The 104520-nt window shown below is 40.5% G+C and overlaps 1 protein-coding gene across 2 annotated transcripts; it reads right to left on the reverse strand.

Annotated features, from left to right (window-relative positions):
• Window positions 1-630: 630 nt before the first annotated feature.
• Window positions 631-87318, reverse strand: tmem259 (transmembrane protein 259). 2 transcript variants are annotated; one of them, XM_059991528.1, is made up of 11 exons: window positions 86916-87317; window positions 39019-39270; window positions 27829-28006; window positions 25323-25433; window positions 22172-22294; window positions 20556-20656; window positions 17753-17810; window positions 16271-16354; window positions 5488-5620; window positions 3801-3900; window positions 631-2079 (listed from the first exon to the last, which is right to left on the reverse strand). In XM_059991528.1, exons 1-11 carry the CDS (start codon window positions 87093-87095, stop codon window positions 1345-1347), a joined length of 2055 nt encoding a protein of 684 aa, XP_059847511.1. In that variant the 5' UTR covers window positions 87096-87317; the 3' UTR covers window positions 631-1344. The 2 variants fall into 2 exon arrangements, with proteins under 2 accessions (XP_059847511.1, XP_059847512.1); XM_059991529.1 differs by lacking the exon at window positions 17753-17810 and having other exon boundaries at window positions 16271-16340; window positions 86916-87318.
• Between the last annotated feature and the right edge of the window lie 17202 nt (window positions 87319-104520).

The following is a 104520-nucleotide window of genomic DNA, read 5'->3' on the forward strand; positions in this document are numbered from 1 at the left end:
GTTGCATAGCATCAGGTCAAATGTGTGCAAGAAAATATCCACCTGATTTTCATAAATTATGTTCACTTTATGTTGAATACTTTAATAAGTACTGAAAGTAGCAAGGGCACAGAATGTACTCTGGGTGAGTGGCTTTACCGACGTTGCCAGGAAGGTCCGAGAGCATCATAAATGACTGAAAACCACGAGACGCATATATCTGCCAAAATAAGTCTGCAATATGCAGCAAGTGAATCAAAATGAGGGTTAAACCTACTTGATCTTGTCCTCAATAACTTATCTTTAGTTTATATTTATCTACTGAAGTATTAGTAGAAGAGACCACTATACATACCTTGTGCTGACTTCACATAGAGGATATCTTCATTGAGTTCATCTGCTAAAAGAATACAAAGCTCAGCTCCTTAATAAACAAGTATCTTGAGTCAAAAGACACTTGCAAAAATTAAGTTTTAGTTCAATGCAGCTGCATTGATCCTTTGAGCTTAGCTTATTATTAATTCCATCCAGAGCTTGATCCGCAGTAGCTTGAAGACGGTGTTGGTTGTATCTCAATGGTTCAAAAAAAATAATGAAGAACATTTTTCATTTAGTAAATGTGTTGCATGCATTTTAAAAATAATTCCCAAGTGTATTCAGATCTCATTTATTTTAATATATACAAAGACTGAAACTCTTACATTACACTTAAATACAATATAGTAACAGAAAAATCTATCAGAATCAGTTCCAATTTAGTTAGGTTCAAAGTTTATTAGAAACTACTGGAATTTCTATATTAGTATCTTTCAAATTTCTTCTGTATGTAGGCACCAGTTCAAGAACCAAGACTTGAAAGTCTTTCAGGAAATAAGACCTTGCAGAATTGAATCAATACACATCAAATTATTGCACTGTGGAAGCAACTTACATATATGCTGTGAGTTCAAAGGAACAAGCATCTTCTATCGCCATTCCCACACTTGCCTTTTTTTTTGGGTACCCAGCTGTGAGTTCTTTCTTTTTGGAGGTCTTTCTCAGTCTTTATAGACTGATAGCAGTTCATTGCACTATGTAATAGTTAAGCACACAGCTGTGCTGAAGATTGGGGACAGGGTGACTTATTGGAGGAGTTATCATTCCAACTTAGCTCAGACCACTAATGCTCACTGAACAGGTTGCTGCTCCTTGCCCTCCATTTGTTTTGGAAACCAATTGAAAGCCGAGGGATATTTTGCTTTTACAACTGAAAACGCTTGATGTAACAGTATATCCCTCACACTTATTGATACATTTTTTGTGAACATTTTAAAAGGGCTTTCTGATAATAAACTGCCAGACTGAACAGCAAAAAATGTTGGAGGTTCATGAAATGCTGTGATCATTTCTCGCTGTGTCTGAACTATTTGAATATTGTTCACGGTCCATTTCTGATTGGTCAAAACTAACATCACTAGCACGCAGAGATGAATGCACATAGATCTTATTGTCTTGTGTGGGACACAAGTCCTGCTGGTCAGTTTTAATGAGAACTCCCTCTTGGTTCTCAGTTGCACAATAATTATTTGTGCTGAGGTCCGCTACTGTTTGAAGATCATCACTGTGTGAAGGCACAGCTTTATTTTCTTCAGAACTTAAACTAGGTTGAGCATGTTCAATGGTACTAGAAGCATTTGGGACATTTGAACCATCACTGCTTAATGTTTCATTCATATTGTTGGAGCTCTGGGCAGAAGTATTCCTTTCTGGAGCTGCAATGCCTTCTGATATGATAGCTGCTGTTTCTGCCACCCAATTCAGATCACTACTTAATGGGGTCACCTCAAGGCTTGCATTCTGCATACGAACAGGCTGAATGCTATCTGCTAGGCTGGGTGCATCGTTTAACTGGGCTGGACCAGGAGTAGATTCAAGAAGATTGCCTGGATCCGTGGGGTTCTGTTGAACACTTTCTGTTGCTGTGTTGTTGTTAAGGTTATCCTGGAGAGTTGTCTGGTTGGCTTGGCCAGCCTGTTGGTTCTGTAGTAACATTTCTTGAATGCGAATTTGTTGAAGGATGGCAGGCAACTCATAGTGATGGAAAAAGTATATCATTGAATGCTGGAAAAGAAAATAGCATCTAATTAAAGACTTGCAACAATGGAAAAGGCAAGTAACAGTTTGTTCAAGCCATCTCCTTGTGCAGAACATAATCACAAAACAATAAAAAAATGCAAAAAAAGTATATAAATTTTGTAATTTGATCCATGGTTGACAGCAAGCCTTGCTTGGCTTCAAGGGAAGAATTATATCCTGCTAGCAAGTATCAACTGCTCTATGTGTGGCTTTTTAAATGAAGAGTTGTCACAGCATCATAGTAGTGTAGTGGTTATCGTTCCGGAGTTCAGAGATCAATTCTGCTGCTGTCTGTAAGGATTTGTATGTTCTCCCAGTGAGTTTCCTGTAGGTGCTCCCAGTTTCCTCCCACAGTCCAAAGATACACTGGTTAGGAGGTTAAGTGGTCAATGTAAATTGTCCTGTAATTAGGCTAGTGTTAAATAGGTGCGTTGCTGGGCAGTACGGTTCGTTGGGCCAGAAGGGTCTGTTCTGTGCTGTATCTCTAAATAAATAAACAAACAAACAGGACTGAGTGTACCAGTTGGTCTATTTCTCTCCTTTAATAGGTTATTCAGCACTATTAAAAACTTCATACTGAAACAATTCAGCTGTCACTTCTATTTTAAAACACTTCCTACACATTTTCTGCATTTTGTATTTTATTTTAAATATTTGTCTTTTTTAAAAATTAAAATGTGAAGAAAGCTTCATCAGAGAAATAAACATCTTAAAAACTGCCAGAGCTTAACCCAGTGCAAAAGAATACACAAAATTGACAATCACCTAATTTGAACACCCCAGATTTCCAATGTCCAACAACAAAATAATCTCTTCAGCTTTTGGTTCTATAACCAAGGTGCATCAACAAGTATGAAATAGACATTAAATAAGCAGAGGTATTAAAATCTGTACCCACAAAAATGACATCAACGGAATTGTTTTTAAAAATTAATCTAATGAAAATTCCTGGAAACCTCCAGTTCAAAAACATAATGGAATTGTCCTGTACAGAAGGCAATATCTAGTCTAAACTGACAAATCAGCAGCATGTACACAACATACCATCATCCTCCATTGTCTCTCCACTTCCACTGAACTGTGCAGATCTCACACACCTGATTCTATTATAGTCAGAGAATTACCAGCCATGGCTTTTCTTCCTTCATTTGCAACATTAGCTTCGGTTAACTCCAAAGTTATATCCTTGGACACAAGATTCAGTTCATCAGCTCCCAACAGAACAATCCCATCAGTCCTATTCCCGCTCCTTATTTCCCTAACACAGTATTTCCTTAGATATTTCTTTTAAACCAACTTCTTTGACCAACTCTTCTGTAATCTGCTCTGCATTGCCTTATGTGACTTAACATTAAATTTTACATTATGCTGAAGATTTGAGTTTCATCAGAAAATATTATATCAATGATATTATATAAATAAAGGCAGTTCAATAGAAAATGAATCAAGTTGCCAAAAGATGGAGCAAGTGTAGGAAATGATTTAATGATTTGACATTAAATAGTAGGGCTGAGCGCAGTTCAAAAGTGATCACTTTTCAGTAGGTTAGCTGATTCAGCAGCATTGCTTTCCCACATTTACAAGGTCCAGGTTCACCATTGAAGAATGATATATATATATAACATTGAATTGTATCCAAACAAGAGTCAAAATATTTAGAAAGCTAGGAGCAGGGGAATTTGGAAAAATAAAATATTTGCTTATACCTGTATAAACAGCCAAGATGTTACCAAAGCCAAACTGCTGTATTGGCCATTGAAACGATAATGATATGCATAAAAGGCAAAGTGGTACAGGTAAAAGAATCTGCAAAAAACACAAACATTCATTTTTAAATGATTGAAAGGAATACATTAAATATAATTACTACAATATAAAATGAGGCCATTTGAACCATTAAGTACATAGGATCTCAGCTGAACAATTCCATCAGTCTAAACTCACACCCCACACACTGTGTTCTACATCCATGTAACATTGCAATTTATTCTTTGTCACATATCAAAACATCGACTGTTTATTAATTTCAATAGATGCTGTCTGGCCTGCTGAGTTCCTCCAGGATTTGTGGGTGTTGCTTTGGATTTCCAGCATCTGCAGAATGTTTAGTGTTTATAATTTCCTCTTTTTGATCCTCTGCAAATTATCTATACTATGGGTAACTTACTGAAGCTAATTAATTGACCAGCTTGTCTTAGTGATATGGGAGTAAACTGACTCCTCTGGAAATCCACACATTCAGGAATGTGAGTAGGCCTCCGTTAGTCTCAAAAGACCATGGACTTGCGCTTTGGAAAAATTCCAGGGTGCAAGCCTGGGCAAGGTTTTTTTTTGTGGAAGACCAGCAGCTGTTCATGCTGCAAGTCTCCCCTCTCCACGCCATCAATGTTGTATAAGGGAAGGGCATTAGATTCAGGAATAAACATGCACACAGACAGCACCCAGATCAGGAAAGATCCGAGTTTTTGGAGCAGTGTGTTAGCAGCTCTACTTGCTGAGTCACATCCAACCTTCCTTTGGGGCAAAGATTGGGATAAAACTTGAAAAGACATAAGAAATACCAATGAATTTAATTAAATAAAAATATATGGAAACCTAGTTTACAGGTTCTGAAATATTGCTTTGTGCAGCAATCTGACAAATCATATCAAAAACTAACAGATTTATTATCTAAGGCCCCAGCATGTAGACATCACTTTTACTGTATCAGGGTTGCCTGCCAATTTGCTCTCTTCAGCTTGGCTATGGATGAAGAAGTTAACCAATGTTCTTGATTTCATCACTGTCAGAAACATGTCCCAGCACTTGCATTTGGGGCGAAGTATGACTTATTGTCTATCACAATCAAAGTAATCATGTTTCTATGAAGGAATACATATATAGAAATACATGACTTGAGTATTATTTGATTTTGAATGCCCAAGATCTCTTTAAAGAACTGCCATTTCTCTAGCCCAAGTCTTCAATTGTTTTAATGCAGCTTTTCTGGAACACAAGAATACTAGTTTTTCTTTGAACATCTGGGCTAGGTATATAGGGATACAGTGCGGAATAGGCCCTTCCAGCCTTCTGAGGTGTGTCGCCCAGCAACCTCCTATTTCATTCTAGCCTACTAACCAGTACGCCTTTGGACTGTGGGAGTAAACTGAAGCAACTGGAGAAAACCCAAGCATACCACAGGAAAGAAACACAAACTCCTTATGGAGGCCACCAGAAATGAGCTCTGAACTCCAATGCCCTAAGTTGTAGTAGTTGCACTAGCCACTATGTTATTGTGGCAAAATTAACAACAAATGGGATACACAAAAATACAATCAAAATTTTCCTTATAACATGACGAATCAGTACTCATCATTATTGTTGCATTTCTAAATTTATAAACAACACACGCACCTGAGCCAATGCCGTTTGCCGGTATTAGTGTGACAGCAAATTGCATCATACTGGTCTGCCAGCCAGACAATTAAAATAATATAAAATGCTGTGGTTGTGTCATTGAAGAATTCTGACATGATGGCTTCCATCCCTGGAGGAAAAGAAAACAATCAAACATTTATAAGGATTTCATAAAAATAAAAACAAGAAATAAACCCGTATAAAACTCCACAATTATAAATTGTTTCAAGCAAAATTAGATAGATTAGGTGATATAAAAGTACCTCCCCATAATTGCATTTCCTAATTCAGAATCAGGCCATATACATGAGTCCAGTGGCCACTTTATTAGGTACATCTGCTTGTTAATGCAAATATCTGATCAGCCACTCAATGCATAAAAGCATACAGACATGATTAAGAGGTTCAGTTGTTGTTCACACCATACATCAGAATAGGGAAGAATGGAATGATTGTTGGTGCCAGATGAGGTGGTTTGAGTATCTCAGAAACTGCTGAGCTCCTGGGATCTTCATACACAACAGTCTCTAGAGTTCACAGAGAAAGGTACAGGAAACAAAAAACATCCAGTGAGAGACAGTTCTGTAGGTGGAAACACCTTGTTAATGACAGAGGTCAGAGGAGAATGGCCAGATTGATTCAAGCTGACAGGAAGGCAACAGTAACAGTGGTCAGTGGTGTGAATTAGAGCATCTTTGAACACACAACAGGTCGAACCTTGAAGTAGATGGGCTACAGCAGCAGAAGACCATGAACATACAGGTAGTAGTCACTTAATTAGGTACACTCTTTAAGAAAGGAGGAAGTGGTTGGTAAAGTGTTGGGAGTCTATTACTAAGGATGAGATTTTGGGGTACTTGGGGGCACATGATAAAATAGGCCAAAGTCAGCATGGTTTCTTTCAGGTGAAATCTTGCCGTACAAATCTGTTGACATTATTTGAGGAATTCACAAGAAGGATAGGCAAAGGAGAGTCAGTGGACTTTGCTTACTTCAGAAGGCCCTTGTAAAGGTGCTACACAAAAGGGTACTTAACAAGATAAGCACCCATGTGATGTGACTGAACACATTGATGAAGGAAGAGCAGTAGATGTAGTGTAGTGTATATGGATTTCAGCAAGGCATTCGATAAGGTACCCCATGCAAGGCATTGAGAAAGTAAGGAGGCATGGGATCCAAGGGGACATTGCTTTGTGGATCCAGAACTGGCTTGCCCACAGAAGGCAAACAGTGGTTGTAAACGGGTCATATTTTGCATGGAGGTCAGTCACCATTGGAGTGCCTCAGGGATCTGTTCTGGGACCCTTACTCTTCATGATTTTTATAAATGACCTGGATAAGGAAGTGGAGGGATGAGTTAGTAAGTTTGCTGATGACACAAAGGTTGGAGGTGTTGTGGATAGTGTGGAGGGCTGTCAGAAGTTAAAGCAGGACATTGATAGGATGCAAAACTGGGCTGAGAAGTGGCAGATGGAGTTCAACCCAGAGAAGTGTGAAGTGGTTCATTTTGGTAGGTCAAATATGATGGCAGAATATAGTATTAATGGTAAGGCTCTTGGCAGCGTGAAGGATCAGAGCGATCTTGGGGTCCGAGTCCATACGATGCTCAAAGTAGCTGCGCAGGTCGACTCTGTGGTTAAGAAGACGTATGGTGTATTGGCCTTCATCAATAGTGGAACTGAATTTAGGAGCCGAGGGGTAATGTTGCAGCTATATAGGACCCCGGTCAGACTCCACTTGAAATACTGTGCTCAGTTCTTGTCGCCACCCTACAGGAAGGATGTGGAAGCCATAGAAAGAGTGTAGAAGAGATTTACAAGGATGTTGCCTGGATTGGGGAGCATGCCTTATGAGAATAGGTTGAGTGAACTTGGCCTTTTCTCCTTGGAGCAAAAAAGAATGAGACGTGACCTGATAGAGATGTACAAAATGATGAGAGGCATTGATCCTGTGGATAGTCAGAGGCTTTTTCCCAGGGCTGAAATGATTGCCACAAGAGGACTCAGGTTTAAGGTGCTGGGGAGTAAGTACAGAGGAGATGTCAGGGGTAAGTTTTTTCACTCAGAGTGATGAATGCGTGGAATGGGCTGCCAGCAATGGTGGTGGAGGCGGATACGATAGGGTCTTTTAAGAGGCTTTTGGATAGGTACATGGACCTTAGTAAAATAGAGGGCTATAGGTAAGCCTAGTAATTTCTAAAGTAGGGACATGTTCGACAACTTTGTGGGCCGAAGGGCCTGTATCATGCTGTAGGTTTTCTATATTTTCATATTATAGGAAAGACTAGCTGACTGGCAGGAGGCAAAGAGTGGGAATAAAGGAGGCCTTTTTTGGTTGGCTGCCAGTGGCTAGTTTCACAAGGGTCGATGTTAGGACCGCTTCTTTTCACGTTATATGCCAATGATTTGGATGATGGAATTGATGGCTTTGTCCAAGTTTGTAGGTAAACTAGCAGATAGGTGGAGAGACTGCTAGTGTTGAGGAAATAAAGAGTCTGCAGAATCACTGAGACAGACTAGGAAAATGGAATATAGTGTAGGGAAGTGTATGGTCATGCACTTTGATAGGAGGAACAAAGGTGTAGACCATTTTCTAAGTGGGGAGGACATTAAAAATAAAATCAGAGGTCCAAAGACACTTGGGAGTGTAGTATTCCCTAAAGGTCAACTTGCAGGTTGAGCCTGTGATAAGGAAGGCAAATGAGTTAGCACTCATTTCAAAAGTATTAGAGTACAAAAGCAAGAATGTAATGCTGAGACTTTATAAGGCATTGGAGCATTGTGAGCAGTTTTGGGCCCCTTATCTAAGAAAAGACGTGCTGGCATTGAAGAGAGTCCAGTGATGGTTCATGAGAATGATTCTGGGAAAGGGTTAATATATGAAGAGTGGCTGATGGCTCTGGGCTTGTACTCACTAAAACCTATCAAATCTTGAAAAGTGAAGATAGAGTGGACATGGAAAGGTTGCCTCTTATAGTTGGGGTGTCTAGGAACAAATGGCAAGGCTCAGAATAGAGGATGTCCATTTAGAACAGAGATGAAGAGGAATTTCTTTAGCCAGAGGATGATGAATCTGTGGAATTCATTGCCACAGATGGCTGTGGAGGCCAAGTCATTGGATATATTTAAAGCAGAGATTCTTGATTAGTCTGGACACCAAAGGTTATGAGAAGGCATGAGGATAGGATTGAGAAGGATAATAAATCAGCCATAATGGAATGGCAGAACAGACTTGATGTGCTGAATGACCTAATTCTGTTTCTATGTCTTATATTCTTATAGGAGGTACCTAATAAAATGGCTATTGAGTATTTTTTTTTCCCACTGGAGTTTTTGAATTTTCAGACACTTGCCAAGACACCAGATGTCTTGTTTTACCTTTTGGTACCTGACGTCATTTCATTGAAAGTTAATGGTCAATAGGAAACCTACAATAAAGAAAAAAATTACTACATACTTTATTTGAGAAGGAAGAATATTGCCCTAAAGCAAAGTCACGTAATGAGAGAGTGAAGAGAATAGAAAATGCAATGAAGAAAAACAGGCCTGCTTGGAGTCCATGTGATCCAAGCAAATGGTAAGCAAGAAACATCTTCCTGTAAATCTTCAAGAAATCTTCTTTCCATTGTTATTAAAGGCATGTAGAAATCATGTAGAAGGATTGTGTTTCCCAAAGTCTTTTAGAAAGAGTTCTAAAGACTCAAGACACACAGGAAAAAAAGAACCTTTCCTTCTTAAATGAGGAACTCCAGTATTTTTTAACACTGAATCTGATTGCTAGATAGTCCCTCCCCAGAAGAGGAAGCACTCTCTCGATTTTGTATGTTTCAACAAGTTCCCTCTCACTTTTCTGTGTAATTTATTTTTTTATTGAAGCAGATACAAGCCTAAATGCCTGAACTTTCCTCATAAATCAACACAAAATTGCCTGGTAAACCTTATATGAATTGCTTCAAACAATAAAAATCTAAATAAGGAGACCAACACTGTATGTAGCATTCAAAGTGTGGTCTCATAAATGTTCTACAGAATGGAAGCACAAACTCCCTACCTTGTCTTCAACTCTCTTTACAATAAGTTCAAAGTAAATTTATTATCAAAGTTTCTATACCATATACAAGCTTGAGATTCATTTTCTTGCAGGTACCCAGAGAAAAGTAAAGAAATACAATAGAATCCATGAAAATCCATACACGACCAAGTCAAAAGTCCCTGACAGGAAGTCTATATATAAGCTGTGGAATCAGTTCAGCACTAAGGTGAATGAAGCCATCCACACCAGTCTAGGAGCACGATGATTATACAGCAACAAATGTTCTTAAATCTGGCGGTGCGGGACCCAAGACCTTTGCACCTTCTGCCTGATGGTAGATGTGAGTACAGATTGAGTATTGACAGTGTCTGATAGTATCAGCCTCCGTGATTGATCAAAGCAATCTTGGTTGGCGCAGAATAGTGGTGAACACCTGCTTGTTTTCTGCTTTTGCACCTGAAAACTTTAACCTGAGCTAAAGTCCACTCCAGTGCTCTCACTTTCAGGCACCTTCACCCACTTTGAGGTGCATTACCTCCTGTAAAGTACTTACTAGGAGAACCAGATCCCCCAGCATCTCTGAGATCCATAACATTTCATCATTTCAAAATTATACTTTTTTTAATAAATACTTTCTGCCAAAATGGAATAGTAGCTAAGGTTTTAAAAACTGGACACATTCTACACTGGACATCTAGTAATTTAGAAACAATTAAACAACTTGAAGGGCTATGTGGCCAGTTAACAATTATAAAACTCTACAAGAGTTATCAGGGATAAAGCCACATGCTCACACACGTATCTTTTTGATACATGTCATATGTTAAATATAACAGTGGACAGTACAGTAGTATAGTGGTTAGTGCAATGCTTTCCAGTCCAGACAATCTGTGTTCAATTCCTACCATGACCTGTAAGGAGTGGGAATGTTCTCCCAGTGATCCCATGGGATTCTTCTAGGTGCTCTGACTTCTTCCCACAGTCCAAAGACTTACCTGTTGGTAGGTAAATTTGGGTTTTGTGTTTTGGGTATTTGATCTTCAACAATATTCTGTGCGGGAATTTTAACTGGAGGTGGCAGTGTTTTTTTTTACGAGGTTGAGTTGTGAGCTCGACATCAACGTGACACAGATGGAGTGCGTGCTCGGGAGCAGTCTGTAACTGGATCGAACTCGGGAACCTCCGCTCTCGAGCCTGGTGCTGATCTCACTGTGCCACCAGCCTACTGTTCATTGTAAATTGTCCTGTGATTAGGCTTGGATTAAATCAGGGGATGCTGGGCCACACAATTTGAAGGGTTGGAAGGGCTTATTCCGTGTTGTATCCCAATAAATAAATAAATTTATTAGGTACACTGAAAATGCCTTGCTATTGAGAGAGGTCAGATGAGAATTGTGAGACTGGTTCAAGCTGACAGGAAGGCAACAGTGGTGTGTAGAAGAGTACTTTTGAACGTACAACATGCTGTACCTTGAAGTAGATGCGCTGCAACACCAGGAGACCACACTGGGTTCCACTACTGTACCTAATAAAGCGGCCACTGAGTGCATATACCAGCTACGTATTTGACATGTCAGTTATAGTATCCTAAATATCTAACATTATTTAAAAGCAAGGTCTTCTTTCTCGATTCTAAAAATTCAGTAAAAACGATAGCCTTGCAAATTACATTATATATTTTGAGATGTGTAAGTTTGATGAGTGACAAAAAAAAAGTGTTTATTTATAAAATACCTCTATGGATAAAATGCCTCCAAAAATCCACCTTTGTTGAGAGCCCCCTGCACCTTAGAAGGGAAGTATTTGAAACTGGTAAGAGGTGGTACTCAACTTTTCCAAAATGAACATTATTAGCAAAGTCACCATTATTTATCCTTAACTGCCTCTGGGAAGGTGAATGAGACAATTCCTTGAGTTCTTTCTGACTGGCATTGGACAAGCAGTTCTGGAATTTAACCCAGTGACGATGAAAGAACAATGATTACTTTCTATTTATGAAGGTATGCTATCTGGAGAGGAAGCTGTAGAGGGTATTTTCATGTGCTTGCTGCTCTTTATCTTTCTTGGTGCTGAACGTTGTGGATTTGAGAGTCACTGTCAGAATGGCCTAAGTAACAGATGTACTATTTGTGATGGCAATAGTGAGAGTGGCCATTTAGGATTATAAATGAATTGCTGATCCAGTAGGCTACGCTGTCTTGGATATAGCCCTCATGAAGTCTACTAGAGCTACATTTGATCAGGTAAACAGTGAGTATTCCATTATATCCCCAACTTGCACCTTATATATCTGAACTATTAGAAACTGTGGTGTAGCTGTTATAAAGTCCCAATTTCTGACCTGTTCTTGTAAGCATATTACTTGCAACAGTTTCAGTTGAGCTCAGATGATAGCATCATACACAAAAGTAGGTAGTTACCTTCTTGCTGTTGCAGTTCACTAACTTGTACTTGTGTACCACAAGGAGTTGCAAATGGAATGAAACATCAGCAAACATCTTCACTTCCTACTGCGAGGAGGCTGTTATTGATGAAGCAGCTAAATATATTGAGACATTGACACCACCTTAAGAAACTCTTGCAATGGTTTCTGAGGGGACCTCTAACAACCATAATCATCTTCCATATTATGTGGCAAGATTCCAGCCACTGTAGTGTTTTCTCCTTGATGCCCACTAACATCAGTCTACCAGCATTCTTTATTGCTAGTCAGTCAAATACTACCTACATTTTTGCGACAAGGACTAACCTTCTGGTCTAACCCAAGGTTAAAATGAAGTTTGTAGCTCAGGAAAATGCAAAATCCAAACAGAACATTTGCATTTCCTAATGATGCATCAGAATCAGAATCAGACTTTAATTGCCAAGTACCTGTGCGCATACAAGGAATTTACTTCCGGCAGATGTTGTCTCTCTGCTCATAACAATAATAATGATAAATATAAGTGAAAATATAGATTATACATACAAGTAGTGCAATCCAAGTAATAGTTAGTCGACAGTTAACCGGCAGTTAACTGTTCAGCAAAGTGACTGCAGTAGGGAAAAAACTTCTCCAGTGCCTATTAGTCTTAGTCTGGAGGGATCTGAAGCGCCTACCAGACGGAAGCAGTTCAAACAGTCCGTGCGCAGGATGGAAGGAATCCTTTATGAGGCCATTCATGAATCCAGCATGGATTTTCTGAAGGGTATGACCTATTTGACAAACTTACTGTGTATTTTTGAGGATATAATGAGCGCAGTGGATAGAGGAGAACAGGTGGATATTGTGCACCTGGATTGCAGCATGCTGTTGTGCAGAGGACTTTGGAGTGCTTGTGCATGAATCACAAAAAAGCCTGCAGATACAACAGGTTATAAAAAAAGGCAAATGGAATGTCGGCCTTCATTGCTAGAGGGATTGAATTTAAGAGTAGGGAGGTTATGTTCCAACTGTACAGGGTACTGGTGAGGCTGCTACTGGAGTACTGCAAGCAGTTCTCATCTCCTCCTTCAGGAAAAATATACTGGCTTTGGAGGTGGAGCAGAGGAGATTTATCAGGTTGAATCCGGAGAGGGGTTAGCCTATGAGGAGAGATGGATGGAGTTGCCAAGGCCTATACTCGCAGGAATTTAGAAGAATCAGAGGGGATCTTAAAGAAACATATTAAATTGTGATCCAAACACAAACAAGAGAAAATCTGCAGATGCTGGAAATTCAAGCAACACACACAAAATGCCGGAGGAAATCAGCAAGTCAGGCAGAATCTATGGAAAAGAGTGCAGTTGACATTTCAGGTCCTGCTGAAGGATCTCGGCCCGAAATATCGACTGTATTCTTTTCCATAGATGCTGCCAGACCTGCTGAGTTCCTCCAGCATTTTGTGTATATTAAACTGTGAAATGGATAGATCTGACAGAGGCATATCTGGTGAGACTGGAACTAAGGGGCATAGCCTCAAGATTCTGAGGAACAGATTTAGGACAGAGATGAAGAAAAACTGATTTTCCCCAGTGTGAGATAAATTTGTGCAATTCTCTGCACAGAAAAGTAGTAGAGGTCACTTCATTAAATATATTTAAGATACAGTTAGGTAGATTTTTGCATAGCAGGAGAATTAAGGATTTTGTGGAAAAGGACGCTAGGTGGAACCCAGTCCACGGCCTAATCAGCCATGATCTTATTAAATGGCAGAGCAGACTCCTAATCTAGGTGCCTAATCCTGACACTCTTTCTTATGTTCTTATTCAGCTCATTAACTATGCTGGTTTAGAGCATAATTTCCCACTAATTTACCCTGTGTCTTTTTCTTCCTGTATTGTTATCAAGTCTTCCAAAATTTGACCATTTACCTACCTACTGGAAGCAATTTTTACAATGGCCTATTAAACTATCAATTTGTACAACTTTAGAATACGGGAGATGACCATAGCCTCTAGGAGAAATATGCCCGAATTAGGGAACTTTGACTTACAAATTCCACACTGCCAGATTTGGAGATCAGGATTGAAATGCGATCATTGGAGTTGTAAAACTAAATGATGATGCTGTCAACTACAATTTCCATTACTTTGCTTTGCATTACTCAATCAAAGTATATTGACTGGGCAGTAATTAGTTTCATTGAAATTTCTTGATTTTTTTTTTTATGGACAGGGTGTAGCCCAGACTATTTTCCACATCTCTGGTTTCTATCAGTGTTTTAACTACTGAAACAGCTTGGCTAGGAGTGCAGCTAATTTTGGAGTGCACTTAAGCTGTTGTTTATTCCCATAGCCTTTGCTCTACCCAGTGCATCCTGCTGTTTCATGATATAATTTGGGACAAATCAAAGAGGATAAAGACTGATTACTGTGATGGTAAAGATTTCAGGAGCAAGATAAGCAATCCACCACACGCTTTAGGTGTGCCTGGCATCAATTCTGACATGTCATACTACACTTATGGAACAAAAATTCCTGGTTTAAGTGACACATTTGTTGAGTCAGGAGGTTACAGACTGTGGTAGACTACCGTTCTGATGTTGATGGCAAACAATAGCTCACAAATGCAGGCTTTTGAGATACTGGATCACTGTTGTGCTTATCCCATTTAGTATGGCAATGCCACACAATTACATAGGAGGGGTTTTTCCTGGGTCTTTGTACAAGGTCTACACAATGCTCATGCCTACCGATATTGCCATGAAGAGGTGAATCTGCAACAGGTAAGTTGTTGAGGGCAAAGTTAAGCAGGTTTGACTCTTGTCTTTGTTCTTTCACTTCCTGTCAGATTCAGCTTAGAAATATTGTCTTTCAGGATTCAACTAATTCAGTCAGCAGTGATGTTGCAACAACTCTTAGTGATGAATATCTGGTAATCTTCACTGTACCTTTGCTACTTATTTTAGCTGTTGGAATATTGATTCATTTGCTAAATATCAATTGGTAATGAACAGGAAGAGTCTTACTTGTCCGTGTTGATCTGAAACCGCAAGAACTCACGGGGCTTTGAGTCAATGTCGCAGACTTTCAGGGCCACTCTTTCCCACTTGCATGCCATTATTCTACTACTTCTGGTGGGTCTGCCCAGCTAGTGGGTTAGGATATAAAATGCAACTATCTTCCGTAATAACAAAATTGTAATATGGGCTGCAAAATCTGTGGAAGTCTCAATCACTGAAGTTTAAATGTTTCCTCTGAATAAGATGGAGTCAACTGAAATGTAAACCACATGGCAGCATAACAAGATGCTACAGTGACTCATCCACTTGAAATAGAATTAGTCAGCCACAAACCCTGATAATAAAGGAATTACCTTGCTTACTTCTGAAGGAATCATCAAATAAAAGGTGTCAACACCCAATTATATAATAACTTCAATAATACTTAATACACATAGCATACTAAACAAATCCAAAAATACACGAAGAATGTACAGTAAACACAGAACTGGTGGACAATCCTATTTAGAGTTATATATCACACTAAACTGAACAGAAACAATTATTGCTCAGTACTTCCTCTTTATTATCCATATTAATGCTACGTATGTCTTTGAATATAGACATCCTATCAAGAAAACTTATATGAGATTCAAGTTAATGAAAATTGACACTTCTTACATAATGATTCACAATTTCTAATACAATGCATTTCTGGTAACTTTAATGACACAAGTAGAATACAGAGCAGGCTGGCATCCAAATCAGAGCACTACTTTTCCTGCTGGGGACATTACAGCAACATGGTGTCAACCTCACTTTCTGATTCTGATTCTCTGTGTCATGACCAGGTTACCAACCAAACTATTAACCAACCTTCCTCTTTTCAATAGCTGCTATGTATTTTCAGCATATTCTATATTAATTTTGTTACATTTGATACTTCAAATGTACCAGATAACAGTTTCTGGGAATTCTGAAGGATAAGGTGAGCTGTACACAGTCATTCTGTACCACAGCACCTTTCTAAAGATCATTTAATGAACCGTTCTATCCTCAGCAAGTTTTAAGTAAACTCATACCAGCACCAATCAGGTATATTCCATCAAAAATAAATGATAAATAGCTAATATTAAAAAGTGAGACAGCAAGTGTTTTTATCTTGTGGGGTCATAAGGAGTACCCTTCTCAAACATTTTAGCCAATCTTTTGTTCTGGAAAGGAAAATGAATGAAAACTTGCACTTGAGCACCTGCTACCAAACATGCTGGTTTCTACATTTATATCAGATTCTGAAAAGACAGCAATATCAACTAAAAACACAACTAATGACAAAACATTCTTACCAACTAATGCGAGTATCACTGTAAGTAAGGGAGCTGCAGGAAATGCAATGGTCATGTTCATCTCCAGCATCTGCAATAAATCAACTGTAAGAAAAATTACATTAATTGAAAATATGCCAGGAACATCTTTCAGGTTTTAAATTAACCTTCACTGCTCCCTTTAGATAAATGGGATAAATTTTTCCTAATTTATAATGTACATCACTCATTACCTTTGGAACTAGATTACATATTGTGGTAAATACAATTTTGAGGTGCATTTTAAGATTCTGCCTATATTCATTATGTTTTCTTTGCAACTTTAATTATACTTCACAAAATACTCAGTACTTTGTTGTATAAACACAAGGCTGCCTTCGGACTCTAACTGTTAGGTAAAGGATTTATCATATACACCCATGAAAAACATGAAATAAATTTAGAAATAACGTGAACTGGCATATAAAAATGCACATTTATGAACAGAGATAATACCAAATTCCCCAGATATAAAGCATTAGTAGAAATGTGTCCAGTCACATCTGGTACATATTACTGCCTTAGCAAAAATGAAAATAATTCAATATTTGGACTTCATCTCATTTCTGGGAACCCTACTTGATTGATAAATTAAAGAATAACAACAATTATTTTTGATACAAGATTTTAGAGCCAAAATTGTCAGTTTCACTGTTCAACTGGTCCTCTTTCGTACAACTTATTTTGTAACTTGTAGTCATTTTATATAACAAATTTCATGGTTACAGTATAATAAACCTGACTGGTTCAACTGTACAATAGCACACAATAATGATTATTGTATTACAAAAGATAGAATTAAAACCAAAAGAACTGTGCGGGTTGCTACTGCACATCCTATCAGTCTGTGGAGAGAGATAATGGACATGCAGTGAATATGCAACTCAAAACATACCCACAAAATTTAGAATCAACAAACAGAACCAAATTTTCTATAAATATTCTACAGGAAGGGACGAGAGGAGGAAGAACAACAACATTCTTTAGAGAAGAATGTAAACAAAAATATTGTGAAAATGAACTTGGAATACATCTTTGATTTCAATTCAAGGAAAACACATATTCAAACTTTTCCTGAAATGCCTGAAATTGCACTGAAGTTGAAGCAGCTTATAGCATTCCTGACATTACTTCTCCCATTATTTACATGGGAATATACTTTACATTGGTCACTATCTGCTGATGGTGCAGTGAAAACTGTCATTAGGCAATAAATATTTTAGCATTATTTAATATTTTACCTTGAATCTAATGTAGATGATGCAGAAGGTTAAATGAAGGATTATTTTCTAACTAAAGACATTGGAGCAGAATTAGGCCACTCGGCCCATCGAGTCTGCTCCGCCAAGATGTCATAAACACTAGATCAAGAAGTGTGCAAATTAAAATACACGAGGAAATTGGCATTTCCTGTTTAGTTTATGCAAAGTTAACTTTAACAAAGAAGCCTTAAAAAAGACTTACCAATAAAGACAAAGATCTGATGATGAGAATAACGTAACAGCATAGAAACTGACAATGTCTGAAGAAAAAGAAAGAAAAAGTCAAGCCAGCTCCATAAAGTGGAGATTAATTGAAAATTTCAATTTTTTATTATTTCTATATCCCTCTTTCAGATCTGTGGCACCCTGAAATGTTACAATGAAGCTCAAAGCAAACTAAAGAAAGAAGCCTCATATTTCAACTAGTCAGGCTACAGCCCACAGAATCAAATTTGAGATAACTTGCTCCTTCTTACTGTTTGTACAGTAACTGGCCATATTTGTCTATAACCATCATTCCTTTTATTTCTTTTCTATGGACTGGCCTGCTGGATATGCCCCAATAGATCCGACCATACAATAGCAAAGTATTACACAGACAAAGAAGCTTAATTTACTACCCATTCCTGCCACATAATTTCACCCTATTGGACAAGATACCTTTTGTTCCATTCATTGCCCTGCTCCATATTCACCGCTACACTGACTAACTCATTTCTATCTTAGTTCTAGTGAAGGGACTCAGAAACCTAACGAAAATTAAGCTTCTTTTCTCAGATACTGCCTGACCTAGTAAGTTTTTCCAGCATGTGCAATTTTTTTTAAAACTTAATTGAACTTCTCCTCGTACTAGTCTTGGAATTCCAGAAATCATTCTGGTAAACTATAATTGCAATTTGTTCTATAGCCAAATCTGCACATGATAATCTGGTGTGGTAATCATATAATCATGATAATCATCCTTGCTTCTGTACTCAAAACTTCTTACAGTAGTCAGCATAATATTTGCCTTCTTAAATATTTGCTGAAGCAGCATGTAGGCTTTCAGTAACACATGTACAAGGAACAATGGATCTTTTGCAACTCAATATTACTTTGTATCTCACCAGTTAAATAACGTGCTGCCATTCCATTTTCACTACCAAATTGGATTAATGACTTATTTATCCACATTATACTGTATCTACATTTACTTAATTTACATTTACTTAATTTAAATAGCCCTGAAGCCTCTTTATATTCTCTTCATAATTCACAATTCCACCAGTTTTATGTTGTCAGGAAACTCATGGAATTTGTGGGACAAGATAAGTAATAACACCATTTTTTCCCAATTTGTGTTTCTTGATGGATCCTCAGATGATGTGGTTGTGTTTAACAAAATTTGCGATACGAACTATTTTCTAGGAATATAACTCCCGTCCTCTGTAACACAGGAGTCACTTTATAGTTGTTTCCTGTCACACTGGGGAAAAAAATTATTTCTAATCAGTTTCCTGTCTATCAAATTTAAATCCATGCAGTGTATTATTCCACAGTTTTATTGATTTAGCTCTGTGCCCTACCTGAAACGTTTTCTGACAACCTATATACATCATATCTACAAATCCCCTCTCATCTATTCTACCAACTATATCTTCGAAATTCTCCTGTAGGTGTGTCAAACATGACTTTATTTTCACAAATACTTTTCATAATGTAAATAGCCTTTCTATGGAGTAGAGAGTGAGTCTTTTTCTCTCCAGGGAAAAATGTCAAATATTAGAAAGCATAAAAAGTATAACCTTAAGAAAGGTTGGTTTAAAGGAGATGTGCAAGGCAAGTATATTTTACAAAGAGAGTAGTAAGTGCCTGGAGTACTGGAGCACAGTGTCAAAGGGGTTGTAGGAAGCAAATACAACAGGACATTAAGAGGCATTTAGACAGGCACATGAACTTGCAGGGAACAGAGAGAATGGATCATGCTAACATCCGGTAAGACGGCAGCACGCTCGATTACAGCGGCTGCTACTACGTCAACAAAAGGTGCTACTGTCTTTTTATTTTCATACACATAACTCTAATAAACACAAGATCCTGCCATATATTAAGAACTTAAAGTACTGCAGGACTGAAATGGGTGGCCACTGGGTAATCCTGTTTTTTGTAGCAGACTGAGGTGCCTGGCGAAGAGATCTCCCAATCTACATTGGGTCTTACCAATATACATTGATATTTGTGTGTGTTGCTTTGAATTTCCAGTATTTGCAGATTTTCTCATGTTTGTGATTGTTGCCTTCCTGTTAGCTTGAACCAATCTGGCCATTTTCCTTTGACCTCTCTCATCAACAAAGCATTTTTATCCACAGAACTGCTGTTCACACTTCCGTTTCTCACACCACTCTCTGTAAACTGAGACTTATGTGTGAAAATCCGGAGATCAGCAGTTTCTGAGATACTCAAACCACCCTGCCTGGCACCAACATTATAACTTGGACCACATGTCGTCTCCATTTTGATGTTTGGCCTGAACCTCTTGACCTCGTATGCATGCTTGTATGTACTGAGCTGCTGCCACATGATTGACAGATTCGATATTTGCATTAACGAGCAAGCATAAAGGTGTAATAAAATGGCCACTGATTGTATATAAGTAGGTGTTCCATCATTAATCAATCAACAGATCTTATTCTCTAATACCTTGTCTCAGCCAAACAGATAAAAATACAATATCTTGAAGATGCAACGACACTTCATATAAAATTTCCAAGCCATTATCCATTTTGTCCCCTCCTATGACAGAGGCAACAAGTATTTCATATAATGGAGAGACTTGTCATGATTTAGTTCCTTTTTTTGAGGAAGACAAATAGGATGCCATTCATTATTACTGTATATTTTTCTGCATTAATTGTGTTAGAACATGATCTACATCTAGCAGCTAAAGCAAGTCTTCATAATTTTGTTTGTCCATTGTGTCTTGCTGATATGATAGTGTAACGATTAATATTTATTAACATACTTACAAATATGACCATGATGACAAAAGCTGCAAGGTAGGAGGTTCTGGCCATCCACATGCTGACAAAACGGTAGTGTTCTCCTGATACAACATTGCGCAAAAACCCTAGTTTAAAAAAAACATTTGAGACATTTAAGAGAAAACTGTCAAAATTAAGCAAATTCTTAACATTTTAATTCTGACCATTTTAAAACTTCTGAAATAGATCAGTTACAATCATCTACGTCTGATTACTCATTTGGAAGAGGGCACACAAAAGAAGTCAAGCTGACATTTGATCTTTGTATAACATGGAAAACTCAGCAAAATATTCTGTGAGTTCTCAAATTCCTGAAAAACTTTTAAGAGTCAACCTTACACCATTATGCTTTTGCAACTATTGCAAATAACGAGTCAATTATCAAAATTATGCTCTAATGATCACAGCACAAATAAAAATAAAAAGGACTGCGAATGATGGAAATAAGGGATTAAAGCAGAAAATGGTAGAAACCCTCAGCAGGACAGATAGCAAGGAAAATGAGACAGTTATTAACTTTTCAGATCAATAGCCCTTTATCAGAACTGGAAAGAGTAAATTAGCTTTAAGTTGCAGAAAAGGTGCTTTGCAAAGTGGTTAGTAAATCCGTTTGCTTTCTACAGTGCAGAAGATACCACATCATGAGCACAGAAAATAATATACTAGATTGGAAGAAGTGCGAGTAAATTGCTACTTCATCTGGAAGGACTATCTTTTGTCTGAGTAATGGGAAGGGAACAGGTAAAAGGTCAGATACTGCACGTCCTCTAGTTGCATGGAAAGTGATAGGTGAAGATGGAAGAGTTGTCAGTGGAATTGTGATGGGAATGACTATTCCTAAAGATTTACAATTCCCATTTGCTTTAATCAACAAAATATCTATTAAAGCTTGGATTACCTTTCAAAGGCTAATTGCTATCTATTCTCTTGATTTTTTGTATGTTTATCTCATGTAATAATTGAGCAATAAGATGTTAAGAAATATATACAGTTCAACTCTGATCATCCACTATCTAATTTATCAGAAATCCCAACAGTTTGGAATCCTGCTTCTCATACTTTGCTCAACTCCACAGGGCCTAGTGTTCTTGTGCTTGCTTTAAGTTTACCAAAGTCACTGTAAAATTAGTTATAATACTATGTAACATTTTAAAGGAAATAAATAAAAACAATTTTGTGTATTAATTGGAATAATGCAGTCCAGAAATAGCAGTCTAGTACCAAAGTCTGGAGCATGATAATTAAAGGAATTTTACTATAGCTACATCTGGGATAGCATAATGATTGACTGCTTAATTTTTAAGAGATGATTATTGGATTACTACATGCTCAATAGTCTATTCCTGATCATATATTGGTGAAGGTCAAAATTTTCATCTGCATATCAATTATCTACATCTGCCTGATTTCTGTGATATGGGTAACTATGACCCCACGAAAGGGAATAAAACAGCAGGGCTGAAACTGCCTTTTGCAAAACACTTCTCCCTATAGATGCTGCCTGGTCTGCTGTGTTCCACCAGCATTTTGTGTGTTGTTGTTTGAATTTCCAGCATCTGCAGATTTCCTCATGTTTGCTCATCAATATTCAAGTTACTTACCTTTATTTTCTTCATTTTCAGCCAATGCTTTCACACTGGACATCAGTATGTCATCATAACCCAAAAATTCATCCAAAAGAAACCGACTAAAACCATCACCGAAACAGAGATCTTTTGTTGGATCTGTAAACGAAACAGAATAATGTTAAGTTCTTGTACTACATACGATGTGCTAACCGGACATGTGTTTTTAGAACAGCAGAGAAGAGATTTCCAACTTTTACAAAATAAATCCTAGATTATTAACTAAGAATTATTATTGATAAATGGTATGTTCACCCAGAGCACCATTTCAAGCGTCGTAGCAAAAGTGAATGATAACATTGAAGATGGAGGTAGCTGGTTTATTAAAAGAAGCAACGTGTAGAGAGGATAGAGGGGAAAGGTTGTTGATAGGGCAAAATTGCGGTCAACAGGATGAGTTGCAACGTGATAGGTGAACAAAATTTTAAAAAGTGAATACCACATGCAGGTAGATTGGGAAAATTAGGTTTGTGCTGGATTCCGTGGTGGGGGGGGGGGGGGGGGGGGAGGCTGATTTCTAGAATGCCTACGAGATGGTGTTTTAGTGTAGCTCGTGGTTGAGCCTACTATGGGATCAGCTATTCTGGATTGGGAGTTGTGCAACAGACCAGAATTGATTGGAGAGCTTAAAGTAAAGGGACTCTTAGGGGCAAGTGATCATAACATTATTGAATTCACCCTGAAATCTGAGAAGCTGAGTCAAATGTATTACAGTGGAGTAAAGGGAATTACAGGAGGATGAGAGAGGAGTTGGTCAGATTTGACTGGAAAAGAACACTGGCAATGATGGCGGAGCAGCAATGGCTGGGATTTCTGGAAACAATTTGTAAGGCACAGGATACATACATCCCAAAGAGGAAGTAGTATTCAAAAGGCTAGATGACACAAGTGTGACTAACAAGAGAAGTCAAAGCCAACATAAAAACCAAAGAGAGGGCATAAATTAGAGCAAAAATTAGTGGGAAGTTAGGGGATTGGGAAGCTTTTTAAAAACCAACAGAAAGCAACTAAAAAAGTCATTAAAAAACCAAAGATGGAATATGAAAGTAAGCTAGCCAATAGCATTAAAGAGGATACCAAAAGTTTCTTCAAATACATAAAGCGCGAATGAGAGGCGAGAGTGGATATAGGACCACTGGAAAACTATGCTGGAGAGGTAGTAATAGGGGACGGTGAAATGGCAGATGAACTGAATAAGTACTTTGCATCAGTCTTCAGTGTGGAAGATACTAGCAGAATGGTGGAAGTTCCAGGTGACAGGATCATGAAGTGTGTTGTTACCATTTAAGAGAAGGTTCTTGGGAAACTGAAAGGTCTGAAGGTAGTTAAGTCAGCTGAACAGGATGGTGTACACCCTAGGGTTCGAAAAGAGGTGGCTGAAGTGATCTTGAAGGCACTAGTAATGAACTTACAACAATCACTAGACTCTGGAATGATTCTGGAAGATAGGGGAATTGCAAATGTCACTTCACTCTTCAAGAATGGAGGGAGGCAGAAAAATGGAAACTATAGGCCAATTAGTCTGACCTCAGTGATTGGGAAGATAATTAAGCCGATTATTAAGCATGAGATCTCAGGGCACCTGGAGGTATGTGATAAAATAGGCTGTGGTCAGCATGGTTTCCTCAAGGGAAAATCTTGCCTAACAAATTTGTTGGAATTCTTTGAAGAAATAACAAGCAGGATAGACAAAGGAGAATCGGTTGATGTACTGTTTGTGCTTGGATTTTCAGAAGGTCTTTGACAAGGTGCCACAAATGAGGCTGCTTAACAAGCTACGAGCCCATGGTATTACAGGAAAGATTCTATCATGGATAAAGCAGTGGCTGACTGGCAGGAGGCAAAGAGTGGGAATAAAGGGAGCCTTTTTGAGTTGGCTGCCAGTGACTAGCAATGTTCCATAGGGGCCTATGTTGGGACCAATCCTTTTTACATTATATGTCAATGCTTTAGATTATGAAATCGATGACTTTGTTGCAAGTTTGCAGACAATATGAAGACAGGTGGAGAGGTAGGTAATCTGAGGAAGCAGAGAGGCTACAGAAGGACTTAGAATCAGAGAATGGGCAAAGAAGTAGCAGATAGAATACAGTGTCAGGGAGGATATGGTCATGCACTTAGGTAGAAGAAATGAAAGGCTAGACTATTTTCTAAATGGAGAGAAAGTACAAAAAACTGAGGACAAAGGATCTTGGGAGTTGTTGTGCAAGATTCCCTAAAGGTTAAGTTGCAAGTTGAATCTGTGGTGAGGAAGGCAAATGCAATGTTAGCATTCACTTCAAGTGGACTAGAATATAAAAGGATGTAAAGCTGAGATTTTATAAAGCACTGGTGAGCCTCACTTAGAATGTTAAGAGCAACTTTGGGCCCCTTATCTGAGAAAGGATGCATTGAAACTGGAGAGGGTTCAAAGTTGGATCATGAAAATGATTTCAGGATTAAATGGCTTGCCATATGAACTGCATTTGATGCCTCTGGGCCTGTATTCACTGGAATTCAGAAGAATGAGAGGTGACCTCATTGAAACTTATCGAATGGAAAAGCAATGTCTTGTGGTTCCAAATTAGTTTTGTACTTTTAGATGTAGTTCTTAATTCTGCAAATGCCCATCCAAAAAGGACACTAAGCACACCCCCACCCACTCTTTGGAGACATCAATTTCAAAAATTAAATGCAATGGTTAAAAACCCAGGGACAGGAAGAAAACATTTCCATCCCAAAACAGAAATGCGTAAGGCCACACACCCATGTTTTTGAAAGTGCCAAAACTAATAGCCAGCACATAGAGCATTTCTGAAATACAGTAGCTATGAAATATACAACTGAACATGAGGAAAAGTCACTGAAAACATTTAAGGTCTTTTTAAAAAGAAAAATATGTTCCTCAGTTGTTTCTAACAGACCTCTCCTCTCTTTTATAGCTTGAATTTCTCGCTTCTTTTACATAACAGAATTTGTTCTATGATACCAATTACTGTTTCCAGAAATGTGGATGTCCACAACCATTATGATCAAAACATACTGCAGCTTTGGGAACAGAATTGGAAACATTCTGCACAGCCATCATCATAACCTATGGAAGAGTCATTTCACACATCTTTTTAGGAGATAGGTTGGCACCTCTTACCTAATGTAACTACCATAACTGGGATGTTTAGGCGCTGCCTGGTGCTCTGAGATAGACGGAGGAATCCATATTCCAATGAGTATTCAACTATGTACTCCTCTTGTGGCCAAACTGTAATATTGAAAAACATTGAACATCAAGCATTTCTCTGAAATGACAAAACATATAATTTATCAAGACTTTTTAAACAGAGAGTTAAGAACACAAAAAATCACAACTGGAAATTGCAGAGTCACTATTTCAAAATAGTTAAAATAGTATAATTTCATAATACAGTTTTTAAAAATTGCTTAAAAGATGAAATAGGTCTTTTCCTTTAAATGTAATCTCCATTTTTTTTTGGTTTCACTTATCCTCAAAATCTTCCTCTCATGCTTGTTCACTTTACTCCATTAACCTTTCATTCTTTTAATCCTCAACAACTTACCTAGTTTCCCTTTCAAATATATTTGTGCTATTTAGTACACTCTATTTGGGAACACATACATGTATTCCAATATAAATAATTAGAATATCTGTAGAATGATTCAAGTCTTTGATAAAATAAAGTGTAGTAAGCTATTTTGATGGACAGAAAGAAACAAGAGGCCAAATTTAAGGCAAGTGGAGAAACAACTGAAATGTGGAGACACTTTTGTGCAAAAAGTAATGATGTGGTGTCCATTACCTGGGAAGTGTAATGGAGGTTATTCAGTAGGAAACCAGACATATACTTGGAGGGGGATTTTTCTAAAAGTATGAGGAAAGAATGGCAGTGTAAGCTAATTAGATGGTTCTTTCCATTACTTATTTTGTGTAAAGCAAAATTATTAGGTATAGCAAATACAACCAAACTGTTAAAACTTAAAGAAGGTACCTTTGCTTTTTCCTTAATCAACTGTCTAATGTTTTCAGTATTAGATTATGCAGAACAGATTTAATTTCATTGATATTATTAATTAGAAAAGCATTCATTACTTCTGGCATTACGTTACACATTGTTCACATTTTAATGGAGATTTTGTGTGTTCAACATTCTCAAACTGCAGGGCTTTTCACTACAAGATACTGTGTTGAATCCCAAGCCAAGTTTATCATAAACTATTATTAATAAATATTTTCCTCTGTCAGTCTCAACCATCCTAAAATCTGTCCCTACAACTTGTACCAGATGAATGGCATTGTCACATATTAAAGCAACATAATAAACATATTCTGCTCCCCTCAGTATCACTAGTGCTGATGCCACTACAGATTTGCATATTAGAAATAGAGAAACCAGGCAAAGCCCACTTAAAGTAAATATACCTTAAAAATTCAGACTCTTTTTATCACAACCTGTATTTAGAATAAAAGAAAACTCAGAACTTTTACTAAATTATTCACTCATAAAAGTGGATCATTTCTTCTTTATTATGCCATTGAGAAAGTATTCCATATTTTCACAGTAAATAACAAGATGTTTATGAGTACAAAATGCAATTACTCATGGAATTTCATCAACTGCTTGAGAAATAACTCCTGCTAATGAGCTTGCTTGTCATGAATTTGGTTAGTATCCTTTCAAATGATAACTTTAATGGTTAATGGGTAGAGGCATTTTAATTTCTTTACTGAGTTATTTGCTTAAAGCTCTAGTGCTATTATGCACATTAAAAATGATCATGACCAGAAATGAACTTTCACTCAGTTCCCAACAAATATTCCAACTGATATTGTAGCTTAGATGCTATTTTTTTCATCAATTATTTTTTCACAAATCTGTTCAGAGCCTATTTTCTGACGGATTATACTGTGGGGGGGGGGGGAGAAGGGAAACAAACTCATTTTCAGAACAGAGGCTTTGAAAGTCTGAAAATTATTTTTTTTTGTCTGTGTTTTTTTTTCTGGATCTGGGCTTCACTGGTAAGCCTGCATCCATTTTTCATCCCTAATTATTCCCAAGGTAGTACGATACCTTGAATTGCATGAGCAGATGTGCTACGCATTCTGGGTAAAGATCGTTCTCAATACTATTAGGAAAGGAATTCCAGCATTTAGACTTACTGGCGAAGAAAAGGAGGCAACACATTTTCAGGGTGGGTTGCGAATTGGAGGTGATTTTGCAGTTGATGATTTCCTAATGCATCTTTTACCCTTGTCCTTCTTGGTAGTAGAGGTCATGTTTTTGGGAAACGAGTAACTACAGTGTAATTTGTATATCGTACCCACTGTAACCAATTATGCTGGTTTCACATTGACAAGCAAGTAATGAACTCTGAGCTAGCATTTTTTTTTAAAAGCAACAACATTTTCCATAGCACTTTTTAAATAGTTTGTTCACATACCAATGTGAGGCAGTTTTCTTCTTAGCTCAAAGAACAATACATTATCAGGGATTACAATACCAAAGTGAAAGCTTTGCTAACAATAAGATCTATCTCTGATCTCATGCAGTGGGGGCTCTGCAAGAGAAAATTTCAAATAAACCTGAAAGCAGGTTGGAAAGGGAATAAAACAGCTATGCTCTGAATCACTAAAATTTTACCTGCTCTTGTCAGCATCTCAAACTCAGAGACTGTTTCCTGGAGAGGCTGCATGCCTTTACTAGGTGCCTCTGTGAATGAAAGCCCCTGGCTATCATTTTGTACCACCTGTGTCACGACGTCGGCTTTATTTCCAAGTGAAGGCTTTAAGAACACTTTAGGCTCTATGTCCAGCTCAAACTGCGAAAAGGAGAAGGCAAAAGAAAGTCACCATAAATTTGCTACAAAAAATAATAGAGACGTGCATAAATTGCATTGCAGGTTAGTAGCACCTGAAAAAGAAAACTCGGTTAAGAATTTGGAGGGATAAGGGAAGAGTTGGAAATCATCAATTCTGACCCACAAGAAAACTACTTTGGGGAATAGATTATCGTTATTTATTGATGACACAGTTTTCAGGTGTCAGCACCATTCTAGTTTGCAAAACACTGAATGGAATTGCATTTATTATGGTTATGTGAGTATATTTGAGATTGTGCAAGTATGTTTTTAATTTAGTCCTCCTATACTACAGCTAGAATTTATCCAATTACGTACATCCATCCCCAAACCTCAGCCACAATAAGCCAAACAATCCACAGAAGCCCTTTTCCTGAAGCTCTGCAGTCTTAGGGAAGAGTAAATTGAGCCAGAGTTGGACTCGGGGGAGGGAGGGAGAGGGAGGGAGGGAGGGGGAGGGGGAGGGGGAGAGGGAGAGGGAGAGAGAGAGAGACTGCGTGAAAGATTGTTAGATCAGTGGCTCCCCTCCGACATTGCAGAGATCAGCTTGTTTAGTGGATGTTAAGTATTATTTTGATTTCTATATTGCTACTAGTGTAGACATTTGCTTTTCTAAATGTATTGCATTTGTGCTAGTTCTAATAATAGTTCTAATAAATGTGGTTTATCACATATGAAGTGTCTCTTTTGCATGCAGATGTATATGCAAATACCCAGAGCTTATAAGAACATACAAAAAATTAAAGTAATTTTCCTTATAGGCCATTAACCAGACCTCCCACCTCTCTCAGAAGTTCCAGGAGTCTCCTGCATATTGATAGTGGCTCCCTGATGCCCGCAAATTATATACAATATCCCGGAAATCGATTTTTGAGAGGGAGAGGAGGAGGAGGAGGAGTAGGTGGAGGAGGGGGAGGGGAGTGGGAGGGGGAGGATCCTGATTGGTCTCTCTTCATGCTAAGTAGACCTATCAGTTTTCTCTGTGGGCGGGCTTAACAGTCAACCTCTCTCTCTTGTCCATCAGTTCAGCTTAGTGTCCTGCTGTGCCATGGCAGAGTGTTCCAAAAAAAAGAAAATATAAAACATACTTCACCCCAGACTACACTAAAGTGTACTCTTGCCTAATAGGGGTCAAAAATAATGACAGTGTTGCTTGCTACACTGTTTGCAACAGTGACTTTCTATTGCCCATGGATATGTTGAGGTGAGTTTAACAGGTGTCATTCGTTCATTAGCATAACTAACATTATTTAAACTAGCTGGCTAGCTGCTGAGGAGCTACTCTACTGACATTCTACGTGATGAGGCCAAACTCCCTATAGACTTTTTTGAAGTTGTAATAGAATAAAAATCAACTCCAAGATAATGTAAGGACATATTTTAATGTCACATTTTCTGCATATACCCAACTTGGTTTACAGATTAGACAAAATCACTAAACAAAGTATTACATACACCCTTGGAGGTTGACCGAGGGGGGGATATGGGGCTGGGGGGGGGGGGGGGGGCGGGCGCAGGTGCTACCTCCCTGAAATGAGTTTTTGCAGGGTGGGATGTCTGATTAACTAACTTTGCATCCATGCTCCTGCATGTGTTCCTCCTCATATGTAATGATTTTTTTATTCTAAGTTTTTTAGAGACTCAGAATGAAAAGTTCAAAGATGCTATATTACTTCTACATTCTCATTATGCTAATTTAATTATAACAAAAACTTAAACATTCTGCCAAATACTGCCAGGCCTCTTACTTTTTTTGAGTATTTTAATAACCCAAACTTAAACGCCTGATTAAATTTGCTAAAAATATAATAATTTCCCTATGATTAACCATACATAGTGAATTATAGACTTTAGGGAAGGAGATGGGCAGGGTCAAATGGAATTTAAACCCAAGGTAATAAACTTTGGAGTCGTAAAAAAGAGTACTGTGGCGCCCCATTTCCTAGCGTATCCGAACTGACTCACAATTAGATAGCCTACGGGGGTTTGCGAGCACAGAGCTTTGGAGCCTCTGCGCCATGGGGGGCCGGTTGACAGAGGCTTAAAAGTGAGGCTGAAGTTTTCGAATAAAGTTTTTTCCTTCGACTGCAGTTACCGACTCCGTGTCATAATTTTAGCGCTGCGTGTAGCACACCGCTACAATTGGTGACCCCGACGGTCCAAATGATTTTTGGACCAGAAATGACCGACACCGCCTCTGTTCATGCACTTTCGTTGAAACTGCCGGGTTTCTGGACACAGCGCCCGAACCTATGGTTCCAGCAAGCCGAAGCCCAATTCCACGTTCGCCAGATCACCTCAGAAGACACCCGCTACTACTACGTGGTGAGCTCCCTCGACCAGGACACAGCGGCCCAGGTCGCGGAGTTCGTACAGTCGCCCCCGGCAGACGGCAAGTACACGGAATTCAAAGCCCTGCTCCTCAGGACTTTCGGACTCTCACGGCGCGAGCGGGCTGCCCGTTTACTGCACCTGGATGGCTTGGGCGACAGACCTCCATCGGCTTTAATGAATGAGATGTTGTCTCTCACCGACGAACACACACCCTGCCTCATGTTTGAGCAGGCATTCCTGGAGCAGCTGCCCGAGGACATCTGCCTGCTGCTGTCCGACGCGGATTTCAGTGACCCCCGGAAGGTGGCAGCCCGGGCGGACTTGCTGTGGAACGCCAAAAAGGTGAGCGGGGCGTCCATCGCACGGATCTCCCAGCCCCGCTCCCGGCAGCAAACCAGTCCAGGCCCGGCCGCAGAGCCCGCCAACCCCCGGCCCAATGAACACTGGTGCTTCTACCACCAGCGGTGGGGTGCAGAAGCCCGCCGTTGTCGCCCGCCCTGCGAGTTCCCGGGAAACGCCAGGGCCAGCCGCCGCTGATGGCTACGGCGGCTGGCCATCGGGATAGCCTCCTGTATGTGTGGGATAGAAGGTCGGGACACCAGTTTTTGGTCGATACTGGGGCTGAGATCAGCGTTTTACCTCCGACGAGTTACGACACCCGCAGCAGGGCACCGGGTCCCCCCCTGAGGGCCGTGAATGGCAGCACTGTAAGGACCTATGGCACCCGCCAGGTGCAGCTACTGTTCGGCTCCAGCCAGTTCACGTGGGACTTCACACTGGCTGCCGTAGCCCAACCGCTTCTGGGTGTGGATTTTTTGCGGGCTCACAGCCTGCTGGTCGACCTGCCCAGGAAGAGACTGGTACACGCCGAGACCTTTCAGACATTCTCCCTGGTTGCAGCCCAGTTGCCAGCCCCTCACCTCGGCTCCATCACGCTGTCCGACAACGACTTCACCAGGATCCTGGCGGAGTTCCCATCGGTTCTGGCACCGCAGTTCACAGCAGCCATGCCCAGGCACGGCGTACAGCACCACATCCCGACCCAGGGACCACCCCTCCATGCCCGTGCTCGGCGGCTTCCCCCGGACAAGCTCCGACTGGCGAAGGAGGAGTTCCAGAGGATGGAGGAATTGGGGATCATCCGGCGGTCCGACAGCCCATGGGCTTCCCCCCTGCACATGGTGCCCAAAGCGACGGGGGGCTGGAGACCGTGCGGCGACTACCGCAGGCTGAACGAGGCTACCACACCGGACCGCTACCCTGTGCCGCACATTCAGGACTTTGCGGCAAACCTGCACGGCGCACGGATCTTCTCCAAGGTAGATCTCGTCCGGGGATACCATCAAATCCCGATGCATCCTGACAACGTCCCCAAAACGGCTCTCATCACCCCATTCGGCCTTTTCGAGTTCCTCCGCATGCCGTTCGGCCTGAAGAATGCCGCACAGACGTTCCAGCGGTTAATGGACGCGGTGGGACGGGACCTGGACTTCGCGTTCATCTATTTGGATGACATCCTCATAGCCAGCGGCAGTCGTCAGGAGCATCTATCCCACCTCCGTCAACTCTGCGCCCGACTGAGTGAGTACGGTCTTACAATCAACCCTGCCAAATGCCAGTTCGGACTCGATACCATTGACTTCCTGGGCCACAGAATTACTAAAGACGGGGCAACCCCTCTGCCCGCTAAGGTAGATGCGGTCCGCCACTTCCCCCGACCCACCACGATCAAAGGCCTTCAGGAATTCGTAGGGATGGTCAATTTCTACCGCCGCTTCCTCCCTTCAGCTACCCGGATCATGCGCCCCCTGTTCGCCCTGATGTCGGGTCCGAGCAAGGACATTACCTGGGACGAGGAGTCCGCCGCCGCTTTCGTTCAAACGAAGGAAGCTTTGGCGGACGCCGCAATGCTAGTACATCCCAGAATGGACACCCCTACCGCCCTCACAGTGGATGCATCCAACACGGCAGTCGGTGGGGTGCTGGAGCAACTCATCGCAGGTCGCTGGCAACCCCTGGCGTTTTTCAGCAAACACCTGCGACCACCCGAGCTTAAGTACAGTGCTTTCGACCGGGAACTGTTGGCGCTCTACCTGGCAATCCGGCATTTCAGGTACTTCCTAGAAGGTCGGCCCTTCACCGCGTTCACGGACCACAAACCGCTTACCTTTGCGTTTACGAAAGCATCCGACCCCTGGTCATCCTGCCAGCAACGCCACCTGTCCTACATCTCTGAATACACGACGGATGTCCGGCACGTCTCGGGTAAGGACAATGTCGTGGCGGATGCGCTCTCTCGCCCTACCGTTCATGCCCTTTCCCAAGGGGTAGACTTTGAGGCGCTGGCAGAGGCGCAGCAGGCGGATGAGGAGATTCCGAGTTACAGGACCGCAGTCTCCGGTCTGCAGCTCCAGGACCTCCCCGTGGGCCCGGGTGAGAGGACCCTACTCTGTGACGTCGCCACCGGCCAGCCCCGTCCGGTCGTCCCGACAGCATGGCGGCGCCGCGTTTTCGACTCCATTCATAACTTGGCGCATCCCTCCATCCGGACAACTGTCCGGATGGTTTCCAGCAGGTTCGTTTGGCATGGACTCTGCAAACAGGTCAGTGAATGGGCCAGAACGTGCATGCACTGCCAGACGGCCAAGGTGCAGCGGCACACCAAAGCCCCACCGCAGCAGTTCCATCCCACCCACCGGCATTTCGACCACATTCATGTGGATATCGTGGGCCCCCTGCCAGTGTCGCGCGGAGCGCGTTACCTCCTGACTATCGTGGACCGGTTCACAAGATGGCCAGAGGCGGTCCCGCTCACTGACACCACCTCCGAATCTTGCGCCCGAGCCCTGATCGCCACCTGGATATCTCGCTTTGGTGTACCAGCCCACATTACCTCCGACAGAGGCGCCCAGTTCACCTCCAGCCTGTGGTCAGCTATGGCCAGCCTTTTGGGGACTCAGCTGCACCACACAACTGCCTACCACCCACAGTCGAACGGGCTAGTGGAGCGTTTCCACCGTCACCTGAAGTCGGCCCTCATGGCCCGCCTGCGAGGAGCCAACTGGGCGGACGAGCTTCCCTGGGTCCTACTCGGCATACGCACAGCGCCCAAGGACGACCTGCACGCCTCGTTGGCCGAGTTGGTATTCGGCGCGCCCCTGGTCGTCCCCGGGGAGTTCCTACCAGCCCCAAGGGGGCAAGAGGAAGAACCCGCAGCAGTCCTGGGCAGACTTCGCGAGCTCGGTAACCTGGCCCCCATACCCACTTCACAGCATGGGCGGCACCAGACCTGCGTACCCAAAGACCTACAGAACTGTAAGTTTGTGTTTGTACGAAGGGGCGGGCATCAGCCACCGCTGCAGCGGCCATACGAGGGGCCGTTTATGGTGCTCCGGAACAACGGGTCCACGTTCGTGCTGGACGTTGGGGGGAAGGAGGAGGTTTTCACGGTGGACCGCCTCAAGCCGGCCCATGTGGACCTGGCGCAACCGGCCAAGTTTCCGGCGCCTCGGCGCAGAGGCCGACCTCCCAAGCAGGTTCTGGCCCAGACTGTGGACATTGGGGGGTGTATCGCCGGTTCTGGGGGGGGGGTTATGTGGCGCCCCATTTCCTAGCGTATCCGAACCGACTCACAATTAGATAGCCTACGGGGGTTTGCGAGCACAGAGCTTTGGAGCCTCTGCGCCATGGGGGGCCGGTTGACAGAGGCTTAAAAGTGAGGCTGAAGTTTTCGAATAAAGTTTTTTCCTTCGACTGCAGTTACCGACTCCGTGTCGTAATTTTAGCGCTGCGTGTAGCACACCGCTACAGTACTGTATTAATTAAGAGCAATGGTATCACAATTAGTACCTGTTGAGTTACTTAATTGGAACCAGTATAGAATAATGGGCTGAATGGCTTCCTCTAGCACTATAACAATTGTATGATCCTACTAAATAAAAACATGCAAAATAAAGAGAATCTACATTCAGATTGTGCAGAAGTATATCCAATTACATAGCACTTCTATTTGAAGTATGTCTTGCCTGTTACTTGTGTTTAGTCCATTCATGAAAGTTGTTCACCTTGTCTTTGTCCTTTCTTAAAATCCTTGAGGCACATTTTAGTATTGAGACCTAAATTGTTTAAATTTAAAGCAAAGTACATTCCTCCATGTACTTGATCACTATTAAAAAAAATGTGGGGAAGTTAGTATTTCTAAAACATTTAAGATTTTAAACAGAAGCTTGCACAATGGAAATATGGAGGCTGTTTACTGAGTACTTGCTTCGGACCTTTACAGGTTTGGCCCACTGAGGTACAGAAAAGATGGTAGGGTGGAACCATGGTTGATATGAGATGTGGAACATCTAGTCAAGAGGAAGAAAGAAGCTTACTTAAAGTTAGGAAGCAGACAGGGCTCTAGGATTACAAGGTGGCCAGAAACAAACTTAAGAATGTACACTGCAGAGCTAGGAGGAATGAGAAGGCTTTGTGAGTACAATTAAGGAAAACCTTAAGGCAATCTATACATATGTGAAGACCAGGAGGTTGACCAGTGTGAGGATAGGGCCAATTAGGAGAGAAAAGGTAACATCTGCCCAGAGTGCAAGGAGGTAGAGGTCTTTAATGAATACTTTACTTCGGTCTTCACCTGATGTTTCTGAGGACTGTGTAAAACAATCTGGTATGCTAGAACATGTCAAAGAAGATGTGCTAGAACTTTTGAAAAACATTAGGATAGGCAAATCCTTGGGGCCAGATGGGATAGATCCCAGGGTACTACAAGAAGTGAGGGTAGAGATTGCTGCACATTTGGCAGTGATCTTTGCATCTTTACTGGCCACAGAAATAGTATCAAATAGTATCACAGAAGGTAGCAAATGTTATTTCCTTTTTCAACGAAGTGAGCACAGATAACCCTGGGAATTATAGGCCAGTGAGTCTTACTTCAGTGCTAGGCAAATTATTGGAGAAGTTTCTTAGAAACAGGATTCACGAACATTTGGAGAAGCATGATCTGATGAATGAGTTTGACTAAATTCTTTGAGGATGTGACAAAACACATTGATAAAGGTAGAGCACTGGTTGTGATGCTTACAGTATGGACTTTATGAAGGTGTTTGATAAGATTCCTCATGGAAGGCTCTTTCAGAGAGTCAGGAGGTATGGGATCCAGGAAAATTTGATTGTATGGTTTCATAATTAGCCCCATAGAAGGCAGGTGGTGGTTGTAGATGGAGTGTATTCTGCCTGTAGTTCCGTGACCAGTGATGTTCCACAAGGATTTATTCTGGGGAACCTGCTCTTAGTGATTTTTATAAATGATTTGAATGAAGAATTGGATGGGTGGGTTAGTAAGTTTGCAGATGACACAAAGGTTGGTGGTTTTGTGGATAGTGCTGAAAGTTGTCTATGGTTACAAGGGGACATTGATAGGATGCAGAGTTGGGCTAATAAGTGGCAGATGGAGTTCAATCTGGAAACGTGTGAACAGATTCACTTTAAGAAGTAAAATTGGAAAGGCAGAATACAGGGTAATGGCAGTGTGGAGAAAGAGGGATCTTGGGGTCCACATTCATAGATCCCTCAAAGTTGCCACATAACTTGATAGGGTTGTAAGAAAGACGTATAGTGTGCTGGCTTTCATTAGTCAAGGGATTGAGTTCAAAAGCCATGAAGTAGTGTTGCAGCTCAATAAAACCCTGGTAACACCACTTAGAATGTTGTGTTTGTGTTCAATTCAGGTCACCTTATTTTAGAAAGATGTGGAAGCTTTAGAGAGCATGTCTTATGGAGATGGGTTGAGTGAGATAGGTTTTTCTCTTTAGAGCATAGGAGGATTACAGGTGACCCAAAAGAGGTGTACAAGATGATGATAGACATTTTCCGAAGCCAGAAATGGCTAAAACAAGTGGGCATAATTTTAAGGTCATTTGAAGAAGAGTAGAGGGGAGTACCAGAGGCAAGTTCCTTTTTAAAAAAAAGAGTAGTGGGTACATGCTGCCAGGGTTGGTGGTAGAGGCAAATACATAATGGACATTTAAGAGACTCTTACATAGGCACATGGACGATAGAAAACTGGCTTGCTTTGTGGAAGGGAAGGGTTAGATTGATGATAAAAGTCAGCTTAAAGTTCAGCACAACGCCATGGGCCAAAGTTCAGTGATGTTCTATCCTCTAAGCTTGCATATCAGTCTTGGCAGCAAAATTTGAATTAAAGATTAGAGTTTTAACTTTTTAACCAATCAGGGACTGATGTTTTAACTGAAGCAAAAAATTCACTTTGCATTTGATAAGACTGCAAACAAAACAGATTCTTCTTGGCATAGACACCATCTTAGGTCACATGTCATCTTGCTCGGGTATCTCAATTCAGTACACTAAATAGAAAAAGATTTTCTATACACAAATTCAAGCCCTTTATCAAGCTGAAGCTACACCAATGTCTGGTTTTGGTTCCTGTCCCAGGACCAATGTTATCCTTTGAAAAGAGCTTCATTTCTTCAGTCCTGGGCCAAAGTGGCATAAAACCTCTCAGTTTCTTCCCCTTCCACACTGCCTGCTTTTATGAGCGATTATAGGAGAAAAAAGAATGCTTTGCTCCAACATTGAATAATTAGGAGTCAATGATTACCAAGTGTTGGAGTGAGAATTGGGAATTGAAAAGTAGACACCTAAGCAATAAAAGACTTTGCATGTACAAGTATAATCATTATGGAAACCAAGGGTTAATGCATTTGTCTAAAGATATTTTAATAATCAAAGGAAGAAAGCATCTCAAGCTGAATTTAAAAGAAACAATTCACTGTCAAGTATTGTTTTTAAAAGCTATGGATAGAGTGATAGCGTACAGTTGTCTTTTTGCATTGAGAACCTGTTCCGTTTCTAGTAAAGAATACTTAATAGTCACTGCAGCAAAGACAAAATTCCACATTACCTTTGCAAAGCATCCGGACGAACATCTGATGTGCTTTTACTTATAAACTCACAAGACAAAAATCTGGTAAATTGGGAATAACCTGAATAACTCTTTTGCAACCAGTAAGGACATGAAGTGTAAATATCAATGATTCAAAGTGTCAATGTTGACCACTCTCATTATCCCATGTCTTTCTAACTGGTTCATAATAAGACTCTGTGGATTTAAAAGAAATGTATTTAAAAATAAGGAACAGGATTGGATGTTCCAAAGAAATGAAGAATATTTTAAAGCTAGACAAAAAGGCAATAAATGCAAATATTAATGGAGATGCAAGTTAGAAAAATGGAGGAAAGCAAAAGTGGCTAAGGTGTTACAAGTACTTCAGTAGTTTGGATTTTAGCCTTCAACTTATCTGTATAGTTGAGTTGAAAATTTCTTAAATGAGTTGCTCATGTAAATAATTGAAATTTCCCATGTATGACAATTACCACATTGCAAAAACACTTTTTTTTTCAGAATGCTTTTAGTATGAACATAAACAAGTAATTTATAGTAATTTTGTATCTTTGCATTACACTGCTGCTGCAAAACAACACACATTATATAAGACAGTGATAATAAACTTGTTTCTTATCTGTAGAAGCATATTCAGAGGTTTGTTTGCAATTAACCACACCAACATGACATGAAAAACCACAGTTTTGGGAACAAACTGAAATGAGATGATCTGGGGTAAGATGGAAATTTTTGGGGGCAGCTTTTTGCTAAATTCCTGAGTCAAATTCATAGAATCATACAGTATAAAAAAGTCCTACCAGAATTTGACCACCCAAAGTGCATCACTTCACGCATGTTGGGATTAAGTTCCTTCTGCCACTGATCCACTCACCTTTCCAGCTTATCAATATTCTGTGTATCCTTAAACTTTCTTCACTATGTGACTGCACTAATTTTCATATCATCTGCAAACTTACCAACTACTGCATAGAAAGGGACCACAGCGAACCTCCAGCTCCAGAAAATTCAAGCAAAGGAATAATAGATGAACAAATGAATTTTATTTAGATAAATGGGGCCTAAGTTGCCCAGCCTCCTTTATTTTCTTCCATAGTCTACTGTCCTCTACTATCAGATTCCTTCATCTTTAGCCCTTTACTTCTTCCACCTATCACCTCCCTTCCTACTTCATTCCCCATTCCCCCTCACCTGGTTTCACTTACTTCCCTTCCCTTGTCCCACTTTCCTATTCTAGCTTCTTCCTCCTTCCTTTTCAGTCCTGAAGGGTCATGACCTGAAACTCTGACTGTTTATTCCCCTCTATAGATGGTGCCTGACCTGCTGAGATCCTCCAGCAGTTTCTGCATGTTACTCATGATTTCTAGCATCTGCAGAATCTCTTCTGTTTACAATGGCATATATAATTCGCAACTCTAGCCCAGCACTCTTTCTTTATACCTTTTACTGTACACTTTCCTCCTCAATTAAAACCTTGAGATGTTAATTGCGTAGGAGTGTTAGCATAGTCCAGCTATGCTGAAAAGATTTTTTTAAGGCTCTCTCCACTTTTTGACTCAAAAATCTTCCCCAAAATGCTAATTATGTATTCGCCCATGAGCATTTCAAATAACATTCTGATAACAGAACTTTAAATTACATTTTCGTGCAAACCAAATCTACCAAAATATTGTTCATATTTTATATTTGAATTGCAATGTTCTGAACAATGATCACACACCTGTATAGAGCTGTTGTCAAACATTTCTACGGTCAGTTCTTCTTCATCTTCTGCTGGCTCTTTCACCATGCCAGCAAAATTATCAGATTCGTAGAACTGAAGGAAAATGGGAGCACGGGTAGAATTACGTTGGATTTCTACACGGAGGATTCCATCCCGTGGCCACTTCTCACGGATGTGCTCCAAGCAATTGATTGGAGAACGAGAAAAGGCAATGTGAATGTAAGCCAAAATAAAAAGTACAAAGAGAGCCTGGAAAAGAAAGAGAAAGAAAATTAATATTTCCTTAAAAATTACATAATGAAAGGATTTTTGTAGAATTTATTTAAATCTTACATCTAACCCACACCATGAGGGAGTAAAAATCTTTGCGTTATGACTCCGTCGCAATGCATAGACGTGAATTTAAATTTATTTTGGGGGGGTGGGTGTGGGTGTTTGTATATATACACACAAATATTAACATATTTTGTATATAATGTATATGTAAAACTAACTTATCCACATTACAATGTAACCACAACTGAGAATATGAAGTTTTCTTTTGTATTGCCCTTTATCCAACTCCAGACCAGTCAATGTGGTTGACTCCTAAATACTTTATGAAAACAATATTCAGGGAAGTCCTACGAAGCTGGCCTTGCAAATAATGCCCAGGTCCCAAAATAAGAATAAAACAAAATAATGTCCTTAAATTAGAATACAGAATTGGATTTCCTGCATAATATTTATTTAGAACAGGCCCTTCCAGCCCAACAAACCATGCCACCTAGCAACCCGCCTATTATTACTAGCCTAATCACAGGACAATATACAATGACCAATTAACCTACTAACAGTCTTTGGACTGTGAGAGGAAACTGGAGCACTGGAGGAAACCCATGTGTCATTCTAAATGCTATGCTAACCACAGCGCCCCATCATGGAATACAAGTAACAATGTGTCTCTTACTAAAGTTATAGATATCAAATCCTTTTAGACATGTAACACAACAGCACAAAACAGGCCCTTCAACCCTTCTACTCTATGCTGAACCTTTAGCACAGAATGCTACTATAGTCCCATTTGTAGTGATTTAATATTTCAGAAATATTTGAATAATATTGTAAATATATTGTTTAAGTATTCTATATTGTTTACATAGTGCATTGCAGGTTATATGTAAAAGTAAGTGAATGGCATACATCATCACACCATTACATCATAAGTGTACATCTCGCTAAAAGTAAAAACGAAACTAAGCCACATTATGCCCAGCTCTGTGTTTTTGTTTTCAACTAGTTTTGTGTTGGAGTTACAAAACATTATAGTTAGTTACAGTTAAAGTCTGTCCCAGCATTACAGGCTCATCAGGCTGGTGCTTATGCCAGTTTCTGTGGCGTGAAGTGACAGAGTGTACGAGACTCCTCCCCCACCCCACCCAGATAAGAAATGCCGGTACCCATTTTCAGCTGGGTGGACTGGAGCAGTGCCTTGTTGAAGGACACAACATGCTGTCTCCGCTGGGGCTCAAACTCACAAACTTCAGATCACTAGTCCAATGCCTTAACCACTTGGCCACGTGCCATAGAAAACATAACCATGGCAATGAGTAAGTTTTAAAATGAACTAGAGATGACTACCTACCTGCTGAAGCACAACAAGACATTCGAGTAAAAACAAGTGCAGTGAAACTTGAGAGTTTAAATGAAAAGGCAAAAAAAAAGAATTCATGGGTTCATAATCAGTGAGTATTATATGACAATATAGGCAGTCCCCAAGTTACGAACATCTGACTTACAAACAACTCGTATTTATGAATGGCCTGCCACGAAGCCTATTATATTGAAAATTCCAAACAATGGTTCATAGCAACGAACGCATGCACAACGTTGTGACGTTAAATCCGATGCAAATGCTGGTGATGCATCAAAGAAAAGGAAAACAATCACGGTTGAAAATAAGGTGGAAATAATAAAGCGATCGGAAAGAGGTGAGACGCCGTCAGTCATTGGAAAAGCGTTAGGCTACGGTCGGTCAACGATCGAAACAATTTTAAAGGATCAAGTGAGAATAATAGAGTATGTGAAAGGCCCTGCCCCGATGAAAGCTACAATTATTACTAAGCAACGCAGTGGTTTGATTATTGAAATGGGAAGGCTATTGATAACTTGGTTAGATGATCAAAATCAGCGTAATATTCCTATTAGCCTTTTACTTTACTACAAAAGGCTCAAAGCCTTTTCAAAGATTTAAAAGCTGCACGTACAGCAAGTGAAGGTGCTTGTGATGAAGAATTTGTTGCGAGTAGGGGTTGGTTCAATCGTTTCAAAGTGAGGGCAAATTTGCATAATATTAAAGTGCAAGGTGAAGTAGTGAGTGCAGATGTAAGTGCTGCGAGTGATCTTCCTGAAGTGTTTTAAAAAATTTATTGAGGAGGGAGGTTATTTGCCAGACCAAATATTTACGAGACTGGCTTATTTTGGAAAAAAAAATGTCTGAAAGGACCTACATTTCAAAAGAGGAAAAAAGTGCACCAGGGCATAAGGCATCGAAGGATAGGCTAACATTATTGCTTGGGGGTAGCGCATCCGGGGATTTCAAGCTCAAGTCTTTACTTGTGTATCGCTCCCTAAATCTGAGGGCACTTCGCCATATCATTAAGGCATCTCTTCCTGTTATTTGGAAGGCAAATTCAAAGGCTTGGGTTACAAATGCCATCTTTGAAGATTGGTTCTTGAACCATTTTGTTCCTGCTGTTGAACGTTATTGCTTGGCCAAGAAAATTCCTTTCAAGATTCTCCTTGTGCTTGACAACGCATCTGGACATCCAAGCACATTAGATGATCTTCACCCCAATGTAAAAGTCATATTTTTACCCACCCCCCCCAACACCACATCGCTACTTCAGCCAATGGATCAGGGAGTCATAGCCTCCTTTAAGGCCTATTATTTATGGCAGACCTTCTCACAAGCAGTCAAGGCTACCCAAGATGATCTGATGAATTTAAGGGAGTTCTGGAGGGATTATAACATCTATGATGCCATCAAAAATATTGTTGATTCTTGGGATGAAGTGAAGCAGTGAAATATGAAAGGAGTGTGGTTTAAATTGTGCCCCCAGTTTGCACATGCTTCTCAGGGATTTTCAGCTGACGACATCGCCGAAGCTAGGCAAGCTGTGGGTGATATTGGTAACGAACTGCAGTTAGACATCAGTGAAAATGATGTTGTAGAGTTACTTGACTCCCATGCCGAAGAACTGACGAATGAAGAATTTATGGAACGGGAGCTGCAGATGATAGCGTTTGAGGAAAAAGAAGACTGTGACCTAGGAACTCCGGAACCGAAAAAGTTAGCTGAAGCCTTTTGTCTCACTGAAGCAGGGATGGCAAAGTTAGAGGAGCAAGATCCTAATACAGAGAGGTTCACCAAAGTTTACCGTGCAGTTACCGAGAACCTCAGCTGCTACAATCCCATTTATGAAGAAAAAAATTTCTGTACAAGCCTCCCTTGATGCCTACTTCAATAAATTGACTCCAGTAGTAAACCTGCCTTCTCCAGCAGCAGAATCAAACCCTGACTCTCCGGCACCAGGTCCATCATAATGTTACCTCATGAATGCCCCTTCCGGTATGCATGATATCGATGCAGCCGTATGTAGTTACTTTTATTATTACGGTATTATTATTATGTACAGTACTGTACTATTATGTTTAAGATATTTTAGTATATTTGGGTCTGCACTGTCCCCACTTGTCCCATTTAACCTTCGCAGTGCGGGTGAACGTTAGGACCCAGGGCAGCTCAGGTCTTGCCACCCGCAGTATACAGTACAGTATGTACTGTATCTGTTCCATTGACGGAAAATGATCACAGTTGAAAATAAGGTGGAAGTAATAAAGCGATCGGAAAGAGGTGAAACTCCATCAGTCATTGGAAAAGCGTTAGGCTACAGTTGGTCAACGATCGGAACAATTTTAAAGGATAAAGTGAGAATAATGGAGCATGTGAAAAGCCCTGACTCGATGAAAGCTACAATTATTAATAAGCAACGCAGTGGTTTAATTATTGAAATATAGTATATACATTTCTTAAGTGTTTTATAGGCATAGAAAGGTAAAATATATACTAAGACAATCATTTGACTAACTAATACTGGATGTACCTATTCCGACTTACGTACAAATCTGACTTAAAGACGGACTCAGGAATGGAACTCGTTCGTAACCCAGGACTGTCTGTAATCATAAATTTTAAAAAGAGCAGAAATGGCTGGCTACATTGGAAAGATTGACGCATTTGATTGCACAATAGGTGACTGGATATTGTCTACTTTGTGAATTCAGTAGTATTTTGAAGCAAATGAAATAAAAGAAATGAGAAGTCAGTGCCAGCTTCAATGAGTGCACTGGATGGAAAAACATACAGCTTGCTCTCACCAAACCAGCCAAAATGAGTTTTGCGAATATTTTATTGAGATACAGTGCAGAGGAGGCCTTATCTGCTCTTCGAGCCGTGCCACCCAGCAGCCTCCAATTTAACCCTAGCCCAATCACTAATGACTAATTAACCTACCAACTGGTACATCTTTGACCGTGGGAAGACACTGAAGCACCTAAAGGAAACCCATGCAGTCACAGGGAGAACGTAGAAACTCCTTGCAAGACTACTTTCAGATGGAGATTGAAGAACAGTCCAAAGTATTTCTCACCACGAACACTCACAAAGGGCCTATCTCTAAAATAGACTTATCTGTACCTGCACGCTGGCAGAAAGCTATGGATCAGGTGCTGCAAGACTGTCCAGCCACTCAGTGTTACCTGGATGATATCATTGTTACCAGTAAGGACGACAAAGAATATCTCCAATATCTCAAGACAAATGTTACAAAGATTAGAAGATTATGGGCTCAGAACATGACACAACTGTGAATTATTTAAACCTGCTCTGAACTGAAGCTGTGGACGCAATTTTGAGAACTTCAGTTTTGAATGTTGTTTGCTTACTTTTATTTTGTGTATGATTTGTTTTATTTTAAACTGTAGATTACGCATTTGATTGCCTTGTTTTTTTTTAAATGGTTCTATTGGGTTTCTTTTATTTTGTAGCTGCCTGTAAGGAGACAAATCTCAAGGTCGTATATAGTATACATTCTTTGATAATTAATGTACTTTTAACTTTGAACACTTACTGTGGTCATACCATGGACACAAAGAGTGTGTACTGAAAGTTCAAGCAGTGGTGGGTGCCACAAGCCAAAGGATGTGTCACAATTGCAGTCCTTTTTAGGATTTGTCAATTACTCTTACAGATTCCAGCCAAGCCTGGCCACTGTGCTCCACCCCTTGAACATTATGACAAATCAGGAAGAAATGGCAATGGACAAAGCAGTGTGAGGTTTCCTCCCAAATGACAAAGGAAATGGTGACACCAGACACTGTACACACATTATGATCCACATCGTCCAGTAAAGCTTGCCTGTGATGCCTCGCTTGATGGCCCAGATGCAATCATGGCACATCTTGTGTAATGAACAGGATTTGATAAGCGATCTTGAAGTAAAGGAGCCATTAGGAGGTAGTGATCATAATATGATAAGTTTTTATCTGCAATTTGAGAAGGATAAGGGCAGATCAGAGGTGTCAGTGTTGCAGTTGAACAGGGGAAACTATGGAGCCATGAGGGAGGAGCTGGCCAAAGTTAACTGGACAGATATCCTAGCAGAAAAGACAGTGGAACAGCAATGGCAGGTATTCTTGGGAATAATGCACAAGGTGCAAAATCAGTTCATCCCCTGGAGAAGGAAGGATTCAAAGGGGGGAAAGGGGCCACAGTGGTTGACAAAGGAAGTCAGAGATTGCATAGCATTAAAAAAAAAGTAAGTATGACAGAGCTAAGATGAATGGGAAGACAGATGATTGGGAAATTTTTAAGGAACAACAGAACTTAACTAAAAAGGCAATACAGGGAGAAAAAATGAGATACAAACGCAAGCTAGCCAGGAATATAAAGGAGGATAGCAAAAGCTTTTTTTAGGTATGTGAAGAGAAAGAAGATAGTTAAGAACAATGTTGGGCCCTTGAAGAATGAATTGGGTGAAATTGTTATGGGAAACAGAAAAATAGCAGAAGAATTTAATAAGTACTTTAGATCTGTCTTCACTAGGGAAGACACAAGCAATCTCCCAGATGTGTGGATGGGCCAAGGACATAGGGTAACAGAGGAAATGAAACAGATTGACATTAGGAAGGAAACGGTGATGAGTAGACTGATGGGACTGAAGGCTAACAAATCCCCAGGTCCAGATGGTCTGCATCCAAGGGTACTAAAGGAGGTGGCCCCGGAAATTGCGGATGCATTGGTAATCATTTTCCAATGTTCCTTAGATTCAGGATCAGTTCCTGAGGATTGGAAAATGGCTAATGTTATCCCACTTTTTAAGAAAGGAGGGAGGGAGAAAACAGAGAACTATCGTCCTGTCAGCCTAACATCAGTAGTGGGGAAGATGCTAGAGTCCATTATTAAAGATAAAATAGTGGCATATCTAAATAGCAATGATAGGATTGGGCCGAGCCAGCATGGGCAAATCATGCTTGACTAATCTATTGGAGTTTTTCGAGGATGTAACCAGGAAGTTAGACAAGGGAGATCCATTGGATGTAGTGTACCTCGATTTTCAGAAGGCATTTGATAAGGTCCCACATAGGAGATTGGTGGGTAAAATCAAAGCTCATGGCATTGGGGGGAAGATATTGACATGGATAGAAAACTGATTGGCAGATAGAAAGCAAAGGGTAACGGTGAATGGGTGTTTCTCGGAATAGCAGGTGGTGACTAGTGGGGTGCCACAGGGCTCAGTATTGGGACCACAGCTGTTTACGATTTACATCAACGATTTAGATGAAGGCATTGAGAATAACATCAGCAAGTTTGCTGATGATACTAAGCTGGGTGGCAGTGTGACATGTGATGAGGATGTTAGGAGAATTCAGGGTGACTTGGATAGGCTGAGTGAGTGGGCAGATACTTGGCAGATGACGTTTAATGTGAATAAGTGTGATGTTATCCACTTTGGGAGTAAGAACAGGAAGGCAGATTATTATCTGAACGGTGTAGAGTTAGGCAAGGGAGAAATACAAAGAGATCTAGGAGTCCTTGTTCATCAGTCACTGAAGGTGAATGAGCAAGTACAGCAGGCAGTGAAGAAGGCTAATGGAATGTTGGCCTTTATTACAAAGGGAATTGACTACAAGAGCAAGGAAATCCTTTTGCATTTGTACAGGGTCCTGGTGAGACCACACCTGGAGTATTGTGTGCAGTTTTGGTCTCCAGGGTTAAGGAAGGACATCCTGGCTATAGAGGAAGTGCAGCATAGATTCACGAGGTTAATTCCTGGGATGTCCGGACTGCCTTACGCAGAGAGGTTAGAAAGACTGGGCTTGTACACGCTGGAATTAAGGAGATTGAGAGGGGATCTGATTGCAACATATAAGACTATTAAGGGATTGGACAAGATAGAGGCAGGAAATATGTTTCAGATGCTGGGAGAGTCCAGTACCAGAGGGCATGGTTTGAGAATAAGGGGTAGGTCATTTAGGACAGAGTTAAGGAAAAACTTCTTCTCCCAGAGAGTTGTGGGGGTCTGGAATGCACTGCCTCAGAAGGCAGTGGAGGCCAATTCTCTGGATGCTTTCAAGGAGCTAGATAGGTATCTTATGGATAGGGGAATCAAGGGATATGGGGACAAGGCAGGAACCAGGTATTGATAGCAGATGATCAGCCATGATCTCAGAATGGCGGTGCAGGCTTGAAGAGCTGAATGGTCTACTTCTGCACCTATTGTCTATATTGCGAGTGATGGAAGGGAATGCCCCATCGTTTTTGCTTCACTGCAGAAAAAAATTATGCACAGATTGACAGGGAGGACTCAAGTCAGATTTGGGGTATAGAACATTTCATCCAGTATTTGTATGGGAAAGAGTTTAGCCTCATCACCGATCATCAACCACTAGTTCTGTTTTCAATCCATAGAAGGGTGTTCCACTAACAGCAGCAGCATGAATGTAGTGATGTGCTCTATATCTTGGAGGACTCAATTACAAGAGGACACCTAATCATGGAAATGCTGATGGATTGTCCTGTTTACCCCGAGAAACAGAAATTCCTGAAAAATTTACAATAGAAGACATTCCACTAGACAATCACCCTAATGCAAACCAGAAAGTATCTCTATTACAGCAGAGTTGATCTAAAGGGAAAGCAGGAAAGATAGGAAAGACCCTACACTGTCTCAGGTTTACATGGCCACCCAAAATGGCTGGAACATGCAGCAAAAACTGCAGTTTCCCTATTTTTACCAGCGCCAGGATAACCATGCCCTTGATGGGATTGAGTGTGTTATACTGAGAGCTAAAGTGTTGAGTAGATACATGCTGGTCATCTAGGCATGGTCAAAATGAAAGTGTTGGCTGAAAGCTTTGTCTGGTGGCCTGAGATAGATCAGCAGATCAAGCAGTTTCCATTGCACTGTATGGGATGCCAACACGTCCAGAAGATGCCAAAAGCAATGCCTCCCCATTCCTGGAATGGCCTGCATTGCCCTGGCAGAGTGACCCATCCCCTTGTCAGAAAAGACATTATCCCACAAGTTTAAGAAATTTTCCACAACAATTAAACTTTCAGGTCTGAATGGGATAATTTAAAATTTATTGTGCTGTGGCTATATGTATAGTATAATCAGAATCAGATTTAATATCACCAGCATATATTATGAAATTTGTTAACTTTACAGCAGTAGTACAAAAAAAATGATAAATAGAGAAAAACTGATTTGCATTAAGTATATTTTATTTATATATATAAAATTGCACATGAAATGACTTTATTCTTTTCATTAATGCAAGAGGCAGTATGATGATAGTTCTCAAGTGGTGAAGACAAATTTGCAAACAGTACATCTGTAATTCAATTAAAATATATCTTGTGAATGAAGTATATGCTAATAATATGCCATCTTATTATACTATATATACGACAAGCTATCTGGGGGAATAGAGAAAACCTGGATTTTAAAACACAGTAGGCCATATTTACTGTTTTGTCATTATACAATCGTAACCCTCTCACCTGGCTTGTACACAAACTTGGCTCATTAGCTAGCTCTGCTAGCAGCCATGTGACTCAGAGGTGAGGGGCCTTTCATAAACAATATCTGTCTGGGGTCTATATGATTTGGGGTTCAACCGAACAGGAATATCGTGATGTTCCGATTAAACAAACCTTAAATTGAGCAAATGCTGCCCATGCAGAATTGTCAGTCGGCCAGAAACAACAGATCATATACCACATAAAATCATAAAGAAAGTACATGTACAAATTTCAGCTTTATCAAACAGTTAATAGGATAAAGAAAATAAAAGGGCCTATTACAGTTAAACCAATCCAATATGCACAAGACTGTTGGAGCTCATAATGGAGTCGCCTTTTACTCAGGCGCTGGACACACAGTCCGTGTGAAAGCACACACCATTGTCAAACTTCCCCTGAAGTCCAACTTGAACAGACTGGTTCTCTGTCAGGAGTATTGGGGCCATTCATCTGCACAAAGCACTTCATGCAATGGGACCCTCCATCCAATGGCATTCTGTGGCATCTTCCCTGCTGTCCCGCTCCACAGCTCCCGCCAAAAGCCCCGGAAGCCCTGGAACCAGACGACTGCCCTTCGGAAAACTGTTCCCCACTATCCCGATTGGCTGACTCACATTCCTAAATTGATCAGCAGGGCTTCTCATCTTAGCCGAAACCAAAACATTTTACCAATAGGACACACTATTTTTGCAGATAACTGCTGAAATGAAATACCTACAGCATAGCAGTAGAAATCTGAACCAGGGCCTTACACAATGTATGCAAGTAATAGCTTCACAACTTGTTGTCATTCCTCAATGCAACAATCATGCTGATTGCTTCTCCACTGCGCCTCAGAGTAATTATGATTCTGATTTTTTTGGGATTTTGCTCAAGGAATATTGTTTGGCAAAAGCAGGTATTTTCTGCTTTTCAAAAAACATATATGAAGAAATATAACTTCCCCATAAAGAGTAATTAAGTCGATCACACTGATAAAATGTGTGCATTCTAAGTGTATAATCTAATCTACTGCTAATACAAAAATATGCAACTAAAATATAATACAACATAAATCCATATTTAAGATTCATAAAATGCAGTAAATAATGACAAAATTTAAACTGCATCTTCAGATACTGATTATGTGACTCTGACAGAAAGAACACTGCATTGGCTGTGGTACTCATTTCAACATCAAACAGTGGCTAATTTTTTGCTGCAATGTATAGGGATACAGCATAATAGCCATCTATATTTGGTAATCAGGGGACCATAAGATTTAGGAGCAGAATAGGCCATATGGTCCATTGAGTCTGCTCGGCTAATCTATTTTTCCTCTTAGCCCCATTCGCCTGTCTCCCCCCATATCTCTTCATGGCCTGACCAATCAAGAATCTATCAACCCCTGTCTTAAATATACATATTAGACATGGCCTCCACAGCTGCCAGTAGCAATGAATTCCACAGATTCACCACTCTCTGGCTAAAGAAATTCCTCCACATCTCCAATCTAAAAAGATGCCCTTCTATTCTGAGGCTGTGTCCTCTGGTCTTAGACTCTCACCATAAGAAACATCCTCTCCACATCCACTCTTTCAAGGCCTTTCACCATTTGAGATTTCAATTAAATCACCCCTCATTCTTCTGTATTCCAGTGAATTCAGGTCCAGATGCATCAAACACTCTTCAGGTGACATGCCATTCAATCCTGGAATCATTTTTGTGAACGTTCTTTGAAACCTCTCCAGTTTCAGCACACCCTTTCCAAACTTGCTCACAATGCTCCACTGCCTCACCGGTGCTTTATGAGGTGAGGGTGAAGTTAAAATGCATTCCACAAATCAATTCTCTAGAATATATACATCTTCTTCCCATGAATAACAATTATAAAATAAACTGTAATCAAAGATTTAGACTTAGAACAACTGCTCCTCACATCGTGGCTTAATGAGTTGCACATTTATTTAAAATAAATATTCTTCCAAAAATGCAGTGCTTCATGATTCCACCCAGTTGTTACCTCCTAAGTGTGAAAGACTGAATGGGAAGAAACAACTTGTTTAATAATGAAGAATTTAGTGGATCACAGATACAGACCCATAATCAGCTTTCTTCAGAATTTTGTGGAACTATGGATTTGATTCTCAGTCCAAACATGGCAGATACCCTACATAACAACAAAGTGTGTTGGACATACTAGCAGATCAGGAAATTTTTCTGTCACACAGAAACAGAGTTAATGCTTCAGTACTCTGATCAAAGGTCATCAGCTTGAAATATTAACTCACTATCTCTCGCCACACATGCAAGTATACGCTTATCATAGTACTGTTTTTCATAATCAATCAAGCATGCAGATACAGAATTCAGTCCCATTTTTAAAATATAAATCTTCATTTATTAAAACACCAAGTAGAAGTTTTAAATCTTCCAATACCAATACACGCCACTCCATTGATACAGTTTGGGCTTGCAACCAACCTTACTGCACACAACAATAATAGATAACTGTTCAAGGCATGTGAAAATCCAATAACAATATCAAGATCAGTCAGACAAATTTTGAAGGCTTCTTCAAGTGTCAAAGCCAATGGATTGCGAAAAATAAAAGCAATGTGTATATAAATTACAAGGCAATTGTTTAAAAAAATCTAAATAAAGATTAAAATGTAAACTGAAAAGTGAGAGAATTCAAGGCAAATCAGGATACTGTTTAAGAAACCAGTCAAAGCAAATTTAAGAAGTACTTAGATGAGGTGCAGCAAGTAATTGCTTTGACTTCAGTCACTGCAGAGCACAATGTCAGAACCATTTCACTTGGATTCAGAAGCTCACGTTTGTAAGTGACATGAACAGACAGCCCTCCAACTGCCAGTCCCTAGGCCAGACTTCTTTGACTTCCAGACATGCCGATCCAGGAGCTTTGACCATCAAATCTGCCCTCAACATTGGTGCTGTCCAAGTTCAATGAACTAATCTCTACCTGAAGGCTGAGTAACAGCTCTCAGGAACTTCCACACAATTTCCACTGTACCATGGCCCCACTATCATATAATCAATACATTATCTCCCAGTCACTGACCTCATTTACTCAGGAAATGTTCCTTCCACAGCCTCACCTAAGTCCACAAAGTTTGTTTCTACCTTCTCTCCAAGATTCACAAGCAGGACTGCCTTTAATAGATATACTGTTTCAGTTTGTTCTTGCCCCACAGAAATTATTGCTTCTTGACTGCTTTCTCCCCTTATTCAATCTGTTTCATTTACACATGTATCACTTCTGACAGTTTCCTAGTCCCTTTACAACAGATGTCCAATCCCTCTAAACCTTTAACACAAAAGGATGGCCGTCTGAAGGTTCTTCACTTTTTTTAAAACAGGTTCAACCAATCTTCCCAATGAGACAGTTGTTCTTTTAATTTCTCTCATTTTCTTCAAATTAATGGTGTAGCAATGGCAACTCACACAGTCCCAAAATGTGCATGCATATTCCCGAGATGCGATGAACAGTCTTCATTTTAATGACGGCATTGGTACCTCTTTTTGTATTTTTTACATTTGTTGTCAAGTTTCACCCTGCTCACATTTTCACGTCCCACCCTTCCCTTTCTTGATCTTTCTAGCTCAACTTCAGAAGATAGGCAAACAGTGAATATATAATTGATTTTCACTACCACCTCAACTCCATCTCTTCCTAATCTGTGTGCTATACTGGTTTGTCGAAGCTACAGTATTTTGCAGAAGTCTTATGCATCTTAGAGTTTTAATATAATTTTTGTTCACAACAATAATTTTTTGTCTTTTACATCAAATTAACTCAATCATTTTCATATCTCACGACTGACTAAAGGACTCAGTGCACAAGGCAGGCACCTCACATTCAAAACGTCAAAGGTTCATCACCATGGCTGAAACCGAGGTAGGGGGTACTCTAAGCCAGGGTGAAACACAGAGGAATGAGTGCAACTGCTGGAGAACAAAATTGAGGTCCTGAGGGCAAGACTTCTGTATTGGATAGAACTAACTATTTTATCCTTGACTGAAAGGTAGCTTTCTGTTCCCAACTTGGAATACCTAATGGTCAAACGCTATCCACTCTATTTATCCAGGGAGTTCTCTTCCGTAATCCTGACCAGTTTACATACTAGTGGCTGACTATAATCAAGAGCTCGTGATACTACATAATGCAGTCTCCAAAAAAACAGTTCATCCTGATTCATTTCAAATCATAGTTGGAGACTTCAACCAAGCTGGTTTGAAGAAATCCCTGCCCAATTACCATCAGCATATAACCTACAGCACATACTAAACCACTGTTATACTAGGAGAAGGAATGCCTACCGTTCCTTGCCCAGACCACATTTTGGTAAATTGGATCACTTGGCTGTACTTCTCCTAACTGCATACAGGCAGAGGCTCCAGAGATTAGAACAAAGAGGTAGTCGTGGGCAGAAGAGCTTAAGGATTGCTTTGAATCAGTGGACTGGGCTGTATTCAAGTACTCATCTAGGGATCTTCATGAATACACCATGGTTGCAACAGACTTAATTAGAACAGCTGTAGAAAAGTGCGTCCCCACAAAACCATACAGAGTCTTCCCCAATCAGAAGCCCTGGATGAACCTATCACCTCCTATAAAGTTAAATCAAGCAACATGTGAGACACGAGGAAATCTGCAGATGCTGGAAATTCAAGCAATACACACAAAATACTGGTGGAACGCAGCAGGCCAGGCAGCATCTATAGGAAGAAGCACTGTTGATGTTTCGGGCCGAGTCCTGATGAAGAGTCCCAGCCCAAAACGTCGACAGTGCTCCTTCCTATAGATGCTGCCTGGCCTGCTGTGTTCCACCAGCATTTTGTGACATGTGAGACAGCAGGGCTTCACTTCTGCATGAGCTCAATGCCTTCTAAGTTCACTTTGACCAACAAAACATGGAGGATCCATCACAAACTCCCACATCCCTTGATAATCCTATGGTTTCATTCTCTAAAGCAGATGGGTGAGCTGTCTTTGGGCGGGTGAACACACAAAAAGCATCCAGCCTGGAGGGGATACCCAGGCACATACTAAAGATTGATCAACTGGCTGGTGTGTTCACTGAGATCTTTAACCTCTTGCTTCAGCAGTGTGTTGTACCCACATGCTTCAATAATACCAGTACCCTAAAAGAGTGCGCTTGCACTTACATCCACAGTGATGAAGTGTTATAACCATATTAACTCCTGCCTGAGGCAACTTAGATCTGCTCCACTTTGCCTACCAGAGCAACTGGTCCACAGCAGATACCATCTCTTTGACTCTTCACTCAACCCTTGAACATCTAGACAGCAAAGATGCTCTTTTATCAACTACTGCTCAACATACAACACCATCATCCCCTCAAAACTAATCAGTAAATTCCAAGGCATTGGCCTCAATACCTCCTTGTTCAATTGTATTCTGGATTTCCTCACTTGAAGACCCCAGTCTGTTGGGATTGGCAACAGTATCTCCTCCATCATCTTCATCAGCTTCAGGTGCATCACAAGGCTGTGTGCTCAGCTCCCTGCTCTACTTGATTTACACTATAACTGTGTGGCTTAACACAGCTCCAGGCATATTTAAGTTTACTGATGACACCACTGTCGTGGGCCGAATCAAAGGTGGTGATGAATCAGCATATAGGAGGCAGACTGAAAATTTGGCTGAATGATGCCAAGGAGAGGATTTTAAGACTTCAGGAGAAGGAAACAGAGGTCCATGAGCCAGTCCTCATTGGAGGATCAGAGGTGGAGGAAGTTAGCAAATTTAAATTGCCAGGTGTCACATTTCAGATGACCTGTCCTGGACCCAGCACAAAGTACAATTAAGAAGAAAGAGATTCAGCATGACATTTAAAACTGACAAACTTCTACAGATGTGCTGTGGGGAATTTACTGACTAGCTGCATCACAGCCTGGTATGGAAACACCAATACCCTTGATCGGAAAATGCTACAAACAGTCGTGGATATGGCCCAGTCCATCACGGGTAAAGCCCTCCCAACCACTGAGTACATCTACATGCGACTCTGTTGTAGGAAAGCAGCATCCATCATCAGGAATTCCCACCACCCAGGTCATGCTCTCTTCTCAGTACTGCCATCAGGAAAAAGGTACAGGAGCCTCAGGACTCACACCACCAGGTTTAGGAACAGTTACTATCCCTCAACCATCAGGCTGTTGAACAAAAGGGGATAACTTCAATTGCCCCATCATTGAAATGTTCCAACAACCAAAGGACTCACTTTCAAGGACACTTCATCTCACGTTTTCAGTATTGCTTATTTATCTATATTTGCACTTGCATAGTTTGATGTCCTCCACACTCTGGTTGAATGCCCTAGTTGGGCAGACTTTCACGGATTCTGTTATAGTTACTATTATAGAGATTTGTGGAGTAATGAATCTCAAGGTTGCATATGCTAACATATATGTACTTTGATAATAAAATTTATTTTATATTTCTTGTGTCAGTAGAAAATAGCAAATTTTAGATTCCCAAACATCCATTTTCCAAAAAAAAACTATATGTTACAGAGAATTTTTTTGTATATCCACGATGAAGGAATATACTTTTCAAATAAAGACTTGATTACTTTATACGTATACATCCCAGTGCATGATTAAATAAAGGTAACAAATGGGTGCTAATGATCAATGACATAATAAGCTGAATGAACTAAACTGATTAACTGAAACAGAAACCAGTGTAGAAAGAATCAAACTGGTTAAAGGACTATCAAACTAAAAGGTATGGCAGATGTGACAGCTTAACCTTCAAATCATCGATTCTTACATCATGGCAAGAATGAGCATAGCAAAAAGACAACAGGCAGTCATCCTTCATCAGCAAGGTCTCTCCCAAGGAGAAATTTCATGGCAGAAAGGAGTTTCAAGATATGCTGTCTTAGGTGCATTGTCATGCAGTTTGATAAGAAAATTGGCTGGTAGAAGCAGCACAAAGAAATGGGCAAAGCTGAGAACCAGAAACACAGTGGTCAGCCATAGAAACTAAGTGCAGCAGACAAGAGATACATCAAACTGATGTCCCTTCTAAATTGGAAGAAGTCCAGCACTACTATTAGCTCTGAACTCACAGAAACTACTAGAACCCAAGTACACCCCTGTACTGTCCAGAGAAGTCTTATCAGAAGTGGTCTTCATTGAAGAGTTGCCAAGGTCCTAAGGAACTATCTTCAGTGAAAAGAAGAACAAGGAATTCTGCAACAGATGGTTTGACCTCCACAGAGTCCCAATTTCAATGTCATCAAAGCTGTATGGGATCACCTGGAGAGACTGAAGTAAGTGAGATGGCCAAAGTCTGCAGCACCGTGGCAAGTTCTCTAGGATGCCTTCGACCATCTACCAGCAGGTTTTCTTATAAAACTGCATTGGGCGGAGCTTAGGAGGACGTTGGTGCCCAATGGCAACTCCTTTGCTTGCATCTCCAGAAACAGCTCTATTTCTACATTTAATATCTCTTTCTTTCCTTTTCAGGGTTCTTTTGAAGACCCTGACCTGGAGTTAAATGCTGACTTCAGTTCTTTGTGGAAATGGGACCCGCTCTTGGGGCCTCACAACTGGCCACTTTTTGATATGCCAAGCACACGGCCTAGAAGACTAGCGCACCTTCAGGGTGCCGGATTTTCATGGCTCTGGAGGCGAGAGGACGAGGTTGGTGCCGCCGCCTGGTGCGTCGTGGGAGACAGAAGATCGGAAGCAGCAAGCTGGTTGCTGGTTATGTTCCCAGAGACCCAAGTTCTTTGGGCACAGAGATCAGAAAAAGTTATACAACAGACTTTTATCGACAAGTTGTTTGTTATGTCTCTCCTCTTGCTGTGAAACAGGGACACCTCTTTTTCCCTTATTAGGGAGAGAGCCTGTGGTATGTTGAATTACTGAATGAATGAGTAGTCTTTGGGGTACTGCAAGTCTGTGTCTTTATTGATGCTTTGCTGCATGCTTGAGAGCTCAGCGGGGGATGCCGATGCTTTTTTGCTGGTGGGGGAGAGGTGTGGTCATTGTTTTGCTGCAGCTTAAGTGTGGGGGGGGGAGCTGGGGGGGGTTGCTTTGGGGTTCTAACATGCAACTGTCATTAATACTTTAGGCACCCCTCTGTTTTTGTGGATGTTTGTGAAGGATGTATATTGTATACATTTCTCTGACATTAAATGTACTTTTTGACATCGTACGTAAGGCAGGGGTCGGCAATGTTTACCACTGAAAGAGCCAATATGGACCCATTTCCCACAGAAAAGAAAATACTGGAAGCCACAAAACCCATTTGACATTTAAAATGAAATAACACTGCATACAACGGGTTTTTTTGCCTTTATGCTATGTATAAACAAACTATAATGTGTTGCATTTATGAAATTGATGAACTCCTGCAGAGAAAACGAAATTACATTTCTGCATGCAACAAAAACATTTTGAACTCCGAAAAAAAGACATTGGATTGAAGGTTACTCCATAGTTAGCCTACCTTGGATCGAAGAATTAAAAGAAAGCGCGCACTGGCGGGTGTCAGGCATTGGCAGTGGTGATGTATATTAATAGCAATAAAAAACACGTCGTAGCGGTGTGCTACACGCAGCGCTAAAATAAAGACTGCAGTCAAAGGTAACTTTATTCGAACTAAACAGCCTTGCTTTAAAGCCTCCCTCAACCCGTCCCCGTGGGCACGGATGCCCCAAAAGACACGTACTCACAAACCCCCATAGGCTATCTCCCTTAGCCGGAACGGTGGCTAATTGTGAGCCGGTTCGGATGTGCCAGGTAATGGGGTCTCCACAAAGTTTTTATATTGTACAAGATCACCATAATCTTCAAATTTCGAATTACATTTCAAAAGCTAACAAACCACGGGGAGCCGCATCACAGAGATGAAAGAGCCGCATGTGGCTCCGGAGCCGCAGGTTGCCGACCTCTGACCTAAGGCAATTAATGCAGTTGATGAATTAAGCCTAAGGATGGTTACATGTGTTACGTACTCGTGACACATGACGGTGGTGCCCTTGTCACGTGACTGGGGTTGAAGCTTTACTGGACTTGAGGTAATGGTCTTGTGATGGTGGAGTGACGTCATTTTCCCGCCAGTAGAGATCATGTGACAGGTTTTTTTTTTACAGGTTATAAAAGGTAGACCCCACCCTGTGAGGAGGGGCAGTTCGTGGCTGGATTTGCCAAGTTGACGTCATGCCACTGCGTGTTTTAAGTGATGACGCAGTTTAGTTGAAGGATGAAGTTTTTATCTAATGCCTAAAGTTTAAAAGGTCATTGTCAGCAGGTTCTTTACGAACTACTGCTAGTAGTTCAAGAAATTAGTGGAGAGTGAAGATCAAAGTTCGGGTGTTAAAGATCGAGGAGAATCACTTTCTACGGTGAAACGGGTTTCAACCTTTGTTTGATCCTTATTTGGAAGGATTTCGTTGACTATCTTCGTGTTAATCCCTGGGTTTACCAGAAAGGATTGAAGTTAGTGAGGAAGGAAAGGTCAGTGCCTTTAAGCCGTTCTGTTTCGTAAATTCTTCGTGAGAAGTTCGACGTCGGGGATCAAGGCCAAGCGACGTGAAAGAGAATTTAAATCGTCTTATAAAGTCTCTCCTTTTAAATGGACTGTGAGCATATCAAACTTTTGGCAATACCACTTTAAAAAACTGTTTTTGCAATATCGCTTTAAGAACTGTTTGGGCTGCCGCACAGCAGCTGTTTCCGGTTACGTTAGTGTCTGTTTACTTTTTGGGGGTTTGTTTTCTATGTTTAATAAGCGTGTTGTTTGTTATATAAAGCCCTTGCCGAACTCATATATTTATTGTTGCCTGAATACGTAACATTAAATATGGGAGCTCGTCCGGGATCGGATTGTTTGAGTTTAAATGCTTGCTGACTTTTGAATTGGTGTTTTGGAAACGGGGATTACTCGGTTCTTTGGTTTGGCTTGTGGTATTCCGCAGCAATGAATATTGATGAGTTTCCGGCTTCGCCAGCTGCGGAGGTGTTGGCGAAGGCAGAAAAAACTGAGGTGTTTGAGATAGCTAGTAGATTGCAACTTAAAGGTATTTTGCAGACTACATCTAAGGCTGTTATACAGAGAAAAATCGCGTCACACTATGTGGTCTCGGGTGTTTTTGATGATTCGGTTTTAGAGTCGTTTCCAATAAGTAATCTGGAGATGTCGTTGCAAATCCAGTGTAAAGAGGGTTTCTTCTTTTTGTTAACTAGCAGGAATGCTAATTTACTGATAACGAGAATGGTATTCCTTTGTAAACCAAATGGGGATTAATGTTCTTTCTTCTGAGACTGTAAGCTTTTGTTGACGGGCTTTTGGGCAGATCGGTGCGAGGGGGTCGAGAAAGAGGACGCAATGCTCTAAGCTGGGTGAGGATCGGACCCGAAAGGGGGGTCCGAGGCCGGGAGATTCTCCGAGGACGGGGGGGGTGATGAAGCTAGATGTGTTTGGTTGACCATGGGTTGTCCGTACTGTTTGGAGATTGAGGAGTGACAGGTTGGGATGTTTCAGCAGTGGTGAGCTCCGCCCGGTTATTGGAATAATGTCCAGCTCTAAAGGGGCGGAGGCGTGGGCGGAGCGGACCCCTCAGTTGTTGGGTGAGTGGCAGTGCTTGGCTGAGGGAAAGCGACAGGGACGGGTTGAAAGTTTGAGTAGGCGGGCTGGTGACTTTGTTAGAACTGTCAGGTGCAATTACCTCGAAGTGACCGCTGCCAGTTCTGGGAAAGTGTGGGAAAATGCGTGTGGTTCGACTGGAAGTCAAGTGCCGCAGCTGGGGGGCTTATCATATCCGTGGCAGGAGATTGGTGGGAAGTTTTTAGGGTATCTCTTTTTGCCTAGGGGTCAGATAAATTGCTTGTGGTGCCAAGGGGATCTGTCAAGGGGATCAGTTGTTCCGTTGATTCGAAAGGTGTCGGGAAACTTAGAGGAGGCCCAGTGGGGGAACGGCTTGGGGTCTCTGGGGGAGCATGTTCCCAGCAATGTACCAAGGAACTCCCGAAAGGAACAGACTCTATTCCTGAAGGCTTAGAGGGGCCACGCGCACAGGTGTTGTTACGGATGGATGGAAGTCAAGTTAAAGCCATCCTCGGCACCGGGGTGCCGGTTAAGTTGCTGTACAGTTTGTTTCATAACCGTTATTGGAAGCATTTACCCTTGACGACATTGAGAACACTGGAGATTCGGGGTACCAGTGCCGGTGATTATCCAGACGACAGTTGTTGGTCAGTGAAAATAGAGTTCTTAGAGGCAAATGTGGAGGTGACTGAGGTTCATGAATTGTTAATGCTGATGTGTCTGGACCCTGTTGAGATGGGCAGCGTTTCTGTTCTAGAGAGAACCAATATCCTGCTGGTGCGCTTGGGGGCCTGCCCGGAGGAGGCGGGTGAGCGTTGTTTGGAGGCATTGTCGATGCACCCAGAGTTTCGAGCTGCTTGTGTGGACGTGTGTAGCAGCATTGGGCCGATACCGAATTCAAACAAGAGCCATTGGCGGTACGGCCTGGGGGAAGTATCTGAGGGTGAGACCCTCTTAGTGGACGCTGCGAAATACCACGAGGGAGCGGAGTTGACTGCTGAAGACACCTCGGAGAGAGAGAGGTTGCGGCGACTGGCCCCTACAGCCGTGGAAGACGTAGGCAGCGTGTGTGTGGATTGTATTGCATTGAAGAGGCGCACTGTCAGTGACCAGAATATGGCCCTGAGGGACGGAGAGGCGATGGCCTGTCTGAGTGGTGCGAAATGGTTTAAGGTGCTGGATCTGAGGAGTGGATGTTGCCAGATCCCGATGATTGGGGCCGACAAGGAGAAGACAGCCGTTATAAATTCCCTAGGAGTCTTCGGGTCCGAAAAGATGCCACAGGGCATATCTGGAGCCCTTGCAACCTTCCTGCTGGGCAGGTGGAAGACCATAGGGGATGTGGAGGCGTTTGGAGTTTTGGTGTATGTGGATGATCTCTTGGTGTTTGGATTTGCCTCAGGAGAATATGAAGTGAGGTCGTTGCAGGAGCAGCTGAGAATTACCAAGTTAAAGAGTTTTCGGGACACGTGCCAGGGCTGGCGAAGGTCGCAGCTCGTGAGTGACTGTCTCTACGGAACCAAGTTTGAAATGAAGACGGAGAGACTGGAGAAAGTGATCTGGAACCATTCGGAAGACTGACAAGTTGGAGAGAATGAAGAAAGTTGTCTGACTGAGGGTAATAGCAAACTGAGAACCTGGAGAGGGGAGTTTGCGGAGGTGAAGAAATTACAGACAAATCTCAGAAGAGAGAAGCGGAGGCTTGAAGGGAACCTGAAGGTGACCATTGACAGTTCAAATGAAGTGCAAAACCTGAAAGTTGATCTGGAAGAAGTCATGAGGAAGAAAAAGCTGGAGAGAAGTGCAGTGAATACTGAACAGGAGGCTGAAGGGACTGCAGGAGCAGTGCAGGCCACGTGTTTCCGTTTGGAGAAGATCAAACAGCAGCTACCGATCACAGGAATGAGGAAGAATACAGATTCGATGGATGATGTGCTGGATGTGTGGTACATGCTGCCTTTTGCTGACTTTCCCTCGATTGAGGAAGAGACCTTTGGCCCTTCTCCCATTGAGTCAGGTGTAGCGGGGAGGGTTAGCTGTGTGCAGTGTGGGGCATGAGTGAGAGGTTGAGAGAGGAGTTGGTAGTGGGCCCAAGGTATCCCCAGTTGTGTCCGAGCCTGAAGGGTTTAGGTGAGGGGGTACGGAGGTCTCAGAAGGGTTAGGGAACTCTCAGATAGTTGGCCTAAGTAGTGCCTGAAAAACAGGGCGTGAGGGTTACTGTGTGGGGAGGAGATGTCACTGTTTGTGCTTGGGTTACGGTGTGTTGGCAGGAAAGGTGGCGAGTTATTTAGTAATGTAACTCCCTGGGTCGCCTCAGGCTGGCTCAGCTCATTCTCGTCTAGGGGGAGCAGCCTTCGGCCCCGCCAAACTGGGTAATCAGCTGGTGAGGATGCTGTGTGATGTCCCCGCCTCGCCCAAAAACAGACAGTACACCATATGCGATTAAATGAGTACAATTTATAAAGGTTACTATAACTAAGTGATCAATAACGATACAGAATATATGAAGAGAAAATTAAAGAAAAGGCGCCAAACTTATCAAAGTCCAAACCACTTCGTGTACAACCGTTGGAGCTCAATTACTGAAGTCTTCTGGCCACCATTCGATCCCCTCCGAACTTCTCGACTCGCAGCTCAGGACCCTCCGAACTCCTCGACTCTCCAAACAGCTCAGGACCCTCCGAGTGGTCAACCAAACACATCTAGCTTCATCACCTCCCCCCCCCCCCCCGTCCTCGGAGAATCTCCCGGCCTCGGACCCCCCTTTGGGGTCCGATCCTCACCCAGCTTAGAGCATTGCGTCCTCTCTCTCGACCCCTCTCGTGCCGATCTGCCCAAAAGCCCGTCAACAAAAGCTTACAGACTCAGAAGAAAGAACATTAATCCCCATTTGGTTTACAAAGGAATACCATTCTCGTTATCAGTAAATTAGCATTCCTGCTAGTTAACAAAAAGAAGAAACCCTCTTTACACTAGCAAATGAAATTGGAGAGGTGTAAATTGGAGGCAGAACAAAAGCAGAGAGAATTTGCATATGCAATGGAGGAATTAAGGTCTGGGAATCAGTCTTCTGGTTCTAAAAAACCATTTGTTGCTAGTCAAGAAATTAAATTGGTCCCTCCATTTAGTGAAACAGAAGTGGAAAGATATTTTCAACATTTTGAAACTATTGCTCGGATGTCAGAGTGGCCGAAAGATAAATGGTCAGTGTTGTTACAGAGTGTAATTAAAGGCAAAGCATACAAGTTTACACAGCTTTAACAGCTGCGCAAGCACTTGATTATGATATTGTAAAGATGCATATCTTAAACGCATATGAGTTGGTCTTAGAAGCATATAGGGAAAGATTCAGAAGCTTGAAAAAGTCTGTGGAAAAAACTTATGTGGAATTTGCCTATGATAAAGCTATGTGTTTTGAGAGATGGGTTTCTTCTAAAAATGTAAATGGGAACTATGATACATTGAGAGAGCTGATTTTAATGGAGGAATTTAAAAGAAGCATTCCTGTTGAAGTAAGGACTTACTTAAATGAGAAGGATACTGATAAATTGCAGGACTGTGCTAGATTAGCTGATGAGTATGTTTTAATCCATAAGAATAAATTTCCTCAGGGCAGAATTTTTAAGAGGAAAAATAACATGGAGATTCAAGGTAAGTCAGAAATTAAATCAGAGGTTAATGAGAAAGAAAAGCCTGTGAAGGAAAGACAGTTTGGTCTTACTTGTAACTATTGTAAGAAGCCTGGCCATGTAATAGCTGTTTCAAATTGAAAAAGAAAGAGAAGGAAGCAGTTCCAGATGCTTGTGTGCAACATACTGAAGCACCTGTAAAGTTACAGGGTTTGATAAACACAAATGAGGCTTTGTTAGAGTCTGACCAAGTTAGAAAGGGATATGATAATTTTATAACTGAAGGGTTTGTATCCTTGAAAGAAGGATCTACTCTGGTGCCAATAAGAATCCTTAGGGATTGCTTCTCAATCACTGATGTTAGACAGTGTGTTGAAGTTTGATGAAGAGTCTGATACTGGTGAGGTAAATTACATAAGAGGTGTTGGAAGTGATTTTATGCCTGTACATTTACATAAAGTAAATTTAAAGTCAGGGTTAGTTACAGGATTTGTTAAAGTAGGATTACAGCATAGCTTACCTGTGAAGGGTATTTCTTTATTGTTAGGTAATGACTTGGCAGGTGGACAAGTTTTTCCTGAAGTGCATTTGACAATGGAGTCAGAGGAACCAGAGTTGAATTCTAACACAGATTCTTCCTGTGTTGTGACGAGAGCTATGGCTAAAAAGATTGATGCGCAGAATGAGGTTGTTACTCAGGACTGTTCAACTCAGGATTCGAGTTTTGAGGATGTGTCAGAGACTTTCTTATCTTCGTTGTTTGAACAAGATTCTGGGAGTAAGTCTGACTATAAAGATTTATCTTTGTCTCGGAAGGAGATGATAGCAGAGCTGAATAGAGACCCTGAGATTGTAAAATTAAGAGAGCAGGTTTTACTAGATAGTGAAATTGATAAGGTGCCAGTAGGATATTACTTGGAAAAAGGAGTGTTGATGAGGAAGTGGAGATTGCCTACGATTCCTGCAAGTGAGAATTGGAATGTTGTTTACCAGGTAGTTGTCCCGAAAGTTTATCGAAATGAGATTTTGACTTTAGCTCATAGTGTGCCTTTAGGTGGACATCAAGGGGTAAGGAAAACTGTGGACAAGATTTTAAAACATTTTTACTGGCCTGGTCTAAGAAAAGATGTGGCGATGTTTTGTAAAATGTGCCATACTTGTCAAATTATGGGTAAACCAAATCAGGTTACACCAGTAGCTCCATTACAACTTATCCCAGCATTTGGTGAACCATTTTCTAAAGTTATTGTAGATTGTGTTGGTCCATTACCAAAGACAAAAACTGGTTATCAGTATTTGTTGACTGTCATGTGTACTTCATCTAGGTTTCCAGAGGCAGTACCACTTAGGAATATAAAAGCTAAGACTGTGACAAAGGCCCTTATAAATTTTTTTACTTATTTTGGATTACCTAAGGAGATACAAACTGATCAAGGCAGTGATTTTATGTCTGGATTGTTTCAACAGATAGTTTATAAATTGGGAGCTAAGCAAATCACTTCGTCTGCATACCATCCAGAATCGCAGGGTGCCTTGGAGAGGCATTCTACCCTCAAGAATATGATTAGGACATTTTGTGTGGAAAATGAAAGTGACTGTAATGAGGGTATAAACTTACTTTTATTTGCAGTAAGGGAATCAGTACAGGAATCTTTAGGTTTTAGTCCGTTTGAACTTGTGTTTGGGCATAGAGTTAGAGGACCTTTAGCTTTATTGAAAGAACAGTGGATTAGTAAGGATGTACACACTAACTTGTCGGACTATGTTTTGAAATTTAAGGACAGGTTACATAAAGCTTGTAGCTTAGCTAAGGAAAATTTAAAGTTGGCTCAGGAGAAAATGAAGACTTGGTATGATAAAGAAGCTAGGATGAGGATGTTTAAGCCTGGAGATAAGGTGTTGGTTCTTTTCCCAGTGCAGACAAATCCTTTACAAGCTAGATTTCATGGTCCTTATGAAATTGTGTCTAAAATCAATGATGTGGATTACGTGATAAAAACTCCAGATCGTAGAAGGTCAACACAACTTTGCCATATAAATATGTTGAAACCATATTTTGAGAAACAATCTGATACTGTGACTGTTGTGGTTAGTGAGAGTGAGTTTGATTTAACTAGGAACATGATAGATGATTCATCTGACTTTCATTCTAAATCCAACATTGTTTCTGTTAGGTTACCAAATTCAACCATTCTGGAAAATATTGATGAGAAATTAGCACATTTACAGCTAGAGCAGAGACAACAGATGAAGGAGTTAATTTTTAAATATAAGAAGTTGTTTCCAGATGTTCCGAGAAGGACTACTATAGCTTCACATGATGTAGATGTTGGAGATGCCAAACCTATTAAACAACATCCATATAGGATGAACATGGAAAAATGTGAACTTGCTGAGAAAGAAATTGAATATATGTTAGAGAATAATATCATTAGACATTCTAACTCGAAATGGAGTTCACCATGTGTTATGGTGCCAAAACCAGATGGTAGTATCAGGTTTTGTACGGATTATAGGAAGGTGAATGCTGTAACGAAAACAGATGCATATCCAATTCCTAGAGTAGATGATTGTGTAGATAAAGTTGGAAAAGCAAAGTTCCTTACAAAGATTGATTTATTGAAAGGGTATTGGTGTGTTCCATTAACGGACAGAGGTAGAGAGATTTCTGCATTTGTAACTCCATCTGGGTTATATGAGTATAATGTTCTTCCATTTGGGATGAAGAATGCCCCAGATACTTTCCAGAGGATGATTAACTTTGTGATTCAAGGATTGAAAGATACTGATGCTTATATTGATGATTTAGTGACAGGAAATGATACTTGCGAAGCACACATTATTGCGATGGAGAAATTGTTTGAAAGGCTTTCAAAAGCTAACTTAACTATTAATTTAGCTAAGAGTGAATTTGGACATGCTACTGTGACTTACCTTGGTTATGTTGTGGGTCAAGGTAAGGTAGCTCCTGTTCAGGCAAAAGTTCAGGCAATTTTAGAGATTCCCACTCCAACGGGGGAAAAGTCTCTCAGAAGGTTTTTGGGAATGGTAGGATATTATCGGAAATTTTGTAAGAATTTTGCTAATGTTGCCCTTCCATTAACTAACCTTCTGCAGAAGAATGAGAAGTTTGTATGGACAGTGCCTTGTCAAGAAGCATTTGAAAAATTGAAAACAATGATATGTCAACAACCTGTGCTTAAGGCACCTGACTTTGAAAAACCTTTTTCATTGGCTGTGGATGCTAGTGATGAGGCTGCAGGAGCAGTATTAATGCAAAGGAATGAGGGTGATGAGGTTGATCATCCAGTAGCTTACTTTTCTAAGAAATTTAATAAGCATCAAAGAAACTATTCGACAATAGAGAAAGAATTGTTATCTCTTGTTTTAGCTTTGGAGTATTTTGAGGTATATGTTAGTACAACTCAGAAACCACTTATTGTTTACACTGATCATAATCCGTTAGTTTTTCTGAGTAAGATGAAAAACAAAAACAGAAGGTTATTAAATTGGAGTTTGATGTTACAAGAGTACAATATTGTGATGACTCATATTAAAGGTAAAGATAATGTGGTTGCTGATTGTCTATCTCGATGTTGAATGTACACTGTAATTTTTTTTATGGAGTGGTTTTTTTTCAATTGTAACACTCCTACTGTATTGTGAGTTATAAGCTGTTATATGATGGTGTTGTGGATTGTATATGTTATAAAATTTATACCTTTGTTTTTCTTGTAAGCAATTGTTAAAAATTTTTGTTCTTGTCAGACCAAAAATGTTTTTTTGGAGGGAGGTGTTACGTACTCGTGACACATGACAGTGGAGCCCTTGTCATGTGACTGGGGTTGAAGCTGTACTGGACTTGAGGTGATGGTCTTCTGATGGTGGAATGACATCATTTTCCCGCCAGTAGAGATCATGTGACGGGTTTTTTTTACAGGTTATAAAAGGTAGACCCCACCCTGTGAGGAGGGGCAGTTCGTGGCTGGATTTGCCAAGTTTATTGTTGCCTGAATACGTAACATTAAATATGGGGGCTGCGTCGGGATTGAATTTTTTGAGTTTACATGCTTGCTAACTTTTAAATCGGTGTTTTGGAAACGGGGATTACTCGGTTCTTTTGTTTGGCTTGTTGTGGTATTCGGCAGCAATGAATATTGATGAGTTTCTGGCTTCGCCAGCTGCAGAGGTGTTGGCGAAGGCGAAAAAAACTGAGGTGTTTGAGATAGCTAGTAGATTGCGACTTAAAGGTATTTTGCAGACGACTTCTAAGGCTGTAATACAGAGGAAAATCGCGTCACACTATGTGGATTCGGGTGTTTTTGATGAATCGATTTTAGAGTCGTTTCAAATAAGTAATCTGGAGATGCAGTTGCAAATCGAACAAATGAAATTGGAGAGGTGTAAATTGGAGGCGGAACAAAAGCAGAGAGAATTTGCATATGCAATGGAGGAATTAAGGACTGGAAATCAGTCTTCTGGTTCTAAAAAAACGTTTGTTGCTAGTCAAGAAATTAAATTGGTCCCTCCATTTAGTGAAACAGAAGTGGAAAGGTATTTTCAACATTTTGAAACTATTGCTCTGATGTCAGAGTGGCCGAAAGATAAATGGTCAGTGTTGTTACAAAGTGTAATTAAAGGCAAAGCACAACAAGTTTACACAGCTTTAACAGCTGCACAAGCTCTTGATTATGATATTGTAAAGAGTCATATTTTAAACGCATATGAGTTAGTCCCAGAAGCATATAGGGAAAGATTCAGAAGTTTGAAAAAGTCTGTGGAAGAAACTTATGTGGAATTTGCCTATGATAAAGCTATGTGTTTTGAGAGATGGGTTTCTTCTAAAAATGTAAATGGGGACTATGATACATTGAGAGAGCTGATTTTAATGGAGGAATTTAAAAGAAGCATTCCTGTTGAAGTAAGGACCTACTTAAATGAGAAGGATACTGATAAATTGCAGGACTGTGCTAGATTAGCTGATGAGTATGTTTTGATCCACAAGAACAAATTTCCTCAAGGCAGAATTTTTAAGAGGAAAAATAACACGGAGACTCCAGGTAAATTTGAAATTAAATTGGAGGTTGATGAGAAAGGAAAGCCTGTGAAGGAAAGACAGTTTGGTCTTACTTGTAACTATTGTAAGAAGCCTGGCCATGTAATAGCTAACTGTTTCAAATTGAAAAAGAAAGAGAAGGAAGCAGTTCCAGATGCTTGTGTGCAACATACTGAAGAACCTGTAAAGTTACAGGGTTTGATAAACATAAATGAGGCTTTGTTAGAGTCTGACCAAGTTAGAAAGGGATATGATCATTTTATAACTGAAGGGTTTGTATCCTTGAAGGAAGGATCTACTTTGGTGCCAATAAAAATCCTTAGGGATACTGGTGCTTCTCAGTCATTGATGTTAGACAGTGTGTTGAAGTTTAATGAAGAGTCTGATACTGGTGAGGTAAATTACATAAGAGGTGTTGGAAGTGATTTTATGCCTGTACATTTACATAAAGTAAATTTAAAGTCAGGGTTAGTTACAGGATTTGTTAAAATAGGATTACAGCATAGCTTACCTGTGAATGGTATTTCTTTATTGTTAGGTAATGACTTGGCAGGTGGACAAGTTTTTCCTGAAGTGCATTTGACAATGGAGTCAGAGGAACCAGAGATGAATTCTAACACAGATTCTTCCTGTGTTGTGACTAGAGCTATGGCTAAAAAGATTGATGCGCAGAATGAGGTTGTTATTCAGGACTGTTCAACTCAGGATTCGAGTTTTGAGGATGTGTCAGAGACTTTCTTATCTTCGTTGTTTGAACAAGATTCTGGGAGTAAGTCTGACTATAAAGATTTATCTTTGTCTCGGAAGGAGATGATAGCAGAGCAGAATAGAGACTCTGAGATTATAAAATTAAAAGAGCAGGTTTTACTAGATAGTGAAATTGATAAGGTGCCAGTAGGATATTACTTGGAAAAAGGAGTGTTGATGAGGAAGTGGAGATCGCCTACAATTCCTGCAAGTGAGGATTGGAATGTTGTTTACCAGGTAGTTGTTCCAAAAGCTTATCGAAATGAGATTTTGACTTTAGCTCATAGTGTGCCTTTAGGTGGACATCAAGGGGTAAGGAAAACTGTGGACAAGATTTTAAAACATTTTTACTGGCCTGGTCTAAGAAAAGATGTGGCGATGTTTTGTAAAACGTGCCATACTTGTCAAATTGCGGGTAAACCAAATCAGGTTACACCAGTAGCTCCATTACAACCTATCCCAGCATTTGGTGAACCATTTTCTAAAGTTATTGTAGATTGTGTTGGTCCATTACCAAAGACAAAAACTGGTTATCAGTATTTGTTGACTATCATGTGTACTTCTTCTAGGTTTCCAGAGGCAGTGCCACTTAGGAATATAAAAGCTAAGACTGTGACAAAGGCCCTTATAAATTTTTTTACTTATTTTGGATTACCTAAGGAGATACAAACTGATCAAGGCAGTAATTTTATGTCTGGATTGTTTCAACAGATTGTTTATAAATTGGGAGCTAAGCAAATCACTTCGTCTGCATACCATCCAGAATCGCAGGGTGCCTTGGAGAGGTTTCATTCTACCCTCAAGAATATGATTAGGACATTTTGTGTGGAAAATGAAAGTGACTGGAATGAGGGTATAAACTTACTTTTATTTGCAGTAAGGGAATCGGTACAGGAATCTTTAGGTTTTAGTCCATTTGAACTTGTGTTTGGGCATAGAGTTAGAGGACCTTTAGCTTTGTTGAAAGAACAGTGGATTAATAAGGAAGTACATACTAATTTGTTGGACTATGTGTTGAAATTTAAGGACAGGTTACATAAAGCTTGTAGCTTAGCTAAGGAAAATTTAAAGTTGGCTCAGGAGAAAATGAAGACTTGGTATGATAAAGACGCTAGGATGAGGATGTTTAAGCCTGGAGATAAGGTGTTGGTTCTTTTCCCAGTGCAGACAAATCCTTTACAAGCTAGATTTCATGGTCCTTATGAAATTGTGTCTAAAATTAATGATGTGGATTACGTGGTAAAAACTCCAGATCGTAGAAGGTCAACACAACTTTGCCATATAAATATGTTGAAACCATATTTTGAGAAACAGTCTGATACTGTGACTGTTGTGGTTAGTGAGAATGAGTTTGATTTAACTAGGAACATGATAGATGATTCATCTGACTTTCATTCTAAATCCAACATTGTTTCTGTTAGGTTAACAAATTCAACCATTCTGGAAAATATTGATGAAAAATTAGCACATTTACAGTTAGAGCAGAGACAACAGATGAAGGAGTTGATTTTTAAACATAGGGAGTTGTTTCCAGATGTTCCGAGAAGGACTTCTATAGCTTCACATGATGTAGATGTTGGGGATGCCAAACCTATTAAACAACATCCATATAGGATGAACATGGAAAAATGTGAACTTGCTGAGAAAGAAATTGAATATATGTTAGAGAATAATATCATTAGACATTCTAACTCGAATTGGAGTTCGCCATGTGTTATGGTGCCAAAGCCAGATGGTAGTATTAGGTTTTGTACGGATTATAGGAAGATGAATGCTGTAACGAAAACAGATGCATATCCAATTCCTAGAGTAGATGATTGTGTAGATAAAGTTGGAAAGGCAAAGTTCCTTACAAAGATTGATTTATTGAAAGGGTATTGGTGTGTTCCATTAACGGACAGAGGTAGAGAGATTTCTGCATTTGTAACTCCATCTGGGTTATATGAGTATAATGTTCTTCCATTTGGGATGAAGAATGCCCCAGGTACTTTCCAGAGGATGATTAACTTTGTGATTCAGGGATTGAAAGATACTGATGCTTATATTGATGATTTAGTGACAGGAAATGATACTTGGGAAGCACACATTATTGCGATGGAGAAATTGTTTGAAAGGCTTTCAAAAGCTAACTTAACTATTAATTTAGCTAAGAGTGAATTTGGACATGCCACTGTGACTTACCTTGGTTATGTTGTGGGTCAAGGTAAGGTAGCTCCTGTTCAGGCAAAAGTTCAGGCAATTTTAGAGATTCCCACTCCAACGGGGAAAAAGACTCTCAGAAGGTTTTTGGGAATGGTAGGATATTATCGGAAATTTTGTAAGAATTTTGCTAATGTTGCCCTTCCATTAACTAACCTTCTGCGGAAGAATGAGAAGTTTGTATGGACGGTGCCTTGTCAAGAAGCATTTGAAAAATTGAAAACCATGATATGTCAACAACCTGTGCTTAAGGCACCTGACTTTGGAAAACCTTTTTCATTGGCTGTGGATGCTAGTGATGAGGCTGCAGGAGCAGTATTAATGCAAAGGAATGAGGGGAATGAGCTTGATCATCCAGTAGCTTACTTTTCTAAGAAATTTAATAAGCATCAAAGAAATTATTCGACAATAGAGAAAGAATTGTTATCTCTTGTTTTAGCTTTGGAATATTTTGAGGTATATGTTGGTACAACTCAAAAACCACTTATTGTTTACACTGATCATAATCCGTTAGTTTTTCTGAGTAAGATGAAAAACAAAAACAGAAGATTATTAAATTATTAAATTTGTTCTTGTGAGACCAAAAATGTTTTTTTGGAGGGAGGTGTTACGTACTCGTGACACATGACAGTGGTGCCCTTGTCACGTGACTGGGGTTGAAGCTTTACTGGACTTGAGGTAATGGTCTTGTGATGGTGGAGTGACGTCATTTTCCCGCCAGTAGAGATCATGTGAGAGTTTTTTTTTTACACAGGTTATAAAAGGTAGACCCCACCTTGTGAGGAGGGGCAGTTCGTGGCTGGATTTGCCAAGTTGACGTCATGCCACTGCGTGTTTTAAGTGATGACGCAGTTTAGTTGAAGGATGAAGTTTTTATCTAATGCCTAAAGTTTAAAAGGTCATTGCCAGCAGGTTCTTTACGATTCTGCTAGTAGTTCGAGAAATTAGTGGAGATTGAAGATCAAAGTTCGGGTGTTAAAGGTCGAGGAGAATCGCTTTCTACGGTGAAATTTGTTTGATCCTTATTTGGAAGGATTTCGTTGACTATCTTCGTGTTAATCCCTGGGTTTACCAGAAAGGATTGAAGGTAGTGAGGAAGGAAAGGTCAGTGCCTTTAAGCCGTTCTGTTTCGTAAATTCTTCGTGGGAAGTTCGACGTCAGGGATCGAGGCCAAGCGACGTGAAAGAGAATTTAAATCGTCTTATAAAGTCTCTCCTTTTAAATGGACTGTGAGCATATCGAACTTTTGGCAATACCACTTTAAAGAACTGTTTTTGCAATATCGCTTTAAGAACTGTTTGGGCTGCCGCACAGCAGCTGTTTCCGGTTACGTTAGTGTCTGTTTACTTTTTGGGGGTTTGTTTTCTGTGTTTAATAAACGTGTTGTTTGTTATATAAAACCCTTGCCGAACTCATATTTACTGTTGCCTGAATACGTAACACATGAAATATTTCTTCTTTAATTATTGCAGCCCTATGAGCTGCAATGCCCTGAAATCCCTGATTTAGCCCTAGCCTAATTAGGGACAATTTGCAATGACTAAATAACCTTCCAGTTTAAGATGGTGCTAGTGAAGACCAGTGACTTACTGGTGGCAAAGAATACAACTAAATACTTTATTAATAACTTTTCTTTTGTAAAATTTATGATAAACAATCACAACAATGGAGTCAAGTTGGGGATCAGTGTCAAGGTGATATCGAGGCATAATCAAGCTAAGTCAGGGTAAGCAGAGCGGAGGAAAGGCAGATTCAAGGCCCATCCACCTAAGCAGGGAGTGATGTTTAATCGATCTAAGTGCCAGGCCAATTTGGAAAGGTCAGGGTCCAGGTTTACAGCATATTGATGTGACAGGGCTCAGGTCTTAGTGTGAGAAAAGACCCGATGCTGGGAGGAATAAAACGTGGGCCAGATGGATTGATAAGGTAGGGCATCGAAGCAAAAGGTGAAGGTTGGGCTGCTGAGCTGAGGTAGTAGTCTGCTCCAGTCTTCATGTCTATGGACTCACTTTTGTTCTGAATGCTATTTGCTGATTTTTATTGTTTGCACAATTTTTTTTCCCCTCTCTCTGCACACATTTTTTAAATGGGTTCTTTTGGGTTTCTTTGTTTTGTGGCTGCCTGCAAAGAAACGAATCTCAAGGTTGTATAATTTATACATACTTTGATAATAACTGAACTTTACCAATATTGATTTACTTTTACTGCTCATTACAGTACTTGTTTGATATTTATTTAGAAACTTTTCATTTCATTATTTTTGAAAGCATCTTCAATTCACAGATCTTTTTTACATGTGCACTTTTGCACAGTACTATGTGCACAATCATACTCTGTTTTTATTGGTTCTAAGAAGAACCTGTAGGCCAAAGCAGATTTGCTATGTACTATAATAGAAATAATATTTTACATTATGACTCTAGGTCAGCAAGTTCACCAATTTCAAGAGATCTGCACACTGTAATACAACACAGCTTTACATCAGTAAAAATCAATATTACTGACATGGGATTCCTACAAGGTTAGCACAATGAACTCAGATGGACCACAGGAGAATAGATATTCCCAGTTTTAGGTACTGCCAATATTTTATTACAAATGTTATGCTAAATCAAATCTTAGTCAGGGATGTTAAAAATGGTTTTATTGCAATATGAGCAACAAATGGAGTTAAAAAATGGGAAGAATTTCCTTTCTGAGCTGCAAACTAGTAACGGATAGACACAAGTTGATTTGCATCTGCTTCAATACCCTACGATGCTCAGGGATGAACAGCGGATAGCCTATAATTAAACAGGATTTCACACGATTCAAACTGATATTTTTAGAATGGAAGTTTTCCTCAGGAGCTATGTGCTTGAAGGATCCAACCTTAAAAAGGAAACAGTTTCAGATTGAAGAAGAATATGGCTACACTGGAAGTTGAATCAACTGAAAGAAATAAAGGAAATTTTCTTTTAAAACTGAGCTCCCTGTCCAGGTTTGATCCTGTTTTCACTTGCTGTTTGCATAGAGTTTGCACATTCTCCCTTTAGCTATCGAGATTTTCCCAAGGTGCTTTGATTTCCTCCCATTTCCCAAAGATGTACAGCTTTGTGGATTACTGTAACTGTATATTGTAAATGGTAGAATCTGGGGTGAGGTTGTTAATGGGAATGTAGGGAGAATGAGTTATATGGAAAGTAAGCAAGTAAATGGAATTACTCTACAGATTCAATGAGCCAAAATAGCCTGTTTCTGTCGTTAGGAACAAAGTAACTTGTATGAAGCTGGTTGCAACGTCCAGAAAAGTAGTAGGATATGACTTCCCTACAAATTCCACAGCATTTGAATTGTGTAAAATGCTAAAGTTTCTTTGGTGGAAGGCTGAGATCAAGTGAGCAGAAATGATTTGATTTCCAGGTCAATAACAATAAGGTCAATGTGAAATAAAACATTAACCAATATGGATATAAATGTTCCCACACAAATATTTATATTTGTTTCTAGACAAAATGAGTAAATGGATAACTAAGAATAGGAAAGAAAGGTAGGCCAATGTTTCAGTGTAGCCCTTAAGATGAACAAAGGAACATGGTTACAATTTTTGCTAGCTACAGAGAATTGTGGCTGAAGGACTTGCTTGTTTATTATAGAATTTAAAGTATTTTTAAAAATTTTGTAAGTTAGAGTACAAAAAGGGGATAAATTTCATTTTTCTTGTAGTGACTTCTGATCTTACTGGAAGCTCTGAGTCATGCTAAAGGTTTGGAGATTGAGAAATACCATCCATCCCCCTAATGATGACTAGACCACCACTGACAAGTGGCCAGAACGATAAGCCTAAATGCGTCCTTCAAACTCCAGAATATTCTACAGGTACTTGATTGTGTGTTGCCTTTCAGCTGTTTACTTAAATCTTAGATGGTTTGTAGATATCTGCTGTTTCCCATGGATCTGAATACTAATTAATTGTGGTTTGGTGGTACGTTTCAATTTTTTCTCTGACATTTTTTTCTGCTTCTTTATTATTTGCATAATTTTTGTATGACTTCATGAAATCTAAGTGTTAATGAAATAGCCTTGTGCGATAATTTAATTCAACATTATGTATTTTTTACATCTCGTTCTCCTGACAATACAATCTGCTGTTGCACGTAAATTAACCAAATACAAAATTATAAAATTCTGGATGCTGTAAACTGAGTAAATTACTGGCAATATCAAATTAATGTGTGTTTTGTTTAGGCATTTCTAGAGAATTTTCTATTAGATAAACAAGAAAGGGAGGGGAGGGGAGGGGGAGGGAATGGAAATCGTTAACAGAACTGGCAGACTCCCAACTCACCCATATGATTTAGTAGGAAGCTACTAAATCCAAGGAACCAAAACCAGATTATTTCACTTAACTCTTGATTGTCGGGAATATTTTTTAATCACCATATCAAGTATTCTTTTTATTTATGGAATGTTTGTGCAATTTGGTTAGCGAGCAATTTTTGCTCTCTGAAATGCAATCAAAACAACATAGTCAAGCACCTCGAAATGATACACGAGGAAAGGTTCACCTACTGATATTTTAAGTGGGGTCCTACCAGACCTTGACTCAATTACAAAAAAGGAATGCTGAGAAATCTTCAAAGCTACCTGCGTATGCTGATATTGTCGTGCAACTGCTATGTGACTTCAAAGGAAGTTTCATACTAGGTCCTATGTTTTTTGAAGGTCACCAGAGATCAACTGCATATGAACTCTTATTCCTCTCATTGGAAAATTCAGAATGCAAAGCCTCTGAACTAACCCACAGTATTTTTGCGTGGATCCAAAAATTAATCTCATCACCACCTCACCAGGATGTTGAATTCCACAATGGTAGTGTTGTTGCATGTTAAGGAAAAGTGCTTAAATCTTTCTTACTGGAGTTGGTCATTGGCTGGCACTTCTGTGCTGTAAATATTGCTTGTCATCCATTAAGCCAATCACAACCTTGATTTATTACAAATTGGGAGAGACTACTTCATTATCTGAGAATTCAAGGATAGAAATTCACATGTAGCTCTGGCTTCTAGATGTCCTACTTCAACTTGTGCCCAGTTGGAAACAATGACCTCTTGCCTAGACATCGAAATAGCAATCAGACTCTGGATATTTGCTACTTGTTTTTTACTTAGTTATTCTTAAAATAATAAATAATTCTTTTATATATTTTGTTCCAACTTTTGCTTGCAATCCACATAAAGAAAACATGGTGGTTTCATAAACTTTACCATGCTTCTAACCATATAAAACATTTACAACAAAAATAATATTGAAATATTTAATAGAAATTTAAGCATTAAGCCATAAAAATAGGCTTAATGGAAATCTTGGGAGTTTAAAATTTAAAATATATAGTCGGTAAAGTTTAATGTAGAGGAAGCATTTGTTTCTGTCTGCAATACTTGTAATTTGAGGCACTGCTTAATAATTTCATTCTTTTAACAGCTACTGCCAGACACTGAAATGAAAAGCTTAAGGCAGGTTATTATACGAATAATAAACTAAGGCCAAAAAAGATCACAAATTTGAATTGGAGACATTCAACTTTGGCTATGGGGAGAATGCCTTGAGGGAATACATTCATAGCAAAGGCTTCACTTTGAATATTTGCCTCAGTCAATGACTAGTGTCCTAAGTTGGATACTTTGCCACATCAAAGAATACCCATGATCACCAAAACATCATGGACAAATGGCTTGTTCAGTGCTGAACTGTTCTATCCTAAACACAAAGAAAGCACCTGGGAGAAACGAGTAGCTGGCAGTTTGCAGATATTGATCATGTCTCATTCAAAGGTGCAGACTAAGAGGACCAGACAGGCTTGGTAAGGCAACTAGTGTATAGAATTAAAATACATTGAAATGTTGCAAATCATTTGCTATCTGTGAAAAAGAAAGAAAAATCAGAAACAGGCAAAAGACTGACAGTCACAGCAACAAGCAAACTACTAGAAGAACTTGGTTGGTCAAGCAGCATCTGTGGAGGGAAATGGACTTTTAACCTTTCAGGTCCAGCCCGTTCATCTAGACAAATAATGGTAGTGGAGACAACCAAGCTCTCCAAAATGGAATTTTATTATGAAGCATGAGTCTGCAGAGAACTCAATAATTAGTTTGGAGACTGGTAACATTCATTTTAGGCAAATTACATATGAAAAGCTGCTTATCTGTCGGCTAGGTTACATACATCTCTAACCAAGCTTGAAAAGATATGGAGGAAGGAGGGGAAGAGGAATCCTATCATTATTGTGCACCAATTCAGGATGTGCTGACTGATCTGTATGATATGGTAGAATCTGATAAGTACTACAGTCAAGATTTATAATAATTGATTATGTCTCCCATGTGCAAATTTGCAAAATGATAAACAAATGGGGGGTGGGGGAATGTACAGAGGTAAGAAGTAATGCCACGATGGAAAGTCTGCAACAAAATCTTTCAATGGAGTACCACGGGAAATACAGAAAATAAGAACCAAAGTAGTATTAATAATTACTCAAAAACAATGAAAGAGATCAGAATAGTATTTCTAAACTGTGCACTAGGATCTTCAACTAACATTTGAAAACAAAGATTTTGCTTCCTGATTACTTTTGGGTGTACCTTATGGATTTTGAGAAGCTGATCATGAAAATAACCATGAAATTTTCATATCATGCAACATTTTAAAAATATATCTATATTATTTCAATTCACAAACAGGTGAATGACAGACAATTTGAAGAACTTCTAGTAGGACTGGAGAAAATAGCATGGAAGGCATTCAAGGATGTTGATGGAAATTTTCTTGGCAACTACAGAGCACCAAACTATATGCAGCTGGTTGACAACATGCTTCAAGCGTACAAAACTATAGGATGCATTTTCTGCATTCCAATTTAGACTTCTTCCCTGCAAATCTTGGCACTGTCAGTGACAACCATGGTAAAAGGTTTCACCAGGACAATGCGGTCATGGAGAAACGGTATCAGCGCAACTGGCATTCATCAATGCTGGCTGACTATTGTTAAACACTTAAGTGAGAAGCCTCATTCAGTACAAACAAAACTCATAAACATTTTTAGCTTAGTTGAACTACTGCAAAAGTTAGCACTGTTATACAATTAAATGAATTATATTCAATAAAAGTTAATTTACTGTTTCTCCAAATTCATGTGGGATAAAAATGGTCTGAAATTATATTCACGTTCAGCTTCAAGTGCTCTATCATGAACAAAAACATTTCTGAGGCAGCAACACTTCCAAGAAAATTTGTTCTAGAAAGATAAATAGGTGATATACAAATTGAGCACTGGATCAAAAAAAGGTTAGAGAATGTGGCCCCCAACAAGCATTCTCTATAAGGACCAGGGATGTTAATTAAACATACCATAATCATTAATGAGACTAAAAATATCAAATTAAAAACTCTACAAAGAAAGGAGCAGAAATAATTCCAGTAATTTAGGAAAAAAATGACATTAATAACAAGTCAAGATTTGATGACAGATAAGCTGGTAGTGGAAAATAACAGGTAGAGTTAAGAAATCGAAAAAGATTAACACCATTTTAGGAGCTGTATACATGTAGCCTAGGAATAGCTATGCAATGGTGGAATACATAAGTACAGATTGTTAGACAAGCATGATGCAAAAGCAGACAGTTTTAAAAAGGAAATTAAATTTTCATATAAATTAAGATAGCTGATGTCTAGAGGGTTAGGAATATCTTGAACTTGTTCACTATAGACTTCTACAATAAACTGCTGGTAGGTCAGTTGATATTAAATTTAGTAATGAATACTAAGACATTATACAGCTCAGTAGTGTATAAGTAAGCATCTAAAAGCTATCATAGTACAACTAAGTTCAATATAGTGATTAAACAGAAACATGATGCAACAATCCTAAATTTGGGTAAGGCTTACAACTGGTGTGATGAGATACACAACCTAAGTAGACTAGGTAAATTTATTAATGGGTAAAACAACAGAAACTCACTGGGTAATTTTGAAAAATATACTGCAATATACTGTTTTTCAATTTGACCATGATATATGAAGTTGAACGATCTCACTGCATGCAAAAGTGGCAAAAGCTCAATTTGCAAAATTGGGCAACTAGAATTGTATGAGTAAGCAAACCTACAGCAGCACCGAAATTAACAATCTACCAATGGATTCTGGTAATTGGGAGTGATACAATATAAACAAAAAGGAAGCAAATTGGAAGAGTTGTGAAGAAATTTGCAAGGGATTTAAAAATCAACAAATTTTTACCCCTGTATTGTGAAATTGAGCACAGTCAGGAGTCATAGTGTGAAAATAATCGTAATTTAATTAAAATAAAGAAATGCTAGGTATGTAGAATAATTAAAACAGTGGATGATATAAAGTAGGCATGGCCAATTCCATTGAAAGAGAAACAGTATACAGATTGAAACATTCTTTTCATTTCTCTATCCATTGATACTGCCTGACCTGATGAGTTTTCAGAAATTTTTGTTTCCAGAGCATTTTGTTTTTATGTTAAATAATTATTTTACATCAGTGTTTGCAATGGTTTAGTAGACAGCATGTCAGATATCGGAAAATTGGTCTGAATCAAATTATGGCCTCACCAAAATTAAATAAGGAAAATAACATTAAAGAGTTATGGTTTTGAATATTAAAGACATAGATTTAAGACAGAATTCAGCAAAGCCATTTCTGTACAATACAACACTTCATCCTACCTATGCATAAAACTGACCAATTAAAAATAAATTAAATCTATCTAGATACAGCATGACCAGTCTGCCAGTCTGTTCTTAATCATCAGCAAAATGATGCATCATTCAAATTGCTATCAAGTGGACTGGACTCTCTGGTAACATGCTCACCAATGTATAATTTGGAGTTTGCCAGGCCCAGTTAGCTCCAGTTATCATTACTACTTTCTTAGTCCAGACGTGGATCAGAACAGAACCTCTGAGATGTGGTGAAAATTGACTACCTTTGAAACCAAGGCTATACTTGATCAAGTTTTGCATCAGAGTGTGTGAGTAAACTGAGGTCAGTGTAATTAAAGAAGAAATGTTCTGATAGTTGGAGACATACTTTTCCTGTTGGAAACCAATCACTCTTCTATTAGAATATTGCCTTAGACACAATCATCTTCAATTGCTTTATCAACAACCTTCCTTTCATAAGGTCACATCTTGATGACTGCACAATGTTCTACAGTACTGTGCAAGAGTCTTAGGCACATACTAATAGCTAGGGTGCCCATGACTTTTGCACAGTACTGTATATCATGTCTTCCCAATTACTACTACTGAGCTAATACAAAGCTACGTATTCTTATTTCTGTTTCCCAACCACTTTCCTATTTTAACCAATATACAGCACTGTGCAAAAGTCTTAGACACCTTAGCTATATATATGTGCCAAAGACTTCTGCACAGCACTGTACTTATTCATAATTCCTCAGAAAATGAAGCAGCCTGTGGCTGCATGCAGCAGGACCTAGCTATAACATTTAGGCATGGGCTAATAAAAGATAAATAACAACTGCACCATATAACTGCTAGGAAATTACCATCTCTAACAATAATAAATCTATCCCCTCTCCTTGACATTCTATGGATTTACCAACACAGTCTCCTAACATTAATATCTTGGGAAGGTGACCAGAAACTCAACAGAATAAGGCAAATGGGTCAACCAAAGATGTCATCTCCATTGCTCTCCACATCATATTGGAACACCTGGAGCATAAGGACACCTTTGCCAGAATGTGTGTTTGTTTTTTTTTATTAAATCGACTGCAGTTCTGCCTTCAACACTATACTTGCCAACAAATTGACTGCAAAACTACACAATCTGGGAATGAATACATTAATTTGCAACTAGATTCTGGATTTTCTTACCAATTGCACCCAAATAAGACTAGGGAAGTACACATCAAGCTCCCTGACCACCAGTGCACTACAGGGATGCATACTGACCCTACTCCTTCACACACTTTTCTCCCATGACTGTGCCCCTGCCCATGCCACCAACTCCATCATCAAATCTCCAGACGATAGCACAGTGATTGGATTAATTATAAATAACAATGAAACAACATACAGAGAGGAGATGCAGAAACTGTTTGAGTGGTGCCACAACCATAACCTTTCACTCAAAAGAAAGCAAAGAAAGGATTATTGATTTCAGGAAATCAAAAAAGTATGAACAAGCTCCACTACTCAACAATGAAGCAGTGGAAAGAGTCTCCGGCTTTTAGTTTAGAAGTGAACATTACAGAGGAGCTCTCTTGGACCACCAAGACTTCCTTGACAGTAGGGATGGCTCAGCAGTCCCTGTCCTATCTTAGACTAAAGAGAGAAAATCTGCCCCAAAAGCTGCTGGTAAACCTTTATCGATGTGTAATTGAGAGCATATTGACCTACTGCATAACAGTATGATACACTATCTACAAGACCGACCATAAAGCACTTCAGCGAGTGATAAGGACTGCACAGAATATCATCGGGGCACAACTACCAGATATGGAAATCATCCACAACTCATGATGCCTACAGCAACTCCCAACATTGTGATGGACTCATCCCATCCCAGTAATCACCAGTTGAATTTCCTACCACTCGGAAGGAGATACAGAAACCTCTGCACGGACATCAAGACCGAAAAACAGCTTTTTCCCGCAGGGCTGTCATGCAACTAAACAATGTTCCATTTTAGAGTTGTTTGTTTTTTTAACTCAGTTGTAATTTAGATGTCACTCTAAATAAATCAGAACTTATTTTAAATTTAGTCATTGTTTTCAGTAACTGAATTGCCAGTATGTTGTTTTATACTGAATCAAGTAGCACTGCAATCTCATTGTCCTCAGCAATGACAATAAAGCCCTAACAAACATATAAATAGAATGGCTGCAAGAGCAGGTCGATTTGGGAAGCTTTTACCATCTAATAATAATGGAATATTTGCCACAATATGGACAAAGGCAGCTCCAACAATACTCAAGCCATTCAAAATCACCCAAACCAAAACAGCTGATTTGAATGGCACCGCAACCACTATTCCAAACATATACTCAACCTACTTCCACACAGTGGCTGCGGCGTGTATCAACTCAAAAAAATGCAATTAGTCACACCCTCCTCCAGTAGTGCCCACAAAACCTGCTACTTCTATCGCCAATAGGGACCAGGTCAGCAGGTTACACTGCAAGTCACACAACTTCATGATTTGCAAATGTACTGCATCAGTGTGGACATTTACATCCTTGCTTGAATAATAGAGCAAGTTTTGCACATAACCCTCCAGATATGGACTAATCAATGCTGAAGCATATTCCCCCTATTTATTGTGGTCTATTTCCCTTACAATAAACAATAACATCCCGCGAGCTTTGCTAATTATTTGCCTTGCCTACACACGTTTTTGCCTTGCATCTGTTACCTTCAAATCTGTGAGAACTGAACTAGAATCTGCAGAATTTTGGAAAGAAACAACCAATATCTCATTGCCAGCACCTTCAAAACCATAAGACACAAGCCATCAAATTTTGAGAATTAATGTTAATTTATTTTCAGCTTCTCATTTATTCTACCACTTCCAGAAAATGGTTTATATCTTCTTCTATGAAGGAAGTAGAATAGCTATTTACTTTTTCTGTCATAGTTATTAAAAAAAACGACAATACAAACAGGAGAAAATCTGCAGATGCTGGAAATCCAAGCAACAGACACAAAATGCTGGAACAACTCGGCATTTCTCTAAAGGAATCACAGTTCTCTAAAAGCTTCTTAGTTCCCATAATTCCATTATTAGACAATATGGTCCAAAATAGACTGCTTGCTGTTTTTTTATACACCGAATTAGAAAGCCATCTCAGCTACATTCCACACTATCATTGCTGTGGTCTATATTCAGAGAATAGTCCACATGATACCCCTTGCTATAAGAAGCACTGATTTTCTGATTTCTTCCACATTCTGCATCCTACTACTTGGGATCCTATAAATAAGGCATCGTATTCTCTGATCAAAACTGCTCCCACTTCTTAATTTTCTAAGTTGAGATCTCTCCACTCCACCATTTTCCATTTTTACACCATGTATCCAATCAGGGCTATTACTCCTCTCATTTAACTGTATTTTCTAAAAATTAAATATTCTGAAATATTTAGATCCTAAGCATTATCACTGCAGCCATACTTGCAGAACTATAACCATTTATCTCTATTTGTCTTATTAATTTACTTATCTTATTACAAACTCATTTTTTTAAATAGAAATTTTACAATTTACAGTAAGATTCCATAAAAACTAATTACACCAATGACCAGTAAATCCATTTTGTTTTTGCTAATGTAAGAGCATTCTTCAGGAGGGTGAATACGTAGAAAACAACAGGACCAGACAATGTACCTGGCTGAGTACTGAAGACCTGCGCTAATAAACTGGCTGGATCATTTATGAACATCTTTAACCTCTTGCTTTGGCAATCTAAGGAATCCACCTGCTTCAAGTAGGCTTCAAATACACTGACACCCAAGAAGAATGTGGTAATCTAACTTGGATCCACTCAAATTTGCCTACTGTTACAAAATGTCAACAGCAGATTCCATTTCATTGGCTCTTCGCTCAGCTCTGGAAGATCTGGACAGTGAAGATGCATACATCAGGATGCTCTTCACTGAGTACAGCTCAGCATTCAACACTATCATCCCCTCAAAATCGATCAATAAGCTACAGGACCAAGGTCCCAAACCAGGTTCAGGAACAGTTAGTACCTTTCAACCATCAGGCTCCTGAACCAGTATGAATCACCCACGCTTAATGTTTTAGGAACAGTTTCTTCCCTTCTGCCATCAGAGTTTTTTGAACAGACAGTGAACCCGCCCATGAACACCATTTTTCTACTCTTGCTCTCTTTTTGCACTACTTATTTTTATATTTCTTATAATTTATAGTTTATTAATATTTCACTATACTGCTGCTGCAAAACAACAAATTTCACGATGTGTCAGTGATAATAAACCGGATTCTTACAACGAAAAGTCAAACTTCATGATCGAAAATTTTATTCAGACAATGAGAAACTGGAATTGCACAGTACCCACACCTCAAGCAATAATGGCAGAAAACTGACAGACCTTTTGAGTAACAGTGTTGTTCAATAATCTGTACTTGAAAGTTGACACCACCATTGACTATTTTTTAAATGAGTCTAGACAATTACTCTTGTTAAATGTAACCATATATCAAGGGCCAAGAGACCACCAAGCTGAAAAACTATAGATAAATGGAGTGCAGAATGCAACACAATAGAGAGAAAGGACAGCTATTCACAACTGTAGTAAAGTTTGAAAAGCCAACTTCAAAGGTAGAGACAGAATAAGGCACATTAGATTAGAAACAGTCTCACTTAATAATGTTTCAAAGTGCCATTGTTGCACAGGTATGACAAGAGGTAAGCTATCTGAGATGTAATCGAGGAACAAGTTATTTTATTCTAAGAGTGACTGCAATGTTAAATATTCAACTGTTGAAATTTAAGTACTTTGGGTTCCTCAGTAGTAACATCACAAGCAACTTTCAATTAGCAACTTTTCAGGCTAAGACAGGCAGGATCTACAGCAATACCAGCAGCTGCCACACCAGTATCACTTATCCCTGCGCAATAAAAGATACTATTTTCCAGTGTTTTTAGAATCATTCACAACAGGAATTAATACCAAAATCAGAATTCGTAACTGTCAGTACCATTTGTATGTCGCCACATTTAACATGTGTTTTGAAGCTAATGCAACATCACAGTATTCCTAGTGCAGCTTTTAAAAACTAATCCCTTTCACTTGGAGACAACACGGATGCCATAACTCACAAGAAGCTCTCGTCATGAAATGTCATCTTCAGATTGCATCCCAAATGCAATTGAGGGTAAATTTGGAACACCTGACAAATGGGCAGCGATGAAAATATTGTCTGAGAGGCAAATGTAGGAGATTTGACATCCTTGCCAAGCAGGACATCGATGGTCTGAGCCTGCCTACCAGATCACCTCTGAGGGGACGAGATAGAAAGCAGTGCAATTCTTTAGCATCCAAACCTCTCTAACATTGTTTGATGCTCAGATCCGGAGCTGATGCAGTGAACAGACCCAGATCCTGCACCCACCTCCCAAAACAATTTAGTTTAAATCCTTATCTACAGTCCAAATTATTCAATTCACAAGTACTTAATCTAGCCAAGTTCATGGTAAGGTTGTCCTGACGGAAGAGCTCTCATTTACTCAGTGTCCCACAAATTGAAGCCTATTTTGCTGCATCAGCTCCAGATCTGAGGATCAATTAATGATACAGAGGTTTGAGTGCCAGAGCACTGAATTACTTTCTATCTAGTTCCTTAATAAGTTATCTAGTAGGTAGGCTGAACCTTAAGCCCCACATCCATTTCACAGATTTTATACTCCCTATGCAAACTCACATGATTCAAATGGTAATCCAGAAAGATCTGTGTTTTACTTTTAATTTGGATGTTTATCAAACTTTTCCTACTAACAACTTCTTTTGTCCTATACAGCTTTGAGTACACCACAACTGGATCATTCCCCTCTTTTCCAAGATTCTGTCCAGACTGGATACACTTAGTTCTAGCACAAAGCAAAAAAAGACTTTGGTACTGCAGCAAAGCATTTCAAATGAAGAACAGGCAGAAGAGTACTTCATAAATGATTAAAAAGTCAGTATTAGTGGATCCTCAAAGATACTTTGCAATCCCATAGATCAAAGAAATGTCACAGGCAAAAACAGAAAAATAATCAAAAGGGTGATGCATATAAAATACTAGACCCAAGTTAATTTATAGCAATGTTAAACACTGGTTAGAGCTAGAACATAGACTGGGCTATCTCATCTTTGAGTTAATAATAAGCTTTAAGACCTCTTCAATACCTCCCTGTGCAATTGGATTCTAGATCCCAGTCAATTCAGATCGGCAACAACATCTCCATCAGCACAGGTGCACCACAAGGCTATGTGCTTAGCCCCCTGCTCTACTTTCTTTACACTTATGATTGTGTGGATAAGCACAACTCCAATGCCACATCCAAGTTTGTTGATGACACTAACAAACCAGCATATAGGAGGGAGATTAAAAATATAACTGAGTGGTGTCTTAATAACAACCTCTTACTCAATGTTAGCAAGACCAAGGAGCTGATTATAGATTTCAGGAGAGGGAAACCAGAGTTCCATTAGCCAGCCCTCATCGGAGGACCAGCGGTGGAGAGGGTTAGCAACTTTAAATTCCTAGGTTTTATTATTTCGGAGGATCTGTCTTGGGCCCAGCACGCAACTGCAATTATGAGGAAAGTAGAGGTTCTACTTCCTTAGGAGTTTGTGGAGATTTAGCATGGCATCAAAAACTTTAGACACACTTCTATCAATGTGTGGTGTAGAGTACAATGACTGGCTGCATCACCAATGCTCTTGAATGGAAAATCCTACAAAAAGTAGTGGATAAAGCCCAGTCCATCTCATGTAAAGCTCTCTCAACCATTGAGCACATCTACATGAAATGCTGTTGGCATCCAGGGAACCCCAGCACCCAGGACATGTTCTCTTCTTGTTGCTGCCATCAGGAAGAAAGTACAGGAGCCTCAGGATTCACACCACCAGAATTAGGAACAGCTACTACCCCTCAACCATCAGGCTCTTGAACCAAAGGGAACAACTTCAGCCAACCTCACTTGCCCCATTATTGAACTGATCCCACAAGGAATGGACTCACTTTCAAGGACGTTTCATTTCATGTTCTTGCCAGTTATTGCTTATTTATTTATCATTATTTCTTTTTTTGTATTTGCACAGTTTGTTGTCTTCTGCACTCTGGTTGGACAGTCTTTCATTGATTATGGTCATTATTCTATAGATTTAGTGAGTATACTCACAAGAAAACGAATTTCAGGGCTGTATACGTACTTTGATAATAAATTTACTTTGAACTTTGGAGTATAGCCTTATCAAAAGGATTTCTACAATTCAAGAGTTAAATTCCAAAGAGTAACTGAACAGGGTGGAACTGAGGGTTAAAGTGTGAACCAATTGAAGTATTCAATTACTAAAAGCTTGAAGTATACATAAATAATTATTTCCACGGGTTGAGGAAGAAAGGGACATGGTTCAAAAATGAGAACTAGATCCTTACGGTTTTAAGTTAAACAGTCATTTCCATACTCACTGTGAAGAAGTTTGTAATGTCCTTCCACAAATGCAAATTGATACCAGGTCAAATGTTAATTTTAATCAGAGATTGAGAGACGTGTATAAAGTATAAATGAGGCAAAAGAAAACAGGTTAGGTCAGAGACCCTAATGTCCGAATAAGTTCGGGGCAAATGGCCTAATGTTCTCAGCTACTGTACAAAGTGCGCGCATGCGTACAGAGCATAGGCCTCTTCACCCCCAACGACCCTACACACTCCCAGGGAGTGGGGGTTACCCACCCCCTTCCCATGTCACCACAACCTCCGACAATTACATTGAAATACTAACCTTAAGGAGAACGAAGAACTCAAACATTCTGCGGAAGGATGGGGGAAACACTCTGGCGTATGTCACGGCCATCTTGAAGAAGAGTGCGTGGAAGAGCCGGTCCCGGACATTGATGAGCGGGTTCGGGTTCAGATTGTTGTTCCTCACCCGGTTCGGGTTATTCGGTTGGTTTTCCGACATTTTTCTTAAATCGACCCGATTATCAGATTCTGTTTCTTTCTTGTCTGATCCACAATCAGTACTTAATGAGTTACTATTACGATGGTCTGATGCCAGAACAGGGGAAAAAACACACTTCTAAACCAATTTAATCTTTACAGTTTCTTTACCCCCGCCCCTTCCAGCCGCGCTCCACAGTCTCCGGACCTGTCGCATCCCACACTGCAACACGTACACTGTCCCACGTCAACTCCCAGGCGTCGCGCCTCCGCAGGCTGGGAGGAGTTACTACACGCACAGGCCCCCGTCCCCACCGGCGGAAGGACGCGCCGAGTATCAGAAACTACGCCCCCCACCGTCTCGGAAGAGTTACTGCATCGTAGGCATACATCGCGTATTGAAGCTTCCGATGGTTGAGGACTCCGCATAGAATTGCTTTAGAAGTATTGAACCCTGTGCACGGAATATCTCAGGATATTCTCAAAAATCCATTATAATTTTTGTAACCTTTCTATTAAAAAATAGCTTGGTAAACTATAAGTTAAAACAGTAAACAGGAAACAAAATAATTTTTCAGCTTTAGGAAATTGAACAGAGTAATTTCACACATTATCAAACACCAAAATTTGAGATTATTGTTTACTTTAAAGGAGATAAAGTGTGCAGGAGCTGATGATTCTATAAATTTGCTGGCGATACAACCATTGTTGGTAGCATATCAGGTGGCGACGAGAGGGTGTACAGGAGTGAGATATGTCAACCAGTGGAATGGTGCCGCAGCAACAAACCTGGCACTCAACGTCAGTAAGGTGAAAGAGCTGATTGTGGACCTCAGGAAGGGTAAGACAAAGAAACACACCAATCCTCATAGAAGGATCAGAAATGGAGAGAGTGAGCAGCTTCAAGTTCCTCGGTGTCAAGATCTCTGAGGATCTAACTTGGTCCCAACATATCGCTGTAGTTATAAACAAAGCAAGACAGCGGCTATATTTTTTTAGGAGTTTGAAGAGATTTTGCATGTCAACAAATAGACTCAAAAACTTCTATAGATGTACTGCTGAGAGCATTCTGTCTGGTATGGAGAGGCTACTGCCCAGGGCCGAAAGAAGCTGCAGAAGGTTGTAAATGTAGTCATCTCCATCTTGGGCACTAGCCTACAAAGTACTCAGGACATCTTCAAGGAGTGGTGTCTCAGAAAGGCAGCGTCCTTTAATAAGGACCTCCAGCACCCAGGGCATGCCCTTTTCTCACTGTTACCATCAGGTAGGAGGTACAGAAGCCTGAAGACACACACTCAGTGAATCAGTAACAGCTTCTTCCCCTCTACCATGCGATTTCTAAATGGACATTGAAGCTTTGGACACTACTTCACTTTTTTAATATACTGTATTTCTGTTTTTGCACATTTTTAAAGTCTATTCAATATATGTATTTGATTTACTTGTTTTTATTATTAGTTTTTATTTTATTTATTATTATATATTTTTTTCTCTCTCTGCTAGATTATGTATTGCATCAAACGGCTGCTGCTAAGGTAACAAATTTCGTATCACATGCCGGCGATAATAAACCTGATTCTGCTGATGCCTAGTTGTTGTAGAATACACCTTCTGGTGCTACTTGGACACATCTTCAGTGATGAACCCGGGGTCATAGGATATTTCGGGTCTTTAATCATCAGACAGTCTTGTCAGGGCAACCCAGCCGGGGGTGATCTCAGATTCTTCAACTGTAATGGCAGCTTATCCAAAGTTTAGCCAGAAAACATGATTTTAAGTTATATCCCCCCAAAAAAAAATCTTAAATTGACCTGAAATCCAGATCAATTTTTAATTATGCATCCGGGATAGCAAAATAATCAACCTTTCCATTTCAACTAAACAAAATAAGTATCTCTGTAGTAACTCCTTCCAATTTTTGATAAGTAACAGATCATCTAATGTCAAATCTTGTTTCAGGTCTAATCTATTAAACAAATTTATTTAACAAAAGTATAGATAATGTAATAATTTAATATATTTAAATAGTATGTACTGTATATTTACAGTTTGCTTACTCAATGTATAATTTTAGAATGTGAGATCTCTGGGCTGGACCTCATCTAAAAAGCAATAAGTGAAGATATTCATTATCTTTCATGACCCTTTTTCAAGGTCTGAGTGTTTTATTCAATATATATTTTATGAAACTTTTATATCTCTTCTGTGGCTACAGGACAATATCAAATTTAAATACAGCAGATAGATTTGAAGATGATGTTATTTTATTACATTTGTTTACTATTCATGAGATAATCTCATTTTCTATTACGTCCTTGAATTTTAGGTAGTGTTGTCCCTCTCAACAATCTCTAGTGATATGTTTATGGGATTTTGAAAGAGGTGGCTGAAAAGATTGCAAAGGCATTAGTAATGATCTTTAAAGAATCCATTGATACTAGCATGGTTTTGGAGAACTGGAAGTTACTCCACTCTTCAAGAAGGGAGAGAAGCGGGAGAAAGGAAATTATTGGCTAGTTAGTCTGACCTCAATGGTTGGGAAGATGTTGGAGTCGATTGATGAGGTTCTGGGATATTTAGGGGCACATGATAAAATAAGCCCTCATCAGCATGGTTTCCTTAAGGGAAAATCTTGCCTGACAAATCTGTTGGAATTCTTTGAAGAAATAGCAAGGAGGATAGACAAAAGAATCAGTGGATGTTGTGCATTTGGAATTTTAGAAGGCTTTTGACAAGGAGCCACACATGAGGCAGTTTAACAAGTTAAGAGGTCATGGTATTACAGGAGAGATTCTAGCATGGATAGAGCATTTGCTAACTGGCAGGAGGCAAAGAGTGGGAATAAAAGGAGCTTTTTCTGGTTGGCTGCTAGTGACTAATAGTGTTCCACAGGCATTGGTGTTAGGACCATTCCTTTTCACATTATATGTCAATGATTTGGATGATGAAATTGATGGCTTTGTGGCTGAGATTGTGGAAGATACAAAGATAGGTGGAGGGCAGGTAGTTTTGAGGAAGCAGAAACGCTACAAAAAGACTTAGATGGATTAGGAGAATGGGCAAAGGTAGCAGATGGAATACAGTGTCAGGATGTGTAAGGTCAAGTACTTTGGTAGAAGAAATGAAAAGGTTAACCATTTTCTAAATGGAGAGAAAATGCAAAAATCTGAGGTGCAAAGAGACTTGGGGCTCCTCTTGTAGGAATCCCTAAAGGTTAATTTGTGGTTAACCTTTAAGGTTGGTTTATACTTGTCTGTCACATCTGCACCATAGGTACCGCATACCCTATGCCGTAGGGTGACACGCACCTCCCCAAAAAACTAACTCACACGTCGCAGCAGCGCAGACCACAACAACTGTGATTGATCCGCTTGGTGGCATCGCATTTCCTCCTACGCATTTCCGGTTGCTTCTCCGCCGTGTCTGTACACCGATGCGAAATGGATGAACCAGATCATCAAATCTACCTGCCAACATGTGAAAATGTTTGTAATGCATTTCCTCGTCCATGTCCCTCACGAAGAAACTCAACACAGTGGCACAGAAACCCCAGCGCCAGCTAGCGTTTTGGCGCACACCAATGCATGCTCACTATGGCGTAGAGCGATGCAGAAGTGAAAATCAGGGCTATGGTGTAGGCTGTGGCACAGCCCATATGCACAGGTATAAATCAGCCTTTAAGGTTAGTCAGTGGTGAGGAAGGCTATTACGATGTTAGCATTCATTTTGAGAAGACTAGAATATAAACGCAAGGATGTCATGCTGAGGCTTTATAAAGCACTGCAAGGCTACATTTGGAGTATTGTGAGCAGTTTTAGGTACAAAAACTTATCTAAGAACGGATGTGCTGACATTGGTGGGGGGGAGGGGGTGTGGTTCAAAGAAGGTTCACTAAAATGATTCCAGGATTGGAAGGCTTGTCATATGAGGAGCATTTGATGGCTCTGGCCTGTACTCACTGGAAATCAGAGGAATCGGGGATCTCATTAAAATCTGTCAAATAATGACAAAACCTTGATAGAGTGGATATGGAGAGGACATTTCCTATGGAGGACATAGCCTCAAACTAGAGGGATGTCCTTTTACAATGGAGATGAGGGATTTCTTTAGCCAAAGAGGGGGTGAATCTGTGGAATTCTTTGCCACAGGCGGCTGTGGAGGCCAAGTCATTGTATGTATATATATAAAAGACAAATGTTGGTAGATTCTTGATAAGTCAGAGCAAGAAGGGATAGGGAAGAAGGTTAGAAACGTAGAAAACAGAAACATAGAAATAAACTCCAGAACAATACAGGCACTTCAGCCCACAATGCTGTGCCAAACATGCACTTACTTTAGAAATTCACTCAACCTATTCTCGTAAGGCGTGCTCCCCAATCTAGGCAACATCCTTGTAGATCTCTTCTGCACTCTTTCCACAGTTTCCACATCCTTCCTGTAGTGAGGTGAACTCTTGAACTCAATCCCACGGTTGATGAAGGCCAATGCACCGTATGCCTTCTTAACCACAGAGTCAACCTGCACAGCCAAGGTTAGAGATTGTGGCTGAGAGGGAAATGGATCAGCCATGATGAAATGGCAGAGCATACTCGATAGGCCAAGTGGCCTAATTCTGCTCCTATACCTGATAGTCTTATGGTTTAAAGAGACATTGGATCTTACTTATGAAAACAGTATGTATGGTTTGCAATTGTTCTGTTTATAGTCAAGTCTTAGACCCCTGCAGGAATCCCAAAGGTATGGTTAGAGGTTAGTTATCACGTAACAAGGCTTCAGTAACAGCAAGTGGCACAGGCTATAGCTTTTGAAGTAACAACTATTCAAAGTTCAAAGTAAATTCATTACCAAAGTATATGTTTGCTACCATATGCTACTTTGGGATTTAATTTCTTGCAGGTATTTACAGGAAAAATATAGAAATAAAAAAGAAGTGACAAAAACAAACTATATATAAAAAGGCAAAGACTAAAAATAACCAATATGCAAATGAAGACAAACGGTACAAATAAAAGTAATTCTGAGAAGAAGGAATCCTTGAAAGTGAGTCTGAGGGTCAGTTCGGTGGTGAATGAAGTAATCCACACTGTTTGTAGGGTAAGAACATCCCCACACCTGGTGGTGTGGAACCTAAGTCTTCTGTATGTCCTGCCCAGTGGTGGTAGTGAGAAGTGAGCACGGCCTGGATGGTGGAGGTCTGTAATAATGGATGCTGCTTTCTTGTGGCAGCACTCTATGTAAACGTACTCAATGGTGGGGAATGCTTTTTCTGTGATCGGCTGGGCTGTATCCACCACTTTCTGCAATCTTTCGCAAAGTTCAAAGTAAATTTATCATCGTCGTGTCCGTCGATGACAGGAGACCTGTGTGGGAGATTTCTTAAAGTGGAAAAGCCATTGTACTGGAGGGCTTCCACTCTCTTGAATCCAGTGGTACAAACTGGGGTCCTACTTGGTTGCAGTGGATGACCATGATGTCTTCTGTCCTTTGCTCTCCGTGGAATGTTGCAGAACCAACTTCCCAGCCGCTTCATCTCACTGTCGATCTCATCTGCCCAGTGCACCAGGGCTGACTTTGCACACTAGGACAGGCATGTCCCTGTCTCACCAGGGTATGTGGCTCCAGCAACCCTCACCTAGTTTAGCCCGCCTGCCGAAGTGGTGTACTGGGTTTGGTCACTGTCGCATGCAAGGAGGTACTTAGAGACCCAGGTAAGAGCTGAGTGTCCAGTGGGGACCAAAGGTGAGTGAGCTGCCCTGGAATGGATACAACAAGCCCCTTCACCAGAGCTGCTACCCGGTCCTGGACACACCATGCACCCTAATAACCATAATAGAATCAATGAAAGACCTCGCCAACATGGGTGTTCAAACAGTGTGTAAAAGGCAACAAACTGTGGAACTACAAAAAGAAAGAAATAATATTAGTTAGTAAGTAAGCAATAAATATCGAGAACATGAGATGAAGAGTCCTTGTAAGTGAGTCTGTAGCTTGTGGGAACATTTCAGTGATGGGGCAAGTGAAGTTATCCCCTTTGGTCAAGAACCTGATGGTTGAGGGGTAATAAACTGTTCCTGAACCTGGTGCTGTGAGTCCTGAGGCTCCTGTACCTTCATCCTGAGGGCAGAAGTGCGAAAGGAAGCATGGCCTGGGAGGTGGAGGTCCCTGACAATGGATGCTGCTTTCCTGTGACAATGCTCCTTGTAGATGTGCTCAGTAGTTGGAAGGGGGGTGCTTTGCGCATGATGGATTGGGCCATATCCACCACTTCTTATAGGATTTTCAATTCAAGGGCATTTGTGTTTTCATACCAGGTTGTGATGCTGCCAGTCAGTATACTCTCCACACATCTACAAAAGTTTGTTCAAGTTTTAGATGTCATGCTGAATCTTGGCAAACTCCTAAAGAAGTTGAGGCTTCATAGTTACATTTACATGTTGGGCCCGGGACAGATCCTCTGAAGTTATGACACTGAAGAAGTTAAAGTTGCTGACCCTCTCCACCTTTGATCCTTGGATAGGGACTGGCTCATGGACCTCTGGTTTCCTCCTCCTGAAGTCAATAATCAGTTCCTTGGTCTTGCTGATGTTGGGTAAGAGGTTGTTGTGGCTCCACTCAGCCATATTTTCATTCTCCCTCCTATATGCAGATTCATCTTGGCCTACAACAGTGGTGTCTTCAGCAAACTGGAATATGACATTGGGGCTATGCTTAGCCACACAGTCATAGGTATAAAGTGAGTACAGTGGAGGGGCTTTAGGGTAATGTAAATGGGAGAAATGTACATAATTCGCAACCACCGACATTGAGTTGGGGGTTTCACTTTAAGAGACAGGTGTGACATGATGACATTATTACATAAAAAGTTTTTAGAGCACTTTGTGGTATACGTTTTGGAGTTCAATAAAATGTGTTATGGGTTTCATTAAACATAAAATGGCTTACTTTGTTTTATTTGCAGAAACCTACATTGGTGACTCCGATGCTCTGGGACGATTCTGGTGTTATTGAAAGTGTTGGCTAATGCAGTTGCTTTGAAACTGCTGGAGTTTTTGGAGCAAAATGCCATTGCTTTGTTCATACAAGCTGAGGCCCGGTTCGCCCTGTGAGAAATCTCCGCCGACAACACCAAATATATGGCAGCATCATTCAGCAATTTCACGGCGGCAAAAGCGGTGAGTCTGCCTGAGCATCTGACTGAATGCAATAAATACCGATCGCTGAAAATGCACCTTTTACAGACTTTTGGACTATTGAAGTCTGAGCACGCCACGCAGTTGCTCTCTTTACCTGGTCTCAGCGATGGTAAGCCCCTGGAGCTAATGGTCCACATGCTGTCCCTCCTGGGAAATTACCATCCTTGTTTTATTTTGAAAGAACTCTTCATGCAGCAAATTCCTGATCCACTTTGCATAACCCCCGCTAATGTACCTGTGATGGACTATAGGGAGCTTGCTAAACTGGCTAAACTTGCTAAACTGATAGTCTATACTCAGCCAGGCACCGATGCACCATTCCTCCTTGTTTCTGTACCTCAACTAGCCCGGTTGGCAAGGCCCTTGATGAAAGGACACCCATGGCTGTGAAACAGACAACACTGGGCCTGTGCTTTTACCATGCTCGCTTTGGTAAGAATGTGAGGAAACTTTGACATGCCAGTATATTGGGATAACATTGGTCTGTGAACACCATGGGCTCCAGCTGCCAGGGTCACCTACTGTTCATCACAGACCCCCTGTAGTGTTCTCACTCGGGTGTAACGGAATGCCGAACTAAACACCGAGTTAAACCTTTGTCAATGATGACAGGATCACAGTAAGATTAACCATTTACTGTTCACTCTTCCACATTGACATATGGTGAAAACTGTTGATAAAACAATACAAGATTTGTACAGCAGTTGTTTCCTTCTTGATATTACATTTACATCGTAAATACTTGCAAGAGTAAAACTACAAAAACTACATTACATTAAAGTGCAGCATACAGTCAGAATCTACCTACGCCATTGACTGCTTTGAATACACTTCAACACAAACTATCCGCAACTCTTTAACTAACGGAAACATAAACCTTATCGACCGTCGTTACTTTTAACAGGATCGGCGTTAACATTTTAATTCAACATATCGATTATCTCATAACTCACACCGTTCCTCTCACTATGTTCCTAGTGCATAGAAAGAAAACTTTGCTGCTGCTTGCACTCGCACATGTCTCGACCCTCACCTTCCTGTTTCTCCAAACCGGTATTTTCCCACCCACAGGACGCGGCGAAACCGGATGTGACGTCATCGCATGCCGCAATATATCACAGACAACGAATTTACTTTAAACAATCCTAACTTTAACTAGAATGCTAACAAACGAATTACTAAGCAAAAATATTATAAACTAAATATCTGCCATAAAGGCAACACACCCCCTTTCAGGGTGATGCTTCTTGTGTGACACAGGTGCTTAAGTAAGTGTGCGCCAACATCGCCTATTGATGAGAAACCTCACTGGAGGCCACCAACAGCAGCAAAATCCAGACTTATGGGACACGACGGGTGACGCTCTGCTTTGGTGGGCGACTTTACACATAGGACTTTATCTTGACTAAAGTGACTGGACTTCTGCTTGGTGCAGATTTCCTGTGTGTCCAGGACCGTTAGTCAATCTTAAGAACCACTGGCTTGTGTATGTCAAGGGCGTTACCCTGCTCCCCCAGTAAGTTCCCCACAACAACTCTGTCAAACACTTGCACCACCACATGTGACTTTACTCAACTGCTGGACAAATCCCAGACCTCACCAAGCCCATGATCACAAAAATGGGGTTGCCCACCAGTCCATGACCGCATGCATAGGCTGGACCCAGAAAAGCTGGCAAACGTGAAGGCTGAGCTTGCCAACATGGAAAGACTTGGAATTGTAAACTAGTCAAAAAGCCACTGGGCTTCACCACTCCATGAGGTCCCAAAGTCCAATAGTGGTTGCCGCCGATTGGTGATTACTGATGCTTTAATGAGGTCACCACCTCCCACTGATTGTTACCCGATACCACACATTCAAGACTTTTTAGCATATTTAGCCAGAAAGTTACTTTTTTTCCAAAGCTGATCTAGTTAGGGGCTACCATCAGGCCCCTGTGTGCTTGGAGGATATTCCCAAAACAGCTGTGATAACCCTGTTTGGCCGTTTTGTGTTCTGCACATGCCATTTGGACTGAAAAATGCAGCACAGACTTTCCAATGGCTGAAGGACTCTGTCTTTTAATACAGAGTATTTTTTTGTATACCTAAATGGCATATTCGCCACCAGTACATCCAAATCCAATACTTATCTCATCTCTGCAACTCTTCGAAGACTCAGGCCAACACGGGTTGATTATTAACCTTGCTAAATGCCAGCCTGGATTCTCAACCATTGACTTCCTCGGCCATCACATCTCCGCAGAAGGTGCGAAACCCCTCCCATCAAAGGGAGCTGCTTTTGTGGATTTTTCACCGCTGCTCACTACTAAAAAACTACAGGAGTTCTTAGGCATGGTGGATTTCTATCACCACTTCATTCTGCACACTGCTGAACTTATGCTCCCCTGTATAGCACACTTAAAGGCAATACCCCTAATCAAGTGTTTGACTGGCCAGTGGACTTGATCAGGGCATTTGAAGATATCAAACAAGCTCTTTCTAATGTGACCCTACTGGTGAACCCGCTCCCCAATGGACCCAGAGCCATTACAACTGATGCCTCGTTCTGTGCTGTGGGTCCTGTGCACAAACAGCTGGTCGGAAGCCTGTGGCAGCCGCTTGCCTTCTTTAGTCATCAGATTCATCCCCCCTGAAAGGAAGTACAGGGCACATTTGACTGTGAGCTTCTTGGTCTCTATCTGGCTGTTCGCCATTTTTGTTTCCTTCTAGCGGGCTGTCATTTCACGGCGTTTGTTGACTACAAACCCCTTGTGTATGGGATGGCCAAAATATCACACCTTTGGTCTGCATGGCAGCAATGTCAAATGCCCTACATATCCGAGTTCACAACTGATATATAACATATCAAGGGGAAAAATAATGTTGTGACTGATTGCCTCTCACGACCGATCGCTGAGGCTGTACACATAGGGTTTCATTATCCCGGCATGGCAGCCGACCAAGTTACTGACTCAGAGATCCAGGCTTACTGAACAGCAGTCATGGTCCTGTGGTTAGCTGACATTAAGGTTGGGGAAGCTGTGGATTGTCTCTTGTGCCATGTCTCAACCAGTCCATCGTGTCTGCAGACCAGAGATGGACTGTTTACAGCTCCATACGTGGCTTCTCGCATCCGGTCCGGAAGGCCTCACAGAAACTGGCTGCACTACAGATTGTGTGGCACAAGCTGATTTGACTGCAGCCTGTGTGGAGTGGGCAAAAGTTAACTGTCACGTTCAGGCACCAATGGCACCTTTTGAGGTCCCTGAGTGATGAGTTTGACCATGTCAATGTGGACCTTGTTGGTCCTCTTCCCACCCCCTCCCCAGTTTCATGCAATGTCTTACCATGGTAGACCGTACCACCAGGTGGACAGATGTAGCTCAGCCGTTCTTCAACACATGCATCGCTGGGTTTGGCACTCCATCTAATAGTTCCTCTGACCACAGTCCCCGAATCATTTCAGACCTCTGGCCCAGAACCTCGGCATTAGGACACATCACACCATGATGTATCACCCACTGTCCAATGGCCTGCTGTGATGGCCTGGAACCTCGGCGTTAGGCTACATCATGCACCATCCAATGGCCTATCTGAGCAGTTTCACTGCTTCTTAACGGCAGCTCTGAGGGCTTCCCTGACCAATGAGTGTAGGCATGGGTCCTGCTAGGGGTCAGAACTGCTCCAAAGGAGGACCTCCAGTTGTCCATGGCTGAGTTGATATATGAACAGTCGTTATGAGTGTTTTCATTCCTGTTGCCACTACCACCTAGTTGGCCTCTCAACAGCGTTCTTCCTTCCTCAGCAAATTCAATTCCTTTTCATCTATTCCTACCTCCCATCATGGTGTATAGCACTCTTGGGTTCCTGTTGACCTGCGTTCTGCCTCGTTTGTTTTTGTCCACCAAGGCGCACACCACAATCCCCTTAGGCCCCCTTATAATGGCCTGTACAATGTTTTGGATCAGGCAGAAAAGACTTTTATCATAGATAAGAGGGGTAAACCTGAATGTATTTCAGTAGATCGCCTTAAACCGGCCCACCAGGATTTGGAGTATTCTGCTATCATGCTCCTGGCACAACATGACCATAGACGTGTCCACACAGCTCTGGCCGAGCCAGAGGCACCTGCGGTTCCAGCACCCATGGAACACAGACCTGAGCCGGGCAGCTTGTCCAAGCTCCAGACAAACTCACAATGACAATTTTAGTGAATATTGGGGGGAGCCTGTGTAGGGTAACATAATTTGGAGAAATGTGACTTTGAGTTTTTGTTTTGTTTCACTTTAAGAGGCTGGTCTGACGTGATGACATTATCATGTAAAAGGTTTTTAACATGTTTGCGGTGTAGATTTTGGAGTTCAATAAACTGTGTTATGGGTTTATTTATAATTTCCCAGCTCTCAACAAGTATGTAATTTGAAAGCATACAGCTTGTTTCAGACCTTTGTACTTACCTTCCTATATGATTGTAGCAGTTACTTAAAAACAAACCAAATCTGCTGAGAGACTAAGCCAGGAGATCAACACTGTACGACACACTTCCAAAATAATGAAGTTTCAAAGCGGTAAAAGCGGTAATTCGATCCTTTCTTAAAAAACCAGCAAAGACATAGTGATGAAAAACTAACGAAACTAAATTAATGATATATCAATCTTAGCGTTCAAGTTAGTGTAACTAAGTTTTCTAATTAGCAATATCAGAATGGGCATTCTAATTGTGTTTAAGCATTCCAATTAACAATTGAATAGTGGTCAACAAAAAAATATAGTTCCTGTGGCTCACCCCCTCTCCACTTAAAACTAACTAACCCAAAGCATGAATATGCAGCTATAATCATTTGCTTCTACCACATCCCAACCCACATGACAGATCACCATAATAAACACACCACAAAATACCATACAGGCAGAAGATAGATACATAACTCCAATGGACAGAAAATAGAGCTCTGACATCCCAGCCCCTTAACTATTAACTATAGTAATTACAACTACATATGACTAAAATAGGAGACTTGAAATCTTCAAGGACAAACAACTTAACATCTATACAAATGTCTTCTTTCTCCTTTCTTCTTCCTGTCAGGTCACGTAGCAGTTTTCTATTCCAGAAGTTACCTGCACTTAGCCCAGAACAGAGCAATCTTTACCACCACTCTCTGTCGAGTCAGTAAGTCAAGTCCAAGTCATGAAGCTTCTGAAGCTGTAGTTCCTCAAACCTCTGCCTTCTGTAGAAGAGAGATCTTGGTTATAGGCCTGTCCAGGCAGCTGGTCTTGGTCTTGATCCACACCTGCCACACAATTTCTCTTCTGTCTGGAAAGACTTGAATGACTCTTCCCACGATCCATGAGTTTCGAGGAGCTGTATCAACTATAAGCACGATGTCTCCTGGGAGGAAATTGCGTCTTATACCTGATCATTTCTGACGTTCCTGTAACCGTGGTAAATACCCCTTGTCCCACTGTTTTCAAAATAAATTTGACATTTATTGGACTTGCTTCCATCTACAATGAGCATAAATGTCTTCCTTTTGGAACTCTCCTGGTGGTTAGGAGGTCTTCAGAAGGAGCAGGTGTGGTGAACTATGTGCCTGTCTGGACACGCCCCCTTCTGACTGCTCCTGTGGCTCCTCCCACAGGCCCCTGTATAAAGGCGATCGAGGTCTGATCCTCTGCCTCATTCTCCAGGATGTAATATGATGGTCACTCACTGCTGGTTCCTTCTTCAGTCAATAAAAGCCGATATCTCGCCTTACGTCTCAGTGTGAGTTATTGATGGTGCATCAGCAGGTGGTTAGGTGTTAGTGCTTCCAAATCATTGGGATTGGAGGATGCTCTAGTTATTGGACAACCATTGATAATAGCCTCTACTTCACAAAGGACTGTGTGGAAATCCTGTTCATTAAGATTCTTAAGTCAATAGCTCCTCCGGAAAAATGCGTATTTTGCCCTGTTAATCCATCAAATATAAGATCTTTCGAAAATATCTGAATTGATAAGGGGGGCAAGATTGGGGAAAAAGAATGGAGATAATAAAAGCATCACTGCAGAGCCTGTGGACGAGAGGGGTGCAGTGAGTGGCTCTCCTACCCGAATGCGTGGTAGCGAGGCTGACGATGGGCCCCATTCAGGCAAAGTGGCAAATATGATAAAAATTCTGGAAGAGATACGGGAGTTCCAAAAAGATATAAAACAGCAACTAAATGATATCAAGTCAGAGCTCGCCAATGTCAATCAAAAAATAGCGTTGGCAGAGACACGAATTGAGAAGGTGGAAGATCGCGTGCAAAACGTGGATAGACACTAAGTAAGATGATAAAAATATTAAATCAACAAGAAAGTAAACAGATTGACCTGGAGGGAAGATCACGACTGAAAAATATCAGGATATACAATGTTTCCGAAGGAGTGGAGGGTTTGTCTATGATGGAGTTTGTATGAAAGTTGCTGTGGGACACGCTAGAGATTCCTCCAACTATGGAGCTTGAAATTGAGAGGGTGCATCTTGCACTTGCCCTGTGGCCTACTGGAGACAGAGAAGATAAGCCACACTCAATAGTAATTAGATTCCTTCGATACAATACCAAGGCTTAAATTCTACAAAGGGCCTGTGGTAAAAAGAGGATGTTTTTGGATGGTAAATTAATATATTTTGATCAAAATTACCCCCCGGCAGTCCTGCAGAGAAGTAAAGCGAATATTAAAGCAAAGAAAGATTAGATTCCAAACCCCGTACCCTGCTGAACTGTGAGTGTTTTATGAAGATGGGATGCAACTATATCAGACAGTGGAAGTGGTGACTACAGACATGAAGGCCGGAGGGTTGCCCGTCAGTGGGATCAAACCGAGGGAAAGCCTGGCTGAGCAGTTATATCACTCATGGATCAGATGGGTATACGGCAGAGTGATACAAAGAATTTAAAATTGAATTAATTCCTTTCTTACTCCCCACACTGAACTAGGCTCTAAAAAAGGCACAAATGCCACCCAGCTGGAAGGAGGCAATAATCTCAGCTATATCGAAAAGAAGGCAAGGATAAAATGGAATGCGGGTCACTTAGACCAATATCCGTTCTTAACGTAGATTATAGGTTATTTACCTCCATCATGGCCAAACAATTAGAAGAGTTTCTACCCATACTGAGACATAACGATCAGACTAGTTTTATACAACAACGCCAAACACAAGACAATATACGAAGGACACTTCACATTATGGATCATATACAAAAAAATAAAATCGAAGCAATAGTGATAACCGTGGACGCTGAAAAGGCATTTGATTTGGTTAATTGGAATTTTCTTTACAGAGTTTTACATAGATTTGGTTTCCATGACATAATTATTAAAACTATACGGGCACTATAATGACAACCCTACTGCTAGGATTAAAATCAATGGATATTAATCAAATAGTCTTACCCTGGAAAGGGGCGTGAGACAGGGTTGTGCATAGTCTTTGCATCATATCTGGAACCATTAGTTCAATACATCAGACAAAATGATGTTCCTCCAGCCAGCTTGTCTACTCAAGAGTAACTGATGTTGGTATAGTATCATCCCAGCCAAGCCCTTTCTCACATAGATCTTGTAGGATCTTCTTAGCAGATTGCACTGCCGGACTCAAGAGTCCTAAAGAATCATAGGTGGAACTAACTGGAGAGGATCCTCCTTCTAGCGAGTGGATGATCTTGGATAGTAATCTGAAACTTGAAGGTATCAGACTGAATACACCATTGCACACCCAGTACTCTCTCCTTGAGCAAATCCAAATCCTTCATGTCTTTTGCTCTTTGAGCTTCTGGTATCACAGCTATCACACGATAGCTGTTGCTTATTCACCTTGTGAGTTGAAAGCCTCCTTTAGCACAAATAGGTAAAAGGTCATGATGGAGAGACACCACTTCTTCCTCAGAGGACACTGACACAAGGTAGTCATCAACACAGAAGCAAGGCGAAACCTTATCCTTTGTCTCATGATGGACTGTTCTGCATTGTCTTTCTGTGCATTTCGTAAGAGTGAAGTTGGCACACTTCACTCTTCATTACACTTAGTGATGAAGCTGCTCCAAAGAGATGTACCACCATTCTAAAGTCTACCTTACCTTGGCTGAGGTCACCACCAGGCTTCTAGAGAAACCTCAGCAGATCTGCATCTTCCACTGGTACCATCCTTCCAAGCGTGTCGCACCAGATGGTCAGCCATTCTTGTCTGGCGCATAGTAGCAGGATTGGTCTCCTTTCAGATTAACCAGATAATGGTATGAACGTTCCTGACTCGACCCTTGTTTTTTTTTACGAGGCCGAGTGGCTAGCTCGACGCTCAACCCGGCACGGATGGAAAGCGTGCTCGGGGGCTGGCCCAACTTCGATTCGAACTCGGGAGCCTGCACTCCAAAGTCCGGTGCTGATGCTTGGTCTGGTACCTTAACCTGATGAAACATTGATTCAATATCTGCCATCATCACCACTGGCTCTTGTCTGAATCTGCTTATGACTCCAGTCAGTGAGCTAGCAAGATCTGATCCCTGTAAGAGATGAACATTAAGTGATGTTCCCTAAAGAGTCATTCCACAGTCAAACACAACACTAATTTCCCTTTTCTGGGGTGATTAACACCATGATGTGGAATATACCAGACTTTCCCATCACTGCATTCCAGATCCTCTGCCGGCACTCTTTCAGCGTAACATTTGGAGATGACTTCTTTCATGAAAGCAGTGCGGTTAGTGTGAAATGACAAATTCTTCTTAAACCTCTTCCTTACATTTAAAATATGCTGTTCAGCAATCTTCCTATTATTTGGCATGTTAACTTCTTTCTTTCTCAAAGGTAAACTAATCTGGCGGTGGCTATCAACAGTTTTGAAGAATTCATAACCAGCTCCATGAACTTGCGATCTTCTCTTGACAAACCAGGTTGTTCATCCTGACTGCATTCAGGGACACCTGCCTTGATCTGCTGCTGCCAAAGCTCATCCAAGTTCAAAACTGAGACCCCGTTTACTGTCAGCTCTGGCTGTGCACAGTCTCACCCATCACCATGATTTCCTTTCAGTGGTCCATTCACAGTTCAACCCAACATTGTTTTAATTGCATCAGGTCCATTATTAACACCGTGAATCATTTGAAACATCCAGTGCTTTAGGCACATGTGTTGATATCAGTTTTTCAATTTCTGAATTAATCTCTGGCAAATGGACATGTTTCAGATGAGACCATCGCTGGAAAACCCTCTGTCATGGAATATTCCATTTCTGGTTAGGCATACTTTCCTGTTAGGTAGTTCACAATAGATTTTACTATCTAAGCCACCCACTTCCAATCCTGGAACAATGTAGCTACTCACAATCTTCTCTTGACTCATGGTGTGTAAAAGAATATGTGTCCTTTTTCCCGTGAGGTCGAGGTTTTACACTGTGCAGAACATAAGAGCATAAGAAATAGGAGTAGGCCATCTGGTCCATCGAGCCTGCTCCACCATCAATAAGATCATTTCTGGGCTGGCCATGGACTCATCTCCACCTACCCGCCTTTTCACCATAACCCTTAATTCCCCTACTATGCAAAAATCTATCCAACCTTGTCTTAAATATACTTACTGAGGTAGCCTCCACTGCTTCATTGGGTAGAGAATTCCACAGATTCACCAATATCTGGGAAAAGCAGTTCCTCCTCATCTCCGTCCTAAATCTACTCCCTCAAATCCTGAGGCCATGTCCCCTAGTTCTAGTATCACCTACCAACAGAAACAATTTTCCTGCCTCTATGTATCATAATTTTATATGTTTCTATAAGATCCCTTCTCATTCTTCTGAATTTCTGTGAGTACAGTCCTGGGTGACTCAAGTCTCTCCTCAAAGTTTAACCCCCTCATCTCTGGAATCAACCTGGTGACCTTCCTCTACACTGCCTCCAAAGGCAGTATATCCTTCCTCAAGTAAGGAGACCAGAACTGCAGACAGTACTCCAGGTGCAGCCTCACCAGTACCCTGTATAGTTGCAGCATAACCTCCCTGCTCTTAAATTCAATCCCTCTAGCAATGAAGGCCAACATTCCATTTGCCTTCTTGATAGCCGGCTGCACCTGCAAACCAACCTTTTGTGATTCATGCACAAGCACTCGCAAGTCCTTCTGCACAGCAGCATGCTGCAATGCTTTACTATTTAACTAATAGTCTGTTCTTTCATTTTTCCTTCCAAAGTGGATGACCTCGCATTTAGCAACATTGTTCTCCATTTGCCAGACCCTTGCCCACTCACTTAACCTA

The sequence above is a fragment of the Hypanus sabinus genome, chromosome 16, assembly GCF_030144855.1.
Source record: "Hypanus sabinus isolate sHypSab1 chromosome 16, sHypSab1.hap1, whole genome shotgun sequence".
Lineage (NCBI taxonomy): Eukaryota > Metazoa > Chordata > Chondrichthyes > Myliobatiformes > Dasyatidae > Hypanus > Hypanus sabinus.

Bases quoted from the DNA above. Each gene is read 5' to 3' on its own strand.
- tmem259 (XM_059991528.1), bottom strand. From the start codon at position 87,095: ATGTCGGAAAACCAACCGAATAACCCGAACCGGGTGAGGAACAACAAT. The intron at 28,007-39,018 runs GTGTGTGATCAT...TCCTTTTCGCAG, and splicing joins TTGACAACAGCTCTATACAG to TTTGAGCTGGACATAGAGCC. The intron at 5,621-16,270 runs GTAAGAATGTTT...CTTTTCCTCCAG, and splicing joins AGTGATACTCGCATTAGTTG to GGATGGAAGCCATCATGTCA.